This window comes from Zingiber officinale, chromosome 3A (genome assembly GCF_018446385.1).
Source record: "Zingiber officinale cultivar Zhangliang chromosome 3A, Zo_v1.1, whole genome shotgun sequence".
Taxonomy (NCBI): domain Eukaryota; kingdom Viridiplantae; phylum Streptophyta; class Magnoliopsida; order Zingiberales; family Zingiberaceae; genus Zingiber; species Zingiber officinale.
The window spans coordinates 163,686,701-163,824,392 of record NC_055990.1 but is presented as its reverse complement, the minus strand read 5'-3'; the positions used below and the strand labels follow the sequence as shown (position 1 = coordinate 163,824,392).

The 137,692-nt window shown below is 38.4% G+C and overlaps 21 protein-coding genes, 1 long non-coding RNA gene and 1 other non-coding gene across 35 annotated transcripts; 12 read left to right on the top strand and 11 right to left on the bottom strand.

The window, feature by feature from the left end:
* The first annotated feature begins 19,429 nt into the window (after positions 1-19,429).
* Positions 19,430-36,514, top strand: LOC122053321 (MAP3K epsilon protein kinase 1-like). Its single transcript, XM_042615325.1, is given in 24 exon segments — positions 19,430-19,907; positions 20,008-20,142; positions 23,196-23,216; positions 24,442-24,515; positions 24,606-24,696; positions 24,772-24,855; positions 26,751-26,852; positions 27,578-27,709; positions 28,155-28,226; positions 28,308-28,414; positions 29,520-29,634; positions 29,809-30,105; positions 31,028-31,306; positions 31,437-31,481; positions 32,031-32,210; positions 32,399-32,482; positions 32,484-32,575; positions 32,660-32,743; positions 32,836-33,623; positions 34,208-34,602; positions 34,696-34,830; positions 35,367-35,773; positions 35,878-35,992; positions 36,107-36,514. Coding segments are annotated over 24 exon segments (4,071 nt in total). The 5' UTR covers positions 19,430-19,847; the 3' UTR covers positions 36,284-36,514.
* A 307-nt stretch (positions 36,515-36,821) lies between these two features.
* LOC122053319 (transcription factor bHLH63-like) lies at positions 36,822-39,108 on the bottom strand. Of its 2 annotated transcripts, XM_042615323.1 has the most exons (7): positions 38,432-39,108; positions 38,114-38,350; positions 37,921-37,986; positions 37,757-37,825; positions 37,602-37,673; positions 37,279-37,506; positions 36,822-37,192 (listed from the first exon to the last, which is right to left on the bottom strand). In XM_042615323.1, exons 1-7 carry the CDS (start codon positions 39,008-39,010, stop codon positions 37,133-37,135), a joined length of 1,311 nt encoding a protein of 436 aa, XP_042471257.1. In that variant the 5' UTR covers positions 39,011-39,108; the 3' UTR covers positions 36,822-37,132. The 2 variants fall into 2 exon arrangements, with proteins under 2 accessions (XP_042471257.1, XP_042471258.1); XM_042615324.1 differs by lacking the exon at positions 36,822-37,192 and having other exon boundaries at positions 37,314-37,506; positions 37,602-37,689.
* Positions 39,109-43,771: 4,663 nt separating this feature from the next.
* Positions 43,772-51,036, top strand: LOC122053317. The gene is made up of 15 exons (XM_042615321.1): positions 43,772-44,078; positions 44,552-44,595; positions 44,774-44,896; positions 45,631-45,732; positions 45,872-45,973; positions 46,475-46,558; positions 46,637-46,755; positions 46,836-46,937; positions 47,346-47,465; positions 47,601-47,666; positions 49,527-49,593; positions 49,762-49,815; positions 49,888-49,977; positions 50,456-50,494; positions 50,612-51,036. The coding sequence occupies exons 2-15, from the start codon at positions 44,569-44,571 to the stop codon at positions 50,708-50,710; spliced, it is 1,194 nt and encodes a 397-aa protein (XP_042471255.1). The 5' UTR covers positions 43,772-44,078; positions 44,552-44,568; the 3' UTR covers positions 50,711-51,036.
* Positions 51,037-51,040: 4 nt separating this feature from the next.
* LOC122053318 lies at positions 51,041-52,945 on the bottom strand. Its single transcript, XM_042615322.1, has 2 exons — positions 52,347-52,945; positions 51,041-51,479 (listed from the first exon to the last, which is right to left on the bottom strand). The coding sequence occupies exons 1-2, from the start codon at positions 52,696-52,698 to the stop codon at positions 51,448-51,450; spliced, it is 384 nt and encodes a 127-aa protein (XP_042471256.1). The 5' UTR covers positions 52,699-52,945; the 3' UTR covers positions 51,041-51,447.
* A 411-nt stretch (positions 52,946-53,356) lies between these two features.
* Positions 53,357-53,428, bottom strand: TRNAP-UGG. The gene has a single exon. It is a non-coding gene; the product is annotated as a tRNA-Pro (tRNA).
* A 3,662-nt stretch (positions 53,429-57,090) lies between these two features.
* LOC122053316 (deoxycytidylate deaminase) lies at positions 57,091-61,143 on the top strand. 2 transcript variants are annotated; one of them, XM_042615320.1, is made up of 9 exons: positions 57,091-57,406; positions 57,513-57,588; positions 57,890-57,929; positions 58,811-58,869; positions 59,089-59,126; positions 59,647-59,710; positions 59,787-59,840; positions 60,767-60,810; positions 60,886-61,143. In XM_042615320.1, exons 1-8 carry the CDS (start codon positions 57,204-57,206, stop codon positions 60,791-60,793), a joined length of 561 nt encoding a protein of 186 aa, XP_042471254.1. In that variant the 5' UTR covers positions 57,091-57,203; the 3' UTR covers positions 60,794-60,810; positions 60,886-61,143. The 2 variants fall into 2 exon arrangements, with proteins under 2 accessions (XP_042471254.1, XP_042471253.1); XM_042615319.1 differs by having other exon boundaries at positions 60,709-60,810.
* A 713-nt stretch (positions 61,144-61,856) lies between these two features.
* Positions 61,857-68,418, bottom strand: LOC122053315 (kinetochore protein NUF2 homolog). The gene is made up of 11 exons (XM_042615318.1): positions 68,192-68,418; positions 67,880-68,098; positions 67,702-67,792; positions 67,425-67,604; positions 66,602-66,691; positions 65,531-65,638; positions 64,731-64,784; positions 62,808-62,922; positions 62,579-62,736; positions 62,302-62,397; positions 61,857-62,221 (listed from the first exon to the last, which is right to left on the bottom strand). Exons 1-11 carry the CDS (start codon positions 68,350-68,352, stop codon positions 62,105-62,107), a joined length of 1,389 nt encoding a protein of 462 aa, XP_042471252.1. The 5' UTR covers positions 68,353-68,418; the 3' UTR covers positions 61,857-62,104.
* A 180-nt stretch (positions 68,419-68,598) lies between these two features.
* Positions 68,599-69,418, bottom strand: LOC122053312. The gene has a single exon (XM_042615315.1). The coding sequence runs from the start codon at positions 69,302-69,304 to the stop codon at positions 68,762-68,764; it is 543 nt and encodes a 180-aa protein (XP_042471249.1). The 5' UTR covers positions 69,305-69,418; the 3' UTR covers positions 68,599-68,761.
* LOC122050881 (formin-like protein 2) lies at positions 69,325-71,433 on the top strand. Its single transcript, XM_042611749.1, has 3 exons — positions 69,325-69,407; positions 69,483-70,598; positions 70,683-71,433. Exons 1-2 carry the CDS (start codon positions 69,325-69,327, stop codon positions 70,132-70,134), a joined length of 735 nt encoding a protein of 244 aa, XP_042467683.1. The 3' UTR covers positions 70,135-70,598; positions 70,683-71,433.
* LOC122050880 (formin-like protein 1) lies at positions 70,665-71,374 on the top strand. The gene is made up of 2 exons (XM_042611748.1): positions 70,665-70,950; positions 71,019-71,374. The coding sequence occupies exons 1-2, from the start codon at positions 70,665-70,667 to the stop codon at positions 71,372-71,374; spliced, it is 642 nt and encodes a 213-aa protein (XP_042467682.1).
* A 2,262-nt stretch (positions 71,434-73,695) lies between the features above and the next one.
* On the top strand, positions 73,696-76,755 carry LOC122053308 (ankyrin repeat-containing protein At5g02620-like). Of its 2 annotated transcripts, none has more exons than XM_042615311.1 (4): positions 73,696-73,851; positions 73,959-74,722; positions 75,083-75,492; positions 75,757-76,755. In XM_042615311.1, the coding sequence occupies exons 2-4, from the start codon at positions 74,323-74,325 to the stop codon at positions 76,621-76,623; spliced, it is 1,677 nt and encodes a 558-aa protein (XP_042471245.1). In that variant the 5' UTR covers positions 73,696-73,851; positions 73,959-74,322; the 3' UTR covers positions 76,624-76,755. The 2 variants fall into 2 exon arrangements, with proteins under 2 accessions (XP_042471245.1, XP_042471246.1); XM_042615312.1 differs by having other exon boundaries at positions 73,709-73,868.
* A 307-nt stretch (positions 76,756-77,062) lies between these two features.
* LOC122053313 lies at positions 77,063-78,071 on the bottom strand. Its single transcript, XM_042615316.1, has one exon. It carries the CDS (start codon positions 77,576-77,578, stop codon positions 77,219-77,221), a length of 360 nt encoding a protein of 119 aa, XP_042471250.1. The 5' UTR covers positions 77,579-78,071; the 3' UTR covers positions 77,063-77,218.
* A 649-nt stretch (positions 78,072-78,720) lies between these two features.
* Positions 78,721-84,061, bottom strand: LOC122053311 (RPA-interacting protein). The gene is made up of 6 exons (XM_042615314.1): positions 83,833-84,061; positions 81,296-81,388; positions 80,535-80,763; positions 79,573-79,649; positions 79,193-79,309; positions 78,721-79,031 (listed from the first exon to the last, which is right to left on the bottom strand). The coding sequence occupies exons 1-6, from the start codon at positions 83,893-83,895 to the stop codon at positions 78,870-78,872; spliced, it is 741 nt and encodes a 246-aa protein (XP_042471248.1). The 5' UTR covers positions 83,896-84,061; the 3' UTR covers positions 78,721-78,869.
* A 946-nt stretch (positions 84,062-85,007) lies between these two features.
* LOC122053314 lies at positions 85,008-85,593 on the top strand. Of its 3 annotated transcripts, none has more exons than XR_006132184.1 (3): positions 85,008-85,077; positions 85,182-85,362; positions 85,451-85,593. It is a non-coding gene; the product is annotated as an uncharacterized LOC122053314 (long non-coding RNA). The 3 variants fall into 3 exon arrangements; XR_006132185.1 differs by having other exon boundaries at positions 85,176-85,362; XR_006132183.1 differs by having other exon boundaries at positions 85,169-85,362.
* LOC122053309 (MLO-like protein 1) lies at positions 85,356-91,805 on the bottom strand. The gene is made up of 14 exons (XM_042615313.1): positions 91,411-91,805; positions 91,268-91,325; positions 90,926-91,149; positions 90,381-90,497; positions 90,263-90,317; positions 90,007-90,098; positions 88,854-88,928; positions 88,607-88,695; positions 88,411-88,460; positions 86,735-86,775; positions 86,003-86,212; positions 85,825-85,892; positions 85,680-85,740; positions 85,356-85,601 (listed from the first exon to the last, which is right to left on the bottom strand). Exons 1-14 carry the CDS (start codon positions 91,561-91,563, stop codon positions 85,389-85,391), a joined length of 1,506 nt encoding a protein of 501 aa, XP_042471247.1. The 5' UTR covers positions 91,564-91,805; the 3' UTR covers positions 85,356-85,388.
* Positions 91,806-91,894: 89 nt separating this feature from the next.
* On the top strand, positions 91,895-96,702 carry LOC122053307 (leucine--tRNA ligase, cytoplasmic-like). 3 transcript variants are annotated; one of them, XM_042615309.1, is made up of 3 exons: positions 91,895-92,059; positions 92,628-95,974; positions 96,468-96,702. In XM_042615309.1, exon 2 carries the CDS (start codon positions 92,632-92,634, stop codon positions 95,932-95,934), a length of 3,303 nt encoding a protein of 1,100 aa, XP_042471243.1. In that variant the 5' UTR covers positions 91,895-92,059; positions 92,628-92,631; the 3' UTR covers positions 95,935-95,974; positions 96,468-96,702. The 3 variants fall into 3 exon arrangements, with proteins under 3 accessions (XP_042471243.1, XP_042471242.1, XP_042471244.1); XM_042615308.1 differs by having other exon boundaries at positions 92,628-96,702; XM_042615310.1 differs by lacking the exon at positions 91,895-92,059 and adding an exon at positions 92,188-92,319 and having other exon boundaries at positions 92,628-96,702.
* A 2,836-nt stretch (positions 96,703-99,538) lies between these two features.
* Positions 99,539-101,127, bottom strand: LOC122053306. Of its 2 annotated transcripts, XM_042615306.1 has the most exons (3): positions 100,352-101,127; positions 100,220-100,285; positions 99,539-99,876 (listed from the first exon to the last, which is right to left on the bottom strand). In XM_042615306.1, exons 1-3 carry the CDS (start codon positions 101,063-101,065, stop codon positions 99,775-99,777), a joined length of 882 nt encoding a protein of 293 aa, XP_042471240.1. In that variant the 5' UTR covers positions 101,066-101,127; the 3' UTR covers positions 99,539-99,774. The 2 variants fall into 2 exon arrangements, with proteins under 2 accessions (XP_042471240.1, XP_042471241.1); XM_042615307.1 differs by lacking the exon at positions 100,220-100,285 and having other exon boundaries at positions 100,352-101,124.
* A 792-nt stretch (positions 101,128-101,919) lies between these two features.
* LOC122053304 (amino acid permease 8-like) lies at positions 101,920-106,363 on the bottom strand. The gene is made up of 6 exons (XM_042615305.1): positions 106,079-106,363; positions 104,696-104,929; positions 104,507-104,600; positions 103,986-104,346; positions 103,435-103,656; positions 101,920-103,331 (listed from the first exon to the last, which is right to left on the bottom strand). Exons 1-6 carry the CDS (start codon positions 106,125-106,127, stop codon positions 102,900-102,902), a joined length of 1,392 nt encoding a protein of 463 aa, XP_042471239.1. The 5' UTR covers positions 106,128-106,363; the 3' UTR covers positions 101,920-102,899.
* Positions 102,033-102,464, bottom strand: LOC122050879. Its single transcript, XM_042611747.1, has one exon. The coding sequence runs from the start codon at positions 102,462-102,464 to the stop codon at positions 102,033-102,035; it is 432 nt and encodes a 143-aa protein (XP_042467681.1).
* Positions 106,364-106,974: 611 nt separating the features above from the next.
* Positions 106,975-117,284, top strand: LOC122053302. Of its 3 annotated transcripts, XM_042615299.1 has the most exons (13): positions 106,975-107,172; positions 107,365-107,557; positions 107,990-109,239; positions 110,219-110,226; positions 111,590-111,765; positions 112,341-112,401; positions 112,492-112,587; positions 113,121-113,215; positions 113,430-113,543; positions 114,760-114,827; positions 115,872-115,982; positions 116,615-116,843; positions 116,973-117,284. In XM_042615299.1, exons 3-13 carry the CDS (start codon positions 108,056-108,058, stop codon positions 117,081-117,083), a joined length of 2,253 nt encoding a protein of 750 aa, XP_042471233.1. In that variant the 5' UTR covers positions 106,975-107,172; positions 107,365-107,557; positions 107,990-108,055; the 3' UTR covers positions 117,084-117,284. The 3 variants fall into 3 exon arrangements, with proteins under 3 accessions (XP_042471233.1, XP_042471232.1, XP_042471234.1); XM_042615298.1 differs by lacking the exon at positions 107,365-107,557; XM_042615300.1 differs by lacking the exon at positions 107,365-107,557 and having other exon boundaries at positions 106,976-107,134.
* A 949-nt stretch (positions 117,285-118,233) lies between these two features.
* LOC122053303 (putative UDP-glucuronate:xylan alpha-glucuronosyltransferase 3) lies at positions 118,234-121,571 on the top strand. 3 transcript variants are annotated; one of them, XM_042615301.1, is made up of 4 exons: positions 118,234-118,480; positions 118,714-118,803; positions 119,402-119,602; positions 119,689-121,571. In XM_042615301.1, the coding sequence occupies exons 2-4, from the start codon at positions 118,745-118,747 to the stop codon at positions 121,316-121,318; spliced, it is 1,890 nt and encodes a 629-aa protein (XP_042471235.1). In that variant the 5' UTR covers positions 118,234-118,480; positions 118,714-118,744; the 3' UTR covers positions 121,319-121,571. The 3 variants fall into 3 exon arrangements, with proteins under 3 accessions (XP_042471235.1, XP_042471236.1, XP_042471237.1); XM_042615302.1 differs by having other exon boundaries at positions 118,682-118,803; XM_042615303.1 differs by lacking the exons at positions 118,234-118,480; positions 118,714-118,803 and adding an exon at positions 118,810-119,044.
* Positions 121,572-122,108: 537 nt separating this feature from the next.
* On the top strand, positions 122,109-123,558 carry LOC122054230 (alcohol dehydrogenase 1-like). The gene is made up of 5 exons (XM_042616042.1): positions 122,109-122,248; positions 122,352-122,488; positions 122,604-122,650; positions 123,082-123,243; positions 123,363-123,558. Exons 1-4 carry the CDS (start codon positions 122,170-122,172, stop codon positions 123,221-123,223), a joined length of 405 nt encoding a protein of 134 aa, XP_042471976.1. The 5' UTR covers positions 122,109-122,169; the 3' UTR covers positions 123,224-123,243; positions 123,363-123,558.
* Positions 123,559-127,209: 3,651 nt separating this feature from the next.
* On the top strand, positions 127,210-132,422 carry LOC122053301 (BTB/POZ domain-containing protein At2g13690-like). Its single transcript, XM_042615297.1, has 2 exons — positions 127,210-128,042; positions 131,127-132,422. Exons 1-2 carry the CDS (start codon positions 127,341-127,343, stop codon positions 132,051-132,053), a joined length of 1,629 nt encoding a protein of 542 aa, XP_042471231.1. The 5' UTR covers positions 127,210-127,340; the 3' UTR covers positions 132,054-132,422.
* Positions 132,423-137,692: the final 5,270 nt, after the last annotated feature.

Below are 137,692 nucleotides of genomic sequence, written 5' to 3'. Positions count from 1 at the left end.
ATCCGCTCCCCCCATCCCAGGTCTCACGTGCAAGAAGTAGCTGCCGCCCGACCCAAGCCAAAGAAGAAATGGACCCCGATGTTCTGCTCTTTCCACCGAACGGACACGCACAACACAAGGGATTGTCGCAGTCTTCCCTTTGTGGCTCATCCCGTTCCCCGGAAATGGCGGCCGACGGTCTCCCTCAGTCGACCGGCAACAGAGAACTCATGAAGCCGACCGGGCGCGAGCTGATAGGCGACAGCAACAGACTCCCGATCGGCATCGCTCTCCAAGGCAGGAGAATCACCGAACGTCAAGAGAAAGGTCTCGACCATCCGCTCGGGAGGAAGAAAATAGAAGCAATACTTCCCGAGGCGAGATCAATATCATTGCTGGTGGGCCGACCGGAGGAGACTCCAACCGAGTGAGGAAGGCGAGCGTCCGACAACTCCAGATTCATGCGGTCGGCTGCAGTCAAGAAAGTGCGAGCGGACCCGAGATAAGCTTCGGGCCCAGAGACTTGGAAGGGGTCGAAGTGCCGCATGACGACGCTCTCCTCATCAAAGCGGTAATAGCGAATTATACTATCCACCGCGTTTTTATTGATACAGGGAGCTCGGTCAACATCATCTTCAAGAAAGCATTCGATCAGCTGCAAATTGACCGAGCCGAGTTGCTGCCCATGACAACTCCACTCTACGGGTTCACGGGCAACGAAGTCCTGCCGGTCGGGCAAATCCGGCTAGCCATCTCACTGGGAGAAGAGCCGCTCAGGAGGACGAGGACAGTGAACTTCGTGGTGGTGGACTCTCCCTCGTCCTACAACATCATTTTGGGACGACCGGCGCTCAGCGAGTTCCGGGCAGCCGTCTCAACCTTCCACCAGAAGATCAAGTTTCCCGTCGAAGACAAAGTAGGAGAGGTACGGGGAGACCAATTGGCCGCTCGGCGATGCTACATCGAGATGGTCTGAGCAGAAGCCAATTCCGTTCGGAAAGCGCCCCGGATTGAGGTAAACGCCATCACAGAAAAGCCTCCCTCTTTAGTTTATGAAGAAAAAAGAGGAAGTGCGGATACACCCGACCCGATCGGAAGCTACGACTTTCATCGCGTCCGATCTGGAGGCGAATCAAAAAGAGGAGGTGATCCAATGTCTCTGAAGGAATCACGATGTCTTCGTCTGGTCGACGCATGAGCTGCCTGGAATTTCGCCGAGCATAGCGCAGCATGAGCTACATGTCCGACCGGACGCGCGGCCAGTAAAGCAAAGAAAAAGGGACTTCAGCGCCGAGCAGAATTCCATCATCCGAGCGGAGGTGGAAAAACTTCTAGAGGCCGGCCATATCCGCGAGGTGCAGTTCCCGAGCTGGCTGACGAACGTAGTATTAGTCTCCAAGCCGGGCAACAAGTGGAGAGTATGCATAGATTTTCGGGATCTCAACAAAGCTTGCCCGAAAGACTTTTATCCTCTGCCTCGGATAGATCAGCTAGTGGACTCTACGACCGGCTACGAATTAATATATATGCTCGATGCTTACCAAGGATATCATCAAGTGCCGCTCGCCCGTGAAGATCAAGAAAAAGTCAGTTTCGTGATGGCCGACGACAAATATTGCTATAATGTGATGCCGTTCGGATTGAAGAATGCGGGAGCCACCTATCAGCGCTTGATGAATAAAGTATTCAGAGAGCAGATCGGGCGGAATATAGAAGTTTATGTGGACGACATTCTCATTAAGTCCGTCCGAGCGGCTGATCTCTTCAAGGACATGGAAGAAACCTTCCGAACGCTACGCAAATATGGAGTCGAGCTAAATCCCCAGAAGTGCCTGTTCGGAGCAAAAGGAGGGCGTTTCTTGGGGTACATAGTGACCGAGCGGGGCATCGAAGCAAATCCCAGCAAGGTGAAAGCTCTACAAGATATGCCGCCTCCAAGAAATACAAGGGAAGTGCAGTGTTTGACCGGTCGGATAACCGCTCTGTCCAGATTCATCTCCAAAACCGCCGATCGGAGCCTTCCTTTTTTCAAGATCTTACACAAGGCTACAAAATTCCATTGGGACGAAGAATGCGACCGGGCGTTCGAAGATTTAAAGGCATATCTGAATTCGCTCCCGGTATTAGTCAAGCCGATTATTGGTGAGCCACTTTGTATTTATCTATCCTCGACCGAGCAAGCAATCGGCTCAGCACTGGTGAGGGCGAGCGTAGAGGAGCCTGTGTATTTCCTTAGTCACATTTTAAAAGATGCTGAATCTCGCTACACTGGGCTCGAAAAGCTAGCTTTCGCTCTAGTCCTCGTCGCTCGGCGCCTTCATTCATATTTCCTGGCGCATACAATCATTGTCAAAACCAATAGCCCGCTCGGGCGTGTATTGCTGAATCCAGAAGCGTCCAGGCGGCTCATTAAATGGACGACGGAGTTAAGTGAATTTGACATCCAATACCAGCCCCGCTCGGCAATCAAGGCGCAGTCCTTGGCGGATTTTGTGACTGAAGTTCAGAATTCAGAGCCGGAAGCTATGTGGAGAATATTTGTGGATGGATCATCCACTCGGCTCGGAAGCGGGATTGGGATACTGTTGCTCACCCCTCAAGAAGAAAAGATGCACTTAGCCGTCCGGCTGGATTATAAAGCTACAAACAACGAAGCAGAATATGAGGCCCTCATAGCCGGCTTACAGGCCGCCCGGCATGTAGGTGCCGGACGAGTAACACTCCATTCAGACTCCCAATTGGCCGCTCAGCAGCTGACGGGCACCTTTGAAATCAACAACGCTCGGCTCAAGCTTTATGCTCAAGCCTTCGAGAAGCTCAAGACTGACTTCAGAGAAGTTATCATCCAAAAGATACCCCGAGCGGAGAACCAAGCGGCTGACGAGTTAGCCAAGCTTGCAAGTTCAATGACGCCGATCGCCATCCAGCAGCCAATTGAACAAGTATCTTTGGTGGCGCATGTCGATCGGATGGAGGGCCTCGCATTTCCGAGCGACTGGAGGACACCCATCACGGAGTTTCTGCGCTCGGGCGCCACATCGTCCGATCAGATTGAAGCTCAGCTGCTAAGGAGGAGAGCCGGTCGGTTCACACTCATCGGCGATCAGCTCTACAAGAAGGCTTTCTCCCGCCCGTTACTGAAATGCGTGAGCCCGGAAGACGCGGCGTATATCCTCCAAGAAGTGCATCAAGGATCCTGCGGTGGGCATCCGGGCGGACGATCGCTGGCTAAGAAGATCCTGTTAGCCGGGTACTTCTGGCCGACCTTACAAGCAGATGCCGCGAGGACCGTGTCGACGTGCCTTTCGTGCCAGAAATACCACAACTTCTATCACCGACCAGCAGAGGAAATGAAGGCATCGACGGTCTCATGTCCGTTCGACCAGTGGGGAATGGATATCGTTGGTCCATTTCCTATGACGACCGGACAGCGGAAATTTCTATTAGTGGCGGTCGATTATTTTTCCAAGTGGGTGGAAGCCGAGCCGCTAGCCAGGATCACCGAACAAATGGTCAAAAAGTTCATATGACAACACATTATCTATCGGTTCGGCATCCCTCGCCGACTGATTTCCGACAACGGAAGGCAGTTCACAGGAAAGTTGCTTGAAGACTGGTGCAAAAGCTACGGCATCGAGCAGCACTTCACATCTATAGCCTATCCCCAAAGTAACGGTCAAGCCGAGGTAGCCAATCGGGAAATTCTTCGCATTCTGCGCGCTCGGCTCGATCACTTGGGAGGAAGTTGGGTAGATGAAGTGTCGGGCGTCTTATGGGCCATCCAAACCGCTCCAAAGGAAGGGACGGGCGTCACGCCTTTCCACTTGGTGTATGACGGTGAAGCGGTCATTCCTGTTGAAGTCGGCGTCGAGTCCGCTCGGATCCAAAATTACGATGAGGACAACGCCAAGCGGAGGAACATGGAGCTGGACTTGGTCGAAGAAGAAAGAGCCAAGGCGTCCGTTCGGCTGATGGCGTACCGGCAGCAGATGAAGCAAAACTACAACCGCCGCGTAATCCCCAGATCATTTCAGGTCGGCGATCTCGTCTGGAAGAAAGTCAAGCCGGTCGGCGACGTCGGCAAGCTAGAGGCACCGTGGGCGGGCCCCTTCAAGGTTATTGAAAAGCTCCGCTCGAGCGCTTATTATTTGGAGGATGAAGACGGGCGTCAACTGGACCGGCCGTGGAGCGCGAATCATCTCCAGCCTTATCGAGCTGGGTGAAAGGTGCACTGGTGTAACGCATATTTATGTATATTCTAGTTGCCCATGTCCTTGTAATGCAGGAAGCAAAAATGAATTAAAAGGATGGCTATCATTCCTGCCGAGCGGCTGTGTTAAAAATTAGCCAGGAAGACCGTCGAGCTCCGACGTTAAATATCGAGAGACGAGCCGGCGTCTATAAACGTCCGAGCGGAAGATCGTCGAGCTCCGACGTTAAAAATCGAGAGACGAGCCGGCGTCTATAAACGTCCGAGCGGAAGATCGTCGAGCTCCGACGTTAAAAATCGAGAGACGAGCCGGCGTCTATAAACGTCCGAGCGGAAGACCGTCGAGCTCCGACGTTAAATATCGAGGGGCGGCGTCTATAAACGTCCGGGCGGAAGATCGTCGAGCTCCGGCGTTAAAATCGAGACGAGCCGGCGTCTATAAGCGTCCGGGCGGAAGATCGTCGAGCTCGGCGTTAAAAATCGAGAGGCGAGCCGGCGTCTATAAATGAGCGGAAGATCATCGAGCTCCGGCGTTAAATATTGAGAGACGAGCCGGCTATAACCGTCCGGGCGGAAGATCGTCGAGCTCCGGCGTTAAATATCGAGGCGAGCCGACGTCTATAAATGTCGGCGGAAGTCGTCGAGCTCGGCGTTAAAAATCGAGACGAGGCGGCGTCTATAAACGTCGGCGGAAGACCGTCGAGCTCCGGCGTTAAAATCGAGAGGCGAGCCGGCGTCTATAAACGTCCGGGCGGAAGATCGCCGAGCTCCGGCGTTAAAAATCGAGGCGACCGAGCGGAAGACCGTCGGCGGAAGACCGTCGAGCTCCGGCGTTAAATATCGAGACGAGCCGGCGTCTATAAGCGTCCGGGCGGAAGATCGTCGAGCTCCGAAGTAAAATCGAGGGGCGAGCCGGCGTCTATAAACGTCCGAGCGGAAGACCGTCGAGCTCCGACGTTAAATATCGAGAGACGAGCCGGCGTCTATAAACGTCCGAGCGGAAGATCGTCGAGCTCCGACGTTAAATATCGAGAGACGAGCCGGCGTCTATAAACGTCCGAGCGGAAGACCGTCGAGCTCCGACGTTAAATATCGAGAGACGAGCCGGCGTCTATAAACGTCCGAGCGGAAGACCGTCGAGCTCCGACGTTAAATATCGAGAGACGAGCCGGCGTCTATAAACGTCCGAGCGGAAGACCGTCGAGCTCCGACGTTAAATATCGAGAGACGAGCCGGCGTCTATAAACCCTCCGAGCGAGGAATGCCTATAAAGAGAATACAATTGCCCCAGAAACTCACCCTCAATATCATTAAATCGTCTCTACGTTCCGCTCGGCCCAGAGCCAAAAAGTACTTGCTCGATACATAGCGAAGGATCTCTGATATCAGAGCGGAAAATTAAGTAGGCGAAGTATTACATGTTTAGACGAACGGCAGGGCAATGCCAGGCACTTTGTAAAAATCCCTTTCGAATACCAGAGGGGTGATAATGGGAGAGCGGACGAACACATATTTTGGTTATGTAAAAAAGACAGCAAATATGAGGAAAACATTGCATTAAAGTTAAAGTTTTAGGCCGAGCGACCCAATTACAAAAAAGGATGATATCCTGGCGAGTGGCCAAATTACAGAAAGCTACTCAATATAATCATAAAGGTCCCTGGGAATGTTATTCAGAAGCGCCACCTGATCGCCGGTCGGAATAGCTGCAGACTCCGGGAGAAGACCCTTAGACTTCAGATAAGTGGTGGTGGCGGTCATAGCCAAGTCGAAGGCTGTGTACATCCGCTCGCATATTTTCTCCGAGAATTCGGGCGAGCGGATGTAGCTCTGTCTTAAGGCAGCAACTCGACTCGGCTCGGCATCTTGATATTCTTTGAACGCCGCCTGGGAGCCAGTAAGGGCCTCATTCAGGTTCTGAATCTTAGCCGTGTCTGTCGAGCGGCCCGCCTTCTCCCTGTCGAGCTGCTCTGTCAATTCCTTTATCTTCAGCTCCAGGCCCCGAGCCTCAACGTTCTTCTTCTCCAGATCGGAGATAGTTGTATTCTTCCGAGTGGTGGCCAGGGTTATTTTTGTGTCAAGCGACTTGACTTGTCGCTCGGACTCGGCCAGGGCATGGGCCTGGTCGGCTCGGCCGCCAGCAGAGTTTGAGCTTTCTTCAGTTCTTTTTGCAGCTCGGAATAGGAAGGGCCTTGAAGGCCGGACGGACCAACTGCGGCCTTCAGTTGTCGTAGCTCTTCATCCACCAAGGCCAAGCGGTTGGAAACCGCAATTTCCTCCACCCATCTCTGGCAAAAGAAAATTATAGTTATTAGCGGCCGATCGGAAAGAATGCATACAAAACTTTACTAGCAAACTTACCCCCGTGGCCTCCCGCATGTGGCTATTGGCCAAGTTTCCGAGGGGGATCAGCGCTGTGCGTGCCCGAGCATCGGCCCACATCTCAGCTAGGGGCCCTTTCAAGGTGATGGTGTGCTCGGGCGCGGATGGGCGGTCGGCTTCTGGAAGCAACTCTTCAGTCGGTAAGTGAAGAGTGACCCGAATCGTGCGACCGTGACCGGGGGTCGTCCGACCGGCAGTCGGAAGGGGATCAGAAGCCGGTGCAGAAAACTGCGAATGAATGGTCGAGCGTTGGACTGAGTGACGAGCGGGCGGAAGGGTGCTGATTGGAATAGCCTCCACTGGAGCAGCGGGCTCGTCCCAATCCGAAGGCGTCCGGTCGGACGAGATGGTTTCGGTCTCTGGCGCCTTGCCCCGAGCAGTTGCAGTGACCCGCTCGGAGGGTTGGACAGCTGAGGTAGCCGAGCGCAGGGGAGTCTCCACTAGACGCCTCTTATGTAAGGGCTGCTCCTCCTCCCGAGCAGAACCTTCCTCGGGGGCAGTTCGTTCTCTTGAGGGGGTGGCGCCGCTAGCCACATTTTGTTGGGAAGTTTGAGCGGCCGACTCAGCTTGAGTTCCGCTCTCTCCTTCATGGGATACTACCGGCTGGATACCCAACGCTTCCATTTCTCTGGCCGCCGCGGCTTCCAGAGCCGCCGCCTTTCTCTTCAGAACGCCGGCCATCACCGAGTCCATGACGATGTCAGCTGCAGGAGAAAGAAAAGAAATCAGTTAGCAATTAAAGCAAATGCCCAAGCAAAATTCTTACCGAAGCCGGTCGGAAGAGGAGTCCGTATAGGACTCAGCCCGAAGATGTACATCACTCCCTCGTGGAGAAGTTTGTTGATGTCAAGTCACAGACCGGCCAGTATATTTGCAGCGTGGAGATAGTCCGGGCGGGTCTTGAACTTCTTCAGCTCGGGAGTGGGGGGCAAGTTGACTTGCCACTTTGTCGGGAAGGTGGCCGGATCGGGCATACAGATGTAGAAAAAATAATCCTTCCAATGTTTGTTGGAAGTAGGAAGTTTGTTGAAAAAGACCAAGCCGGGCCGAGCTTGGAACATGAAGGTGCCCAGCTCGGCTTGGTTGGGGTAATAGAAATAAAAGAAGACCTCCGGTCGGAGGGGGATGTTGTGGATCTTAAACAAAACGACAACACCGCAGAGGAGACGGAAGGCATTGGGTACTAAACTGCCGAGCGGCACACCGAAAAAATTACAGACATCTATGATGAAAGGGTGTACAGGAAAACGAAGACCGGCGGTAAACTGGTCTCGGAAGACACAGAAAGCTCCGCGCGGCGGCCTGTGAGGCCGAGCGGAAGGACCAGCTAAGCGAATTTCGAAATCCTCTGGGATTTCGAAATTGTCTGTCAAAATATCGAAGTCCCGCTGTTCGAATCGGGACTGCATGGTGGTGTACCATGGGCCGAGCGACTGATCGTCGGGATTGGAAGAGCTAGCCATAGGCCGATCGGAAGGAATCAAAAGGCAAAAAGGCAGGAGAAAAACAACAGCAAACGAAAGGAGGTTTCAAGGATCGAAACTGAGAAAGAAATGCGGAGGAAACACCGGAAAGGAGGAAGGAAAGATATAAAACCTTGCTGCGGGGAAAGGGATCAAGGAAAAGGCGCCGGAGAGCGTCGGAGAGCAGAAACAGGATCGCCGGAGCTCCAAAGCGCAGGGGGCAATGGTCGAAATCGCGGAGGCAAGTAAGGGAGAGAAGGAAACGAAGAATTTATAGGGTGAAGGCCGGGCGGCCTCCACCGTTGGATCCAGGTCATGGGAATCAAAGCATGCATCGAGCAGTCCATTTTGAATCGCTTCGATCACATCCTGATGGCAGTGCTCCACGTGGCATTCAATCATTCGGAGCATTTAATGAAAGCATGCTCAACCTTAATGTCGAAGATTGGTGCAGAACACGAGGGGATCCGGCGAATGTCATTGTTGATTCATGTAAGGCTACCTCTATGGTTGGCCGAGCGGAGGATACCAGCACGGAGGAGCCGCTCGGCCAGATTCTTAGTCCGGACTATTCGCCTCCTTCGACTAGACTTGAAGGGGAGGCAAGTGATCCGGTAGTAAGAACAGGGGACCCCGCCCTGTGGAGTCAACGCCACGTGGAAGTCACAGTGGCAGTTGTCCATCCGGAGAGGGTCGGGTCCGACCGGACGGCCGGCCGGCCGCCCGGTGGAATCGAACGTTCGGAGAGGGATGGGTCCGATCGGCTGGCCGACCGGACGATATTCAGCTGATGGTTAAAGGCGCCCTGTCGAAATCAGGATTCCGGCGCTCAGTGGAAAAGGTCGCGGGGCCGAGCGGACTTCACGCTCGGCCAAAGCCATAAGGTAACAGTGCTAATAGTCTGTCACGCCCCAGAGGAGTCCCTGCCAGACAAAAATCCAGTAGCATCTCCCCTGTACAGGTGACAATCTAAAACAATAAATACACATAACACATCTATATAACCATCAGCCTACATGGCTGGGATGAAAATAGAATAAACACAACCACGCAGTTTAATAAGCCTACACGGCTGGAACAAAATAAACACACAGCAGCGGAAGACATAAAGCGGTACGAACGTAAAACTACCAACGACACTAACAAAAATACCTGTCATCACAGACATGACCCAAAATCATAGCGACTTATTGAAAACAAAATACACAAAATCAACATGCCATCCAAACAATACTAAAACAAAACAAGAAAACTATCCTCGAGTGTGACGTGAGACTGGCAGCCGACATCTCTCCAAGCATCCATGACTCATCTACCTGTTACCTGGAGAAAGAAAATCATTTTTGCTAGGTGGTGAGTATTGGAACTCAGCGGGTAAAGAAAGATAGTGCATGAACATAATGTACAAATAGAAATTGGGCCAAGAGTATACAGTCTCATAAGAGGAATAGCAGATACTACAATAGAATCAAAATAAATGCTCATACCTAAAATCATATCCTAGGCTAGGTATAGTAGGTCAGAACTGATACTAATCTGCTACAGTACTGCTCATACTACAGAGGTAATAAGCAAGGTATATACAAATTTCCAATGACTAAACATCTACGATGAGAATATATCTCAACATAAGTAAACATATCAGCATATGTGAATAACAACAGTAAGTAAGCAATAACAGCATATATAGACAGCAGCAGCCAAAACATATAAAATAATAAACAGCGTATGCACGGATGGTCACTCCCGCCCACCTCTCCGCACCATGACCCCTGTATGGTCGAGAGGCCGGGTCAGTGACAGACTGTACACCACTCCAGCTACCACTCACACGAGTGGCCGAGGGGACAGTTGCATAGTAGCTAACTAGCTACATCTGCGATGGGGTCCCTGCTGCTCATACTCCAGCTACCACTCACACAAGTGACTGAGTGCGGCATGACAGGACAAGCGGCATCAACTCCAGCTACCACTCTCTCGAGTGGCCGAGGATGCGGCATGCATGCAATGACATGATGCAAACAATGTAACAATCATCATATATAAATAAGCAGAAACAGGTATGCTACATGAAGCCAACATGCTCAACATAATATATAAATAAATAACAGTCAAAGTATACAAACATGGTATCTAGTATCTGCTACTGATCATGGACAACAACAAGAGACTGTATAGATATGGAACGAATTCCTCAAAGATTGCGTAGAAGTATCAAGCGCAGGAAAATAAGAGTGGAGTCAAGGTAAACAGTCCTTATCCAAAATAATTCATGCACTAAGGTCAAAGTATTAAAAGAAAACAAAGCAAGAAGTACCCGCCTTTATACGTAGATAGTGTCAAGTAGTCTCACGTCGAGGCGTTCGTCCCGAATCAACGCCCTGTAATCATGTGGTGTACAATTTAGCTAATTTCATAAATAACAACTAGCTAAACCCAAACCCAACCTAGTTAGGGAAAAAACCCTAATTAAACTATGAACCTCGATTCATCCAAATCCCTCCAGATATCTTAGACTAGCATGCCAAAATAGAACCAACATTGAAATCATCTCACAATCTTCCAAATCTGTCCAGAATTCAAGGCTATCTTGAAGAACCAACACAACATAAAAATCAGGACTCAACTTACCCAATTCTATCAAAAAAATACAAGATGATCAAAGAACACCAGAGCTCTTCACATAGTCTCCACAAAGCAAGTGATGAAAGATCTCCCCAAGTAAACCACCGCATATGTCCGGCCAGATGTCGAGGGAGCTGTCCGCCCGGAAGACAGATTTGGAGCAAAGGGGAAAAGGACAAGGAACGTCTTTTTCTGACAGCAGGTATGTTTCACGTGTGGGTCATGCTCCAAATCTTGTGACAAGGGATTCCGCTGTCCCATCGAGGACATGCTGAGACTGTAGCAGTATGGGTTAGGTAAGCTTTCTGATAGACACATACCGAGGTATGGGCTGCGGACACGTACGCGCCTCGGTGGACGTGTAGGAGCTCTTTCACCGCTCTATATAAAGAGCCGCATACTTCGCCGGAGGTACGCGTTCAAGACCTTGAGAGCTACTTTTTCCACCACCTGCTTACCTGACTTGAGCGTCGGAGGGTCGCCGCCGGGAACCCCTTCCCGACCCGACTTCTGTGCAAGTTCGCCGGAGCTTCGTGCCACCAGTCGAATATTCACGTCAGCAGTCGAAGAGCGCCCCGTGCCCAGCGTCCGTTGATTCAGCATTCGGACAGGATCAACTATATAAATTAATTGAACAATTACATTTAACAAATAAATGTAGATATTGACCAATGTGATTCTTTTATTTCAAAAATAAATGTTTATAAAAGCTAGGCTTTTAGTATACACTCTAACAATCTCCCACTTATACTAAAAGACTAAGCTGCCATATCTGCTGCCATACATCTGATTCTCATCCCCTCCACATGCCGATCAAAAGCTTTCGCTGGAAGGGCCTTAGTGAAAGGATCTGCCAGGTTATCTACGGATGCAATCTTGGCGATGACAATTTTTTTGATTAGACCCCTGTTAGAATGTTTGGAGTTTATATTAGGGGGAGATAGAATCAAGCTTTATGAAACGATACGATACTAGGCCCACGTTGGGCCTGATATGCACTCATATCAGGCCCAACGGAGGCTGATTATATTTTTTCCCAACACCTATAGAGCTTTAAATAAGGATTAGCCAGCAGATTTGGAGTCCTTGCAACTCCATAATACCACTCAAACTGAAATGGGTCGACTCAGAGGTGTTTAGGTCCATCAGTGGGTTTTGACCAAAACCCACTGTTGGCCCTCCCCTACTTGGATTTAACTGAAATCACGTTCCCTGTGAAGTTCTTACTGGGGATAAGGTATTTCTGGTGTCAAAACGCATTTATACCTCATGTCTAAGAAGGTATAGCTCTGTGCCAGTTGGCACGGAATAGTGCACAGTTTTTCTTTTCAACCCTATGGAAGGGGACTTTTAAAATTGATCTTAAATAATTTTTTTGATCAAGCCCCTGTTAGAATATTTGGAGTTTATATTAGGGGGAGATAGAATCAAGCTTTATGAAACGATACGATATCAGGCCCACGTTGGGCCTGATATGCACTAATATCAGGCCCACGTTGGGCCTGATATTTAGGCATATCAGGCCCAACGGAGGCTTATTATATTTTATTTTTTTTCCTTGCACCTATAGAGTTTTAAATAAGGATTTTCCAACAGATTTGGAGTCTTTACAACTCCATAATACCACTAGCTCTGAAATGGGTTGAATCAGAGGTGTCTAGGTCCATCAGTGGATTTTGACCGAAACCCACTGCTGGCCCTCCCCTACTTGGATTTACCTGAAATCACGTTCCCTGAGAAGTTCTTACTGGGGAGAAGGTATATCTGGTGTCAAAACGTATTTATACCCCATTAATAAGAAGGTATTGCTCCGTGCCAATTAGCATGGAACCTAGTGACCTTGTGCTCTTGAACCCGACTGTTGGTCCGAGCCTATTTGATTTTTTAAACAATCCCAACCGTTACCATGTTTTTAGTTTTGAGAAGATAGAAATGGTGTGCAGTATAACTTATATACATTATGTCTCTTTCCATTGATAAGCACCAGCATTGCATTTTGTATATTGTGACTTATATTTGACTAATTAGTATGCAATATTATTAATATTCCAGTGACAGTTTATAATCTTCTCATATACTACATACCACTGTATTATACAACAAAGACTACATACAAAGATATTAAACTACCTACACTACGTAATAAGTTCATTTACATTCTATACAAGTTTTTGCCTTACAAGACTATGAATATTTAATCCAATGTTTTAAAATACTTATCCCTCAAAATTGATACCATTACATCAATTCTAATTTTTTTCATGTCTTCTTGTTTAAAGTCCATCTTCATATCATATAGAAGACATCGAATGTATTGCATCACAAAGAAGCCACAGACAACGCTGTAAATAACAACAACACTTTTATGGTTAATATTTTTTTATCAATAATTTATATTCACACTCTGTGCTCGATTTACCTTGCTTATTGTTGTGGACATTCTATTGTGCGAGAGACCCATTTATCGAACGGATAATGTCTTTCCAAGTTTGGATGAATAGCAGCAACGTGCTCACGACTATATAATTTAAAATCTGATACCTGAAGATTGAAGAGGAAATTTTTCATTTTCCATCAACTAGCATTTATATTAAAATACAACCATACACATTATTATTAGATGCTCACCGCTGCTTCAAATTCATATATGTATTTACTTCCACTTGCTAGAGAATTGTACTGATTGAACGTCATTGATTTGGTGTCCACCAACAGCAAGTGGAAGTGTGCATTATCACTGCACAAAGGTATAAAAATATAACTTACCTCTTCATCTCCTCTATCTGTCTTTATCAGGTGTTGGAAGGCAAACTTACTTGACGATTTCATTAATGACTACAAATATGCAAAGTCATACATACATAACCAAATCATAAAAATATTTCTAATTTTTACTATACTTAAATCAATTCCTTACTGTGAATAATGTTGAACAATATATTGACTTGTTGTATGTGCTTCCAGACGGGAATGCCCCCTAAAAAGAATTTTACAATACGTGTCGATTACATCCTCTCTTGTCAACATCTCTCCATTCACACCCGATAAAAGGGAATACAAATTTAAACAAAAGGGCGGTTCATCCCAAACTATATCATTTGTAAACCTACAAAGTAAACAAATCAGAGATTATTTTTACAAATTTAATTTTGATAACCTTAGCTCAACTATGTAATTAGAGAAGCATATAATAGTCTTGACTAATTAACTATGTAATTTACATACTTTATTTTCTCCAAGGCTTTTAACAAGTACGCCGCCTCTTCGTCTTATTTTTTTTTTCTTGGAAGACTTAAATTGCTTCTTCACATACTATGCACACAAACAAAAAAGGCAATTAGATAAACCATTAAATCTAACAAATTACAATGAAATTTGCAGATATCGTCTGACAGCAATGACTTGTTTCCTCATTTTGTCATATTCGGCAAACATATCTACATCCTTCTCTGCCTCTTCATCATATTTGTATTCCATCAATTGTACAATATTAATTTCTTTTCCATTTCATCCAAATCAATTTTTCCTTTCTCCTTGTCCACAACATCAGATTCTTTGACAACTTTTTTTCCTTCTCCTAGACTTGTAACTTTCTCCACATGCTCACTTATTTATATATTTCTACGCTGCCTCTTAGGTAAAGTTTTGAGCCACAATGGACTATCAATTGGAGTATCACTGTAATCATAGCGACTTCTATCACGTCCTCTCCTACTTCTTGTTATAACACCTACAGGTTCAATTTGAGGATCGTCTACAGGCTCGCTATATTGAGATTCCATGCATTTATTTTCAACTATTTTCATTAATTCTTCCACCCTCTCCTTCAATTGCATGTTCTCCATTGTTAGCTCTTTAATTATGTTTGCTTGGATAATGCAATTACAACACTTCTTATTAATCTGCCTTCCTCCTTCGCTGACTTCAATTTGTGATGCCTCCATTACACGTGGACTGTCATCAACGCCAACAAGGTTCTCAACCAATGATTTTTCATCTTGGTTAGGGATTAGGTCAATCACAACCTGTAAGAATATTAAATCACATGTTAAAACAAGACTTTTTAACCAAACTATAGTCAAAGTATTCAAAATTTACCTCTTCAGATGATACTTGGTCAATCAATTCCCTCACCTTACTAATATGTGAAGGAATATTCCTCCATTTATTTATTCTTGCTCCATTTATTTTGTATGATTTTTGGATTGGAACATGCTCCAAAAACCATGCCTGATTCACCATCACAAGGGTTAACTATTTAAAAATGTCCGCAAATATTAATAAATTTCACATAAATTATATACTTACTGCCAAAAGACCAGTAAATCCCTTTAGGTAAGGGAGGTTGGTGTTAGACTTTTTTTGTCTCAGTTGATGAAAATATGCCCCCAATCTTAGGTAATTGTGGAACCATAAATTCATGGATTGGTTCAACCCAGTTGAATCTATCAAGATTCTCAAAATCATCTACTATATCTATAAGACATAACGGGACCTTATATGTACTAGAAGAAAATAATACACAAACAAATATATACAAAATATAGAATTTGCAAAATAATAAAACATCATCTTCCCCTTCAACGTGATTGCCATAAAATTTAAGCAACTCCTCAATTCTTGATCTAGTAGCTTCTTTTTTGTTTGAGAAGTTAGAAAGAGGTCACTGGATGCTTTAGCTGAATTCATCGGAATTGAAGCTCCTCGGTCTGCAATACCAAGCAGCAATGAAACGTCTCCTCTTGTGAAGCCAACCGGAACACCTGACCAAGTTTAATTATTATTAGACTTCTACCAACACATACAAAAGTATTAGGAACACCGTGGACATGATACGATGTCATATCAAGCACACGTTAGGCCTGATACGGCATCGTATTAGGCCCAGGTTTTGCAAAAGATTAAAATTTACCATACAACTACTTTCTGATTAAATTATGAAATTATAAATTATACTTGTGAATCTAAAGGTTTGACTACTTGAATCCCAATTTTGAAATATATTTACCAAAATCCCACGGATATGCTGCATATCTTCTATGTCCAAAAAAAAATATGAAAGAGTGACTGTTTGATCAGCACTATGTGTTGGTCATGTAAAATAACAGATCCTTCGTGCGTTCCTTTCTTCGTGGATGGTTGAAAAAAACTTTTAAAGTGACCGAGGACACTGTTCCAATGTAGTTTCTATCCAATATCAACTGGAGCCTATACTTTATAAAAATAAAAAAAATTTAAATCATACTAGTTCAGCTTCTCAAGATCACAGAGTTTGTAAAATGATAACCTTTACAGCTAATTGATGTGGAGAGGATGATGATACACCCGATCGGCGTCTTTGCGTCATTATGATACTAGCTGATTGATGTAAACCCAAGAATCCTTCACTGTTGGCTCGTGAACAGTAAAAAGTTTTTAATTGAACTGAAATGCTTGATGCCATTTGAGAAACACTCGAGGTCACTAAACTAGGGTTTCACAAGAGGGAGCTGCACTCGCATGTCACGAAGGAGGGAGGTACACTAATGATCGAATTTATTTTTTAAAAATCAAAATTATTCAAAAATGTGGTTCGGATGTCTGGGAAATGATGACTGATCAGAGGAGATTGGTGGGAGGGTTATATTCGGTATTACACATTATTTATCTGTGCCTTTTGATAAATATCAAATGATGATACGTCTTTTGATAAATATAGTATACCACACATGTCTTATGATAAATTTTCTAAAAATATATAACAGACGGAACTTCCTTAAAAATAGGGGATGAAGTTTGGAAAATTTTCTTATAAAGTCGCAAGCATTGAGAGGTGGAGAAGAAGGTCGGTTTGAAAATTAAGAAACTAAAGAGTATTTTTTTAGAAGAATTTTACAAAGCCAGGGGATGGTTTGAGGCACTTTATTAAGAAAGGATTGAGTTGACAGAAGGACAACAATTGAACCATTTAAATATATTTTTCCTAAATTTTCTTCTTATTATTATTTGGCTAGTTATTTATTAAACCACTTATTTTTATTTGTTAAAATAAAAGCATTTTAATTTCTCCATGATTCTATACTTATTATAAAAATAACATGTCAAATTTTTAACCGAACAAGATATTTGCAATTCACATCTCAAAAATTCCAAACTAGTAAGAATAAACTAAACTGTTTAATTTATTAATTTGAGGTTAAAATCCTTTCTAACACAACCATATGTAAACAATTGGAATCAAAATACTCAAAGTCCTCCCCGCATTAGCCATCCAGATTTATCTTCTCACATATATAGTAGAGTTGATATTATAGGGGCGCTGACTAGGTGGTGGATTTCACTTTTAGTATTGATATAGGTATAATAAGTGGACTCTGGAGATGACACGATAGTCAAAGTCAAGATGACGTGACGGTCAAAATCAATGGAGAGGAGCATCCCCCACCTAGCTGTGATTGACTGTCCAACGCTAAGGCTCACCGAATCGGCTTGGTTGGACTCCGAGTCGGGTGAAAAAAAGCCGACTGGCCCTTGGGTCCGTTGAACATAAGGGGTTCCGTGCTTCCCTTCGAATTAAGGAGATAGTGTGGCCGACCACTCAATAGTTGATCGAGCTTAAAGGCGGCCATCTCGGTAGGCCGACCAGAATGATCGACCTATCTCATATTCGACTAATCCTAGATTTAGTCAAAGGAGAGATCAAACTCCTTACTCTGTGTGAGCCCTTGTACATATGCCCCCGCCAACCTGATTAATAGTCAACCTTATGGGTATCTATTCGATAATAGAACTAGACAAATTTATATGACTCTATACCCATCTCTCTTTACAAATCTAGTCAGAATGCCAAATGTGCTTTACATGCAAGTTATATATCGGCTGGATAAAAGGGTCGACCGAGTCTAAGACACTTTGACTCAAAATACTGACCGAACCTCTCAGAACATAATGTCATTTCTCCAGAGTTTCATTATATGCCCGGACAGACAAAACACCGACCATGCCTAAGACATCTATCTTTTATATTACTGCTCGAGTAGATTTATAATACATGCAGGTTCTCAAACAGATTTCCAGAACACATGGGGTCTCATATTGTTTCACTAGATGGATTTCTAGTGTGCTCGAGACACCATATTATCTCTCTAACGGATTTCTACGTAACCTTTAATAATAACAAAGCATCTTAATACAAGAATATGTACAAAGACGACCGATCTCATACGCCGGCTGGGATATACCTAGCCGATAGCATAATCAAAGAATCCCAATAATATGTCAGAATAATAGTTAGGTGTTAGAGAATATTCTTCTGAAAATTTCTTCAATGACCATCGTGCCTTCCATCAGCAGACCATTTATAACAACAAATTTATTTCTTTATCAACCTCGGTAATAACAGGAATTATAAATGACAAAAGAGCTATACATGTGAGTAAAGGGAAGATTCTTTGGATAATTATTATACATTACCTAAGGTGTACACTTCCTAAGGCGATATATAAAGGGGAAGTTATCCTCATGACTGATCCTGTCCGAGAGCTGAATCGATGGGCGCTGTGGATGCGGCGCTCCTGTTGATGGGTTGAGGAGTCTGAAGGCGCAAGTCTCCTGTTGACGTGGACCTGCAAGCACAACGCCGAGCCAGGGAGGGGTTCCCCGGCGATGGCCCTCCAACGCTCAAGTCAAATCTCCGGCAGAAAGAAGTAGAGCAAAGAAGAAACGAGAACTGCAGCTACAGTAAAGAAGTGAGCATACCTCCGTCGAAGTCTGGGGATCCTTATATAGGCCCCTTAGGGGTGCGTGCACACTTCCCTAAGTGTGCACGATCCTCAAAGCATACCTAGAATGGACGTGTCAGAAAAGAATGTCTGACACCCTACCTTAACAACACGAGCATATTTCTGATGTGACAGTGGAAGTTTCCACCGTATGATTCTCTGTCTGACCATACCGCTGACCATGCCTCTTGCTGGAGGCACCGGTTCCTAGAAAGATATCGCCAACCACTCCCTTTGTCCCTTACCAGGCCGATCGGAGGGATCGCTCGGCTAGCGTTCCACCCAGGTCGAGCGGATGAACCGCTCGGCCAACGCCCTCCAGGTGACACCAAGGTCGGACCGACTTGGATGTCCTCTTGAACGACGATTTGATGTCCGACTCCACCCTGCCGAGCGAGGGAGCCTTAACTATCGGGTCGGTGCCATGTCCCTTACTAGCCGAGTGGGATGACCGCTCGGCCTTTGTCTCTTCCTGCCTTATGAGCATCGGAAACTCGACGTTGGACCGAGCTGTCGAGATGCTAGGTCGGCTATTCCTCCTGTTGATCAGGAAGATAATTCGTCTGGTCGAATGTCTGTCGGGTGTTGATCGCTTTGACCTCCTGTCGGACGGCCCCCCTCTTACCATCGGATCAATGATAAAAGTACGCTCTCTAATCATCTACCACTTTTACTCTTGCATGTATATTCTCTACTGTCCTTCATTCACTTAGTCAAATTTGGATTAACTTGAGTATTGGAGGGTTTTAGCCAAGACTTTCTTTGATTTCGAGAGTTTGACATTTTATTGACTCACCTACATATACATATGATTAAAAAAGAACTTTTCCAAAAAGTAAAAGATCCATCAAGCCATCCTACCCAGAGCGCCGGATCAACTGCCATTGGAATGAGAATGCTCGGCCTACAATTTTATTTTACTACCCAGAATTTTACTTGCTTTCAAGCCACTCCTTTTAAAATTTGGGGGTAATAAATTCGGGTCGGACGGAGATCGATGGGATGCGTGCCTACAATCCGGAGCTCATGAGCTGTGAACAATGGCGGATTCACAACGAGATTTGATCGATCGAAATCTTCACCGCGGGGCGAAGCTAATTTAATTCGATACGCGTAGGAGCGGCACCCGTCCCCTTCCTCTTTGGCCTCCATCAATTCCGCAGTACCGTCCATCTCGCATTTGCTATTCCTTCTCGTCTTCGGTCGATCCCCTTCCCACTCTAGATCGAGCCTTCGGTGGGCTCGGGGGGGGAGGAGGGCGTCCGACGTGGCTTGCGTTGAAATTCCCCTGGAACCTAAGCCTCCTCGCTAGGGTTCTCCCGCACGGCCGAAGCAGGGGGGCTCCCGTCAATGCGGGCGATCCCTTTACGGTTCTTCCGGCTAGGGTTGTGGGCTTGCTCGCCAAGGCCTTAAGGCTGCGGGGCGAAAATGTCTCGGCAGGCCCCTGTGACTCACTTTCACAAATCGAAGACGCTCGATAACAAATACGTGGGTGTTCATCAACTCTCTCAGTAAACAAATTTCCTTTTCTTTTTAACTTGTTTTCTAATTCGGTTGTGTCGTGAATTGCCTTTTGATTGAGGTTCAGATGCTTGGGGATGAAATTGGAAAGGGTGCGTATGGACGAGTATATAAAGGCCTGGATTTGGAAAATGGAGATTTTGTGGCGATTAAACAAGTGTCGTTGGAAAACATCCCACAAGAAGATCTCAATGTCATTATGGTATGTTATTTTTTTTCTCTCATTATGGTTGGGTATGCCCCTTAATTTTAGGGGAGTACCAATCTTTTCAATTGAAATCTATATTAGGAGAATTTTGCTTCTATATCGTGCATGCTTGCATTGGTTAATTTGGAAATCTTCCTATATGCTTCATTGCAAAATAATCATAGATATGAAAGTTGCTTAGAGAGGCATTTGTGTTCGTCGAACAAAGTTGTAACATTTTTTAATCTAGCCAATGATAAAGTTGAGCTGTTCATTGGCATTTTTTCACCTAGCTATTTTGTTTTTCTTGGTAATGCATAATTGCAAATATATTGACTAAAAGTATAAACATCTACGAGAAACTCTTGCTTGCTGAATGCACTGCCGTTGATATGTGCTAGCATGGGGGATTGATATCCTGTTGTATTGTTAATAACTTGTATTTTAAGGTCATGGCTACTAAAGATTTTCATTTCCCTGCATCATACGCTGGTGGTTTGTGATGATGGAAGAGCTACTAGGACAGGAGATATGCAGTGGCTGAGAGGTGAATGGTAGGGAGGGGAGAGTGGTTGGGTTGAGGGACTAGGACTACATACACTGTATTCGTAGCAGAAGCTGGGGACATGATGTCGTGGGAGCTAAGTAGAAAACCATAGCATGGGAACGAGTGGGAGGAGTAATGGGACATGAAGAGATGATAATTTGTGGTGCTAATAAGTGGGAAGTCCTATACATACTAATGCCAATGGCATAGATTTTGTATTTATTTATTTCTAATTTTATTATTTATGCTTGTAAGTAAGGATAAATGTGGAATCCTATAGGGTTAAAATATGTTATAGAGCAATATAGCAAGGCGGAGTCCATACAGTGTTGTAACTAGTCAATATGACAAAAAAGGCGATTCGCTCGTCTCCAACACTCCCGCCAACCTGTCCCTAGGCCAATAGATATGAGGTAAATCACGGGTGACTACTAGCTATTAGTGCAGGTGGCCAAGACATAGGGGAAGACATGCTCGGACACGCTGAGTTTCGACCCAAGTCAATATGTTGTAACTGTTAGGGTCGATTTGTGCTAGAGGGGGGGGGGGGGGGGGTAATAGCTCGTCACGCTTCGTTGTCTTGCTTTGATGATGATGATATGCAGCGAAAATACACACAAAACACACTCACAATGCTAACACGAGGATTTACGTGATATCCACCTCAAGAAGAGGTGACTAATCCAAGGATCCACACATGACATGCTCATCCACTATGAAAACACTCCTTTATGGTAACTACCAAAGGCGGAGAAGCCTTATACAAATTCTCAATACAACAAGAAAAGAAGAATAAGCTTATACAATAATAAATCTTACAAGATTTGCACAAATGAGGAAACCCTAGCTTGCTTCTTCTCCTTGTGGAACACCTCTTGATCTTGGAAGTGCAACAACACTTTGCTCCAAGAAGCTTCAAGAACTGGCAGAGAGTTGTGGAGAAGCTCGTGTGAAGATCGGGAAGAAGCTGACGAAAAACTGCCGAAGGAATCGCTCGCCAACGACTTTAACCTGCCCAACGGTCACATCCCAATCGATTGAGGAGACTTGAATCGATCGGTTGATTGATTCAGAGCGCCTCTGTGCTCGCTGGAAGCTGCCTGAATCGATCAACCGATCGATTCAGTCTTTCTCGCGATCGCGCGAGAAAATTAGCTGGTGCCCAATCGATCGGCCGATTGATTGGGCAGCTCTTTGTGCTCGCGACACTTGCTCCCAATCCATCGGCTGATCGACTGGGCTTGGGTCAATCGATCAGCCGATTGATTGCCCCAAACTTGACTTGCCTAAACTCAAGTCCAAGGTTCCCAAACCCAACATCCGGTTAACCGTGACGGGACTCTTTCTTCCTAGCATCTGGTCAATCTTGACCTGCTGAGACTTCTTCACCAAGTGTCCGGTCAATCCTTTGACCCACTTGGATTTTTCTCCTTGTGCCAAGTGTCCGGTCAATCTTGACCCATTTGGACTTACCGTCTCGTGCAAAGTGTCCGACCCTCCATAACCCACTTGAACTTCCACTAGATGTTCGGTCACCCTTGACCCATTTGGATTTCCTTGTGCCAAGTATCCGGTCAATCCTTTGACCTACTTGGGCTTCCCAACACCAGGTGTCCGGTCAACCTTGATCCACTTGGATCTCCACGTGCCTGGCTTCACTCACCAGGTCTTTTCATCTGCCTAGTTTCACTCACCAGGTCTTTTCATCTGCCTAGCTTCACTCACTAGACTTTTCATCTACTTGGCTTTTAGGACTTTCACCTAGCTTCACTCACTAGGGTTTTCACCTGGTTTCACTCACCAGGATTTTTCAACCGCCCGGCTTCACTCACCGAGATTTTCACCTGCCTTGCTTCATTCACTAGGTCTTTCACCTGACTTCACTCATCAGGATTTTCCAACTGCCTAGCTTCACTCACTAGGTCTTTCACCTGACTTCACTCACCAGGATTTTCCCTTGCCTAACCTCCAGTTAGGGCTTTCCCAGTCAAGTATCTGGTCAAACCTTTGACCTACTTGACTCTTTTTCACATCTAACTGATCAATCCTTGACCAGAGGGGAATTGTATCAACAATCTCCCCAATCAGACGATTGCATATGCAATCTCCATGTATTGTCAAACATCGAAACCCAAACATCAAGACTCAAGCTTGAGCCAACTCAAGTTTAGTCAACCTGATCAACCTAACCCAGGGGATATTGACTAGTCAATATGATATATATGTGTGTGTGTGTGCATGTGTGGAATACATTTTTCACATGTGGGAAATACTTATTTCCTTGGATTTCAGGTTTCAAGGCAGTCAATCTGTTTCCTTCTACTATTAGCCTTTAGTGTATCATTACTTTTGATTAAACATGTTATATAGATATTTGTACATAGTATAGCAATAACGTAGAGAAGCACAAAGTTTTACCTACAAATTCCTTTTTTCTGTATTAATGGGATTTTTCCTATATGCCCTAACTCTTTACTTTGTCTTTTTCATAAAATTGTTGGCGCCGTCACATTTTGTCTAGCAAGAAATTGATCTACTAAAGGTAACACTATATTGTCTGTTATTTTTTGTATTTTATTATCATCATGATATGAAATTTTATTGTGTTTCTGTGTAGATAGCTTTGTTTTTTGTAGTTTGCAAAACTGGTGGTTATGATGTAAATTATTACCACATACTTTTCATTCAATTTCAATTTTTGAGACTCAATCCTATTTCATCTACTTTAAGCTTTCTTTTTCTCTTTCCAACTTCGTCCATCCTTTTATCATTCTTTCTGTTTCTTATATACATCCTTCAAACTGAAATAGGGAAATTTCTCTTAATTTATCTGTGCTCCTAATTCTGTTATGTCATGCCACATTATGTTAAAACGAACACTTTGTTTGCATGCATTTCCATTTTATGATTGTTATTAATTGTTGTTCCCTGTGATTCCATGTCTATTGCCGCTTGTATATGCCCTTTAATCTAGTCCATTTCCTTAGAAATCAACAATTGATATACCAGTAACCTACTTTTAAACAGATATGCTTATAAAAGTCATGTTATGTCCTATGGCTGGCATTAGCAAAGATTGGCATACAAAAGACAAGCCTTATTTACCTCTGAAATACATCTCTGTATAGCAGCTTTATTTGCACCAATGGCTAACTCATTTCATATCTGAATTCTTGGAGGTGTATAATACTGCTTCATAGTTGACACTCTAAAGAAGAAATCTATGTGGAACCTATAGTAATTTTTGGTTAACTTTTTAATCTGTACTGACTACTTTGCAAATGGATTGACACCATTAAGAATTTGACTATGAGAAATGAAAGTTGTCCTTTCATTGTTAAAAAGACAGCAATAACTTGTAATCTTAGCTATATGGCATCTCTTTTTTTTCAGCTTTTCTTAAATAGAAGAATCTAGAAATTGTTGCCATGTGTCTCAATCTGCAATCTCATGGGATTGTCTGGCTCAGACAACTGTCTTTTAAGAGGAGAAATTGTAAAAAGAGAATTTATATTGTTGATTGAATTAATAAAATAATTGGATGAGGTCCTCCTTTGCATGGTTTATAATAATCTGGCCTCGTAAGAGACAATCAAATTAGATATATAGGAAATAATAAAGTAAAAAAAACCAGAATATAATACAAGAAATCATATTGAAAACCAAGTAGAGAAACAGTGAAATTGTATTCATTTTTTTTTTCTAAAGTGGTTTTATTTATTTTCTTTGTAACTGATTCTATTCAAACTATTCATTTGTTACTTCAGAATCTCAACCACAAAAACATTGTCACATACCTTGGATCTATCAAGACGAAGACTCATCTGCATATCATTCTTGAGTAATTACCTACTGATATCATCTCTAATCTTGCTTTAAATTTATTATAATTTACCTCAATATTCTTATTTGCCTACTCGATTTTATTTAGGTATGTGGAAAATGGTTCTCTTGCTAACATTATCAAGCCAAACAAATTCGGACCATTCCCTGAATCATTGGTGGCTGTTTATATCACTCAGGTTTGCTTGCTATTTGTGTAGTTCTATATTTTTTGTGGTGAAAATAAGGCTTAGTCTGCAATAAACTATGCATAGGTCTTGGAAGGTCTAGTCTATTTACATGAGCAGGGTGTGATTCACCGAGACATCAAGGGTGCAAATATCTTGACTACCAAGGAGGTAGTATTTAAACACATCTCTTTCTTTTAGTTTTTCATCTAACTTTGGTTCACTATAAGTAAACTGAATCTCTTTTTTGTATTATCCTGAAAGACGTCCCTGATTAACTCTTTAGTTTTTGTTAGTAGATCCATCATAATGCACTTAATGCTACTGTTGAGTCATTTCCACTTGTATTTTATACAAGTCATCTATTGTCAGGCTGCAAAACTAAACTTTGATGCTCAAGCAACTAAAGTGGATGTTGTTCAGAAACTATAACTCAATTCTCTATCAATCTTGATCCTCTGGTGGATAGACATATTGTAATGTTCTCATCAGAAATTGTATAATGATTGTTTGTTTGCAAATTTGCCCATTCCAAATTCCAATGCTATTCAGATTCCTCTTGGGCATCCCATTTGTGTCTTGAACCCTTTTTATCCATGTAACAATCATTTGATTATATGTTGATAGTCGTGTGACTCTTCAATCATATAAAACTTGGCGAAAGGAAAATGCAATTAAATTATCATTAGTATTTGCACCCATGTGGAACTTGTTAGTCATATCCATTTTTTTCGTTGATACCTAAAGGTGGCATAATATTAAATTTACCCCCAACTTTATATTACCTTGTGAACATATTTATTCTTACGAAATACTTAAGCAAAACTGATACATGTTTAACCATTGTTTGGTTCATTTACACAAATTGAATAGTATAATTTTTTGCTAATGCACGACAATTAGTCTACCCAATGTATTATCGGTGGAATGTACAAGAGTTAAGTACTTGAGAATATATTTGAAGTCTTAGTACAGGTTAGACTACTGCAATGTTCTAATTCTAATCAATCTAACCACAGTTTCGACATTTTGAATAACTAGGGATGACTCAGCCATGCCACCTGCCTAATTTGGATTAAAGTAGTACCATTGGATAGACAAATTGGATTGACTTATCCATATTATACCTAGATTTATGAGTCCCTATAGATACTCCTAGTATTAGTTTTTAAGTTGGGTATCCATTTATTATACTTGAAGAGGAGCCTTGGCGCAATGGTAAAATTGTTGCTTTGTGACCAAAAGGTCACGGGTTCGAATCCTGGAAATAATCTTTTGCAAAAAGTAGGGTAAGGCTGTGTACAATAGATCCTTCCCCGGGACCTCGCATGGCGGGAGCTTCATGCACTCCTTTTTTTATCCATTTATTATACTTGGGTAGGGATTGGGTTGAAGAATAAGAAAAAGATGAGTTTTTTTTGTATTGGGTTAAGGCATGAGGTACTTAATTGAATTGGATTCATTTAGTACCAAAAATATATGACTACTTGAACCACCATCTTCTCTGTGAATAGCAATTGGAAAACCTAAGTAAAAAAACCATGTTGTCCTTTGAAGATCTGTTATTCCCTTCTCACCATGCAAGTGAAATTCATCTCAATCTTATTAAGTCCAAGGAATGGTTATGAGGATAAATGATCTCGTATCTCATCTGTCAATCAACACTTCAACAATGGAGCAAGGAATTTGTGGAAAACTTGTCTCTATTGGTAGCTATTAATTTATTATATAATTTGGTTCATACTTCATACATTTGCATACCACTTGTCTGTGCCCTTATAACTTTTACACATGAAAGCATGGCTAACTTTTTCTGTATGTTTGCTGTATCTACATTGCCAATGCTACTTTTGCATATATGCAATAATGCTATTTCACATCTCGTTTCCAGTACATGCATCATGAATGTATCCTTGCTGAAGTTGGGGTTTTCTGTGCTGTTTATGACCATCATGACTGTTACATAACTGTAATTGATTCATGCCACAGCCAATATCCCTTAGGATTTTTGGCTCTGTGATCGTATGTTTTTGCATTGGTTTAATGTGCTTGGGAATTCTACTTAGGGCCTTGTTAAACTTGCTGACTTTGGAGTTGCAACCAAGCTGACTGAGGCGGATCTCAATACCCATTCAGTAGTTGGAACACCATACTGGATGGCCCCTGAGGTAAAGTACCATATTGCTTTGTTGAACTATTTGAAATTTTGTGTTAGCCAGGGGCTTTCTAGATAATAGATCTCTTGTTAAAAGGGAAAATGAAGCGATTCAAATGAATACAAAGGGGAACATTCTAGCAGTTTTGGTCTTTGTTAGTCAAACTTAATGATTAGTGCATGTTTGCCTCTTATAAAATCACAACTTTTTTCTTCTGGTTTAATCAAAACTAAAGTACTATTGGAATGGAAAAATATAAAGTTTTTATAATAAATATTTCATACATTCTTTTAACTGGTCCTCTATAAGAGAATATATTGCCGAAATGCTCTATGGAGTAATGAAAGCTTTGCACTGACCTTTGCATGATTGAAGCCATATTCCCTTTAATTGGTACTGAATACCAAGTTATTCTCCACTAGTTATTCTGGAAGAGAATGTCTGCTTAATCCAGATTTTAGTTATCTATGTAATTTATCAAGTTTATGCCTCTGAAATTTATTATTTGAAGGTCAAATGGAGAGGAAAAGAAGCTCGTTTGTATGATCTAGTGTATGCATTACTAAGAATAAGGAAAAAAATTTGGCTAAAGAATTTGAATGGATATGAAATTATAAGTTTTTTTTCCTAAAGTTATTTGCCAAATCATGTGTTGGATTTTTTTTATTCTATTGTTCCTAATTCTAAACTTTAGATTCCATGTTTCAATGAGGATGATAAAACTTCTTCTCTTTCAGGTTATTGAAATGTCTGGTGTTTCTGCTGCATCAGACATCTGGAGTGTTGGTTGCACTATCATTGAATTGCTGACATGTGTTCCACCTTACTATGATCTGCAACCAATGCCTGCACTTTTTCGGATTGTTCAGGTTTAGACTGTTAGATTTTTTGTATTATTTGTTTTACCAACAAGGATATTCTAGAATTCATCTTTGTTACATTTTAGTAGATCATGGATTTGTTCATATTCGTTCACTTTTGTCCTTTTAATTGCTGCATTAATATTGAAGTTAATGGTGGCATGAGATCAACATAGCCAATTTCAAATATTAAGGACACATCTTCTCGTTGCTAATTTAATGCATCCTACATGATATGGAGAGCTTGTCGTCAACTATGACTTATGTTGGTATTAATTTTTTTATGAATTTGCGTCTTCTCTGTTCTCTTGGTCCTTGAGATGTGTACTTGCAAGTTTTGCAAATCTGCATGTGACTCATTGTGCAATATAATGAAACAACATATTGCTACCTATAATATATGATTGCTTGGTTTTGATTCTTCTGTCCTAATTGAGCTGTCATGTCATATCAGGATGTGAATCCTCCTATACCTGAGGGTTTGTCACCTGACATTACTGATTTTCTACGTCACTGCTTCAGAAAGGTAAATTGACTTAAGACCTAGACAAATTCTGGTGAATGTGACTGCTAATGGTAATGCAATCTGTTAGAGAACTATTTTCAGGATGCAATGCAACGACCTGATGCTAAATCACTGCTACTGCACCCATGGATTCAAAACTCAAGGCGCACTTTGCATTCCAATCTGAGACAAACAGGTGCAAGTATAAGGTGATAATGCAAACTATCAGTTGTTTGAATTTGGATTCCTTGACAACTGTGAATGCAGAACTGATACTTGAATTTTAGCATTTTTAGTTCCATATATATCTTTCGGTTTTCCTGCATATTCACATGAGAAGTCTACACTACATAAAGCAGGATGATTCTCTAAATTAAATAATGATTTTTTTAAAATTTAATTATACGTAATATTATTGTGCAAGTGGTAAAAATGTTACTATTTCTGAGATATAAGCTTGGATGAACCAAGATGATCAGAATTTTGTTCAGGCCTTACTGGAAGCAAAGACAGCAGAACTGAGCTGCACCAATTTTATGATTGAGTTGTATTTGGTACTCTGCATGAAAAATTCCAGATTCTGGATTGTTTTAGAGTTCCAATAAAATACATATAGTTTTGGCGAGAACAGATTGAGTTTTCTTTAGCTGATCAAATGCTTGATGAATTTTGGTGTCTGGAAATTTTGGAATTGATATTTCTTAGTTAATTTCCTTATGGTGATATGTTGTCCTATGCAACAGACCCGTCATTGGGGCTCCTGTAGAACCTAACCCCCAAGGATGGCATCATTATGCTTTCCAATCAAAGGGGGATACAAAATGATGATATTGTAAATGGTTTAATGGGTTTTGCTGCAGGTAGTTTACCTAAGTAGCTGTAGTTAATTATAAATCTTTCTCATAAAATTATTTACCACCAGCACATTACTTGGTTTTCCAAATTCAAGTCGAAATTCATAGTTTCAGTGTGCTTGTCAATTATTTGTAAAACTTGTGAGAAACAAAGTTGATTTACTTCATTTTACCATTGCACCTGCATTTTCTTTTATCTTATGCATGATTTCCTACGTCCAACTTTTTGCACTAAGAGTTAAATCTTTCTTGAAACTAAACTTTATAAACATAAACAAAAACTTAGGTTTCATTTAAAAATATGCATAAGAATATGTTGACTTCATTTTTTTTTTCTGGGTTTTGCTTTCTGCAAGTCTAGATTTCTGCGCTGTTAGTCCTCATAATAATATAGCATGAGGGATTTGGTCCACTGTAAGACCAGGTTAAGATTCTGTCTAATTATTAGCATAAATCTCAGGAATATTGAGGATGATGTTCCTGTTGATGATGGCAACTCAACTGTGGATAATCATAATGGAAGTGGAAGCACAATAGTTCAGGAGAACACAAATGGTGCATTAGATATTGGACAAGTATCTTCTTATTGTCTCAGACTTGGCTTTTTTAATTACACATTTTCAAGTATTGCCACATAATAAATAAGAGTTGAATTGATTTTGCTGTTCTTTGCAGTAATAGAAAACGTTTTGGGTTAACTTTTATAATTCTAACAGTACAGTGATATCTTTTCTTCTCTCATGATTCAGGACAAATGTAAAAATGAAAATTTGGCTATTGATTCTGTTCCATTTGAAGGTTCTGATGGACATAGAAAACTTTTTACTAAGGGTACCTTCTCAAATGGTACAGAAAGCAAAGCAGAAGACGAGCTATCTGACAAAGATCCTACCTTAGCCATCTATGAAAAGCCATCTTTAGGGCATTCTGCGACAGAAGCAGTTTCCAATTTTCCAGTAACACTGGAATGCAAAGGAGTTGAGAGTTCTGATGATAATAGTATATTCTCCTTTAGATATAAGGTTGAAAAAAACAATTTGCAGAAGGTGAGGCATTTATTTCTTGTGCTACAATATTTATGGGCATTTTTATCTTCTCAGATAGCTTCAAAGTAACTTTTTCATATATCCTTGAGTTCTTTTATTTAATTTCTTTAGCATTGCCATTTGTGAAACTGTCTAGTTCGGGGTAAAGCTTTTTGGGCAAATATCATAAGAGCGCCCCTTATGTTTGTTATCGTGAAAAGGGCGCTTCTTATTTTTGTTATCATCAAAAGGGCGCCCCATGTTGAAAAATATCAAAAGAGCATGACATTCCATTTTTTATCCAAATAATACTCTTCTTCTGGTGTTGTTATAGCAGTATTCTCTAAACTGCTATAACGTGAAACAGTTTTGAGCAAAAATTACTACAATGTGTAATAGTTTTGATTAAAACTACTACAAGCAATTTTGGTCACACTACGCCACATTATAGCAGTTTTAATCAAGTTGAAGCAATTTTCACCAAGTTGGAAAAAAGTATTTTGATATAATAATATTTCACGTCCAATAATTTTGACAAAGTTGGAGCAATTTTAGTTTACATTATAACAGTTTTGGCAAAAAAACATTACAACAAAGCTGGAACCAAGTACATTTTTTAGAATTAAAAATAGGTCTAATATTTTTTCAACATGGGTCACCCTTTTGGCAATAACAAAAATAAGGGGCCTCCTTTTGATTTTTGTCCAAGCGTTTTTTATCTAACAAATTGTTAAGACTATATGGGTCAGCTAGCTGAATTGCGTTATGATTTACCTTTTTTCATCTTAGTTTCCTTCTGCTGTGTCTTTTTTCCTTACTTCATAAATTCCATCAATTTTGTTTTGTGCCCTACAACCTTCTTACAATGTCACATAGTTTTACATAAAACAGTTCAATTTGTTTTGCTAACTTTTTTGTGTTTGCCAATGATATATTTTTTAAGGTTGTGAACAAGTCAAGTGTTCACGGAGTTGATGAGCTTAGCAGGTTTAGTGATACACCAAAGGATGCTTCTTTGGATGATTTATTTCAGCCACTAGATGGACAAAGAGATGTAGGCACTGAAGCTTCGCCCTCTTCTGCTATCCGACAAAATGACTTAGCCAAAGAGTTGAAAGTTAGGATGGCTCAGAAGCAAACACAACCAGATCACAGCAGCGGTGGGAAGCTATTTGAGATGGTTATGAATATACAAGAAGATGTGATTGATATAGATGGTTCAGTAAGTTTATCTGGCATAAGTGCATTTATCGGTTTCAAAGTGCACATATCTGCATTTTTTCTACTACTAAAAAGATTTAATTGGTAACTGGTTAACCCTTGTTTGCTAATGGTCATGTTCTTTTTTGCAGGTCTTTGATGAAAACCTACCAGCTGAAAAACTTTTTCCTCTCCAGGTGCTCATTTGTCATAATGATCAACATACATAGGATGCAAACGGACTTTTTTTTTTCCATGCTAGTTCTAAACACTTAATTAGTCTTTTGAAGCTGATTGGTTGATTAGCTTTGTTTCTTGTGTACTATGATCTTTTGTTGCTGGTTTTTTCATAAATGATATAACTCAACCATGATGGATATTTCTTTCTTCTTTTAACTGCTGGTACATTGTATGATGTATTGATGTTTCTTTACTAACTAGGCTTTAGTTGTCACATATTTGATAAATTGATGTTATGTGACAGGATGGAATTTGTTTTGTTCAACTGTCTATTAAAGACATTATATGTGCTTCAAGTATAGATATCATATGTGCTTTCGTCATATAATGTGAGCAAAATACTCCATTTATTTTCAGAAAAGGATCTTCATAGGTGCTAAAAGAATGAAATAAACATTTTTTGTTGCACGCCAAGAATATATTTCTTTGTTAGTCTCTTGATTACTGAGTTCTGATGTGAATATGTTCTTTAATTTGATAATTATTGTGTATCCTTTTCTATATAGCCTGTTGAATTTAGCAAAATAGTTGGTTTGCTGAAACCTGAAGCCTCTGAAGATGTATTATTGTCAGCATGTCAGAAGCTTATTCTATTTTTCAGTCAGCGGCCGGAGCAGAAGCATGTTTATATGTCCCAGTATGGTTTTCTTCCACTCATGGATGTTCTAGAAGTTCCTAAAACTCATGTATGTTTATTCATTTATTAATTATAATTTTCTACATGTACGTTTACTCATTTATTAATTATTTGTACCCCAGAAATTAACTTTGAATACTATCTGTTATTAATCATTCTCGAGCCTCAGTAGGATGGCCTAATAGTCTAGCACATCTGCAGTTTAGACTATAGACTGACATGATGACGATTCAGCAGGTAGTATGCTCGGCACTTCAAATTATCAATCATATTATCAAAGACAACATCGAGTTTCTAGAAAATGCATGTCTTGTTGGCCTAGATTCCAGTTGTAATGGGTTTTGCAGTGCCTGATCGTCCTAGGGAAGTCCGTATGCAGGCAGCCTTTTTTCTTCAACAGCTTTGCCAGTCCAGGTTGAGCCTGTTAATTGACTCTCTGCTATTTTACCATTATTATTAAAAACAAAAATTGTAATTGATGATATAATGTCCATGTAGCACATTGACATTGCAAATGTTCATTGCATGCCGTGGAATTCCTATATTGGTGGGTTTTCTCGAGGCAGACTATGCGAAGCATAGGTTGGTGTAGTACCTTACCTTTTTGGCTTACAACTTTCCTTATTTGGCTTGTAATTCCTTCTTATGCTTATTGTATCTCTTATGTTCTTCAGGGAAATGGTTCACCTTTCCATAGATGGCATCTGGCAGGTTTTTAAGCTTCAACACTTGACGCCAAGGAATGACTTTTGCCGCATTGCTGCCAAGAATGGCATACTTATTAGACTTGTGAACACCCTTTACAGCTTGAATGAGGCCACTCGGCTTGCTTCCAAAAATGGTGGGGTATCTGCTCCAAGACCAAGATCTGGTCCATTAGAACTGCCTAATCGATCTGACTTGCCACTGGCCAACTTGGGTCAATTTGATTCTCCTAAAGTAAGATTAGAACACCCATTTTTATCTGGAGCTTTAGAACAGCTCCAAAATCCAACTTCCCATTCTCAAAAGACAGAAGCTAGTTGCGCAACTCATTTGGAGAAACAATTGTTTGGTGGAGATAAGCCTCACACCACTTATGCTGCATTTGAAGCTGCAAAGGAGAATGGAAATTTTAGTTTATGGGATAATGAGCCTGCACATCCAGATGTTGACTTACCTAAGCATCATAGGGCTACAAGTTCTGCTGGTAGAAGCTCCACTGATAGATCTCCAAAGCATATGGATTTCATATCAAATAGTCACCCTGGTGGTGTAACTCAGTCAGTATCTCAGCCTGAACAAATTCGGCCGCTTTTGAGCTTACTTGAAAAAGAGCCACCTTCTCGACCTGTCTCAGGACAACTTGATCATGTTCAAAATTTTTCTGGATTGGGAAAACACGAAAGTATATTACCTCTGTTACATTCCTCTACTCCAAAGACAAATGGCGAACTTGAACTTTTAATGGAAGAATTTGCAGGTACTATATTTTGCTTCTCCTCCACCATGCATAATTAAAGTGAGTCTGGTCTACTTAACTTGATAGTCTGTGTTCCACTTCCTATGGTATTGTGCTTCAAAGGCAACTTATAGTTGATTTTACCAGTTGAGGAAGATGAACAAGCCATAGTAGAATATGTATAGTATTCAGATCACTAACAGTGATTTTTTTGAAACTTTAAATGTTGATTTTTCTAGTGTTAATACCTCATCTACCAACAACTGATATTTTGAATTTCCAATACATACTGTGAGTAACAAAAAATGTCTGTTAGGTATTCTGTACCCTAGCTTTTACTATTCTATTATTCTAACATTTTCATGTTTACAAACAACAATTAGAGCAACAAGTCTGGCAGTCTGAACTATCTGGGATAGGCTACATTGATCTTGTTCTCATCCTGCCCTTAAATTTTATCCGAGACTACATAACTAGTAAATTAGCCTGGTTTATGTTCTTGCTATTTAATCTGTAGGATAAAGTTCTTACAGTACTGCCACGTTTGCTTTTGTGGTTTCTTACACTGGATGAATAGGTACTCATTTTTATTGTTCGCTTTGCAGAGGTCTCCAGGCATGGACGAGAATTTGGCAATTCAGATTCCCATACCAAACTTTTTAATAAGGCAAGCAAGAAGGTTCCACCAACATTGGGGTCATCTAGTTCTAATGAAGGAACTTCTACATCCGGGTTACTGTCACAAACAATGTCTGGTGTTTTATCTGGATCAGGAGTGTTAAATGCTAGACCTGGCAGCACTACATCATCTGGCTTGCTGTCCCAATTGGTTTCTTCATCTAATGCTGATACTGCGAGGGAGTATGTGGAGAAGGTAGCTGATCTTCTGTTAGAATTTGCCCAAGCTGACTCTGTAGTGAAGTCTTACATGTGCAGCCAAAGCTTGCTTGCTCGACTTTTTCAAATGTTCAATAAGATGGAGCCTCCTATTCTCTTGAAGGTAAGTTTGAATTTCACTGAGGGCTAATAGTACCATTCTTGTTTTGGTTGAAAGACCAATTGCCTGACCATACTCGTGTATTTCCATGTGTAGATACTGAAGTGCATCAACCACTTGTCAACAGACCCACACTGTTTAGAAAATCTTCAGCGTGCTGATGCAATCAAGTATCTGATTCCTATTCTTGAACTATGTGAGGGACCTCTTATCTCTCACATACATAATGAAGTAAGTAGCTTAACACCACATAGTATGAACTTACAATCTATGTAGTGCATACATTCTACTAATGTTCGTAGAAATTCAGCAATCCTCTGTTCAAAATTTTTTCCTTTACATTTTCAAGCTTTTTGATCATTGTGTGGAATAGTTTTATAGGTCCACCCAGAATTGGTTGATCATCATAGGTATTTATTTTGTTAATGGTTCTATTGACTGCTACAATGACCTAATTTTTAGGACTAGTGCAAATTATAGATAGCAAAAAATGATGATACAAAGGTCTACTTTCTTAATATGATATTTTCTAAATCTTGTGTATCACTTGAATGTTATCTTCTCATAGGCACTGGTGCTATGGAGTTTGAAATCAAGTATTCTTGGTCATTCTCTCACTTGTGATCTCCCTCTATGTCCCTGTGTGCATGCCAATGACTTTCATTTTAGGTTTAGGGAGAAACAAGCTTTTGAAAGCTGTCTGTTTTCATGTTCTGATGATAACTTTCATATTTACATGGCTGACTTCATTGTTTCCCCCATAAAAGGTTCTCGATGCCCTTTTCAAGCTTTGTAAAATAAACAAGAGGAGACAAGAACAAGCAGCAGAACATGGGATTATTCCACACTTGATGAGTTTCATCACGTCAGATTCACCACTCAAGCAATATGCATTGCCTCTGCTGTGTGACATGGCTCATGCATCTCGAAACTCGCGGGAGCAATTGAGAGCTCACGGAGGATTAGATGTGTACTTGAACCTATTGGAAGATGAGGCCTGGGCCGCCACTGCACTGGATTCAATTGCAGTTTGCTTGGCCCACGACAACGATCAAAGAAAAGTAGAACATGCATTGTTGAGAAAGGAAGCGATTCAGAAGTTGGTCAAGTACTTCCAGAACTGTCCAGAACAATATTTTGTGAATATATTGGAGCCTTTCTTGAAGATTATTACGTAAGAAACAAAAACGCCTTTCTCATTCCTTCCTTTTCTAACCTCCAAGCACTTTAATCTCTGAAACGTCATTATTGTTATTGTATCTACAAATGAAAATGCAGGAAATCTCCTAGAATAAATACCGCTATGGCTGTTAATGGTCTGACAACATTGCTTGTTACAAGATTAGAACACCAAGATGCTATTGCTCGTCTTAATCTGCTGAAACTGATAAAGGTATTCTTCCTTACAGATGTTCAGAGAAACATTGTTCGCGGCAGTTATGCTACATATAATGTAGAACTGTTTCTTACTATAATTGCATTTTGTTTTTTTTTTTTTTTATTGCAGGCTGTGTATGAGCACCACCCAAGACCGAAGCAACTGATTGTGGAGAATGACCTACCTCAGAAACTCCAGAATCTGATTGAAGAACGGAGAGACGGCCAGCGCTCTGGTGGTCAAGTCTTAGTGAAACAAATGGCTACCGCATTGCTTAAAGCCCTACATATCAACACTGTATTGTGAATACGTGACCAAGTACTGAGTGTGTACATATATGAATTCTCCAAATGAAATGTAATATATCTGTTTTGATCTTTCAGTGAGTGTGAGTTTTAGGGTGACAGAGTGATTATAAATATTTAAGGTAGGGGCGGTCACTCTCGAAGTCAACAATTAAAATGCAACTCTACTGGTGCTGTAACATGATAATCCATATGCTTTGCAATTCACGAGTTGCTCTACCTCTTCGTTTTTTGTTTGTTTGTTTTCAAGTCTTCCTGTCACTTATTTTTTGGGATTAAGATTACAACGTTCTCGTTCGCTAATCCGATGCAATTTTGTTGCTGGTTATGATGCATAAATAATGTATAAAATACAATATTAGAACGTTTCTGTTTTTGAATCAATTTTTATTAGCAAAAGATAAGCATATTATTATCTAATTAGTACGATCAAGAAATGAACAATGATATAAACTGTTCATTACTAAACATAGTCACTCGCAACCATGACACCATGATCTCTCATCCCACATCACAACCATGACCTCTCATGGTTAATGAACCTTTCAAATAAATAAATTGATTGAAGAACTTAGAAATGCACCCCAAACAATATTAGAAAATACAAATGACTTAGCAACAAGTTTCTTGAAAGATCTCCTTGAGCATTTGAGTAAACAATTCATGCTCAAAGATAATACATTTACATAGTTTGAATGACCTTAGCTAGTTGCGTGTGGGCTGTTTGGGGAGATCCTGGTCGCATAAATCAGTCGGCATTTTCTTTTCCAGTAATTTATCAAGTTGATCCCTGGCACAGATACCTTGTTCTTTAACGTACCGATCCATGCTCAAAGAAAATGGCAATCTCCTATTTTTGTTCGACGTCTACATGAAAATTTTGGAGGTCACATTCCCAAATAGTCCCCATCTGAAACATTGATGATCCTTTCATGTTAACTTGCAATTCAAGTGGAATCTCACATCGCATTAAATTGGATAGTTCCACAAATTTACCTGAGATGAAGCAACTTCAAATCCAGCAAGGAAATTCTGGTGCGTATTGAGGTTTTGATGAACAGTTGAATCCAGCCGGTTCATGGAACTCTGTATCTCCTCCATTCCACTAGGCAACAGACAATGGAGAGAGGTTCCATGTTGAGGTCGGTTAACATATGGAGAGGGCACCCCTGAAGCCTCAAAATAGTAAACTGGGTTTTGCATTGATCCAAAATCTTGATGAATCTGGATTTTACATTAGAATAAGTTGCTTTTTTAAATCTTTGATGAAGGGAGTTGACTAACAAAGCAGAAAATTTAAAAAGATTTCATCTTGAGACCTTGGGAAGAAAATTTGCCAATTTGTTGAAGTCCAATTGCGGGTTCACAGTGGCAAGCTTCATAGCAAGAAACTACAAGAGGGAGTAACTAGATGATTTAGATGCAGCAAACTGATCCAGTTGAATAGAAAACATTGTCGCGACGACAATTATACCTCCACTTGATGCTGCAAAGACTGCACATAGTTGATGATCTCATCGAGCATGACTGCTTTTCCAGTTACCTACTCATTTCAAATGGAGAAATGAACTAAATGAATACTATCCAATGACACTACGAAATAAAGTCATTTTCTAATAGATTGTTATTTGGTTATACCTTACTGCAGCCAGGAACCAGATCTTGTAAAAGTTTCATCCTCTGGCTGATTTTCTCTCTTCTTACCTGAGAGAGGCAAAAAGAAATCATCCAAAGATTGACTAAAACACATATTGTCTCAACTATTTGATTCAGCTAGTTTGCAACCGTATCGAAATAACATCAACATGCTGCAAAGTTGAGCATTGCATACCCTCTCAGCAAGGCTGTGGCTATCAGTAGCTTCACCTCTTCTTGCTCTAACATGGATATAGTCCTTCACAATCTCAGGGGATTTGGCTTTGGCTTTCTTCCCTTTTTTCAGATCACCTTTGACTTGGCTGCTAAAAGCATCAGCTTTCTCTACCTTGGGCACAGCTTCATCATGTTCAGTTATATTCTTCTCCATCAGACAGCGCCGTTTCACTTTCCAATCTTCTTTTTCTATCACCTGAGAAAACAAAAGAAGTAAGTTTACAGTCACCTGCTTTCCACACAAGTGAAGCAGTTGACTTTGATACAAGTCCTTTACCTTGGAGTGATCCATGGCAGAAATGTCTGATCTGTTACCCTTTCCTTTGCCCTTCGGTGGAGCTTTTCGTTTCTTGATGCTGATCGCTTCTTGGTTGGCTGGATCAGACACCAATTCACCATTGTTTATGTCCAACTTCAATCCACCAGGCACCGCGATCTCCTTTCTGCAGCCCTGCAACCCAATTGGGAAAGAGTTGCTGCTGGCTGCTTTCATGATCTTTTCAGCATCAACACAACCGAGCTGCTGAGCTGCAAGACTGCTGTTTTTCCGGCCGTCGAAAATGGAGAATCTCGCAGCTCTCTCGGCAAAACAAGTATCGGAGTTGATCTGATCCAAATATGTCGGTGGAATCTGACGCTGCCGTAAAGTGAAAAGATCAATTTTCGTGGAGGCATTAAGGCGAACACCTTTCTGGTCCAACAGCTGCAATCTTTTGTCGCCCGAGTCTCCAGATGAAGGAGACGGCGCCACAATGCAGGACAGGGACGGGTCAAAATCCCCACTTGGTACCGTCGTCTGGTCCCAATTCAGGTCGAGGAGGTTGGCCGGCAGTTGGCCCCCCTCGCCGCTGTCCATCTCCGGCGATGCCCGACTCACTGAAACTCTGATAAAGGCAACACCTTTCCGAGATCTCTCCAAAGCAGAAACCAAAAAAACAATAAAAACACACCAAATTTGCCATCGAAGTCGAACGACCTCAGTGAATGAACCAGAGAAAAGCTGTGTCTTTTTCGAAGAGGATCGTCCTTCTACTAGTTTTGGCGGTAACAATAGCGACAAGATGTCTGCTTTGCTATAATTGAGATCCAAAATTCGAAATGAAGAAAGATGATCCTATGAGAGAGAGATATAGAACAGTGGAAGTAACTGCTTATGCATACCTTATAGAATTTAACTCCTTCATTAGTCGATCAAAATCCCTTCTGGTTGTTAATTTACTTGTCATTGACTAAAACTTGTTTATTGGAAATACAAAGGTGAAGTGGCTGTATCAGCCCGCTCCAAGTGTTTGTGCTAATATCTTATTCCACTAGCAGCGTCTAGGGATGGCAGCTATCATCCACATGCAACGATTTAATTAATTATATTTCAGATTACACCACAAATCTCTATTTTTTGAGTGTTGATTTCCATTTATGCTTCAGAGTTTGAGGTTTCAAAGAGAGTTGATGGCTAAATGGCTCATGTGAAAAGAAAAACAAAAGCAATAAAAGAATCAAACTTAACTAGACAATCTATATATATTTGCTTGCGGAGAAGTTCTTTCTTTCTGTTTGTTTACCCTAAAGTCAACTGATAAAGCGATGAAGGTGGAACCGCAAGAACGGATTAAAATGGGAAAGACTGATTGAGATGGCGGTTAAAGTTAAAAGGAAATCAGAGATATCAATAATATTAGTGGTGCGTTCATGCTGGCCTTAAGGCCGGTCCGGCGTGAGTGCTCGCCCGGTGCAAGAGCCCGCCACCCCGGACAAGCCGCCTATCTCAACTCAGGTATCAAGTAACATGAGCAATTGTCTCGGCCGAGCAGGGAGGATGGCTGATCAGCCATCCTTCTAAACGAGCAAACAAGGTTTTGCCTGACCTATTGTCTATCCGATCGGATCTAAGGGCCGATCGGACATATAGCTTCTCAATAAAATAATGGGAACGAACAACTAATCTCATTCCATAAGACTGAGCTGGAGATTCACCGACAAGGTGACTACGGGTTAGCTCAATGTGGGCCCACGTTACTGTATTCTTTTGAAAGTTTGGGTCGTTGACAACAGAGAATGTACTACAAGTAAATCGTACTTTAGAAACTTCTAGCATGTCACATCACAGAAATTTATGTGCTCGTTAAAAAAAAGTGTCAGGGACACTTTTCGACTTGTTTTTTATTAGGAATACTTTGAAAAATGTGCATATGTTTTGAGATGTGTGTATAGGCACTACAGTGACACTATAAAAAAGGATCTTCATCTACCGACGGAGATATATAATGCTCAATTATTTTACATGCTTTCTGCTACTGCTTGTTTCTATTGTTCTCTTCATCTAAATCGAGTACCGACTTGAGCGTTGGAGGATTAATGTCAGAATCCTTCCCTAGTCTGGAACTAATACTCCTTGTATTGTAAAATAGCGCAAAGTCTTTATCCAATTAATCACAGAGTCACATTCACAACTAATCAATTTTTCAACTTTCGAATAGGATCATCTGAATTTAGATCTGCAAAATTCCAAGGGAAGCGGTTCTTGTCGGGTTCTGATCGAACTTCATTTCTTCTCTGAGAAAGTGCAATAGAATGTTCATTCCCTGCAGGCTGCAGCTGCACCTTCACCTTCAGTTGGCCTTGCTGGCGGGAGTCGTTGCAATCTTACCAGATTTCTTAGAAGAAGATTTATGTTAGTGATTTTTTTTTTGCAAGTTATTTCCTTCATTTTCAATATTCAAGTAAAAATTTGAAAAAATATATATATACTTTTTAAGAATCGTTTAATTTGTTCTTTCACTCGAAATCTATTAGATAAAATGGAGAGGAAAAGATTGATCACTAACCATCATTTCCCTTCTCATAAAATTAGATTCTCACCTTCAAAGGGAAAAGGCCTTAGTCATGTTTCCATGTGAACCAAATAATTATAAAAAGCATAAAAAAAAAAGACAAAAATGAGATACTAAAAAACAAAAAGAACCGAAAATGATTCCTAAATGTACATATTCCTGTCCGTAATTATACTTAAATAGTTATACAATTTAAATCGAAAAAAAAGGGGTCCACATTAATATTATCAACGTCGGTGATTCAATATACTTTTTTTTTTTTTAAACAAATTTTTACCATTAGTATTATTAATTTATTTAATAATATTCTGCACCGTAAAGAATCTATCTTATTGACAGTAATATCAACCGGGATAATAATATTATAAATATATTTGATCTTGTCCGAAATTTGATGAGATAGATACGGGGATATGGTGCTTTCGCTAACTTTCTATGGATTTCACTCTGATCTGTAATACAAATAGCGTCAGTGTCAAATCAGGGAAGGGGTCCTTGACGATGACCCTTAAACGCTCAAGTCAATCTCTGACGAAAAAGAAAAAACAAAGAACGGAGCAACAAGAAGACTGTAGTACAATAATAAAATAGTGCATACCTCCGTTGGTGTTTAAACCCCCTTTATATACAGCTCCAGTAGTGTGTGTGCAAACTTCCTAAGGCGATCATGCGTTTCAAAACTTTCACTGAAGTGACAGTGGAACCTTCCGTCATGTGATCCTCTGTCGACTATCTGTCTGTCAGCGGTACTAACTTCCAAAAGGATATCGATTTCGCCACCCCGGTCCTTCGACACAGGAGGCCCAGGGTGAAAAAACTAATTCGCATCCCGTCCTTCACTTAATCTCTTCTTAGTAGTAATGATCACAGATTCTTCCTCTCCGGCAATGGCAGACGAGAACGGGAAGCAAACTGAGACAGAGAGCAGGCCGTGGCATCAAACGGTAACCCTCTTACTCGTATCACTAAGGTTGGCAGCTCTTGTGGCCACCTCCACGGCTGCAGGGCTCATGGCATTCAACAAGGAGACAAAAACAATCACAGTGGTCGTGGTAGGGACCAACCCCATTCTCCAATCCTTCACTGCGGCATTTCAGCAAACACCTGCCTTTGTGTAAGCTTCCTTCTCTAGCGTCGATATTTGAGATCCATTACGATTTAGCATTTTGACATTTGGCTTCGTCACAGATGCTGCTCCGGCCATGCTTGAAGAACATAGGACGTCAAGTTTTAGTGCATCTTTTGCAGCTCCGGTCGGGCCCTCTCAAATTATGGGCCCAGGGCCGTCGCCCAGTGCCGCCCTCCTCCAGGGCCGGCCCTGGTTTCTGCGCGTCATTCTCCCTTGAGCGTCGATTGTTTGAATGCTCCTCGTGTTGAAGTTGACGACGGATCGGGGTCTTCTCCCCGGTTGGGGCATATTTCACTCGATCGGCCAATGCCTTCTACACGTTGATCGTCTTAACTTTGATCGTCTTAACTTTGACTTCTACTGTGGCAACAGGATGGAACCTTTCATCATTACCACATCAATATTATATGTGTGAGCCTTTTCCTATTTATTGTATAAAATAACAATATTAGCGTACGGTACTTTAATATTTTTAAAATTCTAAGAAAAAAAAAATACAAAAAAAAGACAAAAATGAGATACTAAAAAACAAAAAGAACCGAAAATGATTCCTAAATGTACATATTCCTGTCCGTAATTATACTTAAATAGTTATACAATTTAAATCGAAAAAAAAGGGGTCCACATTTTTATTATCAACGTTAGATTCAATCTGTCTATTATATTATTATTCATATATAAGTTATAAATATAATTTATCTATTTTATTGTTACCAACCAAATTTAATAATATTTAATGTTTTTATTTTTTAAACAAATACATTTAATGTAGGATAAAACTGATATCAGGGATAATTAATATCATCTCCCCTAATGGCTCAATAAATGAGTGCCGCCCTCCTCCAGGGCCGGTCTTGATTTCTACACATCGTTCTCCCTTGAGCATCGATTGTTTGAATACTCCTCGTGTCGAAGTCGACGACAGGTCGGGGTCTTCTCCTCTGTCGAGGCATAGTTTGCTCGATCGGCCAATGCCTTTTATGCGTTGATCGTTTTAATTTTGACTTATACTGTGACAGATGATGGAATTTTTTACCATTAGTGTATCAATATTATATGTGAGCCTTTTCCTATTTATTATATAAAATAACAATATTAGTGTACGGTACTTTAATAATTTTAAAATTCTAAGAACAATTTAAAAAATAGATACAAAACAACCAAACTCTTATTTATAATTAGATTCATTCTGTCTATTATATTATTATTCATATAAAAATTATAAATATAATTTATCTGTTTTTCTTGTTACCAACCAAATTTAATAATATTTAATGTTCTTATTTTTTAAACAAATACATTTAATGTAGGATAAAACTGATATAGGGGATAATTAATATCATCTCCCCCTAATGGCTCGATAAATGAGTGACCCCTAAATCATCTATTTTATACGAAACAGGAAACACACTCAATCTCGTGTTCAATCGAGCGTGACAGATTTTAATACGCGAGATTTCGGCCGGCTGTTTGAGATGAAACAGCAAATATAACATTTTTGAATCCTTTTGTTATTCTTTTCGCTACTTTCGAAATGAATGGCAGGACTATTTTGGGTCCCTCGCAATAATTATTCAATGGAGGAGAGGGTACAGAATGGGTGTGAAAGTCAAGTGCAGAACTTCCACCGCATAATCCTCTCCAACCGGTTCCTAATCTCACGAAAACGAAACCCACCCAACGGCAGTTCTTCTCCCTACTCTTCTCTCTGCGTGCGCGATTCGGAATCCAACTGTTACAGCTTCGTTCCCGTGGCGGAAAGCAAGAAAACCGAAGCTGCAAGTTGTTTGCATCCCTCCCCTTACTTCTACTCCACTCTTTCTCCTCTCCGCTCCAATCAGTAGGCGAAACCCTCGGAAAAGACTTCAATTTTGTGTGCCCTTGGCGCTCTGTGCGCAGGCGTTATATTACTCTTCCAAAAATCTGCTCTTCTGGGAGGTCCGAGTCATACTTGATTGTCCATGGTGTGTGGTTCTCTTTTCCTCTCTTATTTGTTCGGTTCTGTCCCAGAGCTCATGTTGTGGGGGCTGGGTTATTGTTATAACATTCTACGATGCCGTCGTTGTTTTTAATCAGACTATTCGGTGTTTTAGTTTCTTTGATTTCGGGTTTGATATTTATTTTATTATCTATGCGAGTCGGTTTTGTACTGTGTTGTATAAGATTTTCTGGTTCTTAAAAATGACTTTTTCTTTTTAGTAAAGAGTTGTTATATCCATTCTCGAACCAGTTTTCCATTCAATAAAGTGAAAAAGAGGAACCTTTGGTGTTGGGTTGTTGCATTGGCGACTGTTTTTGCTCTGAATTTACGTCTGACTACTCTTTCTTTAAAATGATAGATAGTGAAAGCTGATTAACTTTTTCATGTTTCAAATTTCAGATTAATAATCAATCTTGCTGTCGTCATATGCGAAGTCAAATCATATTTCTTTTGTAGGCAATTTCGGGCTGTGAATGTTAGCGACTGTAGTTGCAACGCTGGTAGCGACGATGTCTGTCACTGTTTACTCTTCAATTTTGGAGACAAAAATTTTCAATTTTGTTGACGGATTTACAAGGGTTTTTAAAAATTTTCTTCATGATAACTGTGTGTTCGAATCTACTAGATGATTATAGATTAATAACCCTTCTAGTACGTTAATATTAGAACTTATGGCAGGGGCCTCTTATCACGGATCACTCAAGCCAGAGGCTTCGCTACTGTAGCACTTTTAATGGGGCTGCTTTCCTCTGTATTATCTTCATCATCGGAACTGCCTATATTGCAACTGACTCTAAGGAGGTTTGATTTTTTTTTCCATACCATTTTATTGTTTGGTTTTGTTTGATATGCCCTGGCTTGTCTTGACCAAAGGAACAGAATAGATAAGAACCTCTATTAATTTGATTGAAAGATTTTTCCTAAAGAAATACTGCTTTTAGTGGCCATAAATTTCTTAGGTCTCTGTATTTAAGTCAGATTGCAGTCCATTTTTTTTGAACCATTACATTTCCTGGTTTTATGAATAGGAGCTCTGACCCTGAAGCTAAAGTATTATTTCAAATGAATGGAACTAAACCAGAACAGAGCAGCAATAGAATCTGATATAGTGATTAACAGCGCCAAAGTTGCTGCATGATAACTTGAAACAAGCAGAAAACTTATTGACATTTGGATCTAAATTATCCTCTTTATCCTGGTTCAATTTCCATGAAGGAATAATCGTTTTATAAAGACCACAGGCGTCCTTTGCCTTTACATCAAAACAAGACAATGAAGTAAAAAAAATTTATATAAATGATGAGGTTATATACTAATTAATTTAGATTCCTATAGACAGTAATGTGCTAGCTTCCAACAAAATTAATTGTCTAACGAGGACTTTCTCTTTCTTTGCATCATTCTGACTGTTTTTTGCAACCATAATCGAATCTGCTCTTTTATATACATGTTCTCACTCAGCCAATAAAACAAAATTAAAACTAGTGCTTGGTTATGATGAACTTATAGTTGTTCTAATCATTCTGCCTTTTTAGAAAATGATAGGTGAGTCACCAACTCGCTTTGCAAACATCACTCAAGGCATCTTGAGAACAAACACAACCTACTTGGAGTCAACTCAGTCTGATTCGTGCAAGGTTTTCTTTCTGGGATTTCCTTTTAAATTTATAAAAGCAATTACAGTTAAAATTACCTTTATCTTTATTGAAGTCTTACATTCATTAAAAATGTTTTATTCCACATATGTTCTGATTATTTAGTTTGTATGATTCTTAGAGTCCTTGTAAATCATCAGGAGCTGAATCACTGCCCAAAGGAATTATTAGTCGGATATCAGACATGGAAATGGTGCCTCTTTGGGGTGCTCCAGAAGAAAAGGTCTGCTGCTTGTTAATTTCATTTTTGTAGTTATCTGCCTTCTAGGTGTTCGATTTTAGATTCCTTTTGTTGTTTATCAGAGATATGGTGCTCAAGGACAAGGCTTTTAAGTGAAAGGTTTCTTAAGTATAATGTTGTTTGAGTTATTATCTATCAGATATCTAAGTTTTTCCAGTTTGGTTCTTGCTTGCAAGGAGTTGGGACACTCTCTTAGCTTGTAATTGTGACTATTCTCTGGTAGTAATTTCAGATGGATTTTGCATAATAGCCATTATATTCTTTGTTTATATTTTTTTTATTTCCATCAATCTAATGTTCCATATGACTGTTTTATACTTTTAAGCATTAAGATAAGCACTGGGAAAAAATCATTAGGTCCTCAATCAATTTATGAGTTTTTCTGACTAACATTACAATTTCTATTGTCCATGCATTATTTTTACTATTTAAGTCAAAGTTAATAATGATTTATGACAAATCTTTTTGCAAATAATAAAACAGAAAGATATTAGTTCACAGAAGAGTTTATTGGCGATGGCAGTTGGTATAAAGCAAAAACAAACTGTGGATCAAATAGTAATGAAGGTAAAATGATCACAAGCATCTCATATTCCTTGTGTGTGTATATGGATCTTGATTAGTTACTCTCTTTTTCCACTATAGTTTGCCTTGAGTAACTACACGATAATGCTTTTTCATTATGATGGTATTGTGGATAAATGGAAAGATCTACAATGGAGTGACAGTGTTTTGCATGTTTCTGCAATCAATCAAACAAAATGGTAATTTGGTGTCACCCAATCTATACTTGAGATTTCTATTGTTTATTTTGTCTATCCTAAATTAATAATGTGTTCCGAAGGTGGTTTGCAAAACGCTTCTTACATCCAGACATCGTTGCACCATACAAGTACATCTTCTTATGGGATGAGGACCTTGGAGTGGAAAATTTTCATCCTGAAAGGTTGTTACCATTATTCTATATTATTTCTTGTTTGTTGAATTAAAAAAAAACAAAACAGGTTGATCAGCATCTTAATGATTGATAACTCGTTCCTAGCTAAACAATAACTCTAAGACCTTCTTGGTTTTGTTTCTTGTGATCCCATTCTTAACTAGCTACCAATAACTTTGTTTTACTAGTCATATTCTGCTGTTGGATAAAACTAATCTACTTTTTATATAGTTAGAAATGTTAAATCTTTATTTTTAATTTACTAGTGGTATTGTTCGCTTGATTCTTGACATTTTTTTAATATGATTGTTCAAGATCATTTATAACTTTGTGTCAAGAACTTCTATAGTAAATTAGGAATGTTGTATGAGTGATTCAATTTTATGCAACTCTTGTACTTTTGTTCAACTCTTTCAGCTATTTGACAATTGTGGAAAAGGAAGGTTTGGAGATATCACAACCTGCTCTTGACCCTACAAAATCATCTAGGGTTCATCACCGAATTACTGCACGTCAGAGCCATGGAGATGTACACAGGTGATGGTGTGGCTTTTCCAAATATGATTTGTCACTAGTTGTGTATTCAGTTTGTTGGGAGTGACATTTTGCACTTTTAGTATTTTGGTTCTTGTAGTAGCTGCAACTTATGAAAGAAATTTGTTCAATTAACAGAAGAATCTTCAAGTTTAATGGTGGTGGAAGATGCTACAGGAACAGTACTGCCCCACCTTGTACTGGGTGAGTTGCATTCCTATTGCGTATATTTCGGAAATTGATATCATCTACTCTTGTTGACATACTCTTAGGTTTTCTAAAGAAGAAACCATCTTTTCTTTATTTGCTCACTAGATATATGGTTAAATCCTATTTTTCTTTCTCAATGTCATTCCATCATATTCATGGTTAAGTAGGAAATGACATACTACTATCATCATAATCTTATCTTGATGAGTAAAAACATGGAACTTGGAGGGAAGCTTTGAATTTTGAAGACAGATTTGATAGCTCTGAAACACATATCGAGTGATCTTTTGAATGTTTAAATTAGTAGACCCCTTAGTAAACATATTGTTTAATATCAACGTATTTTCATAACATCTTATTCTTTATATCTTCCAATGTTTTGTGAAATTTGCTTTTCAAATTAATTTACAGCTTAAATTGGTTTTTATTTTTATAAAGTAATGTAATATGTAGCTAGTAATTTGACCCATCAATTATGTAACATTAATATATATATGATTTGTAACTTCTTATGTTGGCTTTTTGCCTGAACAGAAGTCTCTGATCTCAGAGATAAAGTTTAGGAAAAGAGACATGACTAATGAGTTGACATGTGGTACATTAGAATATTGAAGAAGTTAAAAACTGAGTTGCACACAAGTGGCTGGCGCATAGACACAATTTGGCCCTAGTTGCTATTGTTAGAACTTCTCGAGATGCAGAGAAGAAGATCATTGGATATCTTTTGTTTTATATTTACATAGAATATATTTACAGATAAACTTTATAGTGGATTATCTTTTCATCTACTATAAAATCAATCATTAGATTACATCTTAAATGAATCATCTATACTAAGTCAACTTTATAATGAAAGTCGGCCCCGTGGTAGTGTAAAAAACATGTAGCGTGATATGTATTTTTAGCAGAAATGTAGCATGGTATACATGGGAATCAAAAGTCATTCTTGCTGAGAAATGCTAACTGACAGTGTCCACTGTCCACTAACAAGTAACTTAGCTAATATCTTCAAGGAAATGTATTCACATGTCAAAGCAATTTTCAAGGCTGTAAATGAATAGAATGTTTGTGAACAAGCTAGATACTCAGCCTGACAAGTGTTCATTTGTGTTCATTCAGCATGAAAAAAAAACATATATAAAATAAACAAGCCTAAATGCTTGAACATTTGTTGTAAGTTCAATAACATAAATGGGCATGCTTTAAAGCTAGTAGTCTGGCTTTCTCTAAGGTTTGTTTATGATCCTTTTTCTTTAGTTTTGCTATTTAAATGTATGTAGAATATAATACATTTATATATTTCTGATAGTATTTGTCTATGTTATTATTTTAAAGTTTAAATTATCTAGAAAATGTGAAAATTGAGTAATTGATACAAGTCTCAGTTATTGGATCAAGTAAAATGTTTTCTCTAGTTGCTCTCAGTAACATCTTGGGGTTGGTTCGAACTTGGTAATACACTAGTTTGTTTTCTAATAAACAAGCTTGAACATCGGAGTAGCTCATTTACAACCCTAGCAATTTCAATTGTAATTTGTGAATATTGCTTTGACAACTAGGAAATATTGATATGATCAGCTCACCAGTGAAGTATGCAAATGTGAAAATTTTGAAATTAGCTTCGTTTGTTCTTGTAGCTCCAAATTACCGATAGTCTTTTTTGACAACCTGCAGCTTTATCTAGTTCATTATATGCAGCTTTATCTAGTGTTTTCCCCCCTATCTTCATTTATATGTTTACTATTGTGGCTTGGGAAATGCCAGGCTATCTTCATCTTCATTTATATGTTAAATAAATTTTTGCTTTCTTCTAAATTTACCACCTTCCCTTGCTGAGATATTCTGATATTGCAGGTGGATAGAAATGATGGCTCCTGTTTTTTCAAGGGCTGCTTGGCGTTGCGTGTGGCATATGATACAAGTGTGTTAAAATGTCTTGATTTTTTATAAAAGTTTTGTTTGCTGGTTTGTGCATGTTTTTTTAAAGGAAAATTATGTTTGTATATGTTATTCATACTGTAAGTCTACAACTGTATCCTGTCCAAAAAATGGCTTTCGACTTAATACTCTATTTTTGTTTCTTTTGTAGGGTGACTTGATTCATGCATGGGGTCTTGATTTGAAACTTGGTTATTGTGTTAAGGTAAAATTTCCACATATTCCATTTTTTTATTTTAATTTTGTGAGGTAGTAATCTAAGTGCACTGCCTGGTAGGGTGACAGGATCAAAAATATTGGAGTGGTGGATAGTGAATACATAGTTCACAAAGCATTCCCCACGCTTGGTGGGTTTGACGAGCAAAAGGTAAGTTTGTGCCTGAAAGTTTATTTAGTTCGCTCACTTCACATAGTTTAGAAGATATCATTTTCCCCCTAGAGTTTTCAAATCTGTTTAGTTTGACCCCTGTATGGATGATTGTAGATTAATTTTTATTAATAAAAACCTAGGGTGAGGACGTAATGAGAATTTTGATAAACTTTGGGAACAACTTTTGGCTAACAACCAGAAACGTTTTTTGTGGTTTGGGCAAGAAAAATCCAATAAATTTCCGTTTAATTACTTAATAAAAATCAAAACAGTTCTTCTCGGGTTATGGCTTAGTTATGTTGATACTAAAAAATCTCAAGTATTTTAGTTTTCTACATTCACTACATGAAAAGAAGCTAGAATATATGAGATGATTGCAGCGTTCATGGTAGCATTCATTATTTTTTCTCAAAGAATAGCATAATTATTGATTGTTGTTACTTAACCAATCTAACTTGTATGTCTATACTTTCAGAAATCTCCTCATAAACCTACAGCTAACGACAGATTTGCAGTGAGTAAACAAAATACGCCATTGTTTATGATCTCTATGTTTACCTTTTGTCACTACTCAGGAGCTTCCATTTTCTGTTCTCTTTACTCTGTTAGATCTGACCTAAGCTATATACAGGTGAGACTAAGATCATCCATCGAATTGGAGATCTTTAAAACGCGATGGCAAGAAGCTGTAACAGAAGATAATTGTTGGACAGATCCATATCCTGATTGAACCTACCAAACCAAGGATATAGAAGTTAGTTTTCGTGTCTTCACTTGGTTCCTAGAATAAATGATAGAAGAGAGTGTCACACGATTCACTTACAGAGTAGCTTGAAGTAGAACAGGCATCAGCATAGGAGTTTACCAGCAAACTTATACTTCAGTCTTGATAAGTTTTTCTGTCACTTTTTTTTTTTCCAATTATTGTTGAGTGAATCTACATCTATGGCACGGTTTATTGCCCTATCCTTGTGCTTTAATTATCTGATACAACATTTGTGACACTGTAAAATTCTTTATTTCAGCTACATGATAATCGAAATACAGTAACAGAAATGTCTGCCCAATGACTCTTAACCCTTTTTGTTTAAAAATCTCATGAATACATCATACATTCCTGAATCTGTGTAGGACAAGGATTAGCCTCGATTAAGCCTTTTGTAAACATGGCAATTCATACAAGACAATGCCCAGGGTAACACTTGGAGTAATTAAAGTGCTTTATGCAGTAAAAAAGGCACCCACCCTTGAAAGAAAACACATTGGTACACGCTCAACAGGTACATTGCTCTCAACAGGACAAGGAACAGCACAAAAACTGGATAGAAGAGACAGTGAAGGCGCCAGTTATAAGGAGATATGAGCAGGCATTATAGAAAGGCAGCAATTGTCAAGATCCTTGATGGTTTCTGCCTCGAGTAACTAATACGCAAACTCTTTCATCTACTGCAATTTGGACCTCCACGATCAAATAGTTGGGAGCTTAGAAAACAGTGATCCTAAAAATGAGAAATAAGAATTTGGTAAGTTGGATCTGAGTTTCCATTGTATACAAATGTTCAATAAACTCAAATACAAGGAAACAATTATTCCGAAATAAACTAAAACAGCATACATGTTAGCAACAAAAATATATATATACATGATATTACAAAGCAAGTACATAGATTGTGAATTAGTGTCTCCAACAAGTATTGGTACATTGTCTACAGATTAAGATTTCACATCAGGCAGAGGTAAATGTGCTAGAATTGAGAATCCATGAGAGATTAGGAAGTCTTTTTTTAAAAAAAAAAAAATCCGTCTTTACTGAATCTGGGAAATATTCTCTCCAGAGTAATATCATATCTTTCCATGAATTCAGAAATCCAACGAGTTGGGACTCCTTGCGTCAAATATAATCAATAACAATCCTTGTAGATGCAATTATTTAATAAGGTAAAAGAGTAGATGCACTGCACTGCGCTCAAGGGCAAAAGCATGATGCCATGAGAGGATAACGCCGCAACAAACTCCTGTCCAGCCAAAATGAACAATTGCGTGTGTAGTAATAAAAGCTACAAATACAAAAGCGTGCAAATAGATGTCTCTCTTTGCCGATCGATCCAAACGGCAGATAATTTAGGAAGAAAATAGGATTATTTATTAGTTTCGCACTTTACGAGGCTACCTTCCAATTGGGGAGATAAGGTCCAGAAACTACCCACCGAAAAGAGTTAACCTTCTGGATAAGGACATTCTACCAAAGTTGAAGATAGATGTAGCATACAAAACTATGATCATAGAAAAATTGCATAAAAGTATGAGAAACCAATTAGATCGACAATCTTGAAGTAGAATTCGAAAGACAAGCGCAGCTTGCATACCTGACATCTCCTTGGGGCTGGAGGGGCAACTACTGGGGCAAAAGACGGCCCTCCCCATCCCGGACAAATTCGACAAGATCCCAGCGAAGTAGAAGACCATGACGAGCCCGATCACCCAGGGCATCAGCATGAACCCGATGACGAAAGTGACTGAGCCGCAGAGCATAAGCGCGAGCGAGGCGCCGAGGAGGAGCGAGGCGAAGCCTGCGGGCGACATCCGTTGCGGCGGGCGCCGCATCAGCGCCGGGGGCGCGTCGGCGGGCGGCAGTGCAGGCTGGGGAGCCTGCATGAGGCCAGCGAGGAGGGAGCAGAGCTCGTGGATGAGCCGCGAGAGCTGGTCGTCGGTGGGCATCGTGGTCGGGACGGGAAAAGAGGGAACCTCAACCCTAATCCCGATGCTGAAGGAGCTGAACGGGGTCCGGTGACGATTTGATTGGTATTGCAAGGTTTATAAATAAAATACGGAGTGGAGGAAAGGAACGGGTGCGAGTGTTGTTTGGGCATATGAACAATGTTTATTATGCTTTGAATATTTTATTATTTATTCATTTATCTTATTTCGAAAATAAATAAATAATAATGAAAGGTCTAGAAACGTGGAAAACAATTAAAAAAAAGTTTGAAATATGAACAGAGGAAAATAGGCCAACTATATTATTTAAAAAAATTTGTTATTTTATAAAATATTTATTCTAATATTTAATTATTCACGTCCTGATTTTTACTTAAAGGAAACTTTGATTCCAAGCAACAATAATGCGTGTTGTCCATCACTATTCATTGATTTAAGAAAAAATAATGAAAACTTTCATTTTGAATTAAAAAAAGTAAACGAATATTTTAATTGGGTGATGTATGAAGCTTCACATCTCCAGTGCATGGGAAAAATAGATAGACAAGAGCCTTTGACAATAAAATGTGAAAAGAGGAAATAGAGAACTAGAAATCAGGTGGAGAAGGAATTTTAAAGAGGTCTCTTTTAATGTTTTAAAAAACTAAATTTTTAAAATGGGGCATTCCGAGAATCGAACTCGGGACCTCTCGCACCCAAAGCGAGAATCATACCACTAGACCAAATGCCCATTTGATAATAAGAAATTATTACCATTATTTGTACAATCGCAATCCTAGATCGTAGGATGCAAAATCAATTTTTATAATAAGATCACAGCAGGATCGATAGAATCAGAACATGATCGTAATAAGATCAAAGTAAAATCATAATAGGATCGGTGAAATCTTTAAGGGATCACAACTTTTAACTCGGATTAAATCACATAACTTATAATATATAAAATTGAAGCTTTTTCATAAATCTATAATTAATTTCAAAGTTTATCCTTAACTATCCCATTTCAAAATCAAAAATATCATTTAAAACTTTTTGGAGACCTAGAAGATTTTATCTTTTTTTTATTATATTTTTTTTCCATTTTTTGCAGAGTAAATGTTAGGGGTTTTGAGATTATAAACACATGTTTAATTAATTTTAGTCAGTTTTTTATCATCATTTCTTTTTTTTTCCCCCAAAATGATAAGTTTGTGTATGCCTATTGTCTAGTATTCTGCATAATCAAGAGTCTTTAAATATTATTTCTGACATTTATATTCAAATCAAAAAATTTAATAGTTTCTGATATATATGTTAGATGTTTTTGTTAACCTTTAAATTGTATCATCTTGTAAACCAAAAGAATAATTTTAAGGTTTAATGTGATTATTATTATTATTATGTTAATAGAAAATTTATATTATTTTATTTTTTAATATAAAAATATAAATATTATTGAGTGCGAGAATGATAGTTGATGCGGTGATTAGGGGGGCCCACCCTGCTCCCACAGTGGAGGTCAAAGTCAAGAGGGACAATGGGTGGATGGTTTAGATCGGTCGAGCGAGTCATACGTCGACCGAAGATTAAACACCAATCCACCGTCTTCGGCATAGGGAGTAATCAAATCGACACTCAAAGGACGCACAAAAGTCGATCCGAGCGCGACTCCTCCGCTCGGTCCAGCATCAGACTCGACACCAGCTGAACATGCTGATAGTGAACTACCCACCGAGTGGCTATTCCGCTCGGCTCAGCAATCGAGTATGTGGACAATAGGCTTCCGGCCGAGCAGCTATCCCGCTCGGCTCGGCAACGGACGACAGTTAGATAATGGACTTTCAGTCGAGCGGCTATCTCGCTCGGTGCGACAGTGGACTTTCAGCCGAGCGACTATCTCGCTTGGCGTGATAGTAGACAGCGCAAGGATAGCAGAATTCCGGCTGAGCAGCCACTCCGCTCGGCCAAGCAACAGACATAGCGGGATATCTTTCGATATCCTTTTGGAGCTGTGATACTCATCTAGAAAATTCATCTAGATAGACACATAAATGATGGGACCCACCATTTCATTTTTGTGGGTCCATCATTTATGTTAAGGTACTGTGTCAGGGACACTTTACTGACACATCTTTTCATGAAAAGGTTGGAGATGTATGCTCGCCTTGGGAAGCATTCACGCGTGCCTCCAAGACTCTATATAAAGAGGGTCCAAGCATCGGCGGAGGTATGCTTTACACGCGATTTCTACTGTTGCGCTACAGTTCTCATTTCTTGCTTCGTCGAAGACTGACTTGAGCGTCGAAGGGCCATCGAGGGAACCCCTTCCCTGGCTCGGCACTGATGCTACTCGTGTTGCAAGCAGGAGCGAAGTCCACCGGAGGTCAACAGAAGTGTCACGTCCCTAACATCCATCTCTTCGACTTTCAGACAAGATCATAAGTCAAATTACTAGTTAATTTAATTATAAATATATATTAATATAATTTGAGGTGTTGAGGGTAAACTAATGATGTATATATAATTAGTAATTTATTTATATGTAAATGAGTATTTTTATATATTTTTTTAAATTATTAATCATGTATGATAAAACTTTAATTTTTTTTTTTTTTGATAAGATCGTAAAATTTTACTATCTTATCCTGACCGATCCTAACTTAATTCTGACGTCAAATCAATTCAACGTATGATCGTGATTTATAATATTTGAAAAAGACTCTTATCAAATAAGTCCACTTTAATCTCATTGTTGGTAGATATAAATTATCAAGACTTAATCAGCTTGTAAACTTGAATATCTAGATTATTTAAAAAAAAAAATTAATTAACCTGCCAATTTTCAAAGTACAATCTTCCACCTTTCAATTATTTGATAATCGATTATAAACTGATCCTATCTAATTCTATCCGAAATTTGAGTCGGATGAAAACTGGATGAAGTATCGTGGGTATATATTGATAGGGAAGAGACTGTGATGTTGCGGTCGCACGAGCTTCGGAGAATGAACCCTCACGTGGCTCTAAAGGATTGTCGAGCCTGAGCCGGTGATACTAGAACTCTGCGCACACTCCAACAAGCACACGGAACGTTAGAGGCCAAGAATCAAGGAAAAAGTCCTCGGAGCAGACTCTCAAGTCAGGTACTTTTTCTCCAGATGAACAATGTAGGAAGAAAAAAAAGTAGAAGATAAGTATGCAAGTGAGCGTACCTGCGCAAGGGAGAGGACGTCTCTTTTTATATGACAGTGCGTATCTTCTGGAGACTGCCCCCTGCCAAAGGGTGTTGGGTGTCAGGATTTGTCGGGTGGTGGAGGACACGTGACATTTTCCTATAGACTGGAGGAAAGTTCTATTTGCAGATGACTCTAACCGTTAGAATATTCCCTGACATGCAGTAGTTATTCTCTGATAGGTGGTTATGATTCCCTGACCTGTTGTCGCGTAACGCCTTCTATCCAGCTCGGGTGTGATCGAGGTAGCCCGGGTCGGTCTACTAAATGCTGAAGTGTTGATGAACAGACTGGATGGACGGGAAGACGCGACCAGAGTCCTTTTCTTCTTGCTAGCATGATTCAGACCCGACCAAGAATGACAAGTCTGTTTATGCGAGCTAGCATGAGGAAACCCGACCGGTGAAGCTAGGTCAAGCTTTGCCCTGATCACGCATCTTGCCACAGACCTGGTTTCCTGACTGGTAGACCCCGCCCTTGCTTTATACGCGGAATGACCTCGGGTGATCATACTTCGTATATTGACTGTCACATCCCTTTGACTTCTGACTGTCATGTCTCCTTGACTTATGATTGTCACGTCCTCTTGACCTTTGATTGCTACATCTCCTGAACTTCTAACTGTCACGCGAATGGTAACGACGCTGGGATTAATATAATCCTCGTTTACTAAAATATATACAATTTTATTTTATTTATTTTTAAGTTTGGAGTCTTTCTGGCCAATTTTTTTTTTTAATTTATATTTTTTATTTTTCACTCGAGAGTTTTGCCATCTCGTCACAACACCTATCATTTTTTGTGATCAATTCTCTATTTCTATTCTTGTCTTGTCAATTATGCCTATTTTACTGCCTTACCCGCCATCCCTCATTGTTATTGTAAACTAAAAGTATGTAATATATTTAAAACCTTAAAATTAATTAAAATTGCGATTTGAAACCTTACACATTTAAAATCAGTTTAAACTAAAAAGTGATTGTAAAGTAAACATGGCATTGAATCATTGTTGGAATAGTGGTTGGAATGCAAAAAGACACTTGTTAATTTCAATATTTAAATCAATGGCCGGGCACGTGCCCAACAACGTCAGCTGTCTATGCTTGTCGACGTAAATGGACGACCTTTTAGGCCCAAATATTCTGGTCCATCACGGCCCATATACTCGAATAAGCTCACGGTTTTCCGCGACGCTCGTTGCCTTGATTTCATCGTCTTCCGAGGAAGCGGCCGCCATTCCCCTTTCCACTTCACTCATTTACTCTCTCTCTCTCTCTTCCTCTGTTCTCCGCCATGAGTGCGAGAGACTTGGTTCTACTCTCGGTCTCCGTTACCATCGGAGCCGTGGCCTCCTTCGTTGCCTGCAGGTTCGTCTCCTCCCGCTGCAACGATGACGATGAGAAGCTGACGGCGGTCTATCCTCCCCTTCCCGACGTCAATCGATCGTCTGACGGCGTCTTGCCTCGGAATCCCTTCGATACTTCCAAGCGCGAAGGGTTGGTCTTCCGTCGTTGCTCTTTTCCCTTCCTTTAGTACGATATATTGGACGACTTTGTGCGGGGTTATTAGGGTTCTGAGGGATGGGTTTCGATTGGGTTCCAGGTACATTAGCTGGGATGATTATTTCATGGCGATTGCTTTTCTATCTGCTCAACGTTCCAAAGATCCCAACAGGCAGGTCGGCTGGATGCTCAGTCTTTTCCGTTCATCGTCACGCTATATATTTTATATTTTATCACTCAAATTTTGAAATTTGTCAAGAAATTGTTTTTGTCTTAACTAATGTTGAGCGCTTATTCATTTCTGATCATCTCAAATTGCACGATTATTTGTTGATATTATTATTATTTTATTTTTGGTCATGACAAGTTAATTGATATTGCCAAGCATATTAAATACGAGTTTGTAAAATACATATACCAATCCCCTCTATTTTACTTTTCTACATCTATTAATTTAGTATTTTCAACATTTTGTAGGTCGGAGCATGCCTGGTTAGTCAAGATGATATAATCCTTGGTGAGGATAAATGCTTTTAAGTTGCTGCCTATTCTGTATTTGTTTGTTGTTATTTATAGTTTCCGGTACTTGTATGTCTAACATGGCGAGTTTGTGTTTTAGTTTTTTTTTTAGAAAAAACTTGAAGTGATTAATGGTCTGAGTTGCATGGTCTTATGCATCACAGAATATCAATCTGCATGATGACAATTAGAATGCTGATTAGTTATTTGTGGTTTCTCCTTCTGTTAAATAATGTGTTTTGACACTGACGTTTGCCCAGATGTACCTCTCTGGTCACTAGTTCCTGGTTTCTGAGAACAGAAAGAATTGGGAAATTGTAGGACTCTTGCTATTAGACACTAGAATAAAATGAAATATGAACCATACACTACTCCACAACCTTATATTCTTAGCAGTGAGTGAGAATGTTTGTTACTATAAGACCATGGTACTGCTAAGATGAGATAACTTCTGTCCTCGATCAATTTAACTATGCCATGCATGTTTAAATGTCTTTAAAAAAAAATGAATAAGTTCTATGTAAACAACTGCTGCATATATTTAGCAATTTTCTGTGGAAAGTAATATGGATCTCTCAAACATTATAGCACATTCATGGAAATGACTATAGATCATCTTGTTCGCTATTCACTAGTCCTAAAAATTGGCAACATATGTGAAATCGTTTGTTGAGTCTCACATTCCTGTAGTTGCTTCCTCACTTATTTTGTGGCTAGAAATGGCTATCATTTAATGATTATCTATATTATTGTATTTGTTGCCACAATGTCTTATAATGTGAGTGACTTAATAAGATTTACTAGAGTTAGTTGCATCAGTGAGGATAGTTATATGTACTTTTAGTCCTTGATATATAATTCTTCGGTTTATGAAGTCAGGAATTGGCTACAATGGATTTCCAAGACGATGTTCTGATGACAAGCTTCCTTGGGCAAAGGTGTTTTATTATTCATCATCAATTCAATTTTATATAGAATTTTGTACTAACAAATTTAAATCAGGCATCTCTCAGTCCACTTATAGTTGTATCTGGGTGTACATTTTTTTTTTACTCAAAATATTATGCCATTCTGAACTCTGTTTTATTTTATGCAACTAGAAATTTTATATTAGGTAACAACCAATGCCTTATGCCTTTTTTTCTGTTTTGTTTTAGAAATCTAAAACCGGTGATCCACTGGAGACGAAGTACCTGTAAGTCTGAGTATTATGGAGTTCAATTGAAACTTGTGTGTGTGTGTGTGTGTGTGTGTGTGTGTATTTGAACTCTTGAGTTGCCTATTATTCTACTGTGTTGTCACTAACTAGACTACCACAAAGATATGTCTTAGAAATTAAAAAACCTTGGACTCTTGCCTAGCCAATTGAATTTAAGTACGTTTTTCTGCCCTTATAGTATTTTTCTTCCCCATGCCTTCCTAAAGAAATTTCTGAATTGATATTATTTCTTAGCTATAAAAATAAGAATGATATTCTTTTGATATGCACTACAACAATTACATTTTAATTTATGGTACATGAGTGTGATTCTCCTTGTTTAGTGATAAAGGATATGAGTCTCTATCTAGTTTATGTATTCAAAAGAGCCTTGAAAAGTCTGTGGACTTTAAGAGAGTGAATTCTTTGCTTGATTTCGTTAGTTATTTAAATGGTAACGGTTTAGTGGATACTTTTGGTTTCTTAAGTAATGCAATCATTCTTACCCCAATGGCAGTTATGTTGTTCATGCTGAAGTAAATGCTATTTTAAATACAAACCATGCATCTGCTGAGGGACAGGTCAGTAACATGAACTGTTAGAAATGTGTAAATTATTATTTGCCAAACCATGTTAATCTGTCGTTTTATTTTACAGAAATTGTATGTTACAATGTTCCCTTGCAATGAATGCGCGAAAATTATTATACAGGTATCTTTTTTGTTGTGATAGTTGGTTTCCTAATTATTTCTCATATTATTATTTGATCTTCTAATGAAAAGTTGAACAGAAGCAATTTTCATATAGTTTTATTTGTTAAACAACGAAACAAGTATTCAATTTTCAAAATGAATAATATTTCAAGAGGCATGACCATCATTATACCAATAAATTTGTCGGCAAATTTGCTTTATTATTTAGTTAGTAGAATTTTCCAGACTATGGACTTTGTTCTGCGGTACTAGGCTTCCATGTCGGAGATACAGTTAGTTGTTCTGGTGGTACATTCATGAATAGTGCTAACATATTATGTCAATTGTTTATTACACTAGTAACTTGTTTTATATATATGTAGTGACTATATTGGTAAAGCGCTAAAAACAAATAACCATATTTCCTCTTAGGATTTACAATTTTGGTGCTCTTGACTTTCTCGATTTTGAGAATTATATTTGTAGATTCAGACATTTGGAAGGGTGAGTGATATTTGTATTCTCAGTTGCAAGCTATGCAATAACATACATAGTGATTTACTGAATTTGGACGGAAGAGATCCTCAATCAGAACTGAAGTTGCTGATTGTTGTGAGGAGATCCTTCCCCAACCTCTGGATCAAGTACCAATTAAGTGGATACATTCAAATTCTCTTAAACTGTGTACGTAGAACTAATGTTGTATAAAAGATAAATTGATGCATCTACTCGAGCAGACAAGCAGTGATCGTTTATATACCCATTTATGTTTGATCTTTTTTATCTCAAGGACCGCACAATGCTATGTAAATAATCACACCAAATACATGTACAGTCCCTTGAGAATTTTTACTTGTTAAAGATTTTTTTGACCAATGTTTTTCCAGTCTGGGGTTTCTGAAGTCATCTATTATACTGACAAAAGAGTCGGCAATTCCGATGCAGCATATATTGCCTCGAACAAGTTGCTAGCTTTGGCTGGTGTTAAGGTATTCCTTGCAAACGACTTTTAGTTGAGATTGTTTCCTGACAATATCTAAATTCTACTTATTGGATTTGTGTAGTTGAGGAAGCACCAACCACAAATGACACAGATTTTAGTTGAGTTTCAGGAACCTTAGATGAGATGAACTATAAAATGCTTCAACTCGCCCTTTAGTTTCATTCTACAAACTCAGGTGGGCGTGTATCTTTGCATTTCACATTGGATACTGTGTGTTCCTTAACTTGTATTATTAATCTACAGAATATAGAGTGATTGTAGCTACCTATTATGTAACCTTAATACTAAATTTCTAAATTTGATATTCTTGGTTCCCGTAGATGCAAACAAAACATTGTTTATTTAAAATAGACAAAATACAGTTGTTTTGTTTCAGATCTCAATCTTCTTTCTTATTGACCATATGAAAGTGTTTATGCTAATGCCATATTTTGATCTCACTGCTAGTATAAATGTATAATGGCATGTGCAAGTTAAAAAAAGCCAACCATATTTAACAAAATTAAACTCTAAATTCTATACATCCTTTATTCATGGAAGGAGGTGTGTTGGGAAAGCTACATAAATGCAATTCCACAGATGGAATTCATTAGAAGCAACTTTTTTTCTCATTTCTGTACCTCACGATTTCTATTTTTCGAATAAACATGCATTAAAGTTGTGTGTTTTAAAGAAAGGTAGAGGAATGAGAAGGAACGGAGAGTACGAGAGGAAAGTCGAATCTGTGAGAACTAATAATATCCTATAGCATTTGAATTCATTTTGTTTAGAACTAATAATATCAATAAATTACTTAAAATAGCATAGAGGAACACGAAAGTAAAACATGTATAAACGTGAAAAAACTATCAAAAGTATGTTTAAATAGTTTTTTTAAAAAAAACTTAATGAAATATCACCACATGCCCTCAAACAATAAAATAAATAAACAATGCTTCTCATGAAAATAAAGCTTCCCAAACAATATCACCTTAAAGCTAGTTCTCAATGAATGCTTCTCATGAAAATCAATCAAATATAGCGACAAAGAAATTTAAGTTTCAGGAAATAAACTAAACATTAAAACACAAAAAGATGTCAAAAAGACAAGCGTCATATGGGTGGACTCTAGTTGATTCACAAGTTTTATACACGGTAAGCTCGTTGGATGTCCTAGATGCCTAATTAAACGCAGTCCGTGAGAAAATGACAGTCAGCAGTAGATTACAAGAGTTTCTTCAGCATCTGAAGGTATAAAGACTGACAGTGGAATTAGAAGCGCTTATCGAAATCAGGCTGGTTTAGCAAGAAGGCTTCTTCTGTGTGGATTCAGTGTTTGTACTCCCTGAAGATTCCTTCTGCATTACGACCTTGAGCCTTTCTACCATCGGGTCCATCACGTTCAAGTAGTTTTTAAACTGAATCACCAGAAATATCCAAAAAAAAAAAAAGTTACAATTTTGATACCAAAAGCCTATTATAGCAGATATAAGTATACCTCTTGTATGATCTCTTCAAACTTGGAAAAAATTTCTTGTTGTTCTGCCTTTCCGGTTTGTCTAACTTGTTCAGCTTCCGAGCGAAGTGTAGCAGCCTTCATGAAATAACACCATGATGAAGTCAAAATGGACATTTATATATAAAATCACTTATACAACCGCATCAAACTGATTAGTCATGAAATGAATACAGAAAATGTGGGCAAATTTACTTATACAACCTATGTTAAAACATTCAATTTAAGGATCTTTTGATCATATAGTGGCAATATTCACCTCTGAAACCATAGCTTCCACTTTTTTTTCTCTGGGCTCCAGACACTGCAGCTTCCATTCTATCTCTGCCCTCACTTGATTCAACCTCTGAGTTTCCTCTGCACATCTGTCGTCCCTTTCTTTTTCTGAAACCTTGATCAGCTCCTCAGATTCCTTGACTAACAATCAATCATTTTGTAGAGATTTTCACATCTTACAAATAGGTATCAAGAAAATCTATGAAACCTACGTTTGCATTGTTTCTCAACTATTTTTGCATCAAGCGCCATAATAGAAGCCTCATCATCACTTCGTTTAGCTTTCAATGCCTTAACTTGCTTCTCCAAAGTTTTGGTTGAATTGACCTGGCAAATGGCGGGTACTAGAGATAACACAACTCAAATAAAAAGAGATGCTGAAGAACTTATTAAAAGTTTCTAATATCATTAAATTTACCCATGCCATTTCTTGAAAATAAAAATTAAGATAATCAGTCTTCTGCAGTAAAGGTGTGCGATAATCATTTGATCTAGTAGCTCACTGCCATCTGAGTACCTTTATTATCAAATCTAAATCCCAACCAGACATTGAACCCAAAAATAAAAGAAAGAAAATACTAACCAGACATACTTGACTACTTAAACTAAAGGAACGTATATAGTTCAAGTTAACCAATCGAAGGATCTCTCCTTTAGAATCTATAGTTTTAAAATCTTAAAGAAACAAAAATACATGTAAAGTGGTTGAGATTTGAGAATATTGACTGTTGCTTGAACAGAGGCAGATCCTTTTCTCAATAACTAAGAACTGAAATTGAGAAGACATTTATATAAACCCATTTATCGGTGACGGTAACCTTGATGATCCCAGCCTGCATGTAGACTAACACGGCCTTTGACCTTGTATCTACGACTTGGTTCGAAGAGACGCAATTTCTTATGCAACTTTGGCTAAGTCTTTACTACATCATCAGGGTGACCTTCTCTTGAACAGGTATCTTGGTCCCTTCAGCACCCTTCCTCACCTCCACTTTGCTTCATCAACCATCTTCTTTGTTAGCTCTGCCTCATTACCCTTCTTGGCAGCCTTGATTGCTGCACCCAAATTGATCCTTCTCCATACCCTTCTTGACATCACATTCAGGAGCTTTAGTTAAGGGAACTAGCACGTGTAAGAAGCTTGATATTCACTCTTTCATAACAAATTCCTCTTTCAACTCGCTGTCAAATAGCAATAGGATTCCTTGACAGTTTGAAGCCTCAGCAACTTTCCTGCTCCAGAATCCAATGATAAAAGCTCAGGTGTCCAAGAGAAAGATGGAAACAAAGAGACCTAAAAACACAATTCACTACTCTGACACAACCCTAGACCAAACCAAATCCAACATTGGGTGAGCTTGATATTATTAGATACTAACATTATTCTGGAGTTTGATATTGGCCAGCTCTTACTGCACTGCTTTTTGGTCTGTTCTGAGGAAAATGGTTGACAAAAGAGTTCCTATTTGTGCTTAATGTTTATTGTTAAGAAGCCAATTCATGTCAACAGGTGGTATCCAACATTTTATTACTCACCTATGCTCATGAATGACATGACATGTATGATCCCGTATTCGGTTGCACAGTATGTGCCCTCAACACCTCTACATTACAAATTTCAACCTTGTAGAGGGCATAAATATGCAATCCTGCCACTCAAACCCTCACAAGTTTTATTATTATCAGAATTATAGGCTAAAATAGACATTGGGGGTGGCATCTACCAAGCCCAGTTCCGATGCCTTTACTTTCTTTGTGATAGATAAGGAGCTGGGAGTCACTCACCTTAAATATTTACCACTCTTAATCATGTTCTTCATATTTGATCTCCGGAAGTAAGGATCAAGTTTTGACTTTGAACATCACTCCCATCATGTTTGTTTAATGCACATAAAATTAGAGGTTTCACACCTCAAAACTAGATTCCTTATGTCATTTCATCAATATCCAAAACTATCAAATTATTAACATAAACTATCAAATTAGTGAATCTCCATTGTTAGTGCAATTCCTAATGCAAGGCAATCCATGTAACAGTCTAAATATAGAGTGAACCATGCGTATCTCATGCAAGTGCAATAAGAATTTGAAACAAAATAACACGTTACAAATGCATATGCCAAAAAAAATCATACTTGTTCTTGTAAAGCTTGCATACGGGATAGGTGCTTAGCCAATTTTTCATAGGCCTATCACACAAAAATGTGCAAGTCAGTAAAAGGATAATAAAAGAAAACACAGAAACCAAATTGTTCAAATTAGTGTATGTAAATAACTTCTATAATCTGGACAGGAGATACAGGTTTGTGTATTATAAAATGCAACCATAAAGCTTCTAACTTCTATTCACACACATATTTTCTGATTCCAATGTTTTTGGATCAATATCATTAGCACAATAAAAGATGCTTTAATTTCTTTTCTGGTATCACTTCAATTATTAAAAAAAGTCATTATGTACTCTAGTAAGATGACTGATATCCCATGAATGATTCCTCCTAAAATGGCACGTGCATAAACAAAGAATATTTTTCTTTAAAAATCATTAAGAGAATTCTATAAAATGTAAAGAAGGCAAGTAAAAAATTAATTATAAGAATAAATCCAAAAATAACAATGAACTATAAAATTTGGAGAGAAGCTAGCATCTCATTACCATTTTCACATAGGGTGCATGTGCCATATGGTCACTGAAATGTTGATTTAGTTAAATAGAATCAAGTGAGACTTAAAGTCCTCTAACCAAACAAGTGTTTCCACATTAAAGTTGAAGTATTTAGGAAAAAAAATTATGGCAGAGGTAAGTCTCCAAAACTGAGGTGACACTTAAAAAGTGGATATTCAACAACTTCTTCTCAGCAAAACAATTTGCTTTCCATATTAAAATATACTAATTCACATATTGTATAATTTTTTTTTAAAAAAAAAAACATACCTTCGAGTACACCTCCATAGTCAAGGTTTTCTCGTGAACACTTTGATTTGCTAATCTTTGAGAGTTCTTCAAATCAGCTAGATATGACTTTTTCTCCTCTAGAGCTCTCTTTGAATAAGAATATGGAATTAAGACATAAAACTTGCCTTATTTTATAGCTATTTGGATTGATTTACATTAAGAGATGCTCATATCTAACAATGGAAATATATTAATCAATTTTAGTTTTATCATAAGATGAAATTCATGAATAAGCAAAAGAATATAAACAGCAATTGCAACTTATGAGGACATTAAGAGTTTCCATTATATCAGAAAGGCATAAATGTAATAACTAAAACCCACAACTATTCCATTCTACTATCAGTAAGAAATTGATATTATTGTGGGTGATTGCTTCATGTTCTAAGTAATATTAGAAGAATATGCTATTGGCAAATGCTGATATGCATAAAAGATCCAACAAACTCAGTTCTTAAAGTCATTCGTTCAAAAAAAAAAAGTCTTGATTCATAAGACATTTGATATACTATGAAAGTAAAATTAGTATAAAATAATTAGAATAAGAAACCTAAATGTGTGTGAACTAAGCTGTGATATTATGAAACTTAAGCCAAGAGGAGATAGCCCTAATGTTTCGAAGATCATATATTTAGAAAGCACAAGAAAATCATAAATATTTCACATAGAAAAATACAAATAAACCCTGAAACTTTTTATAAAAAAAACTCGAGTTTACATTTTTTCTACAAAGCAACGAATTTAGTTGGCAGAAAGGGAATAAGATGGATGATTCATTACCAAATAATGATCAAACTTAACAAATGCTAGTGCGTGCCAATTATTTTAAAAAAAATCAAAACACAACAAAGGCCCCACAAACTAATATCTTTGTTGTATCAAAACTAATGTTCCACTATGCCTTCTTCCATATTTATTAATTTGAACTAGATCATTAGAGGAAGAAACAATTGCACATTTCAAACATCTTTGTGATCATAATAAAGAAACTGATTGATTGGACTTACCAAATAAATGAATTAAAAAAATGCTAGTACAAGAATATTATACCCGTAGCTTATCAGGAGACTGGACTAGCTTAGATGACAGCTTGGAATTTTCTTGGGCATTCTTCACTAATTCAAAATCAGCTTTAGAAATCTGGAAATAGAAAACCCACAAAAGGATAATAAGTGATTTCATAGTATTAGATGTCACGTGTTACATAAAACAAGAGAACATATCAAAACTATGAATCTAACAAAAAGGTTTGAGTATAAAATCAATAACAACTCAAAAAGTAGTTAATGGTAGAGAAGCCAAGTAGATTAGTCAAACGAAAAAATCCTGAGAAAGATGACACACAATAGAGAATTATTCTTATAATTCATAAGATATATATCTAATTAACTAGTGTAGCTTAGTAAAGAAATCCTCTAAGTATGACTATTTTTACTCATAACTTAATCTAAAATACTAGTAAGGGAAAAAAGTTACCACCCTTAAATGTTAAAGGTAAAATAGATAGCTGTTTTTCTTTTTAATGAGCATGAACAATCAAAAAACAAAATAACTTTTAGCATAATCCAAAATTATACTAACCTCTTGTTTTTTTCTTCCAAAATTCAATTTCTTTGTACACTTCTGTAATCATCAGATGCTCCCCCTATATTTAATACCAATCTTTTTCAAAACTAATTTCTTTAATCATTTAATTCCTCTAGCATTCTGTTACGATAATCTTATCTCCAATTTCATCATGACAATCCATGTCTATATTTTTTTTATTAGACATTTTTAGAACATTAAATGTTGTATCTTACATTACCTGTCTATCTGGTATTGTCAATCTGAAATTGGATTGTTAGACTAGTATCAACATGAAAAAACATACCTTCTCATTAATGGCATCTGTTTTCTCTTTTATTGATTTTGCCATTATCTTCAGTGACACTTGCTGTTTGTTATAATTTTGAATTGTCTGACGGAGCTCCTTGACCTCAGCATTCAACTGTTGAACAGCTGATTCCTCCGTCTGACGTCTGACCTCATGGTCCAAAATCAACTGATTCAGCTGCAAAATTCTGAGCAATCGTCACTAAGCCCTTCATAAAAACACGAAGATATCATTACTAAGCATTAAGGTAAATGCAAATAGAACAACACCAAACTTCGTCTATCTTTGCATCAAGTTCAGCCCTTCTTTCTTCATAAGCGGGGAACTGATCCACTATAGGCTGCAGCATACGCAGCTTTTCCTCCCTATAGGAACGCACAGTAAAAGAGAACTTTATGGAAACCTAGGAAAGATTGTAACTTTTCAAAGAAAAACTTTTGACGAATTCTGGCCTGTATAATATGAAATTGACAATAGTGCTGAGGATTTGCATGGTGCGCTTGGGTTCGGGCTTGATAAGATCTCTGAGATTAAAGCTTTCGAATCGGATAGAAGAGAGCATCTTCTTGATTTGACGGTACAGATTATGGATCCGTATCGCATCGACATGATGGTCGGGATTCTCCAGAAACTGCAAAGCGTCAAAAGCGATCTGGCTGTTGGAATCTTCGCTGCGAGGAGAAATAATCAGAGCAAAAATCAGTGAAACAGTGAATCAGAAATTAGGGTTAGGAGACAACGAAATGAAATGGGTAGGGTATGACTTGAGGGGATCAACGAATGAAAGGAAGTTGGAGTAGATTGCGGTGACGAGGTCGGCGGAGGGTTTGGCGAGATCCTCCGGCTTCAGGGAGGCGATGCCGGTTTCCGCGAGCCAATTGATGATCTCCGACACCGGCCGTTCGGGGAAGGAGAAGGTCGACATCCTGCTCTACTTTTCACTCTTTCCCGCGCAATGGCAGGCATCGTCAGATTAAGATGAGGCGAATCGATCGAAAGCCGAAGCTTGGGCCACCGCCCAGTAGTCCCGGCCCATTTAGTTTGGATGTGGGAGCTGATTCGTGATCTGAACCGTCAGATGAAGATCTAAGGTCTGGATCTAATGAATCCTGACCCTCCATACGAATTAAAGGGAGATGGCCATAATTTTAAATTTCAGGTCATTTATAAATTTTAACAAGTAAAAAATAAACCCTTTTCCAATTTATTTATTTTTTTTGTTAATAATTCACTTAATTTATTATAAGCAAATACTTTAAAATTCAATTGAATAGTCCAACAACAAATCAGCAAATTTGCCACTAAATCTTCGTGCCACAACACAATACGAGTAATTATACTTGGAACGGCCATGGCCAGTCTTTGAGCTCCTCTTCGGTGGTGCCCACCCTGGAGCTGCTCCGTGCGTCGCCTCCCTCCACGTAGGCGCGGTAGCGCAGCACAAAGGCGACCGCGAGCGCCACCCACTCGAGGCAGAAGACGGCGAGGCCGAGGCCGCCGACCATCTTGAGGATGACCTCGCCGTCCTCCTCGCGGACGTAGGAGTTGAGCTCGGCGAGAAAGTCGGAGGTGCGGGTGAAAGCGAGGAGGGAGACGGCGCCTTGGAAGATGGCGGCGAGGACGGTGGAGACAAGGTGGGCGGCGTGCCAACGGGGAGTGGAGGCCGGGGTGGTGGCGCAGGCGGAGGCGGCGGCGACGGCGGTGAGGGCGTGGAGGGCGATGAGGAGGAGTCCGCAGGGGGAGGGGAGGAGGCGGAGGGAGAGGGTGAGGAAGACACAGCTGGTGGCGGCGCCGAGGAGGGTGTAGTTGCAGAAGAGGAAAGCCTTGTGGGTGTGGCTGTAGCGGGAGGCGCTGCCGCCGAGGGTGATGTCGGCCATTGAAGAGGTTCTCTGGGACAATGGAGATCGAAATCGAGATCAAGACGGAGAAGGAGATCGAGATCGAGATTGAGATGGGAGGAGAGGGGATCGATGGCGGCGGGTATTTATGAAGGCGGAGGAATTCGAACGTTAGAACAACGAGCGTTAGCCAGCGCAACTAGCCGTTGAAGAAAAGAGGGCAGCATGGGCCAGTGGCCGCAGGCACAACACGTGGAAAGCCATTTTCCCAAAAACTTCCGAGGCCAGATCCTGGTAAACAAAAGTGGATCAGGATTGAACCACTCGCCCTCGCACTCCTCGCTACTGCTACGTTTGCCTTTCTAGGGCATCGCCGCCGGCAGCTGCGATATTTATCCGACCCGCATCCTTCCTTCCGAGCTGCCTGCGAGTCTCCCTCTATCTCCGCTGCTGCTAGTAACAACGCTTCTGTTAACGGCCGGACCGCCGCTGCCCCCGTCGAAGACGGTCGTTCTGAGGACACGCTGGACGGATGCGGAAAGCTGTATTCGCCGGGGCTCCGACCGCTTCCACCGCCGCCCCGCCATTTTCAGCACTGGGATGGAGAAGCGGAGGAGACGGGGACGTCGGAGGAGGAATTTTTGTCGCCGAGGGGGTCCTTGATCGAGAAAGAGAGCTATGGGCGTGCATCGAGCTCCTGGAGGACGATTTCTGCTGCGGCGGCCGAGGAATGTGGGTCTCGGAGCTCGTCCCGGAGTACTCCGCCGTATCCGTCGTCGAACTTGGACGCATCTCCTCGATCGTGGCCGGTGACTTCGTCGCCACGCGTTAGATCGAGCTCCGGACACTACGGCAGCAAATGTCGGTAGTCTCGAATTTTTGGCTCCGACACCGGGCACGCCGCCACCTCCTCCACCGCCATCAACACCGTCGCCTCCAAAACGGAAACCGACGACGCTTTTCCCACCTTCTTCGCCGATTGCGACAGAATCCAATAGAAAGGTGGAACTTTGCGATATAACGAGGGAAAACCTGAGGTCGCGGCACATAACTGATGACTTCCCTCAGCAACTATTAGGCATTAGCACTCTGCCAACGCCACCGCAGCAAAATCAAGATCCGCCGCCGCCGCTGCCGCCACCTGCACCACCACCCCCGCCTATGAAATATTGGCAAAGTCAGAGTCGGAAGCCGCAAGCAAGACAAACACCACTGGATGTGCCATCGAAGCCTTAGATTCGGCGAACTCGAAGGCGGCGGCTGCACTGGGATAAGGTGCAGGCAGGCTCCAGTCAAGCAATGTATGGGATCAGCTAAAATCCAACTCCTTCCAGTAAGCTTCCTTAACCCACTTATCCTTCTTTAAATGCTTCTTTACCCATTAAATTTCTTCATTCCCATGGATGTTCTACTTAAGACCGGAAATCGCATGAATGTTGGTACAATTCGGGGTGATGCTCATGCCTTCAAGCTCGAAACATTGCTTAAACTAGTTGATGTCAAAGGGAATGATGGCAAGACTACAGTTCTGCATTTCGTCGTCCAAGAGATTACCAGAGCAGAACACTCCCGCCTCTCTGCCACTTGCAATATGGCTGCTGAAGCACCATTGTTGCAAGAGATTACCCCACAACATGATCTAGAGTGCAGGAAACTTGGTCTACAAATTGTTGCCGGTTTGGAGGGTGAGCTTAGCAACGTACTGCATTCGATTCTGACATACTCAGTGGCTGTGTTTCAAATCTCGTTGGAGGAATGGAGAAGATCAATGAGGTATTAAAATTGAATGAAGAACTAGGCTCCGAGAACAGCCACCGCAAATTCCATGATGCCGTGACTCAGTTTCGTAAAAGTGCAGAGGATGACATTATCAGAGTGCAAGCCCAAGAGAGTGTGGCATCGTCTCTGGTTAAGGAAATAACTGAATATTTTCATGGTAATAATTCAGCTAGAGAAGAAACACACCCTCTTAGGATCTTCATGGTAGTCAGAGATTTTCTGCTCATTCTAGCTCAGGTATGCAAGGATGTAGGAAGGATAAATGAACAGGCAACTATCAGCTTAGGACAGAAGTTAATTACCAGCGCCGAGATACCAAAGTTCATATGATGAGAGCTCATTGTCCTCATGGTGTGATATTGTCACGGGTAAATTTTGACCTTTGAAAATCTCCTACGCGGCAATCAAGTCCCACAATTAACTCAGCCGACCAACGATTGCGCCACAAAGGCATGAAGAAATCTCAAGATAAAGGCACCTCAAAACCACAAGAAAGTCACAATAAGCAACACCAACAATTACGGGAAAACACCCGGCCTTTAGTATCCTCACTAATAAAAGAATACAAGCGGATCAATACAAAATCATTTACAAATCGCTCTTGATCCACCCATACAAATCCCTCACGATTTGCTCACAATTTTTCACACTCTGTCTTCACAAATTTCCCACGAATTTGCTTACAACGTGCACCCTTTGCAAACGTTGCACTCCTTGCACCACTCTTGGCACTCCTGATCGCTACTCTTGGCACCCTTTGCCAGTAACCCACCTTGTCTATTTGTCATGCATGGGCGATGGTTACAAAGGAGGTTAAATGGAGGTTGTATCAACTACTTGTGCCACATGAATAAAACCAACTTAACTTACAAATTGTCTTGTTCGCATGTCTTGGTTGCATTGGCACCATGCCAAGTGGCAGCCTGCATACCTTGTGCTTTGAGCATCGTGATGCTGCATTGGTCCCATGTCAAGTGTCAGCATGCACCGATTGTGCTTCGCCCAATGGCTTCACTGCATTGATCCACGCCAAGTGTCAATCTGCACACCTTGTGCTTGACCACAAGATGTTCGTTGGCACCACTAACAAGTCCATCTGTTTGCCTTTAGCATCGCAAACAGTCAATCTGTCCACACTACGGACAAGTCCATCTATCCACTTTAGTCCATGCCTATGCTTCTTTGGCCCCACGTCAAAGTCTATATACACACCAAGTGCTCAACCCATGGCTCCGTTTCTTTCGCACCACGGACAAATTCATCTGTCTCACCACGGACAAATTCATCTGTCTGCTCCTTTGGTGCCACAGACAATCCATCTGCCTGCACTTTTGCTGCTTGGCATGCCCAACACACATGCCTTGTTTGCCTGATTGCCAAGTCTGCCACATGCATAACTTGGGCTTGGGTAGCACTTCGCGTACTACTGTATCCGCTACTTTGGCGTGTCTCGTGCACAAGCCATGCCCGGATCATTGCCAAGTCCTTCTCCAGTAAGAGGCTTTAGACAACCCCACGTCGTCGCTTCGTTGCTTGAGACGTTTGCAGACTTGGGCTTGGACAGTGCTCCAGACACTACAAATCTACTGCTTGCCATACTTGTGTGTCATGCCATGCCTATTGATTTTCCAAGTCTGCCTCCTACAGACTTAGGGACTAAATTCTGGTTGGAGTCTTGACCATTTGTCAAGTCTGTCTCCTAGAAGACTTGAGCCTGAACAACCCCCACTGTCCAAAGTCATCGCTGCTTAGCATGTACCCCGCGCACATGCCCAATAGACTCAATCAAAGAAACAACGAGCCAATTCTTATATCCAGCATAGCCGTCAAGTTAGGTAGCTGCAAGAACTCTGGTTGGAGTCTGATTCCGACTTTTATATTGCACGCATTCTTTTTTTGCATTGGTAGAATACCATCAATTAATATGGAACAGTTTAACTGATTCTCTTTTGTATACACAAAGCAGAAGTAGATCAGAGAAAAATAAGATTGGCTTCACCATTTACCGATTCTCTTTTGCTGAATTCAGGACTCTTTTTACATATTTTATTCCCAAAATCCAGCGTAAATGTCATTAGACTTGCCTAGTCAACACTCAAAAGTCATGCATCGCATAACGCTACAAACGTCATCAATCTATAATAAATGTCAAATGTATCTGTGGAATCTGTGAAATTATTGTGCATGGGAACGATGGGGACAGTCCAGCTCATATCAACATTTAAAACAAGAATAAAATATCTGTGGAATTTCTCGTGTTTCTCGCAGAAAAATTCTTTGTTCTCGCGGTATTGTGGCAGTTAAACCACGAAGTCAAAGATATAAGATTATGAATTTGGAAGATAAACAGTTGAACCTTCGTTTGGTTTTCGATCATCACTCCTATTTCAAAGAATAGTTACCGAAATTCAGGAACTGAAGTAATTATAATTTGCAAACCTGCAAACGGAATACTTTGCATGGGAGGTTGTCATTAGACGTAGCAGAAAAAAAAAGGTTAATTTTTGTCACTTATCGAACTGTTGCAGTGCAGTACGGACATTCAATCCCAGGTCCCCAGCCAACTCACAGTCTTCAGCCTTGGCGATGGTGGGATGGAATTGTCTGCTTTTTTTTGATCTTATCGGAATCGCATCCTTTACTGGAACGCTTTGGAGTCTTGCGCCTTCATCGGCCCACCTTCGTCCTCTTCGAGAGCGACTGCAATAGCCGCCACCATTTGCTCTATCCTTCCCCTGCACAGACCCAAATCAACCCGCCTCTGCTTCTGCTTTAGGCTCTACCGAATTGGCGTCATGAATCATGAGGTCAGCACGCACCGCCAGTACGCGCAAATCTATCTTTTGGCGCATTTATCACAAGGTCGAAAGATTGGCCGCGTGCATCTTACTGCTTGCTTCTTTTGCTGCTGTAGGTGCGGGGTAGGAGACGCGTAGGTGAGGAGGAAAAAAGACGGGTTTTTGATGCTCGAGTTCGGCCAAGGGCTTGATTTTTTGGCTTCTAGAAAAATCAAGAAAGATCCGATCTTTAGAAGTTAGGGTTTTGGGCGAAGGTATTCCCTTTATCTTTTCAAAAGCCTCGATTAGTTCCTCTTTCTGGAATAAAGGAGGTATTTCGGTGCGATTCGGGCTTTCGGTATAGTGGCATAGGTTTTCCCCTTTCATGATTGATAAACAATCGATCTAAACCTTAATATGATCGGCGATCCAGAACTTGTTATAGAATAATCGGTCGTGGAATTCGATTTCCTGGCAACAGTTCTTCTGTGAGCCGTGAAAATGGAGAAGCCGCCGAGAGTTGGAGCCTTGGAGAAGTTGCAGAGCTTTCGGCTGGGGAAGCAAAAGAGTTTCCGTTCGGGAGATAGACAACAAAGCTTCAAAGAAAGGAAGAGCAAAGACAGCCCCGGCAAGCGAGGGGATCTGGAGCTCCATCTCGCTGCTAGGGCTGGCAACGCATTGCGTGTGCAGAAGATACTCTCAGAGTGTAATGAGGCTCAGTTGAAGGATTTGATTTACAAGCAGAACCAGGACGGCGAGACGGCGCTGTATGTTGCTGCAGAAAAGGGCCATGTCGAGGTGGTTCGGGAGATACTGAAAGTCTCAGACATTCAATCGGCTGGCATCAAGGCGAACAACAACTACGATTCATTTCACATTGCTGCTAAGCAGGGACATCTTGGTAAGCCACTGTAATCCACTTCTTTTTGTTCCTTAGTGATCTTGAACAAGGGATAGAGGCTAGCAGAATTGGAATAGATAGTATCATCAATACTTCAAATGTAGTTTCATGCCAACTAAAGTTGTGTTGTAGCTAATTCTTATGGCCATCGCCTACTTCCGCCGTATACTTTTACAACCTGCACTCATGTTTGAATTATTTTTCGTGTTCATGCTCGGGCTATAGTTTGCTAGAATCATTCTAGCATACAATTCCTCTGATACATGTTGAAGAAATGATTTGTTCCTTTTGTGCAGAATTTTTTTATCAAATTGCTTAGCTTGGGCTTATTTATCTTTACCATTGTTTTGGGAAATGCAGAAATCTTGAAGGATATCTTGCAATCTTTCCCACCATTAGCCATGACGACGAATTCATTAAATTCTACGGCATTGGACACGGCTGCAACTCAAGGATATGTAGATATTGTTAGTCTTCTGTTAGAAACTGATGCAGGCCTTGCTAAGATTGCAAAGAGTAATGGGAAAACAGTTTTACATTCTGCTGCGAGAATGGGACGTGTGGATGTGGTGAAAGTGCTGCTAGAGAAAGATCCTAGCATTGGCTTAAGGACCGATAAGAAGGGACAGACAGCATTTCACATGGCTGCAAAAGGCCAAAATGTTGAGATGTTAATGGCATTGCTGAAGCCTGATCATTCAGTAATCCAATTGGAAGATGGTAAAGGAAACAGACCGTTGCATATCGCTACAAGGAAGGGCAACCCGAAGGCAAGTCATACACACCATGCCATTGTTTAATTTCTGCTATCTGATGTGCCAACTATGTTGCTTGTATGCTTGTTTCTCTTTGCTTTGATACTTCAACTTACTGTGAAATGCTTGTGTGTGCTGGTTGATTATTTCTAAGGTCGTCGAACATGTTTGTTTAGGTGTTGGTGACCATAACTTGTATAGGGAGAAACCTCATGCATTTGATGATCTCTTAAGATTCCTAGCTGTTTGTTGATTATAGCTTTCGCTTTGGACTTGCAGATTGTGCAAGCTCTGTTACAAGTGGAAGGAATTGAGGTCAATGCAGTGAATAAAGCAGGTGAAACTGCCCTCAGCATCGCAGAAAAAGCTTCGAATGAAGATATTGCGGCCATTCTAAGAGAATTTGGTGCGGTCGTTGCAAAAGAACCGGCAAGCACAACGACAGCCGCAAAGCAACTGAAGCAAACGGTCAGTGACATAAAACATGATGTTCAATCTCAACTCAAGCAAACCTGTCAAACAGAACTGAGGGTGCAGAAGATCAGGAAGAGACTTAAAAAGCTCCACCTCGGAGGCCTCAATAACGCCATCAATTCAAATACCGTGGTTGCAGTGCTCATAGCCACTGTGGCCTTTGCAGCGATATTCCAACTTCCGGGCTCGTTTGTCGATCAACCGCAACCGGAGTTTACTCTTGGACAAGCCTACATAGCAGACAATGCAGCATTCATCATATTTCTGGTCTCCGATTCCTTGGCTTTATTCATCTCGCTAGCTGTGGTGGTCGTCCAGACTTCCTTGATTGTCGTAGAGCAGAAGGCAAAGAGGAGTATGGTTTTCGTGATGAACAAACTGATGTGGCTGGCCTGCCTCTTCATATCTATTGCCTTCATCTCGCTAACATTCGTCGTCGTGGGAAAGCAAGATCTGTGGTTGGCTTGGTCAACCATGGCTATTGGAGCTTCAATTATGCTGACAACTTTGGGATCAATGATCTACTTTGTAATTGTTCACAGAATAGAAGAGAAGAACATGAGAAACATAAGGAGGAGGAACTCAGGGAGCAGATCCCATTCCTTGTCCATGTCGGTGGCTTCTGACTCGGAGTTACTAAATAGCGAGTACAAAAAGATGTATGCTCTGTAGGATGGATGTGTATATATACTTCCATCTCTCCACCTGAATAGCTAGCTAGCTATTCAGAATCCTGAGGTTCCTAATGTAGAATAAATGTTTGAGCTTTAATGAAAACTTAGAGAGGCAGGCATTTTAAAGAAACTGCTATTTGCGTCGATTTTAAACTCGGATTGTTTAAGAGAGGTAAATCATGATAATGATCTAGTATCATCGAATTTTAACTCAGATCTTTAGACGAGGAAGGTCACGTTCAAATTTTAACTTGGATCTGTACGACTGCTGCTGAAATTGACAGATTTTCCACTAGATGCTCATACGATCACATCAAGTTGGTAAGAGTACACGAGCAAATCACTTGACAACATTTGTTCACTGCAACTTTTGTGGAGTTGGTAATATGAGGGCGGCTGATATGCAAATCGTATGAAAATGAACAATTTTAGCGAAATAAATATCCAATCCAAAAGCTTGAATCTTTTTCTTCAATGGAAATTTTGAGTTCCACCGCGACATAGAAAAAACATCAAAGAAATGAAGGAACAAGAGACGCAGAAATTTTAAGACGATTTTGAGACACAAAGCGCCACTAGCTGTACGTCGTCGATCACGACTCAACCACCTCCGGCGGGGGCTCCGGCCGTTTCATTTGCTGAGGCGCCTCGAGCGGGTGCGCACTCCCGGGCCCATTGGTGGTCGTTCGCAGCGGCGGTGGCGCCTCTATTTTCCCGTCGATGCAAGAAGCGCACTTCCGCTCGACCCACCCTTCGAGGTCGTAGTGGCCGTGACCCATTATGGTCCGGCCGGAGCAGAGTCGACCGACGATCCCGGCAATCACACCCAGCACTGCGATCAAGGCTAGGACGGCTATCACCGGCCCGACGGAGCCACCGTGGGATCGGTACGGCGCTGGGTACGCCGCCGCCGGTGGCGGAAACTGCTGCTGCTGCGGCAGTGGAAGCGACATCCGAAAACAAGAACCCTCCCCCCAAAAGCACGACCTTTAATGGCTACCTATCTCGCAACGCAAAAAGATCAAATCTTCGGAGCCAAAACCCCACAAAGATAGGATTTTGGGAGCAAAAAGGCCGGAAAGATCGTGTTTTGAGCAGAGAATGTGCTGGATCTAGCGGGAGCTTCAAAGTCAGGGGGAGACGGACGGGAAGATCACTCCATTTTTAGGCCTTCGGAAAACTCAGATGATCTTGCTCTGAACTCCACCAAACGAGTCAGAGCTTCGTCAAACTCTTCTCAGACGTAGTATTCACTCGTTAGGGTTTCCGAAAGGAGACGGGGAGGCAGCAGAGGAGAAGGGAAAGGCGAGGTTTCTTTTTTGCGCAGAAAGGTGTGGCTTCTGCAAATTTGTCTGAAAGGGGAAGAAGGGGAGGTGGGAACGGCCTTGGCATGGTTGCACTACTGGAGCTCAATCCCAGATGGACTGCATGCTCAGCACGTGTCTAACTGAACGGTGATGCACGGGTCATGGTACACCATGTTTGGTCCGGCCGAGTTAAATGTTGCATGGAGGGGTGTTTTATTCCTTTACTTGAAATTGAGCAATACAGAGCTAGGGGAGCACGACAACTTCACTCCAAGGAAAGATTTGGTTCAAGAGGTGATGGTGGAGGAATTGGGTTGCCTCTGTTTTTTCATGGGACAATGAAGGTGTGTGTCCATATAGCTAAGGAGTTTAGGACATACGGCATGGCCATGCTTTATGAGTTTGCATGGAGTGGAAGTCATTGTTGTGCATTACTTGGGCTGAAAAGGAATGGCAAGTAATACTGCTCTTGTTTTACCATGTTGAATTTGGATATTAAGAAGAGTGGTGTTGTGTACAGTTGAGGTAGTTACTTCCCTTGGAGTTTAGCATGTTGGGGAGTCATTTCAGACCCATGTCTACCTGGATGGAATCCTTTTGGTCCCCATTCCAAGTGCCAAGTATTTATTTATTTTTCCTTAACATAAGTTGATAATAAGAATCGATAGAATCAGCAAAGCAATTGTTACTGAGGGCTTGGTCAGGAATAACATCCGACAAAAGGTTATCCGAAGGAGTGAAATTTGTCTCGTGATTCTAATTCGAGGTGGACAAGTTATCCGGCTATAAACTGTAAAAATCACTTTGTCCAAAATTTAAGACAGGAAAAAATAACAAGGTCCACAGTCTTCTATGATGGAGATTAATCTAACTTTTGTTTGAAAAAAAAAAGGAAATTGAAATAGGAACAGTTTGTTTCTCATCAAATAATTACAGGTTACATCACAATTTCGAATGTATCGCATGCTTCACATTGAATAAAAAGTGCATTGAGATTGAACATATTGTGCATGAGGAATTTAGGGGCTGCTCTGCATCCTCTGTTGAGATGCTCCAAGTGCACCTCACCTAATCTGACTTTTAGGAAGTCCAAATTTATCTATTGGAAATAGAAAAGAGCAAATTGAGTTGGAGAATAAATTTTATTGTTATCTATACAGAATTCTTTATCAATTTGGAAGATGACTAATTGTCAAGAATTATATTAGAACAGATGACACTAATCTTATACTAAGCATATCTATATATGGGCTGGCAAACCTTGTCATTCCCAGGATCAAGACGAAGACTGCAATGAGTACAGTATACGAGCTGATAGTTTTCTCGTAGCTCTCCTTTTTTGCAAATCGGGCACCACACTTTGCTATTCTCGGAAATCTAGCATGGACGATTATTGGGCAAAAGAAGCATGTATCAATAACCGCCATAAGTTGATGCAGTGAAATTTGACAAAACAGCAAGCCAGTTAATGTAGGTTCATATCAAACAAGAAGAATACACAGAAAAAAAAAATTATATTGAGCAGAGAAATTGCATGTTATCAGTGAATTATTTTTTTAATAAATCACATGAAGTCATCCAAAGACCAAGTCAGTTTTGCTATGCGGCTTCGTATTGACTGCTATAATATAGATGTGTACCTGGTCATCACTGAGATTCATGTGATCCAAAACTGCTTCAGCTAAGTATTTATCTTCTTCTTCAAAGAACTCGAGCTCTGCAAGTGAGTTAAACTACCCAAAATTATCACGGTGATGACATAACTAAACATTCCATACTGGTGCAACATCATTTTAGGAACTCATTTAAAACAAATAAAGTAGGTCTCTCATATAAGCTATGACTATAAAAGACAAGATGATAATACATACAAAATTAAGACCAAATACAGAGTACTAAAAGGCATGCACTATCAATTTTAATCATAGACTTCTGATAGTTTTCCTTCCAATAATCTTTTCCATGTCAAATGACTTGATAAGAGTTACCTAGGCTTATCTACGGTGAAATGCAAATCCGATGGTCACGCTCAGGTCCAGTATGTATCTTCCAAGTTCCAGTGTCCCAAGGTGTTCTACGTTCATACAGGTAATTAGGGATGCAAATTTAATATTAGTTTACCCCTATTCTACAGATTCATGGAAAACCAAAAAAAAAAAAGAGCGAGAGACAATATTCTCAGAATGAGACTTGTGAGGAGAGGCACAGTAATATCATCACTAAATGTAAAAAAAAAAAAGGTTATTTTAAAATTTTGGAATTTGGAAATTCAATCAAAATTTCTAGGCGCTCAAGGATTATTGGGAATACATGAGATAGAACAACTCTACAATAGCATATCAAATATATTTTTTCAGTTCTCACTTTCTCATGTAAAACCATACACAAGGACCAGAATTAGGATTTCTAGGAATTCATTTTTAATGGAGCTGGAATTCTTAGAAATTGATTCCAAACAAGATGGAGAAGGCCAGTACCTCTCCTAACTAGTTCCTCTCTCAGGTCCTCATAGAAGCCTTCATAAGTAAAACTAAGGAAAGTATCTTTAACCTACTGATACCGAAATACCATAATGCAAGTAAATGTTAGAGCAGGACAATACCTCTCCTAATGTATTCCTCTCTCAGGTCCTCATATAGAAGTTTTTGCATTTCCAACATCAGATCCTCACTTTCAATTTCAGTTGATATCTCTTCATTCAGGCCATCAAACTCCCATACAAAATCATTGTTATAAGAGGTTAAGTTCCTCTGATTTTCATGTGAAGATGATTGCTTAATTTTCTGCAGCTCATGGGAAACTATATCTCTTAATGTAGATTCCATGATATTCTGCCAGCAAAAAGAAGGAAATTCAATAATAGGAAAAGCTACATCAGAAAATAGTTAAAGGAAAATGAATGGGCAATGCATTAAACCAAGAATTGTAAGTGAACCCCACAGGGAATTGCCAATGTACAAAGTTTCAAGTTCAAAATATTTTACAATATCAGGTTGAATTTCCCTAATATGTTTATGCCTTCAAGATACTGACCAACAAGAATAGCTAAGTTTCTATGGAAATGTATCGGTGGGTGTTAGGATCTCCTGCAACACAAATTGAGTCACTCTCCTAATAACACATAAGAGAAATTCACTTGCACAGTTCACGGTGGCATCCCTTTACAAAAAAGGCCATAAATGGCACTACTGAATCTTCTGAAAAATTATTCCTTGCAGAATTAGCCATAGTATTAAAAATATAATTTGATGGATGAATAGTGATTTGATCATCAAGCACTACATAGTGAATAGGGTTATGATATGAATACTTCAAAATAGAAAACAGAGAAAATCAAGAGAACAACAGAAACAAAGTCCAAACCTTTTCCCCATGAGATTGTTGTGCACTTGACCTCATTTTCCAAAGCAACTGTGCTCTTTGCTGTTTCACTCTGTCCAAGCAACATTTTTCAAGCTACATAAAAGAAAACAGTTACGGGAAAGAATAGGGTTAAGTGTATGGAAGATCAACCATAGATGGTATTTATTTAATAAGACACTAATGAAAAAATATAGAGAATATAAGAAATATTTGCATATGATTTTTATGACCTAGAAAAATTTACATATGGATTTTATTGATATTGACGTAATATTTGAGCAACCATGACTAATGACAAATAGTGTTTTTAAAACCAGATTGGTCCGACCAATCAGTTCAACAAGTTAAACTGGGAACCAACAACAACAAGTCCAGCCAAGTTGGAGAGAAAACAAATTCAGTTTCTCTAAAAAAAAACAGTAAAACAGGACTGACTGCTTATCAAACCATGATCCCAGTTAATATATATAATATATAGGTTTAATTATATATAAAATTTATATAATTATATATAAGATTTAATGTATATAAATTTTATAAACTTGTAATAGTTATATTTCAATTTTTGATTTTTTTCATATATACAAGTTTTATAAAAGTTTAATAATTTATTATTAAACGAGTTCACAGTTTAACTAGCAGAGTGATTATTACTTTTAAATACATTTATTAAAAATATATAAAAAGTTTTATACACACAAACCATAAATTATGTATATGGTGTTATTTTTTTTTTTCAGGTAACTAGTTTGACTGGTTGAACCATTGACCCAATAGTGTTACTGGTTTGATATTCAATCCAGTTTTCAAAACATTGATGGGAAATGATTTTCCTAAAACTAAGGTGTAGCAACAAAGTCCCTATCTTTCTATATTAGTACTAGATGAAATCACCAACCATAGCAAGGGTCATCGCAAAGTCCCTATCTTTTTTTATTACTTAATGTAATAACAATTTATTTAATTGAAAATGAGAGAAAATAGATTTTCTTAATAATAACATAACTACAACTGAAACTACTTATTTAATAGCTATACATCTTTAAAGAAAAAGATACAATGTAGTCCTACCGCCTACACTCCTATTAGTCCAGACCTAAGTTCAATAAACTGTAAATAGGAAACAAAATGCAAATTTGTAGCCAGACATGTTTAATACTAACTGTTAAGAAGCTAATGTCAAGCCCTAAGGAACAAAATGGATTTAGGCAGATGATCCTAAAAGTACTTTTATAAAGAAATCAGCTCACCATTTAGCCCCTGCTCCATCTACCCAGATAAACATTTTTTTTTATGTTTCATTAAGTTTGTGCCGACTGCTAATTCACCCTTGTCAAATTATTCAACCAATTTCTTTCACTTGAAGATCACCCACATCTGAAAAGCTAGCTTATCTGTGCACTAGAAGTATTGCCCTCTTCTTCCTATTCTATGATTCTAGTATTTAGTATCTGCTATACTGTTTAATGCTATTTAGGTCCTAGGGCTCAATGCTAAAGGATTGAAAGAATGACAAGAGGGAAATGCCTAATGTTGAGAGCTCAGTTGCTAGCAACCTAGTATCTTATTGTTTTTTTTTGTAAAGAAGAGATTACATTGAGATTACAAGTTTCAATGAGTAATATAAGCATAAATTTTGGGAAACGTGCACTTCTCCTATATTTCATCTAAGCTTATATTGAGTATTCTTCTGAAGCCTGAACTGCAATGTCTAATAGGGAGCCCGTCAAAGAGGACGATTCAAAATGTACTAAGAAAACCATATAAGATTATATTCCATGGTTTGAGGTTTGCCACTAATATTTTATTAGAACAACAACACTTAGTGGAAAACCTCAAACCATGGCATATAGAAGAGGGGAACAACTAAACACTTATAGGGTCTCTATGTATCTAACTGTTACAACTTGTGGACTACCTAACTATCTACAGTTGCAATTATATAGCTACCTTGAAAATTTCAATTTTTTGAGAAAATAGAATATCTATAGTAATTCAAGTGTGAGATTGAACACTACATAAGGTATAATTTGGTGCCAAATTTTCTTATTTAGTCTAACAGAAGAATGGACAGCATGTACCAGGATCCATCCACAAGTCAACTAGGAAAATATGAAAGCTACGTGATGAGGTGAAACGGTCGCCTAGGATGAGAAACCTCACTGGGATCCAAGACTTCAATGCTCAGCTATCTCTTACATGCGGTAAAAATGACACTCAGGAAAGAGGAAGAAAATAACCTAATTACCCAGAAACAGATTCCACCCCCACCCTGCTTCTTTATTTCCGACAAAGCAACACAATTTGGTTGAGACAATCAACCAATATGTCAGTCAGTCGAAAGCAATACTTTATCAAGCAACTCTTTCTCTTACCAAAACTCATCAAAAACTAATCTTTCATCGACAGATAAACATAGTTAGGTTGAAGCTAACAATCGGCAAAATTACGCACAGTTGAGCGGGAACCCTAAATCCAAGATCGAACAAGAAATCTACAAGATCATTAAGACGACCGGCCGGGTAGGCCACGAGTACCTTCTCTTTCCAATCAGGATGCAGGGATTTGATGGCCGCTCTTCTTCGTCGACCCCCATCCATGGAACGTCAGGTCTTCGTGTGCTGGTAATTGCGTGATCAATCTTGGATCAAAGCGAGAAAAGGGAAGAAAAGCGCTCCCGTTTCCCGCGCCGATACCAAAACCCTCCGCTGCGCAGCCGCAGGAAATGAGCTCGAAACGGAACAATTGGTCTTCTCACTCACCCATTAGCCCGCTATTCCGTTTTTTTATTATTATTATTTTATTCTCTTTCTTAGCACCCTAATTTCAAAATTAAAAATAATTTTATTCTCTTTCTATCCTCCCACTAATCTCCTAAATCCCTTTTCTCAATTTTTTTTTCAATGCATCCCCAATAATTAAAAAAGACATAATATTTTTTTATATCAGACTCATCATCCCATCTTATATGAGATAAAATAGATGATAAACTTAATATTTTTTATATCAAGATCAACGTATGTATGATATCTTTTCAAGATTCATCATTTGACTCCCCTCAAAAAAAATAACAATTTATTCTCATTAACCCTATATTTGGGAGGAGGTGAGTAAAGGGGAGGGAAAGGTAAATATGGGTAAAATAAATTTTTACCCTTGTATAAATGTGCTCCTTCGATAAAAAAAAATTATTTATTATTTATTATTTGTTTCCTCTTATAATAGAATATGTATTTTTCATTATCTAATTTATTCTTTTACATTTTTCCCTCTCAAGTTAAATAATATTTAAATATTTAAAAAATAAAAATCTTTAATTTTAAAGAACTATCAAGATTAATATCTTCTAATATCTTTTCAAAGATTAATCCTTCACTTCCGTCAGGAACAATAACAATTTATTACTTTCCCTTACTTCTCCTTCCATCCACTTCCATTAATGAACCTTACCTCACCCCATCCAAATAGAGGCTAAAACGCCAGCTATGACAACTCTGCATCTAATGATCATGACATCACATTCATTGTTATCCTCTATTTAGCAACGCTTTGTCACACTTCAAATAAAGATTTCATCATGCGATGATGAATTGACATTGCAATAGATTCTGCAAACGCCAACGTTCAGCTCGTCATAACTCGATCGCAAGCACCGTCGCTAGAACACCAACGTCGACGTTCAGCCTAGATAATTTTAAACCTAGGCTACGCTCATAATATCTTAGAGCCCCTCCTATCCGATCGACGCGCCATCTAGCGCTGCGTGATCAATGCGTATCGAGGTAAAATCATTGTAGACACAAATTTATTTTCTTGAATTTTGATGGACGGCGTGACCAATTTAGAACAATAATTAATAGAACTTATTTTAAGTGGGTAGTTACAGCTTGAAGCATTTGCTTCCTCTTCGTCTAAAAGGAATGCACGCGAATCCAATTAGACCCACAATTCCAAAATTTCTCTGCAACGAAGCGTGCGCGTAGCGTGCCAGTAACCTGATGGATGCCCGAGGACTCAGGGAGGCGACTCTAACACAATCTCTAGCCAGCGAATGCTCAGTGAAAAATGTGATTTGCTTTCGCTCGTACATTGTTCAGGATGTTTTGCCTTCTTCCATCAGTGTTTCTGTCAGTTGAGTCAGCTTTGTTGTTTCAGGCGTCCGCGGTGATTCCGTCACTTCGAGGCTAGAATCTGCACGCTGGCTGTTCACCCTCACACTCTGCTGCTTCTTCGCGTTCTGAGCCCAAGTCACCAGGCTCTCTCGGACATTCTCCTCGAATACCGTTTGCTTGAAATGAGTCCCCATCTTAATCAAAAGAAGATGTTTTTAAGTGTCTGTAAAAATCTGCATCATTCCCAAGATATATTTCTGCAAATTCATTACCTGGGTGACAATAGCATACAAAGGTAGGGTGCTGTAGCTGCAAAGAAGCTGGATTATCACGCTGCAGAGTGAAGAGATACATTATTTTAGAATGAAAATTATGTTGGTGTTCGGTGACAGAAATGGAGACAAGCTGGTAGTTTACCCAATCAGAAGCCTGGGGATAGCATAGCCAACGTGATCCATGCTGCAGGCATCAAAGCCATCAGGGATCTACACAAGGAGTAATTCCCATCAAGTAAAATTATTAGGAATCGATTTCCATGAGAAACTTGTTGGTTGAGTACGAGCAAAGTAGTTGGTGTGTCTCTGCTTATGCTTACAAATAGCCAGAAGAGAAATGCGATATCGTAGGCATTTTGAAACAGGATAAAGTGAATCATGTAGAGAAGCAGCTTGGGACGGTGAAACCAGAAGTATTCGTCTGATGGCACAACTACTAAATCTCCACCAACAGAAAAATATTTGTCAGCGACATTGTGAGCTAACTCAGCAATAACATGCTCCAATTTGGTGCCGACAACAAGCAGAAGCTGCAGTGAAATCCAAAATTAATTCTCTGCTTAAGCCAAAAATAAAAAGTCATAACATCTCCAATCATTCACGCTCTATTCTTTTTTGCTACAACCATTTAGTGTGCTAAAAATTGTAGCTATTAGCTAGCATCCATGCATAATTGTCAGCCTAAATATTTTACTGATGCAGCAAAGAGCAAGGAACATCTATTCATTTAGATTCAATCATATATGCATTACATTTTTTTTTGGTATCATTTGCTGATGATAGTCCAAGAACTAAGTTTTATTAATGTGGTTGACTTTTGAGGCTAGAAATCAACCTACAGGTAAAGTTTCAATAGAAAGGAATCATAGGTGCCCACGCAGTCTATATCTGACTCAAAAGCATAGATGTTGTATGACATTTCTTTTGAAGCTATATATCAGCTTATAGGCATATGATCCTGGTGACATCGCAATGTCATTCTTAGTTTCCCAAGGAGTGTAAGATTAAGGACATATGGCGTTTCACATTTCTGAGCACATGTGCATACTTACAAATAGTGGAGCGAACGCTATCCAAAGATATGTGTGCCAACCTACAAAGCAGAAACGACAGCCAAAAGTCAAAGTCATGTCTTCCAAACATATGCAAGAAAGAGTAAGAATGCTAACACATCTTTTCCTTCATTCCATATACAACAGGATGAGATGAGAGTTAGGACAACAATAAGATCAATCAGGAAGACAAAGGATCAATAGGGAACAGCCTGAACTAACTTGAAAGCTCAAAGAGTAAACAGAGTAGTGATTTAAATGATTGTACTTGATTTATTTAACTGTATGCATAATCTGCATATCGTTTGTTTTAGTTACACTGATTTACTGAGTTGTCACATGGAAAACAAACAGTCATAAAATGTTTCCTAAATACAAGCTGAAGGAGAACCTCTGAGTGTACTTGGGTGTTCATGGACACATCATAAGTAACAACTTTACTTGTTCAGTTAAACATACCAAAGCATTGAACTCCAAACTATAATGATAATGCAAAGGATCGATTGTAAGATTTATGCCGACCTTTATCACTTTAAGAAAATTGATTCTCACCTTCTAGTTTCTAACAAATCCATCCTAAAATTTTTAAACATCTAACAACAGTATCCATCTATCAAATTTATCATTTTTTTACTATTATTAATAGTTTAAAAATAAAAATTATTATCAAACTTAATTGTCACACAACCAACATTATATTCTTATGCTTTTTAAATTATATTTAACTGGTATTTTGCTTATCTGTAATTAAGTATAATATAAAAAAAATAGACCAATAAAAAGAAATAGTATATACTAAATCTAAGTGGCATTGATTATATGAAAATTGATTTAGAATCATATTTCAAGGTGCTATAGTAGTATTTTACTGTAATTGGATAACAAACTTACATAGAGATAGAATCATTTAAAGTTCAAATAGGTTATGATAGATCTGTTGAAATTTGGAAGGTAGAGTATTGGAGATAAATTTGGTAAAAATTAGGATATACTTTGTAATTAACTCAAATGCAGCTCCTCCGATTATCACCTTTTCTAATTAACAATATAAAATGAAAAAAAGTTCTCCAATTCTGGAGTAGTAGCCATCTCTAAGACATGATTTGATTCGTTTATAATCGAGTCAAGCTCAAGCTTTATTTAACGAATATATTGATGACTCACAAGCTTATTCGAACTTTTATCGAGTCTAAATGAACTTAATAAATATAAATTATAAATTTAAATATTCATTAAAAATTAAATTATATATTTAGAGAAAATTATAATATTCTTATTAAAATTTATAATTTTATTCTAATAAATAAATTTAATATATTTGTTCATATTTTTGTCTATTGGTCTATATTTTGCATAAGTAGAGTATAAAATCTATCAATTCGATATCAAAACTATTATTTTTCATTTAAAAGTTAATTCATGAGCCTACTAACGAACATGTTCACGAGCTAACGAGCCGAGTATTGTGAAGCTTGAACTTGGTTTGTTTATCTTAACAAGCCTCAATAAACGAGCTCAAACGAGTTTTTATCGAATCGAGCTTCGAATAACTTATGAGCGGCATGATTCATTTACACCCCTAACCATATTTACCTTTTAGGAGCAAAAAGTATAAAGCAAATAACAGATCAAGAGAAAGAAGGCAATAATATGAAAAGTCTGAGATGATAGCATACCATCAACATTGAGCAATAAGAATATGACCACATACAGCCAAAGATACCAACTGAAATAAATATGGAAAATGTAAGGACCAGGATGAAAAGGCAAGCAAGTTAATTGAACCAAAAGAACAATCTATTTTCAAATGAATATGCAAAATGATCGTCAATTTCAATTAAAGGTTCAAGAAAAAATCCTAAGCATAGTTACCTCGTACCAACAACTTGCTTGAAATCAGATTCAAATGCACGGATCATATACTTGTGGAAGTCAAACTTTGGGTTCCCTGAGCAATGAGTCTAGAGTGGAATGTCTTATAAGAAACTAAATATGTGAATGTAATATCGTTTTTTTCTCTAGTAACCATAATATTAACATTAGGGAATATAGTCATTTTTTAGAGCAAAGAAGGGAAGAAACAATACACACTCACTTTGCACTCTGGAATATTGCTTACCTTTATGAAAATAAGTCTGAGGGTGATGTAATCTGATTTGGTCACAGTCCAATGGAATTGTTTTATAAAAGAATGCTGAAAAGAAAAGTACAGATAAATGTCATCTTCTATAGTATTTATCACGCCAATTGGCAATAGAAGACAGAAACAATGACATTAATATGGTTTATGTTAAAAGATTTTACAGGAAAAGGTTATGCACTAATTGAGAGCAACAAAAGTATTGACTGTTGAGATTACAATCTAGCAATTGGATAATTAGATCTACGATTTGGATAAAACAATTTCAAGTCATTGCAAGAAAATCAACACAACAACAAGTGTCATGGTTGTATACTATGATTTTATGAAGCTTTTTGTCAACATTCTTGAAGAATTTGCAATCATTCAAGATAAAATGTTATTCAGTGAATTTAAGAAAGCATTGTTTTTCCAAAAAGATGCTTGGTTGTTGTTGTATTGTTTTTCAAAATAAATGATAGCTTTCTCTTCAAGCATGCCTGTCTTTTCCCTTACAAAGTTTACTAAGCAAGATCACAATAAAAGGATTAGCTGACTAATACTTGTTTGTGAATTGGAGCAAAAATTAAGAACATTACCATCAACGCTTGATTGGTTGATTGATATTGAAACAAGATAGAATGCATGATGCGATACTTTAGTCGTCAGTATTCAACTCATATTAGATGTTCAAAAGAACATGCATGGAAGAAAGGTGGGTATTATTAACCAATAAATATAGATCATCTTTCCATTTTTTTTCATGTATATGGAACTTTAATAACGGAAAAAGTGGCTGTTTTCTATGACATGAATACCACTAGATTAGCAAAATGAACAAATATGTGTGCTGTAATTTCAGGCTTTCAACATGTAGCTTAGTCAATATTAAATGTAGACTATCAATTAAATTTTCATGCTTAAAATTCAAACCAAGTGGCCAAATTAGACACCACTTGTAATGAAAAAACAAATAATATTAATATGAAAAAATTAGACTAAAATATCAAAAGACAAATTCATAATGAAAAAGGTATTTCCATGAAATATGAGATTGCAATTTGCTCATTTATGGACCAAAAACATGATTCCTTTATACATATATGAAATATGAAGCCATCAATTGATAGATATATTAAAACATACTACTTACCAACCAAGTTACAGAAACTGAATTTTTATTAATGCTCTTAACACGCTCCAAGAGAAATTGAAACTGATGTACTTGCTTGCCATTTTTTGTAGCTGCACATAGTCACTCAATTTTGTTAGAATTATTTTAGGCTTAAATGGATTTTATCAAAATTGTTAGATCTTTTAGGCCCTTAACAAAATTTTATAAATTTTTTTATCAAAGATAAATCATTCAGAAACTAAGAAGTTTATCTTATTTTAATAAGTGGTGGTACCATCTTTTGCAATTTCTTTCTGGATTGTTTCCTCCCAATGCTTCCATTCATGAATCTGCCTAGTGCATAAAAGGTTAGAGATAGGCAGCATGAGTAAAGATTGGTGCAAACTATTCACCTTAGCTCCTCCTAAAAGCACAGTGAAGGCGCTAAAAGTAACATGAGTGACTGCAAGGACAAAGATGAAGATATGCAATTGATGTATTGCCTCAAGGGATAAGATCGGAACTTTATTCTGAACAAAGATAAAGAAGAAATCAGAAAACTGTGCAAACAAAATGCAAACACAGAGACAAAAAAAAAAAAAACCTGCATTCATGACAAAAATCTAATATTTGATGTACGCTAGCATCAAATGCAAATTTTTCATGAAATTCAAACACTTAATTTCATTTCATCACACCAGCTCATTGGGCCTTTCGCTCAGTTTCTTCTTCAATGAGCGATACGCTCTTCAATAATATCCTCTTAAATGGAAAAAAAAAAATGTAGACACGAATCTAAGTATTGGTTAGCAATTTCCTTCACATGCTTTAACTTCTTTATGAAACATGGTCAAAAGGGAAGACATGAGCCTCTTCTGTTCATTCGGAAAACAGATGAAAATTTAACAAATAAAGTCAGAGTCATGGAGAGGACCAATGTGAAATGCTTCAAACAAACCTCGAGTGCGCAATGAGATAATTCCTCAGCAAGAAATCTCCTGCCAGCATGAAGAAACTCGGTTGAAAGTTGCACATGGTGGTGGCCTTCCCCGGGATGATGGTGGCCTTTCTGCCTCTTGCACGGTAGCATGTGAAGCGTCCAATTCTTGGGGATGCAAAGATTTTGGATTGCATGTTGAAATACCGTGAGCAGCAGCGATATGAATCCCAAAAGCATCAATTCTACTCAAAAAGAAAAAGGGAAAAAAACGAAAAAAAATTCCCCTTTCCGTAAGAGAGAGCCGACAAGTTCCATCAACCTAGCCAGATTGAAATCGAAACACGTTAAAAAATAAATCACCTTCTTTAACCTTCTGAAGCGCATTGTATAATGGCTTCTGGTTCTTGTGTTTGAGGACCTGAGAAATTTCCAGAATCAGCAGTGCGCAGCCAGGGGAAAGCCAAAAGAATTAAGTCAACGAAAAAGGAGGCGAAAGGAGGGACCATTCCGAGGTGATGAAGGTATCTCTCGGCGGAGAGGGAGACGAGGATGATTAAGGAGCAAACTCCGGCGACGATCCAGGTGGGGGTGAATTCGAGCTTCGTGTCCACCTCTTCGCCTCCTCCTCCTCCGTGACCTTCGAGACCCTCCGCCATCTGTCTCTGCTCCGACGAGACTCCCTAGACCGACACGGACCACCAACGAATGGTCGTCCCGTGGATCCAGCGAGAAGACGAACAGGGGAGCAAGAATATAACGGCAGCGAGATGCCCGTTACATCGGGAGGCTCTGCTCAGGCGAGCAATGGACGAACCCTATTGTCCCATTTCACACCGTCCTCGTATCATGACCCTCCATTTAGTTAAAAGGCACTATAAATAGGTACTCCGATTGGCTCTTCAGTGGCGCGCCAGATAATTATAGCTCTCAATATAAATTTAGCAACGTCACCTTTTTTATTTTGTTAAATAAATATATTGCATTTTTATTTTTATTTTTCTCGGACCGGAAACGGCGTCTACGTTATATTAAACCCTAGAGAAAAGAAAACTCTCAGTCCCACAAAGTCTCTCTGGCGCCGTCTAAACTCGTCTGGCGACTCCGCTGGAGGTCGACGCCTTGGCATAGATTCTGGAATTTGATTCTGTATAGGTGCGTTTTGTTGTGCGATTTAATTGCTCGATTTGATTTCTGTCAATTAAAAATTTTCCTTTTGGAATACTGATTCGCATATTGATTGCTTCCTATAGTCATGAAGATTGCTTTGTTTGCTTACATAATTTGATGATAGTTCGTTGTATCCTATTTTTCGTTGACCATGTTTTGTGTCATCGTATGTGCTGCGTGGTTGATAATTTTGATGAGGAAAAAACCTACTGCTTTTTGATGCGGTAGATCCTTCTCATTGATTGGTAAAGAGCAGTGGCTGTTAGCATTTGTATATTGGATCAAGCTAAAGAATTTTCCTTTCCTTAAGCTCGCAGTGGTTAGTTTCGCGATTTTTCATCTGGTTAAATTTGTCACGCAAACTTTTTTATGTTCACTTTTTGTTTCAATTGGTTACTTCTATCTTTGGTGTTTTTGACTTGCAGGAGTGTTAAATGTGTTTTTTAGTTATCAATAGCTGTGCTATTGTTTGGTTGCCTTATTCTTTGTCTTGGAAATCTCTTGCATTTTGGTGTGAAAATTAATAATTTTGGAACCCTTGCTATATGTGCAGAAAAATGACTTTAAGTGCAGAGGAAGGTAGGAGCTTTGCTAGGAGGGACCAATTACTTAAGATACAGTCGAAGGTGCAAAAGAGGTGGGAAGAACACAAAATTTTTGAGGCAGATGCTGGAAGTAACCCACCTAAGGAGGGCGAGAAATTTTTTGGAAATTTCCCATACCCCTACATGAATGGCATGCTGCATTTAGGTCATGCCTTTACTATATCAAAACTTGAATTTGGTGCTGCTTACCACAGGTTATGTGGTCGTAATGTGCTTTTGCCGTTCGCATTTCACTGCACTGGAATGCCTATCAAGGCGTCTGCTGATAAGCTTGCACGGGAGGTTCAATTGTATGGGAATCCTCCTGTTTTTCCTTCCGTAGAAGAGGACTCTAATGTGGAAGATACTGGCGAAGCCAAATCTGAAAATGACAATATTGTTGCCCCTGATAAATTTAAGAGCAAGAGGTCCAAGGCTGCTGCAAAATCAGGTGGATATAAATCTCAGTGGGAAATTATGCAGTCTCTTGGTTTGTCTGATAATGAGATTGCTAAGTTCCAAGATCCACATCATTGGTTAAGCTATTTTCCACCTCTAGCAAAAGAAGATCTAAAGGCTTTTGGCTTGGGCTGTGACTGGAGACGTTCTTTTATAACAACAGACATGAACCCATTCTATGACTCCTTTGTCAGATGGCAAATGAGGAAGTTGAAAAATTTGGGAAAGATTGTGAAGGACACAAGGTATACTATATACTCTCCATTGGATGGCCAGCCATGTGCTGATCATGATCGAGCTTCAGGTGAGGGTGTTCAGCCACAAGACTATGTTCTGATCAAGATGGAAGTTGTTCCTCCTTTTACATCGAAGTTGAAAATTTTGGAGGGAAGGAAGGTATATCTAGCTGCTGCAACATTGAGACCTGAGACTATGTATGGGCAAACAAATGCATGGGTGCTTCCAGACGGCAAGTATGGGGCTTTTGAGATTAATGAATATGATGTTTTCATTATAACACAACGCGCTGCTTTGAATCTTGCATATCAAAATCTATCACGGGTTCCTGAGAAGCCAACTTGTTTGCTCGAGCTATCTGGTCATGATCTCATTGGGTTGCCCTTGAGGTCTCCTCTTGCTTTTAATGAAATAATATACTTACTTCCCATGCTTACAATCTTAACTGATAAGGGCACAGGGATTGTTACAAGTGTTCCGAGTGATTCACCTGATGACTATATGGCATTGCAAGACTTGAGATCAAAACCTGCTTTGAGATCCAAATTTAGGGTTAAAGATGAATGGGTTCTTCCTTTTGAGGTCATACCGATTATTAATATTCCAGAGTTTGGAGACAAATCTGCTGAGAAAGTATGTCTTGATCTTAAGATCAGGAGTCAGAATGACAAAGATAAACTTGCAGAGGCAAAAAAGTTAACCTATTTGAAAGGATTCACTGATGGTACAATGCTGGTAGGTGACTTCAAAGGAATAAAGGTCCAGGAAGCAAAGCCGATGATTAGGAATAAACTGCTAGAATCAGGAGATGCAGTTATGTACAGTGAGCCTGAGAAAAAAGTCATGTCCAGATCAGGTGATGAGTGTGTTGTGGCTCTCACAGATCAATGGTACATCACCTATGGTGAGGCTGAGTGGAAGACTAAGGCAGAGGATTGTTTGGCCAAGATGAACTTGTACTGCAAAGAAACAAGAAATGGTTTTGAGCATACACTAAGTTGGCTTAATCAATGGGCATGTTCTCGGTCTTTTGGACTTGGCACACGTCTTCCTTGGGATGAGCAATTTCTGGTTGAATCACTTTCAGATTCAACACTCTATATGGCCTTCTATACTGTTGCTCATCTATTGCAATGTGGAGACATGTATGGATCTGATCATTCTTCCATGAAGCCAGATCAAATGACTGATGATGTCTGGGATTATATCTTTGGTGGAGGTCCTCAGCCAAAATCAGATGTCCCTATGGTTCTTCTTAAAAAGATGAAGCAAGAATTTGACTATTGGTACCCATTTGATCTTCGTGTATCTGGCAAAGACCTAATTCAGAACCATCTCACTTTCTGTATCTATAACCATACAGCACTGTTCTCTGAATGCCATTGGCCTTGTGGCTTCCGAGGCAATGGACATCTTATGCTGAACTCTGAAAAGATGTCTAAATCAACTGGAAATTTCAGGACTCTTCGTCAGGCCATAGAGGAATTCTCCTCTGATGCCATGAGGTTTTCCCTTGCAGATGCTGGGGATGGAATGGATGATGCAAATTTTGTTTTTGAAACATCAAATGCTGCAATATTAAGGCTTACCAAGGAAATTGCCTGGATGGAAGAAGTGTCAGCTGTTGAATCTCATTTGCGTTCAGGTCCACCCACTACTTATGCCGATTTTGTGTTTGCAAATGAAATTAACATTGCAATCAAATCAACTGAGCAAAACTATACTGATTTTATGTTCAGAGAAGCTCTTAAGACTGGTTTCTATGACCTTCAAGCTGCTAGGGATGAATATAGGCTATCTTGTGGGCCAGTAGGTATGAACCGCAATTTGTTGTGGCGGTTTATGGATGTTCAGACTAGGCTCCTTACTCCAATCTGTCCACACTATGCAGAGCATGTTTGGCATGATATTCTAAAGAAGGATGGTTTTATTGTAAATGCTGGCTGGCCCCTGTTTGATGCACCTGATCTTACTCTAAAGCTTGCTAACAAGTACTTGCAAGATTCTATAGTATTCATGAGGAAGCTGCTCCAAAAGCAAGCATCGGGCACAAACAAGGCTAAAAAGGGTGTTGTAATTACTGCAGCAGAAGAAAACAAACTAACAGTAGGTCTTATATATGTCAATGAGCAATTTGATGGTTGGAAAGAAGAATGTTTAAGAATACTTACAAGCAAATATAATGTTGAGAAAGGATCTTTTGCACCTGATCAAGAGATACTTGAAGCATTAAAACAGAGTGCTGTTGGACATGCATCAAATTTTAAGCAGATCCAGAAGCTTTGCATGCCTTTCCTTAGGTTTAAGAAAGATGAAACTTTATCAATTGGTCCACAGGCTCTGGATCTGAAATTGCCTTTTGGTGAAATTCAAGTTCTGCTGGAGAATCGTGACTTGATAAAGAGGCAAATTGGTCTTGAACATATTGAAATCCTGTCTGCAACAGATGAAGTTGCACGAAGTAAAGCTGGCCCATACATCTCATTTCTAAATCAGAATCCCCCTTCACCTGGCAATCCTACTGCTATCTTTTTAGGCAAATTAGAGTATTCTACTGCAGAACTTCAAATTGGAGTCTAAATAAATGCTTTGGAAGTTTTACTAGGAAGGACTGCTTTAGGTTTGGCATTATTTCAAAGGCTAAACTGGAACCTAAGTTTTCAAAATCTCACTATTCATGACATAAACTGAACTGACATCTATCTGTTATTTTAGATTTATTGGCATTCATGTCTAGATTTATTGCACAAGTTTCAAATTTATTTTTGGGGTATAATCTTAGTGTTTAGTCATATCACCATAAGAAACTTATTTACGGGATTTTCAATTCTTGTGCTGAAATACAGGTACCATTTTATCTCCATCATGTAATTCAAATTTTGATTTACAAGTTAAAGTTTCTGTTTATCAATTTGAATACTGGAAACACGAGAAATGCTTCATTGAGAGTCCATGGATTCAAATGGCAATAAAGCAAGCTAATAATATCACAAGGAATTTTTTAGACGGATTTTTAATCACTGGGGACTGATCGTTGACAAAGAAGTGTATAAGGAATTTTTCTCTTCTTTCTTACCATGTGTACTGATTTATTTCTTTTCTATTTCTTTCAGCTTTCAACCGGAATTGGATGGCTTGTCAGCAGTACTTCCACAGAATTTTACACTTTTTTCTCATGTTGCTACCAGCCATATTTCCCCACAGTTACAGTGCAACTTCATGTTCTCTGAATCAATTTATTTTTCAACATTCATGTGAGATAGGCTAAATTCTGAGTGGAAAATGATCGTAACTTAGTGTTGTGCTATTGATTTTATACTGATTTGTATACAAGAAACTTATTTTTTCTTTTTCTTTTTTCTAAGCTTGGATCTTGTCAAACTGTGCCTTGTGTAGATGATAACTTGTTAGTTTGGTTCTTGTAGAAAATTGTGAATCAGCAGCTATTGTTCTTAAAATTATGGCTATACGCTATAACTTATGTTTTGTAATGATAACTAGTGGGATTTAGTTTGGTATGGTCTGTATGAAAATACTTGTGAATCAGCAGCTATTGTTCTTAAAATTATGGCTATACGCTATAACTTATGTTTTGTAATGATAACTAGTGGAGATTTAGTTTGGTATGTTCAGCAGCTATTGTTCTTAAAATTATGCAAGCACATTCAAATAAGTCCGCCGTGTTTGGTGTTTTGTCCGTAGTAAATCTCTCAACATTTTTTTAAGGATTTCACAGTCAATTTACTTATTTTTATTTTTTATTTATCTTTATTTATAATTTCATTTACTGTATATATTAATTAATATTTTAATTTAATATTTATAATTATATTAGTATTTTAAATTTTATACAATTATTTATGTAAAAAATAATAAATTAATATAAATAAAAAAATATAAATAAATAAAAATGTAAACCTAAAATGATATATCCACAAGTATATATATATATATTTATTTATTTATTTGTTATCCTGTGCGACGTCACAGTGCACGACTGCGTGCCGTGTAGGATAACAACTGGTTTTTCTTTTTTTTTTTAAATTTATTAATTAAAAAATACTTAAATAAAAAATAAAAAATAAAATATTTTTTTTAAAAGTTTATTTATAGGGTTCAGATTTTGGTTATAGTGTTAAATTTTTTTTTTTTTTTAGATTTTACCTATAGTTTAGGTTTTCCAATTAGATTATAGTGTTTGGTTTTAAAAAAAAATAAAATAAAATTAATTTAAGTATTTATTGAGTATTGTAATATGTTGAGGGGATATATTAAGGTATTAAAAATTTATATAAGAAAATGTTAAATTATTTTATTGATTTTTTAAATTTAAAATATTAAAAAAATCAAAAAAAAAAAAAAACGAGCGATCTCCTGCCCGCGCGCACAGTCGGGCACTGTACGAGCACGCAGGAGATCACTCCTCTATATATATATATATATATATATATATATATATATATATATATAGTTGTCATATAAAATTTCGCTAGCTTGTTTGACTGTCGTGCACGGGCGACTGATGACATCCAAAAGTGACTTGGGCACCTCAACCTCTCAGTCGTCCATGCACATTGCGCACAGTCGGGCAAGCTAACATCCCTCATATAAAATTCTATGAGTTTACTGTGCACGACGTGCATGGGCAACTAAGAGGTCTTGCAATTGAAAGTGATCTAGGCACCCCGACCTCTCATTCGCCTGTGCATGACACTTAGGGCACCCAGATCACTTATGGGCTCCCTGACTTGTCAGTCGCCCATGCGCATCGTGCACGGGTAGTTGGGCAGGCTAACAATCATCATCTAAAATTCTATTAGCCTGTCCAACTACCTGTGCATGATGCGCATGAGCGACTGACAAGTTAAAGCATCTGAAAGTGGTCCAAGCTCCTTAAAGTGAATGCACTAGGAATGCTTGGATAATTTCCGGACGCCCCCGACCTCTCTGTCACCCATGCTATCTCACACGGCCAGTAAGACTATATTAAGTTTTGAAGTACTTGTGTTACACTCCGTGCAATATTAAACCGAAATTATTGGAGAACACCTTCTTTTGAAGAAACTGCGCTCCATGAACCCTCAGTCTTACACTGACAGCTGCTCCGAAAAAGACTACAGCGAGCATTGAGAGAAAAGAGATGGCTTTCCATCTTATGAAGAGAAGCAGGAGCTTAAGTAGGGAGACTACTCCTTTATTATAAGTTAATGTAAGAAGAAAAAGATCAGTACTATACTCCCTGATGCTAACCGGGCAATGAAAATTGAGCTTCCGTAATAGAAGTGGATATTTCTTTCAAATATTTATATTCCTTATTTCCATATCACTCTTCAAATATCACAAATCTTATAATCAAATATTTCATCAACCAAATATTTATGAATCTCAACCATCAAATATCTCACCTTCAATATCTCATTTTCTATGTTTTTATAAATTTTGATTAAATTTAAAATAATAATAATAATAATAATAATAATAATAAATATAAAAGTAATGATTTTTAGTGGTCCCTACTACACGTAACCAAAGAAAAATCACCGGGTATAAATTTATAGTTTGTATCCAATAATTTCTAATACCTTTCACATATGATATCCTCTCCAATAAAGATACTTGAGAGGAAAGAATATTTAAAGAAATATTCTCCTTAAATATTCTGCATCCTGATTGTTTAGGAAATAACATCCACAATAGGAGCTCATTTGAACGCAACATAATGCTCCCGGGACTACCGATGAAAAACTTCCGTGGAACCGGACCGATCAGCCCAAACTTGACGTTACCTAATCTAATTAATCATTTTTCATTCGAACATTTTTAGGAAGATATTTTTTTTCTTTTTTAATTAAAATAAATTTTATTTATTTAAATAAAAAATTAATTAATTTTTTATTTAGTCTTTTATTTTAATTAATGTAATCTAGCTTTTAATTATTAATATTATTTAATGATAATTTTTGAGATTTTTTTTTTTTATAGTTAAGAGACATGTAAGGAATTTTACACTTGATTTGGATCTAACATCAAGGGAGCTCTTCGATAGTTCTGACTGTGGATGTCCTTGGAACAGAAAAATTGACAACCGCGTCTCTTTTATCATACCATTTCACATGTTCTGCAACACAGTACGAAATAAAAATAACACCAACACCCCATCTGTTTCCTGGATTGCAACTGCACCTGAATAAATATCATCTGACATGCAGCAGCACGTATTTCTTCATTAGTTTTAAACGAATTTAAACCCCAAACAACTCGATTTTATTGTCAATATACATAGACGAATAGACTTTTAAAGCTATTCTGTAGATAACTTCATCGTTGATCTCAAACTGAAACCTGATGAAGCACTGTTTGAAATGCCAGTACCCGAGAATGATTATGTAACTCATCGAATGTCCACCATAGATTGAGCGATCAGGCTGCAAGCAGATGGGAAGATCTAACAACAATAACACGTCTGGCGATATTGTAAGCTTCATCCAAACGCTTTGCATGTATCTTCAATTGCAATGCCTTCTGCACTTGCACATCAATTAGATATCATTCAATTTATTGTTTCTTTTTGTGATCCAAGTTAACCAAAGCTAGTCCGTTTTAAGCAACATTAGGCAAGCAGGTAGAGAAGGTGCAATTAGAGAGCATTCTAACAATTCCAGAGAAGAAAGCAACTGAGGCAAAAACAAGTAGAGCATATCAGAATCTGAAGAAGTATGAACTTAATCCAACACCTCTATGATCCTAAGAAAATGTTGCAAAACAGTATGATTCATCAATCAGGATGGTTTCTGATACTGAAGATAACATATGTTTGCATTGCTAAAATCTTAGGTTGCTTGAAAAGAATGATTATGCACAAAACCTCGGAAGCTTGTTTGTAAATCATTGTTGTTCCACTTCCGTATAGATTAGTGACAGGAAGATCAGCCTAAGGATCATGTGGAAGAGTTTTATCATGCATGAACTATATAACTCCTTAATAGCAAAATTTTACCTTTTCATGCAGGATAATCCTCAAAGGAACAATCTGAGTCTTCTGTCCCCTGTACAATCTCTTCTTAAGCATCCAAACCCCAACTACGGCAGCAGCGATAGAGATAGACCATAATGGCTTCGCCTTGAGAGCACAGAATGTTAGAAGCTCAAAGGGCAGTTTCCACCAAACCACCCCCTTCTTCTCTCCACCATTAGCCAAAGCATGGCCAGAGTCGTCTTCGTTCTCCTTATCACCAATTTCCATCGAAGAATTATAATTCTGCTCGTCAGGCTTCACAAACCCTGTCCCTCTTCCTTCCCTCTCTTTAACAATAGCACCTTCATTATCCTCCTCGTCTCCGGTGTTATCTCTTGTCAGCAAACCTCTGGTACCGCCGAACTCCCCCTTTTCTCTACCAAGATGCGACCTTTCGCCGTCCGAGGGCTCATCGGACCGGGACGGATTCAAATGTTCAGGGAGTAATTGGGAGTTTGATTGCGGATCAATAGACGAAGCAGGATTATTGGGATCTACCTTCTCCACCGCCACCGCCTCCTCTTCGTAGGCGATTCCTCTCCTGTGCTGTATCGGGTAATGGAGAGAGAAAGAGTCGAACTCTACGGCGCCGTCGCTGGAGCCACCCGCCGATGCTTCCAAGGGATCGGACTCCTGGCAATCGACCTCGGGACCGGGGAGGATCTCCCAGTCGTGGAGGTCATCGCGCCCATCCATGGCGGCAGAACCGATCAGGCAAGGGCGAGTGGAGTGACAGAAATGGATGATATTTTTACGGATCTGATTCTGACGTCATTAAATATCATCGCAAGCACAGCGCCGGCCCGATTCCGAACCGGACGGACAAGAGAAAAGAAGCCTTATCTAAAGGAGAAAATAAAAGTGGCCCATAAGTGAAAAAGGCCTAGAACCTCTTCGAAAACTTAAGATTTTTTTTTAAAAATAATTTAAATGTTAAAATTTCACTCGATTAATTCTCTGATTTGTTTAACAGATAAATTTATTTTTTTCTTTAGATTTGACGTGTGGAAACTCTGACAGTCTTTCAAATTTTAATGCGAATAAAATAAATAAATAAATAAATTATATTCGCACGCAGCTCAACTCCCGATTTGATCGCATCCAGGTTCTTCAAATCACGCGAATCTACCTTATTTTCTCTATTAAAAAACAAAAAAAATATCTAGAATGAATTATTTGACCGAAACGAACCCAGATATGATATATGTGTTCATAGAAAAATATTAATATATATAATAAAATATTCTAAAACCCTATAATCCAAATTTTACGTGTAATAAGAAAACACTGAACGGTCACATGATTTCCACTCAGGACAAAAGGAGTGGTCCATCATCATTAAACAATAATAAAGAAATCATTTTTTTCTTCAGATGATCGCATCTAATGACCACAGCGATGCATTGAAGTCAACTCAAACAGACAAAATGGTGTTAAATTTTCCAACCTAAACCGATGTTGTCATCTCTTCTTCTCTGAGCTTCTCCCACAATGAAAAAAAAAATCAAACTAAAAGAGAGAAAAAGGATCAACAGACGATGGAAATTCACTTATTTAAAACAAAAACCTTGAAATATATTGTAGGATAACTTGATCATGAGTTTAAGCACCAAATTACTGAAATAAAGCTGGGCAATTATGATTAACAAGACTTCTTCCGTTGCTAGAATCCAAAGATTCTCTTACAAGTCCTCAAGAACTTCCCCGGCCGCTGCTTCTTCTTCTTCTTCCTCTGCTCGCTGTGGTTGCTCCCTTGCCGCTGCTGCTGCTCGGTGAACCCTCCGTCGCCTTCTTCCTCCTCCTCCTCGCCGGTTTCGTCATGAATCCTCGAGTAGCCCTCCCTGACGGAGGAGGACCTTCTCATGGAGAAGGCCCTTTTCACAGCGGCCTGAAGTGTGGCGGAGCTGTCGCCGCCGACAAACCTCCGGGAGGAAGACGAGAAGCTCCTTCGAAGTGCCACTCGGCCATTCTTCTCCTCAATTTGCGGCCGTGGGAAGTGATCTTGGAGCTTGGGTCCATGCTCTGGCTCTGAGAAATCCATGGACTTTTGCTCCGTGGTCGCGATGACTGCAAATCTGGAGTAGTGGCCGTCCATGGCGGAGGAGATGAAGTGGAGGAGGTGTGGTGATGGATCTAGAAAGTAATTAAAATGGTGGGAGTGGTTTGGGATGGAACTGTGGAGAGGAATGTATGGAACAGGCAGAGGAGGCAGTGGGAGATAGTGGGAGATGGGTTAGCTTATATTAGAAAATTGAAGAAGGTCAAAATTGGCCAGGGCATGGTCATAAAAATTTAATACAAGACCGAGTCGACTGAGCTGTAGGTAACGAGCTCAATGGTGTGTCCATACTAGTCTGTTTGTTTAGTTCACAAGAATTCGCAAATGCTGTTTTATTGTTAGGTAGATTTAAATGCATAGTCAACCTTGGCCATACAAGCAGTCAATGCAATCACCTACTGAACAGTGAACGCTAAACACGTCCAGGACCGGTACACAAACTTAATAGCAAGTGAATCTTGTGATACAACCTTAAAGTTCAATCTTGAAGATGGTCGCATGCTTGAGGCGGTTGGCGATGTCAGCAACCGATCCGATTGCGGCCAATACCGAAACTATGACTGCTAGGCTGTTCAGGCACTGAAAGATCACCCATTTTGGTTGCCATTGCTTGATCTTGGCTTGGGCTATGTATACAGTGATCGGATAGTATACTGTTAATGGCCAGAATGCGATTGCCCCCAGTAACCCAAGGATTGCATTGAAGAAGGGTAGCATGAGGGATACCAATGTCGTTAAGACAACGAAGAGCGTTCGGAAAACAAGCCTGCACTTGGTAAAGCGGATCGCTGGACCTTTGAGGAAAGGAAGCTTAAATGTGTATACATGGTGGAAGAAGGCTGATTCTGGCCACTTCTTCGCTAGCCAGCCTTCGTACTTGGCATAGATGGGCTGCCCGTACACCTGAAAATTTTCAGGCAATAGTTTAGTTGCCACAGAAATATAGTTTAATTTCAACCAACAGATTGAAAATTATGCTAAAAAGCTAAGATTAGTTTATCAATACCTGAAAGGCCCCAACCAAATGAATGAGAACAGCAATATTAGCAATGTCAACGAGCCAAAATGGTTCCTTGAATCCGGTGAGGACATTCCCGGGGACGTCGTTTCCGAAAGCAGCATAACCTATGCAACCGAGAGACACATAGAAGATCGTTGTAACACCGATCCCATAGAAGGTAGCTCTTTTCATTGTCTGGTTCTCTGGAGGTGGTGATTTCAGTGTATCCTTGCAGCATGTGGGAAATGTTAGGATTCAAAATAGAACTACAAGCAATTCCAATTTTTTTTTTTTTTTAAATCCAATTTGTTTTGCATAGAGGAAATCTATTTGCAGAAAGGCCTCAAGAAAAAAGGGTAGCCCCGTGCACGAAGCTCCCGTCATACGGGGTCCCAGGGAAGGATCCATTGTACGTAGTCTTACCCTGCTTTTTACAAAAAACTGTTTCCAAAATTCGAACCCGTGACCTTTTGGTACCGTTGCAGAAGGGACTCAAGAGCAATTGAAAATACCACTGGACATAGATTTTCGTAATATTGATTTAAAATGCATAGTACCTGGATTTCTATCAAAAGCATGGCATAAGTGTATGCAAATGCTATGTTTCCAAGAGCTTGCAATGCATGCCAGGTTTTGGTTGATGCAGAAACACCATCAACGCCAACTTCGACACCGAGGACTGTCCCTCTAATTGCATGATGAGAAGCAAACTTCGCGATACACATGAACAACCCAATCAAAGAGTAAGCAAACGACATGACTGCAGCTACCACTGAGATTATTGTAATCTTCTCCAAGTTTGGGAACTGTGATAATACGACTTCGACCATGCCAAATATGATCATGTAGAGTGTTCCTGATGCACTGCAGCTTGCATCATGACCCTTGTAATGGTAGCAGTTTGAACGCACAACTGCCCTGTTATATTGTTAACAGAATTGTTCAATCTGCTAAAGTGAGTAAGGAATAGCACAACCATTTTCTTTTAGCAGCTCATAACCGCATTCTCTGAATTTGGCAAAAAAAGAAAAAAAAGAGAGAGAGGAGTTCCAAGGTTCAATGAATGGAAATTACTCACATCATGCTTGTTGCAGCCGTGATAGTGTATCCTATCATAGTTCCCCATAGCATCGCATATTGTACAAAACCACAACATAACACATTTTTTGGACCTATGGAAGAAAAATTCCATTAAATTAGTTAGAAGGGGGAAATTCTTGTATCTTAAACACTTGCTAATTTACGAACTCATTTTCTCAGAAAATACCAAGGGAAGATCGAACAACATCCATGTATGTGTAGTTCCTCCTTCCCTTTACTGGATCAGGTGTCCTGTAGCAATCTGTGAGTAGGATAGCAGTATAGTAAGTCACATAGGAGCATGCAAGAAGAACAATAGGGCCTATGATCCATCCCATTTGAGCAACACTCCAAGGTAACGCAAGCACCCCAGATCCTATTACGGCAGTAACAGCATGAGTCGTTGCAGTCCACAGCGTCCCTGGATTTGTATTTTTATAAAATAATTTAAAAAGACAGTAGTTCAACATATGATCACACGTACGGCAAAATTAACAGCTTTTAAACATAACAGCAGTAGAAATTTCAGCATAAATAAACACTTAGTAAATGACTATTTGGACAGCTTTGAAAAAAATTGTATTTTCAAATGAATAATGCATTTAGAATTTGAATGTATTACTTCATTTTGAAGAATTTAAAGTTTAAGCAAGTTTAAGTATCTAACAAGGAAATTAGACTTTGTTAATTACGTATTATGATGGAGAGCTACGTACATCTCATATTCGATCCCATTTATGATGTTCATCTGATTTTAATTCTTTCTTTTGTAACATCAAAAGAATTCTACAACTGTTCACGTGCATTTTTAGAGTGTCAAAAGCATTGTAGAGAATGATGCCCACTTACTTTGATAAAAAAGTTAAGAAAAAGAAGAAATTATCATGGCCGACTAAGCATCACATTATTAGTAATTAGAGATGAGCATTGTTAGGCACGGTTAAAAAGTTTAATGGATGATAAAGCACAAACTAATAATGGATGGATCAAAGAAATTAAAGTGAGTGTTTTAAATGCAAAATGACAATGAATTCCACTACGAAAACACCATCACTTTATATATATATATAAAAGGTCCCCAATCCCAAGCAAATAGATCAATAATGGACCACTTCAAATTAGTATGACAGTTATTTTCCATGATCCAGTTCGTTCGTCAAATTATGGATCGGAGCAAAACAGCCATATTCTAGCGCAAAGAAGATTCCAAGAAGGTGGAGGGTCCCTAAAATACTCATAACCAGCACTTTGGAATCCATCAACTTTCTCCGAAAGAGCAGAGAATGACATCCTAAAATCATGGTTATTTCCTAAATTAAGATTCATGAGGAGCTTCTTATCTTTCAAGAAACAAGAATAACAAGGCAGATTCTTGAGAACCTATAGCTCGCGGCAAACTCTTATTATTCATAGAGTAATTACACACACTAAATTAAAACACTTGAAGTAATCGGTTGCGCTTACAATTAAAATCTGAAAACAAAAGGGATGAAACTAGTGAGGGTTTCAGAGAATCAATAAACAAAAATCTTTCGACCTGTATGAGGTAGTAGTCAAAGGGAATGCATACCTGTCCTTACACGATCATCATCTTCCACCGTCTCCAACTCTCCTCTCATCTTGAACCTGGAAAGCAAGAGCACTGGCCTCGTTGTCTTCACAGAGACGGTGAGGAGAAGCGAAGGCAGTCGGGCTCAGGATTTAAGGCGCGCCGGAGATTGAACCTGGCCAGCTTTCGATCTTGAATCCATTCATCGGAAGTAGCATCGGTGCCGTTCCCACGTGTGTGAAGGTTTCTGCGACTCGGCTACTGCGAGTAATGTCGCAATAAATGAAGCCGAGAAGGGGAGGGGGGAGTTGAGGAGGACGGGCCATGCGAGGGTGCCATGCGATCCCCATGGCACGTCACGCCATCGGAACATGGTGGGGATGGAAGAGGCTGTTCCGGACGAACCACGGAACAGGAATATCTGACACTCAGAGTCTCAGACAATGAGAGGGGCAATGCTCTTTCGTGGACCGACCGAGACTCCTGATCGATACCTTGATGGATTAGTGTTTGGTGGCTCGACCGAGTCACGTGATCGTTACTTTCGCTTTCTGCACGACGTCATATATATACTCAACGGTTATAGTGTAAACACACTTTAACGTACAGATCAAGTGTATAGTAGGACAATTATTAATGCAATTTTATTTCATTATTTTTATTACTGCTCGCTAGCTTTTACATTTTCGACGTAAAATGTATTAATAATAAAATATACTTTCAGTCGATTAAACTATTCTTATATATATTAGGAAAATATATTAGGAATATATATATATATATATATATATATATATATATATTAGGAAAATATATATATGTCTAAATTTTATTTAGTAGGATAGAACATGGATTGGGTATTACATGAAAGCCCAAGCCCAAATAGGAGGAGGGTTCATTAGTTGGGGTCTGGAGGAGTATCCTTCTTCGCATTCTCTTGCTCTCTCTCTGAGTGGCACCTCGTCAGCGCGGCGAATCCCACTCCCTCTCCCCTTGCCGCCTCGGCCCGTCCGCCTTCTGCCTTCATAGATTGTTGAAGCTGTTCGTCTTCTTTTAAATTCTCCTCCGTTCTATTCGGTCTCTCTCTCTCTCGATGGATTAATCAACAATTTAAGGTTCAAAATTTTGTTTTGTGGTTGATTTGGAAACTTAATTCTTTGGTGTTAATTATTTTGCTGTGAAATATCATCTTTCCCTCAAAAATTGTTTGATATTGGGTATGCTGGCTGAAGAATTGTATTGGATTCTCCTGGCCTTGCAAGTATCTGGTTGACACATTTTATTTATTTATTTATGCCAAATTACAGATGTATTCTGCTTGTTCCTTCGACTTCATCTCGTGATTTTCCATGGACGTCTTTCTGAGGACTTGATTGCTTTTCAGTTTAGAACCCTTGGATTCGGACGTAGTTGTTTGCCCATTGTCGAGTTCATTTGTCCCTAGAGACAAAGTAACTCTGTTAGGGTTTTTTTGATCTGCTAATTTGCTGGCGGAATCAGGTACTCAAATCAACTATTCTTTCTTGTCAACGAAAACTTATCTGATTGTCACCATTTGTATCCATTCCGTGTAATACATACGCAACATCTGCTAACATTTTTTGAAATACAATTCGAACTTTTTAACAGAGTGAGATTGGCTATCCTAACATCATTTCTCAAACTAAAATTATGTATTTTGCCGTCAAATGTCTAGGTTAAAGTGGGTCAATCACATGTTATGAGTTAAATATTTCCCATATTTGAGATCTATTAAGATTGTTATTTTTTTTTTGAGACAATAAATTCCATTTATAGGATTTGAAACTTTTTTGTATTTCTTTCCTTTTTGATTAGTATCTGATTAAATGTTCCTAATCAGAATGATATGGATAGTTGAGAATTTACTTAGGGTTTTTTACTAATTGCTATTTCCTCTTCTCTTTGCTACAGGCGGTGGATGGTTATCAACAACCTTGTCAGATTGAAGAAGCAACCCATTGCTAATTTTTAAGCATTATGAGTGGTGTTCCAAAGAGGTTGCACGAGGAGGGTGGGCATTCTACACCTCTAAAACGACCACATGAAGAACTTGTCATTTATTCCTCTTCGTCTGGAAAACCCAGCCAATCAGTTGGTAATGAATTTCACCACCCTCTTGACCATGGACAGGAAGGAAGAGTAGCAAAAGCTCAACGTTTAGAATCCCGCGACGTTGATAAAAGATCATCTCTGCTGCATCGGATGCCTTCCGCATCTATTAGCTCATTTGACCATTCAATAACATCTGAAAACAGATTAGATTTAAAGCGAGACGTTAAGAGCGAAGGTTGGGAAGACAAAGAACATAGAATGGATAGAGGTGATTTTAGAAATGAAACAAAATTTGAGAAAGACTATGTTGTAACTAATGTTCATTTGAATTGGAAAGATAGTAAAGAACATCACAGGAGTAGAAAATCTGCTACTGAAGGTTTGTTTTCATGGTCTTGTTCTCGGAGTGGTTTACAAAGTGCTAATGAACTTACAAAGGATCTGATAACAGCTGAGGAGCGCTCTGTTGAAACACTCGACACAATTGGAGATAACAAAATAGATCAGAAAGTTGAAGAAAAATTCAGAGATAAGGACAGGAAAACAAAGGAAAGAGAAATTGGTGAAAAGGACAAGGATAAAAATGATTTTCAGAACAATATACAGCTTGGTGGTGCTAGTGATGAACGTAAAGATCTGCTGAGAGAAGAGAGAGACATTGAAAAATGGGAAAGGGAGAGGAAAGATTTGCAGAAAGATAAAGAATGGAATTTGAAGGATACTTTGAAGAGAGAATCATCAACTGTAAATGAAAAGGATAATTTTCAAGCTGAAAAGGAGTTCATGGATGGTTCTGTCAGAAGCTTTGAGCAGGATAACACTACCTCTGAACCTAAGAGAGGAAAAGTTGATAGCTGGAAAATTCATGATAAGGACATGAAAGAGAAAAAAAGAGAAGGGAATGGAGAACTTGGAGAGAGACAGGAACAACGTGGTAAGCATCATGACAAGGAAGGAAATGATAATTTTGCGGAAGGAGATGGGACTACAGAGAAAGAGAAGGAAACTTTTGGTGGTCCTCAACAGCGTCGGAGACTGCGGTCGAGAGGAACTCCTCAAACACCTCAACGTGAAGCTCGTCCTCGATCCAGAGCACGTGACACTGAGGGGTATGCTTGAATGTCTTCTGTGTTTCTGTAAACTCTATTGCATAATATCCTATCTGTATTCTTTTCTCCGTTTTCTTTGTGGCATGCCTATTTTTTAGATCTGCAAGCAGTTTGTTTGATTTTTGTTTTTTGCAATTCTTGTTGATTAAGAGAAAATTCTTTCTTCATGCCAGTTTCTTATTCCACCATTACTAATTAAGTTTCAGTAAACTTGGCTTTGCCCTTATGCTGATAACTTCTTTGCTTATTTCACTATGGCTGATTAGTTATGGAATGACCCACTTGGCATTGACCTTATGAAAAATTAACTTCTTGGTTTTGAAGATGATCTGACTTGATTCTTGTGGATATTGAGCCCAAGTGTTTAAGCTAATTAGTTATTGCATAGGTGGTTGTCCTGTTGCATAAAAAGAGCAGTTAAGCATCCGTTCTTCTCAAGTCAGTTAATTACTTGTCATAATTTTGTTTTGTTCTAGGTGTCCAATAATGTCATCTAATTCTGATGATTTTATTTGTTCCTGCTCCCTCATCCACCTTGTACTATCATTTGATGTCTTTATAGTATATGCAATTTCATGGCAGAAACCTTTCGTAATGATGTCTTTATTGCGTTGATGAGCCTCTTTGAGCCTTTTAATTATGGAGCTTATCTGATTCCAAATAGTTGGGAGTTGGGAGTTATGGTTTATTGTTGCTTATAGGATTGTGTAATGAATCAGTCATCATTGATTTTTTTGTTTTTTACTTCATTCACGGGCTCCCTTTATGCATCTTGGTTTTTTCCTCTAACAGATTGTAATTCTTCATTTTGTTTGTTTCATATTATTGACATAGTGTACTACTTTTTTCACTTGAAGTTTGAAATTAAGAATTTGTGGAGTCTTTTTTTGTTACTGGTATTTAGTTTTCCTTTTGTTTAATTTTTATCTTTGCTAAGCCATTGCTAACATTTTTTTTCCCCTTGTTTTTCATTTTGCAGATCTCAAGGTGGGTTTCATTCTTTTTGTTTATGTCTTTTAATTTTGGTGACTCACTTGGTTGCCAATTGGAGCAAGTTGGGGACGTTTTACTGGACTAGAGTCACTCGTTGCTTCAGAACTAGTGAATGCAACTTTATGTTCAGCATTTATTTCTCTTTTTTATTTTAATGCTTTTGTAGCCTCTGGCTCCATTATACAGCATGACTTAGTATTCACTAAGGATATTATGGAGTGACCCTTTTGAAGATTAATGCAACACACAATGGGACATAGATGTAGAGAATATCAATTTTCATAAACTCATGTGGCATGTCTGTTTTCCCTTTAATATTTGATCCAAATATGCGCTGAATGTCATCTAATTTGCCCATTTCCTTACTGTTATTAGGTTTTAAAACTAATTTTCTCAAGGTTCGAAGTTCTGTTTATATTGACTTGAGAATATTTTTTTCAATGATGGTCTATTTGTTTGATTCAGTGTTCAATATGCGTCATAACATATTCCTTAAGTTATTGTTAAGGTTTAAACTTGAAGTTGGCAATCTATTTTGTCTTTATTTCTGTTTGATCTGGTTTTTTGTTAGTTCAATTACTGCTCCACTTGGACCATAGTATTTTATTTTATGTGCTGCTAATGCTAACTGGCTATCCATAGTATTTTATTTTATGTGCTGCTAATGCTAACTGGCTATCAGTTTTTATTACATTTCTGTGGTTGCATACTCTTCATTGGTGATTTATTGATTTATTCTGCATAATGGTTCTAGGTATTTCTTAACAGCTTACATTATTTCCCTTGACTGCTCCAATGTTTTGTTTTGCCTTTCCACCTATTGGAAAGGAATTTATTCTGGTCACCGAAAAATTAATATCCATTTGATTTGCCTCTTGAATATATAATGCATTATTGTTTTTGGTAGAGATTGACAACTTGCATATCTAAGGAAATAGAGTCAATAAAGGAGGGATGTCTAGCATCTTGCTTGTACAAGGTTTTGTATTTGCAATTCTAGTAACAATGGAATTCAATTATATTGGAATCAGTAATTTGCTTCTTTGATTCATGTTTAAAATTTGTGCTTCCTTTAATTAGTTGAAATCTGATAAGAGTTCTGTCACTTTGATGTCAAACACAGTTGGCTGATGTGTTTTACTCACCTTTTCAAAATTTACCTCCAGCTTTAGCCTCCTTCCATTGTTTTTATTCTGCTAAATACTTCCCCTTCATTTACGAATTCATTAGTATTTTGACCTGCTAGATGGTATAATGTGTAGATACAATGGACTTCTCCTTTAGAGAAAAAATTGTTGCAACTTTTGGAGATCAGACTTGCTTTCTGTCTTTCTCATGTGCTGTCCTTCCACTACAGGAAAATCTGAGGCTTCTGCAATAGTCTATAAAGCTGGTGAATGTATGCAGGAACTTATGAAGTCTTGGAAGGAATTTAAAGCATCTCAGGATGTACAAAATGACAACATCTTGCAAGATGGCCCAACTCTAGAAATTCGTATACCTGCAGAATATATAACTTCCACAAACCGACAAGTAATAAAGCAATGCCTTTTTAGGCTTCGTATTATTGTTAACCCTTATTTGTCTCAATTGTATAGTCTGTCTACATGAATGTATCTCTTTGCAAGGCTATACTATTAGTAATATTCAAATTAATCCAATTATCTTTTATTGAGGATTATTATTTTTATCTGGATTCTGAAATTCAGGACACCAGTGGGAAGATAAGTCAACTAAATTTAATATCTAGATAAAAACACACCAAAATAATTCATTAACCAGATCCAGAATAATAAAATGGAGGTATTTTTTGTTTCTTTATTGAATCTTTACCTTCCCCAAAATGATTACTACAGAAGTTTTAATACCAATCAAATCAGTGATTTTTTTTGTTCTATGATTATTTAAGGAAATAACCGTCAATAAATAATCTTGTGATTTGGCACAATAGAATCAAGCAGTATATAGTGTATGCTATATATTCTTTGACCAAGTCCTTAAATTCATAACTGGATGAAATAATTCAGTGCAGCTGAAGAATGACATCATATAGTGTGAACAATCAGTTCAGTTAATGAATGTAATGTAACACAAGTAACTCCCTGCAGGTGAAAGGTGCTCAACTTTGGGGTACAGATATATACACAAATGATTCAGATCTAGTCGCTGGTATATTTTACTCCTCCATTGTGGGATATTTATATTTTTTAATTTTGTATTCTTCTTGGAGATATTTTCTGAATGGGTATTATTGGCCAGTTCTAATGCACACTGGTTATATCTCCACATCATCTCGTCCACCACCTGGCATTCAAGAGTTACGTGTAACAGTTCGAGTTCTACAATCACAAGAATGTAAGTATAATGGGATAATAGCATTCTTAGGAATTAGGATCCTAATATATGATATTCAATGCTCTGGGTTCTTGATTCTTGTATGAGTTGGATTACCCTCAGTAGATCTTTTTCTGATAGTTTATCAGATTTAAGTTAGGAAGCCTGAGTGCTACATCAGGTCTAAAAGTTCTGCTGCTTTATTTCTGGTTGTCAGTGATGAGTTGTTTGGCCGCCTTCTAATATAAAGTTGCCTGTGTTTGTTTTGATGACTATGTCACCATGTTTCTATGGCCATGTTGCATTACTTGCATTTCTTACTTCTTCTAAGTGTTTTCTTTTGATTTTTGCTTTAGATTGATGCTTGAAGCCTGTTTGCTCTATCAAGAGCTACATTTTTTTTTTTTTTACTAAAATCATTCTTTGTTTACGAACTTATTACTTGCAGCTGCACTACTAATGTACATTTTATCTGTGATAATTACATTTCTGCAATTAGAATACTTCTTTGCATGCTATCCAATAAGTTGCTTTTCCTTCTTCCCTTATTACAGGTTATACCTCAACTTTACGAAACAATGTACGTTCACGGGCTTGGGGGGCAGGAATTGATTGTAGTTTTCGTGTTGAGCATTGCTGCATTGTGAAGGTATGTATGTATCTTTCCTCACTGATTTTCTTATGTTTCATGTGCTCCTGAAAATTCATCGTCACTATCACTTTTGTTTTCTATTTATGCTTTACAGACGCATGCCTAGAATCTTTTATGATTGGAATGCTTCTTACTTGCATTTTAATGAGTTTATACTGCATATATCTAGTCTGAGTGTTTCTCATTTTAATGTGGCTATCTCTGATGACAGAAATGTGGTGGGACAATTGATCTGGAACCTCGGCTTACATATACATCAGCAGTGGAGCCAACGATAGCTCCAATATCAGTTGAGCGTACAATGACGACAAGAGCTGCAGCTTCGGTAAGTACAATTATCTATTCACAAATTTAATATACACCCTGAAAATTGTGAGTTACTGATTACATTAGCATTGCATTTCTTTTTGATGGCTAACTATTGTCAAAGTTCTAAAAAGCATATGTAGAGGTTATGCGGTCAACCAACTTTCATAGTAAAAGAATATTAATTATTGATATCATTATCTACAATCTATTAAAACAATTGACATTTTTTTATTATCCTTTTTTTTTTTTAAGTTTTCAACCACTGATATTAACATGCAATTCAATAATATGCTGTATAGTATATAAATTTATTAGAAATATGAACAAATGAATTTTACAAATTGTGTTCTGTGGAATGTAGAATCTAACTGTTATCGAATGTAATCCAACAAAATGATAGCAGCTTAGGTGGTGACATTGCTTTCAAACAAGGGTCAAAAGTCCTCCCAAACTTGGACGTGTGGGACTAAATGAGCCTCCTAGCTCTTCAGTCAGCCTCAGTTAGGTAGGAGGTAACACTAAGGGAATCATGTCGTGACAAATCCGTTTCTAGCAAGATCCATGTCATTTATTCCTTCCCAGATCTAGCTGCCCTCAAGATCCATGCGGATGGAGTGCTAGCTCACATACCAATATATTATGAGCCCCCAAAATTGCTAACCTTAGGCATGACATTCCCTTCGTGTAAGAGCCTCAAGGTCTTCCCAAATTGGCCATAGAGTGTTCAAGAGCCATCCTGTTAGCTCTTCATCTTAGCATCTGAAAGGCAGAAGACAAGACTATACAACCTGGTTATCAACCATGTCTTTGCAGACCTGCTTCATGCAATGTAACACTTACCTAATCTAACCTTCTGCCCACTGTCTTCCTACCATATGGTATTGTTAACACAAACTTAGTGATAACAATCTCAATCATAACCTCATCAAAGCCAAATGGTGGCTCGATCATACAACATTAATATTCTATGTTGGCTTAATTATTTAACATTAATATACTATCTCACCCAACGATTGAAATACCGTTCCGTGCCAAGCAGCACGGACGGCTTTTATAATTAAGCCAACATGGAATATTAAATTGTATTTCCTGAAATATCTAAAAATAAATTTCATATGGCAGAAAGTGAATCCTAAAATTTTGGATTTCTCCTGTGTTATTCAAGTCTCTGTGTGGAAGCTTGATGGATCACTCCTTGATCGTGATAGTTTTGCTATTATTTTCTTTTGCAGAATGCTTTACGTCATCAAAGATTTGTTCGTGAAGTTACCATTCAGTACAATCTTTGCAATGAACCATGGTAATTGCAATTTCAATTGTCATGTCATATACTAAAGAAATGTTTGCATCTCTCCATATTTAAGGTAGTTAGTTTACGTGCATTTTTTAAAATCTAAGTAACTAGTTCATCAAGTTTACATCATACGTTATTAGGTGATATTTGTTACTTGGGTATTTGTCTGTACACATCATCATAATCATCAAGGCCATATCGATAAATGCATGAAAAGTAGATATTATGTTATAAGGGCACTCTGGAAATATGAACTATGCTATTACTGACAAACTGCAGAATTTAAAGTGAGAATCAATTTGCCAATTTCAAACAATGAATTAACATTAATAAAGAGTTAAGCATGTCTGCCTAACTTTGCTTATTTAGGGTTATCTTGAAAATCTTAGAATATGTATAATTTGAAATTTTCAGAGTTGCAATTTGTTTAGTCACATTGAAGCATACTACTTTACACCACTGTCATAACCTAATGGCAGACATTTGTATAATGAAGTATAAAAAATTCCATATAAACAATCAGTGAGGCTTTTCACCCTTTCTGTGCACACGGTGTCAGAGCCAATGGTGAGGACCTAAATCCTTGTCATTGCTTCAATTTGGGAGCAAGATTATGTAATTATGACCTTTCAAGGAGGATCTGATTCATCTATGATTTGTATTTTTGTATAAGATTTATGTTATTCGGTAGATAATCAAGTATTCTTCTTTCTGAGACTGTTCGATTATAAATTGAACTCGTGTACAATTAATGTTCTTGCTTTCCCCTCTTATGGTGCTCTTGTGAAATTGGAGATGCTGACGTGGTTGTTCATACTTATGGAGTTGTATAAACTTCATGTTTTAAAAAAGTTATCCTGTGCTTTTGATATAATATCACAAGTCCTCTCAAGCTCAGAATTCTCCAATTTGCACATCACCTGAGAAAACATCACTGGTTTCTAGTTTCATGCGTAATGGTAGTGACTTGCTATTTCTTATTTCTGTGAGTGCATGTTGCAGCCTTTACCCCATTATTTCCTGGCATGATTTCTTTCTTATGTTCCTTAGGCTGAAATACACAATTAATATTGTTGCTGATAAGGGTCTCAAGAAACCTCTTTATACTTCTGCACGACTAAAGAAAGGAGAAGTATTATATTTGGAGACACATTTCAACAGGTGCTTATTTCCACATTGCTTTATTATATTGTTTCCTTTATCTTATCAAATGACAATATATTACTTTTAAAAGATGTGCTTGATAATTTTCAAACTCATAAGATGTCAGATAACATTGTTTTCTACTCATTCTTTACTCATTAAATTTTTTGTTATCTGGGACTCATGCAGCTTTTGTTGTTGGTTAGGACTTGGGATGATTGCTTGATTAGATGAAAAATACCTTATTGAGGAATTTGTTGTTTCTGTAAAACTTGGTAGCTTTGAGATGAGATGATGGAATTTAATTTGTTGCACTATTGCGCATGCTTGGCTGGTTATTATTTTATGGAATACAGTGGTGGAGTCTGTTGCTTTTGATGAAAACAGTTTATCCGGATGAAACTCTTATAATCTGATGGAGAATGCTGAAAGTTAATTAGCAATATTATTGGATAGAAATTGGCTTGGAGTAGAGAGAGATAGAATTGTCGACCAAATTAGAGAGAGTTCCAACAAATAAATTAGAGAATTGACTTTATAATTATACAATGTAGTTCAGTTACTTTTCGCAGCATACCCATTTCTTAACTTGAAGTTTTCTTTTCATTTTTAATGGGTTTGGCTTATTTTCGTTGACCTTTTTGTTGCAGATATGAGCTTTGTTTTAATGGAGAGAAGGCCATTCCATCCACTTCTCAAGCAACAGATTTGGAGCATGAGAAACTACAAAACCATGGTTTGCATGCTTCAAATGGAGATAGAAATTCCACAGATCGTGAAACTGTTATTGATGTCTTCAAGTGGTCCCGCTGTAAAACACCATTGCCTGAGAAGCTTATGAGGTCAGCAGGAATACCCTTACCAGGGGAACATCTAGAGGTACTACTAGTTAATCAAAGATAACCTTTTAGTCTTATCTTGCTAAGATTTCTTTTCAAAACTCAAATCCGCTTTGAAAACACTTCCCTAGACACCAACTCGTTCGTTCTTCATTTGCTTTTTGCTCAGATATTGTATGATAGCTTGGATTGGGAGGATATCCAGTGGTCACAGACTGGAGTTTGGGTGGCTGGCAAGGAGTATCCGCTTGCTCGAGTACATTTTCTATCTCCAAATTAGTAGTGCATTATATGATATAACTAGAATTCTTTGTAACAAGTAGTGCATGCATGTATGTTTATATTGCCTAGTGCCCTACCCCTTTGGTAGCTGCAACTGTACCTCCACTGGCAATTTAAATTTACGTATCACCAAGTGTTTGTGTTCTCCCTAACACATATGCTACTTATTTTTGAATCGATGAATTATTTTTACTAGATTTTTAACGGTTGCATTGATGGTTTCTCAGTAGTAGATTTATGATTAAGTGGCAGTGGAGATATTTACACACAAAAACACTGATTATGAAATTTAAGGCAGGTTTTAAGCCTGTGTTGTGATTATCTAAATGGAATTAAAAAGAATAAAAATGAGATAATTCCCTCTTAGTCATGCCATAGAAAATGCAAAAACAAAACTTCTTTATTTCTCCCATCTCTCTGTCTTATGTGTCCACTGATATAATCGAACTTTTACTTAAAAATAGAACTTCAGACGGGCCGGGCTGTTAATTAGGTGATATGGACAACGTACAGATAAGCACACCTGTTGTTCTCGTCTGTCCCATAGATCTCCATAATTGGATAAGAACGCAGTGTGTCCTTATCACTGAGTTAGCTCCGTATATCTGACGCCGACACGTAATATATTTTTTTATTTATCCTAGTCCGACCAAATTTAATATGAATTTTCAATCAGTAGACTTGCTATCTTCTTTTTCCTTGTAAGATCTTTGAAGAGTAAACTGTTGAAGACCTTCAAAAATACGGTGGAGTGACGCGGAAGAAAGAACACAGGTTGGAAAAAAGATGCCCTAATGTAAACACTTAGAAGTAAATGTAGACTTACATAGTACAAACGACAACTGGTCACTTCACTGCAGCAAAGTACCATTATTTAAAATCAAATAATTGATCATTACAGATAAGCCAATTACATATCAACACCTACTAATTAAGGAACAAAATATCAACTGGTCATTTCATTTACAGTAACTAGTAAATGTTAATAATACAACTCTAATTAAGGAACAAAATATCAACACCTACTAACCAACTCATTCTAATCTCACAACCTGGTCGTTGTCCCAAAACAAACAGACGAATTAATTGAGAACTTGACCCGTCGAGTTAAAGGAAACCACTGGAACCACTTTTAAGAGGTACCGTTGGATGTGTTGCCCGGAAAGTCGATAAGAACTTGGTCAAGGACTCTGGGACTCGTTTCAGGGCGAAGGTGATGAATTAAGCATTCCTTCTTGGTGGCCCATCCTCGTCACCCAACGATCTACCCTTCCACCAGGTAACTCCAGCGCTAGAAATAGGGAACCCCCAGAGCTGAACGAGCATCTAGCACTGTGTTCTTCTTCTCCACATCCTGCGCCATTCAGCTTCCATCTCTCTTTTCTTTCAGCATTGGTGAGCTTATTTCTTCTTCTCCTTTTGAAAAATTTATGTCTCTTAGTTCTTTCGTTTTCACTTATTTTTATTTATTTATTTATTTTTATTTTTGAATTGTATGATCTCTTCTTCCAAGAGCTTGGGCTCCGTGTCCTGCTCCCCCTCTGATTATTGTGATCTTCTTGTTTGTACCTTCTGTATATAATCTCACTGATGAAGATGAAAACGTTCCTGCTACTGAAATTGCCCAGATGAAGCCTTCTCGCGTCTCAGCTTGATATCATGAAAGGACTCGTCGTTTCTTCTACTGCCGAAGCCCGGCAACGCTCGACGACCATGGAGTGAGTTTTATCAGAATTGCTCATGTTTTGTTTTGTGTTCTTTGCTCGTTTTCTGCATGCCTGCTGTAGTTATTAGTGATCATGTATTATCCAAGAGAATTGATACATTACCGACATAAGATTTGATGGTTCGATATGGTTTGAGCCATTGTGAAGCCGGGAAGCATCCACAGGGCTCCCCCGAGAGATTAAAAGGTTCATGAATAAAGGGGAAGAAAACAGCTAGGAAATGGTCCTGAAGGTCTATACTTCTCCTGAAGTGCTCTTTCTCTATCATAATTTATTATTTATTAGCAGTGTAAATTTGTGTTGATCGAACGACCCGTGCAGAAGCTACCACCTGTATTTTTCCCCCTTCTTTTTGCTTGTTGCATCTTGCAAATGATAAATATTAAATACGAAGGTTACTTTATTGGAGCATTATGGTTGAGGATTCTGATGTTTTCTCTACTCACGTTTCCTTTTAAAAGAGAAAAAGGAAAAGGGAACACTCTTTCTTCTCTCTTTTTGAGAGGAAGTCATCTCCAAATTAGAAACTTTTCTTGCTTAATGATCACACTTTGAAAATTTGATTTCTGATATCTGCTTGGTTCGTCAGTGATGATGATGCAGGCAGAAGAAAGCCGACCAAGTCGAAAAGTCTCAAGTTTGCAGACAAGTGCAAGATCCTAAGCCACGACAAGTGCTGCAAGTTCGAGACTTTGAAAACGGCCGTGTTCATCCTCACTTGTTGCACGGCTTTGACTCTTGTTTTCTCCCCGACGATACGCAAAGCCCAACAGCCGCGTCCCGGTTCCAGGTTCTCTTTCTTCCTCCTCCCCAAGAGTTTTTCTTCTCTTTTTGAATCGATTAGAATCTAAAATGGCTGTGAACTTTGCATGGTAGATCGCGGTTTGTGGACGCCGCAGAGATGTGGCAAGCGACAGCAGCTGACCCTCGGTACATATCACACTTGGAGATCGAATGGAATCATTTATCAGCCGTGCTGCAAGATCTTAAACCACGAGATGGAAATCTCAGAGTTGGATTGCTCAATTTCAACGTTACAGAAGCTAGAATTTGGCAGCACGAGCAGCCTAAAACAGAGGTTTCGTTACTGCACCTGGACTACGCGGATACGAGCATCACGTGGAATGTTCTGTATCCAGAATGGATCGACGAGGAAGAGGAAGACGAAGCGCCTGCTTGCCCGTCTCTCCCCCTGCCCCAAGCGAAGGAGGGGTCGAGTGTCAATCTGGTGGCCGTCAAGCTGCCCTGCGATCGGTCGCGGAGGTGGAACAGAGACGTGGCGAGGCTGCACCTGCAACTCTCGGCGGCGAAGCTGGCCGCCGGGAAGTCTCCTGTGCGCGTCCTTATTCTCACCGAGTGCCGTCCGATTCCCAATCTCTTCTCCTGCAAGGATCTCGTCCGGCGCGAGGGAAATCTCTGGCTGTACGAGCCTGAGGCCGCAACGCTGGAGGGGAAGCTTCGGCTTCCGATCGGGTCGTGCCAGCTCGCCGTCCCGTTCGAGGCAAAAACGCGGGTGTACACGGAGGTGGGATGGCGGCGGGAGGCGTACGCCACCATCCTCCACTCCGCGGACCAGTACGTTTGCGGAGCCATCGCGGCGGCTAAAAGCATCCGCTTGTCGGGATCCGCTAGGGACCTCGTCATCCTGGTCGACGAGACCATAAGCCGGCGCGACCGGGCCGGGCTGGAATCCGCCGGGTGGAAGGTCCGGACCATCGAGAGGATCCGCAACCCGAAGGCGAAGCGCGACGCGTACAACGAGTGGAACTACAGCAAGTTCCGGCTGTGGCAGCTGACGGAGTACGACAAGGTGGTCTTCCTGGACGCCGACCTCCTCGTCCTCCGCAACATCGACTTCCTCTTCGCGCTGCCGGAGGTGAGCGCGATCGGGAACAACGCCACCCTGTTCAACTCCGGGGTGATGGTGGTGGAGCCGTCGGAGTGCACGTTCCAGTGGCTGATGGACAACATAGAGGTGATCACGTCGTACAACGGCGGCGACCAGGGGTACCTGAACGAGGTCTTCACGTGGTGGCACCGGGTGCCGAGGCACACCAACTACCTGAAGCACTTTTGGGAGGGCGACACGGAGCAGAGGAAGGCGAGGAAGGAGAGGTTTTTCGCCGCCGACCCGCCGCTGGCGTACGTGGTGCACTACCTGGGGCTGAAGCCCTGGCTCTGCTTCAGGGATTACGACTGCAACTGGGACATGCGGATGTTCTGGGGGTTCGCCAGCGACGGCGCGCACGCCACGTGGTGGAGAGTGCACGACGCGCTGCCCGAGGAACTGCAGAGGTTTTGCATGCTACAGACGAGGAGCAAGGCCTTCCTGGAATACAACCGGCGGCAGGCGGAGAAGGAAGAGTACCCGGACGGGCACTGGAGGAGGAACATTACGGATCCCAGATTGCATATCTGCACGGAGGAATTCTGCAACTGGCGGAGCATGCTGACTCGTTGGGGAGACACCGACGCGTATCCTCGATCATCCAAACCCAGCTTGTGATCAGAAATTGGATTTGTTTCTTGATGTGTCAGAAGGAGAAATCGATAGGCATTGAAGATCTCATCGTCAATTCTTTCTATATCTACGGATTAATTCTTCATAAGCATTTCGTTCTTCATTTCACTTTGTAAACTTCAGATATCTCCTGTTGAAATCAGAGAAATTATTAGCTAAGGCAGATGTCATGTATTACCAATCTGAACTCGGTTCACAACAGTAATAATTAAACTATACACTAGAAAATCTTATGGATTTGTCTCTAGAAATGGTTTGAGAGAATCAGACACAATTATTTCCCCCGTATCATTAGTCTCACTCACTTAGCTAGCCATCTTCCCTTTCATTTTTTGTCCTCCTCTACTTTTCCACCATAATAAACACGTTCTCAGGGACGTGACATGATGACAATGGCAAAATGAAAGGAACATCAAGAAAATGAAATTAGAAAAATGATTTATCCAGATACAGATCCCCGTTCCTGTTGGAATATCGAACATTATTTTGTTTTATGATGAAGATATCTCTCCTAATTACTCCAACTTGCATCATTGCCCACTGGAATAAATTCTAGAAAACTTTAGAAAAGGGACCAATCAAGGTCTTATTTTTCATTAACTAAAATCGTTCCCTGTTTTTTTTCATAGCAATTACCAAGACAAAACCAATGGATATTTATTTACTATTTTTTTTTCAAAAGAATTCTCACTCAAGTTATCAAGTCAATCAGTTTTATGAAATAATGGAAGAAAATTTAGTTTTTTAAAAAAGAAAGCTATACTTCAAACATTTTAAAAGATAGAGGTTGAGTTTGAGCATTTTAGTAAGCCTATAAAAAGCTCGCGAGCATTTCCATGTTCTTCGTATCAGTTCCAGAGAGAAATTGTTTGAAGAAATGTCGAGCACGGCCGGTCAAGTCATCAAAACGCAAAGGTCTCTTTGTTCTCTTTGTTTCGCAGTTTTTTCTGACTAAATTTCCCTTAAAACTCATCTTATTGTGCTTCACCGAACAAATATACATTTATTTCTTGGATAGCTGCTGTGTCATGGGAGGCAGGCAAACCTTTGGTGATAGAGGAGGTGGATGTGGCACCTCCTCAGGTAATGGAAGTCCGAATCAAGATCCTCTTCACTTCACTCTGCCACACTGATGTTTACTTTTGGGAAGCTAAAGTAAGTTTCAGGAGAAATTTTGAACCATTTCTACAATCCTGTTCTTGGAGAAGGTTAAGTCTGTCTTAAGTCGTTGATCCAGCCTATTTAAGCTTTTGGTTTCGGTTTCTTACAGGGACAAAAACCGATGTTTCCTCGAATCTTTGGCCATGAAGCTGCAGGGTACTACTAAATCTCAGTCCCTTCTCATATCGACTTCTGTCTTTAAATTTCAGTATCAAGAAAAATAAGTTTAATCAACCCGATTTGGTCTGAATTTCGTCAGATTTTTGCTCATTGACCACTTTCTTGATTCCTTTGGCCATGTTTATTGTGATATGCACTCTCGCTAATGAACAAAACTTAAGTTTTTACAGTTTAAATTTACTAATTTAGGTTTATGATTTTGTTCGATTAGAATCGTAGAGAGTGTTGGAGAAGGTGTTACTGATCTAGCACCAGGAGACCATGTTCTCCCTGTCTTCACAGGTGAGTGCAAAGAGTGTGCCCATTGCTTATCTTCAGATAGCAACATATTCAGACCATTGGTTTCTCAAACTAATATCAATATGCCTGAATGCATCTTAGCATTTTTCTGGGTGCCAATATCTCAGGGATGGGGTGTCGCAGTGCTGGTTGGTGTTCCTCACAAGGATGCTATCTTCAAGACTCATCCAGTTAATTTCTTGTGTGAGAGAACCCTCAAGGGGACTTTCTACGGCCACTTCAAACCCAAATCTGATCTCCCCGGTGTAGTCGAGAAATACATGAACAAGGTAATACTACTAATACATCAGTGAATTAATTAATTAATGTGATTCCGATAAATTCCATATACATTGCGTACAGAGTAAACGACTCATTCGTCCATTATCTTGTCGTACTGCTCGAGCAGGAGATAGAGGTGGAGAAGCTGATCACTCACGAAGTGAGTTTCTCTGATATCAACAAGGCGTTTGACTACATGCTGCAAGGGGACAGCCTCAGGTGCATCATCCGCATGGTTGAGTGACTGAAGCATCCTTTAATGCATCTAGTTTTGAATAAATATGGAGCAGCGCGTGATGATTTTGTAAAAACCTAAGCGGTTTGCGTTCTAGAGAATTAAAATAAGAATTCGTATAGAAAAAATAAGAACATATGAGCATCAATCTTTATTTTATTGAGAACATGACATAAAAAGATAAATAATACATAAATATAATGACAAAAAAATCTGATTGAAGAGTTATATCTTTGTCCTTTAAGGTCGTCAAGAAGATCCTGTGAAAGAAAAAACAGCGGAAGGAAAAGGTAGGTCTACGCTGAATTCTCTTCATCAATGAGAAACAAAGAGACGTCTAAAGATTACCCTAATCCTCTGCGGACCAACCATTATATAGTGCACATCTATTATCAGCCCATAGATGATAATAGATGCGGGACTATTGGTTCTACACATATGAGATTCATATCCAATTACACGAAACCCACTAGACATAAATTAGATCACTTTAAGGGTTCAGATCGTATTCACATGTGCAACTTACAAATAAGCCCATCTAATAGGGGTAATTATATCCAACAGTTCGATGGTTTAGATATAGGATGTTACCTAGTAGCTTTCCATAATTTACCTAGAAATAGATTGACGACGAGTGTGTCATCTTTGTTATGTTGTCAATATAAAATATTTATTTGAATACAAATATTTGACTTAAAACAGGTCCGGCTTTAGGCATAGACCATTAAGGGTTATGCCTAGGGCTCTAATTTTTATTAGGGCTATTTTTTTTAATATATTAAATATATTTTATGTATTTTTTTAAAGAGAATAAAAAAATACGATCCATATGATATAAGCTCGCATAATCTCATTATTTAAAAATTAAGATCATTATTTTTAATATATTAAATATATTTTTATAATAGACCCATGTGATTAAAGATTTACAAGAATTTCGTAAAGATTTCATTATAACTCCAATGGATAGAGTCATAAAGGAGATTTTTTAACAAATTAAATTTATTTTAAATCATGAATGGTATTTTATAAGATCTAATATATTTCTCTTCAATATCTCTCAATTATAACCTTCTCTTGTTACATTTCTCTTCTCTTTGATCAATAAGAATATGAATTAGAAATTTTTTTATCTTATCTATACAATGTAAAATTTTTAGTTCCCCCTCTTCCCCTTTTCCACATCTCTCTCTTTTTCTTGCTCGTTGAGATTGGAGAAGAGAAAGCACATCTAACACTAATACGCTGATCCTGCTGCTACTACGGTCCTTGCTTAATTAAATTGAAATGTTAATGCATTCATCCATATTGTGATTGATTGAAAGGGAAGAGATTTATTATTTTTGAACAATAACAAGATATATACCTTTACTATTTCATTTACTTAATAGACATTAAATTAAACTTTTATTTAGCTGTATTTATAGTCATAAATTATTCAATTTTTCCTTTGTCTCCATTCTATAATTTACAATTGTTCTGGTTTAGATGATGAAAAATATGATTATTTTTTCTCTTGCTCTGTGCCTAAAAATGTTCTCATTTAGTTCTCGATAAATAATAATGTTTTTTATTTTCTTTTGCTCTGTGTCTAAAAATGCTCTTATTTAGATCTTGATAAATAATAATATCCAATATATTTCTCTTCAATATCTCTCAATTCTAGTCTTCTCTTATTAAGTTTCTCTTTCTTGTTGATCAATAAGAATAAGAATATGAATTAAAATTTTTTATTTTATTCATACAATGTAAAATACAAATGTTAAATTTTTTTAGTTCTCCCTCTTTCCCTTTTCCAACTCTCTCTCTATGTTTTTCTTGTTTGTTGAGATTGGAGAAGAAAAATCACACCTAACACTAATACACTCATCCTGTTGGTATTGGTACTATGCTCCTTGCTTAATTAAATTCAAATATTGATGCATTCATTCATATTGTGTCTAATCGAAATGGAAGAGATTTATAATTTTTGAACAATAATAAGATATATATGTTTACTATTTCATTTCCTTGACAGACATTAAGTTAACTTTTATTTAGATGTATTTAAAATAATAAATGATTTGATTTTTCCTTTGTCTCTGTTCTATAATTTATAATTGTTCTGGTTTAGGTGATGAAAAATATGATTATTTTTTTCTCTTTTCTTCGGTGCCTAAAAAGGCTCTAGGTCTTCGAGTCAAAAAACAACGCCGATGGAGACGTGTAGGTGCGCTATTAGGGATTGCAATTTTACATGAATTTCCCATTTTTCACTCAATGATGAAACTTTGCTTTTTTTTTTTTTTTTTGAGGATCGACGTATCAAATGATATTTTTGTTCCAATTTATGCCTTTTCTTCTCCCTCTGAATCAAACTTTTTCTTGCCATAATATAATGTTCAGTTCCTATTTTATTATTTATAATAGAGTTCGGATCCTAGATGTAAAAAAATATAAGGTGGATCCTCATCCTCCCTATCTATCGAAACAAATGAGATTGTTGCTGATACAGTACATAAAAAAATAATAAATAACTAAATTAACCAAATTTTCCTGTAGAGACAATCAAGAAAGCTGCATAATGATGATGAGTTAAGCATGGGAGCATCATTTTTTTTCTATTGTTATCCTATTTCATTATTCTTATTTTCTCAATTTTATTTCTTTTTTTTTTTTGTCTGTAAGAGTTATTTTTTTTTTCATTTAAGTAATTAGACATACTACTGTCTTTTTTTCCATTTTTAAATAATTTTGAATATGCTTAATTTTAGTTAAGTGAATGGTAAACTTATTATTATATCTAATAATAATACTTAGCTTAATATCATAAAGTCTATACTTCTCTAAATTAGATTATTAAACTTGAATATGAAAATTTAATTAATAATTTTGTATGACAATTAAATTTTATAAAAAATATTTTTAAAATTAATATTTAAATTTGTTAAAAGAAATATAAATCATCAATGAAAAAGGGTGAAGGGATTATTTTTTTAAACAATATCAAAGGTCTAAAAATATTTCCTACCTAGGGCTTTAAATTATAGGGGTGGTAATTCAGGTCGGGTTCGGATCGACAGATTGACGAGTTAGAATATCAAAATTTGAACCCGACCTGATTAATATTTCGGGTCAAATTGTTCGACCCGAATCTGACCCGTTTATCTGTATTTGACTCGAACCCGACTCGAAATAACTCATTTATCAAAATATTTTCATCTTAATCCGAACTCAATCTGAACCTCACCCGACAAGATTCATTTTATAAAAATATGTTTATTTTAAACCGAGCTCAATCAGAATCCGATCTGAATCCGACTCGAAAATATTTATAAACGGATTCACGGGTTATAATCATATCATTTCAGGTTGACCAAAATCTTTTCAGGTTGACTCAAATTTGACCAATTTATTAATCGTGTCAATCAAGTCGATTCAAACTTGACCCAACTCTAATCAAATTTGATCTTAACCTAACTTTTTCATGTTCGATTCGAATCATATTTTCGTGGTCACCCCTACTTAAATAGATAAGCCGGCCCTGATTTAAAATACTTATTTTGAATAAATATTTGCGGGCTCATTTAATGAAATTTGGAAGAAAACAAATAGAGACATTTTTGATAATTTTACCGAATAAAATTATTGTTCGAGGAAGTCGGCGCTTAAGTTGTGACCCGAGTCGCTTCTCTTTACTGACAAGTTGTGACCCGAGTCGCTTCTCTTTGCTGACCGATGGTCACGCGAGGTAGACACCCTGTCAAAGGCGCACAGACCGCGGAAGAAGGCAGTCGAATCCAAGGAAAGCAGAAGATAAAGCTTTACCCGATCCCTAATTCTTATCGTTTTCGCCGTCGCTGCTCGGCATTGACTGTTGTCAGAGTGGTAATGGCGCAATCCGGCAGTCACGATGCAGCCCCCGCACGCAGATCCCCCAACCTCCACCGCTCGCTGTGCTGTTCCTTCGCCCCCTCCACACGAAGTCCCGACTGGACGCCGAATTTGGATCGTCGTCCCAACAAGTACCCGCCGAAGACGTCCTTCTCGGGTTCCTTCCATGGCTCTCACTCCCCCGGAACCGGAAGCAAGCTTGGTCTCGGCATCATCGACCCCCTCCGCCGTATCCGTTCCCCTGGAAGGGTTTCGCCCATTAATTCCGTCGACCCCTTTGAGCCCCTGCCGGAGGTAGCCGAATCGGTGCCCGGAATTTCCTCTGTCTCCCAGCCAGAGCGGCCAGATCCAGTCACAAAGAATTTGCCTTTGGTACCGGAGAACCCGGTAAAGGACAATGTGGTTTGCCTGAGGAAGGGAAGAATGGATTTGGGGATTATTTTGAAGGGGAAAGATGGGAATTCATTGGTGCTGGAGCTGGATCCAGCGGTACTTTGTGAAAACAGTGCCTTTTTCAAAGGGACGCTTCTGGATTCTAGCAGCAAACTCTCGGATGCAGGTGATGTTTCATGGAAGATTGAGGTTTCCGGTTTAGACAATGTGGATGTTTTCAAGGAAGCAATCGAGCTCATGTACGAGAAGGATGCGGTTAGGTGGCTTACCAAGGCAGGGGTCTCTAGAGCAATTGACATTCTTGAGGTGAGAATGTGTCGGTAAATTTTTTATTCTTCTTTATTTAGGTATTACTTTTCCACTGGAACTAAATTTATTACTCTTGATAGCACAATAAGTGTTTGAACTGAATGGAACTTCCACATTTAGCAGCTTCAGCAGAGTTATTTTCTTAAGAATTTGTTAGGGAGTACAAGGATCCCTTCAAATTAAAATTGTGGTGTTTCATTAGAAGAAATAGAAATAAAAATTTACTCACATTGATACATTTTTTAACAATAAGAAGCAATGTATTGTTGAAAACTACATGACCAAAAATTCTGTTAAGGAAATCTTTCTGATAGTTTTTTTTTCTTTCTCAGGCATGACATAATGGAAGAAAACAAACCTCAATGACGTCCTTCTCTACCCCTTATATTAAACTTCAACCTTCAAACATAAGACAATAACAGCAACAGTGAGTCCCAACTATTTGGAGCCATCTTTATGGATTTTATCACTCAATTGAGCTCTAATTAAGAATTATAATTAGTGATATCTTAGATCTTTCTGATCACTTTTAATTATATCAGCGTAATTTAGTTTCATTCATTTTATCATCTGTTGGATTTATTTAATTACTTAGTGCTTTTTTCTCTTCCTCTTTGAGCATTCTTGTTAAGTAATCTTATATTATCTTAGCGTCCTTGCCTCTACCACAAGTCATCTATCTTAAGCATCCTTGCCTCTACCACACTAACTTTTTTGTGCGCTTTGCTTCTTACTTTCATTGCTCTGATCCATTAAGTATGACTTGCCATGGTACAATCTGATAAATATTTCTTAGTTTTAATGGCGCATGACTAGCATACAAACTCCAGAAGCACCTCTCCATTATAATCATTCATTCTTTTCGATCCATCTTATTATATAAGAGATTCAATGTATTTAAAACTTAAGGATTTCTTTTCATCCATCTGAACTTTGTAGTCACATTTTATTCTTTGCATTGTTGAAGCTATATAACTATTCTTAATGTAAAACATTTACGTGGTGTTTGGTTCTTTCCTAGGAATCAAAATGGGAATGAGAATCATTGTATTATAGAATGGGAATGGGTATGAGCATGGATATCACTTTTAAAAATAATATTTGATTAGTTGAATATTTTCTATCGGAATAAACTAAAATTTTCTTTTTTTACCCTTAGAGGAAAATAAGAGAAAAAAAATAGATGTGAGAGAGAGAAAAATATGATGAGAGAGAAAGTGTGAAGAGAGAGAAAATGTGATAAGAAATAATGAAGAGAGGGAAAAGTGTGATGAGAGAAAATGAGAAAAGAGAGTGTGATGAGAGAGGATGAGGAGAGAGAAAATATGATGAGAGAGATAATATAATAGGAGAGAATGAAGAGAGAGAAAGTTTGATGAGAGAAAATGCTGAGAGAGAGTGTGTGAGGGGAGAGATTGTGGAGAGAGAAAGTATGATGAGAGATAAAGTGTGATGGGAGAGAATAAAGAGAGAGAAAGTGTGATAATAGAAAATGAGGAGAGAGAGTATATGATGGGAGAGATTGAGGAGAGAGAAGGTATGATGAGAGAGAAAATGTGGCAAAAAAGGCGAAATCGCTCGCCCTAGCGCCCCCGCCGCACCCGACCCCAGGCCATTACAAGAGAATGAGGAGAGAGAAAGTATGATGAGAGAGAAAGTGATATGAAAAAAAAGTTGAACAAATATATTAAGGGTATTTGTCCAAAACTTAATTTCTATTCCCATTCTCATCAAAACTCAAGGGAGGAGGTGGGTTTCATTAATACTCAAATTTTTTGATTTCATTCTTAAATTTTAATTACATTCCCATTAACAAAACACAAGGTTTTGGAATGAATTCATTCCTTCATTCCTTCATTTCCAAACTCCTAAACCAAACGTCACCTTAGTTTCTAGCTTTTTTCTTTGCAATTCAAGCTTCAGGCTTATTCTAGTTACTCTTTCATCAATTAGCACAATATTGTTTACAAATAATATATACCAAGGAAATTTATCTAATAATTTTACCTAGTTCTAATATAAGGGGAAAAAAACAGAGATTTAATGTTGACCCTCGATGTATATATACAATATAGAAAAATTACTTGCTGCACTTTCACCATGCACTCAGTATCACCAACACTAGAAACTGCAATATTATGCATCCTCATTTAACGCATTGAAATATTAACTTTTTATCAGTCTTTCTAACATTCACCATAACAATCTGGGGATTATATTACAAAAGTTTTCCTGAGTCTAAAAGATCATGTGGAATCTATTTTTCCTTCTATATTTATCCATTAATTGCTTTCTTAAATAAAAGTTATGTATAGTCGACCTCCAATCAGGGAGGGAGTCAGGAGTTGGGGAACTTTCTCAACTTTTTTACTCTATCTCTCTGTGCATATACAGCGGCATGTAAAATAGTGGGTGAGAACAAGCGAAAACAAAGTTTGAAGAAGAAAAAATAATCAAAATATATGTGTAATCACTGGACCTAAATGTTACCTACATTGTGTAATCACTGGACCTAAATGTTACCTACATTTTCCTTCATTCTTTGTTGTGTATCACGAGGAATATGCTATGTGAGAATGGAAATTATATATCTTTATTAGTATTTAAATTGTTGTCTCTCTCTTGGAAAGTGTCTTCTATTCTTTCATGACTAACTATTTTCCTTCAATGCAAGTCTGTTCTAGGCTGACAATAAGTTATTAAGCTTACTTAAATCTATATGCCAATGTATCTGAAGTAGATAATGTGAATTACTCTAACTTCATGACTTATCAATTAGTATAGTTCTTACAAATACCTCAATGTATCACTGTTTCTTCATGATCTACCAAAGGTACTATATAGAAGTTGTAAACCTGGATGAAATCTAGTGTTCAAATTAATCAGTTGTTTCTTCTGTAAAATTCATGAAAAGAAAAACTTTAAGCAAGCCATATTAGCATTTAAGGTTAGTGAGATGTAACTAAGTTGGCCATTTGTTCTATTAGCTTAATCTTTTTAATTTTGATATCATGGTTCAGTTTTATTATTATTTTTTTACTTGATTTTAAAGTTGAAATGCTTTCTTTCATGTTACATTAGGTATCGTCTATAATTAAGTCTGACAGAAGCATCAGATCCTGTTTACAGTACATTGAAGCTGTTCCATGGAATGAAAGTGAGGAAGAGAAGCTGAAAAGCTTGTTGGCAAGGTGTAAATTTGATGAAGCAATAACTGAAGATGTGTTAAGCAGGTTAGGTCCAAAGGAGTGTGATAACTCAGAGGATGTAGCTATGCATCTTATTCAATCTGTTACAAATGGGACAAACAGGAAAGCGAGGAAGGAAATGCAGTGTCTAGTCACTGGACTTCTCTCTAAGAGTTCAGTCTATATGAAAGTCCCTACTGGACTAGACAAGGAAAAACTGTATGGCATTTGTCATTCATCTTTAAATTCCCTCATCCAGCTCTTTGAGGAAGCCACATGCTATGATGGTCTTGCTGATCAAACATCTATGAGGCAAGAATCAAAGCCATTGATTGAAAGGGTCTCAAAGCAAGTCGAAAACCTCACTTGGTTGTTGGAAATCCTCGTCCAGGAGGAAATTGCGGAAGATTTCGCAAAATTGTGGGCAGGCCAAGTGGAATTGATTATGATGCACGCAAAGGCATCCCCAATGATGCGGTTTGAGCTAAGCCGTATTTCAGCGGGTGTATTTGTAGCATTGGGTAGAGGAAAGTTGCACTGCCATAGTGATCAGAGGGTCGCTGTTCTCAGCGCATGGTTCAGACCGATGTTATCGGATTTCGGTTGGTTACAGAGGTACTCGAAGGGGCTAGATATGAGAATGTTGGAGGAGAGTGTTGGCCAAGCTCTTCTCACTCTTCCGCTAAATCAGCAACAGATCTTTTTTGAGGAATGGTTCTGTCATTTTGCAGAGCATGGAACGGAGTCCCCAAATCTTGGACAGGCTTTCCAAATCTGGTGGAGGCGACTGTTTGGTAGATCCTCTTGGGCCTGCAAATGAAGAGGATAAAGTAGGAAATAATGAATGCCTGTGAGTCGCAGATACAGGAAAAGAAATTATTGAATGTTGGTGTCCTTGGCTCAATTCAAATATTCAGATGACATCTACCTTTGTTAATTGTTAGTATTGCTAATTAAATGTTTGTTTAGAGGAATGAATGACTTGAAAAACGATCACTATGGAGGCGATCAAGTTGCAAGAGATTCTTGGGCACTCACTGATGCTGATTTGAAGTGTAGCATGATGCTGGTATGAGATGATGGAACTCATATCATCTAAAAGCTGCATGAATTCTAAGAAGATAAAAGAACTCTAAATAGGATATATAAAGCATGGCATATCATATGAAGAGTCATTTTTGTCTTGTAACGTCATTTGAGTATCCCTGAGAGAGAAGAAATGAAAGCAACAGGAAAGGTCTTCTAATGAAATTAGCAGCCACGGTGCTGCTTAACCTTCGTTAATGGGAACAAAAGTTATGTCAAGATATCGTAATCCTTTAGGGACATTTCTCTTACATAGGCACTTTGATTCATAGTTTGTAGAATCACGATCATAAGCAGAATTAATTTAAGATCAGGATTAGATCGATCGGGATCAGATCGTAGAATCATACGATCCTACCAAAAATCCTTAAAATTTTATCATATATGATTAATAATTAGAAAAAATATCTAAAAAGTTCATTTATATATAAATAGATAACTAATTTTGTATATATATGCAATCATTACATTACTATGTGTACAAATTTAAATTAACTAGTAATATTTATACTTTTATATCATAAAATGAAAGAATATAAAATTTCTATTAACACAATAATAATAACATATTCAACTTCAAAAATATTTCCTTGATTTATAAGATGATGAAATTTAAAGGCTAACAAAATACTTAACGTAGATAACAGAAGCTATTGAATTCTTTGATTCAAATATGAACGTCGGAAATACTTTTCTAAATACTGGTTGATGTTGTATCATACTAGACAATAGACATCCAAAAAACTCATCGGGAAAAGAAATGACATGATATTATTGATCAAAAACTAATTCAAAAAAAATTAAATATAAATTTAAAATCCTAATAAGATGAAAAAAGATAATAGAAAAAGATAAAATCTTCTGGGTCTTTGAAAATTATTTAAATGATATTTTTTGGGTTTGAAATTGGATGATTAAGGATAAGATTTAAAATTTATTAAAGATCTCTAAACGAGCTTTGATTTGATATATTATAGGCCTCATGGTTCAATCTGAGTCAAAAGTTATGACCTTTCAAAGCTTCCACCGATCCTGCTCCGATCCTATTACGATCCTATTGATTCTACTGATCCTGTTGCGATCCTACTGCAAAATCGATTTTGCATAATCCTGGATCGATTTGTGCTTTTGGATCATAGGATCGTACAATCCTACGACCTAGGATTATGATTTTACAAACATGGCTCCGATCTATTATTAGACCATAAATGATAACAGATCGGGCTAAAGGGTTATATATTAAATTCACATTCGATAACCTGAAACCCAATAATCTCAAGTTAGATCACTTAAACGGATTCAGTTCATATTCATACTCATAAATTACAATTAAACCCACCAAAAGAGATAATAATATCTAACAATCTCCCACTTAAGCTACATGTGAGTTATATATGAAATACAAGTGTAACTTTAGTTCAAATCAAATTTTATGAGCACAGAATATCCCTGTAAATAATATGGTCCATTAACTTCATTAGTATAGGACTAAAGAGGTCGTAATTATTATAAATGTCAATAACAAGTCCCAACAATAATCACAATATCAATGTAATTAATAGCATAGATTAAGATGTGGATGTGTATAGTGGAAATTACATGAAATATGATCAGTATATGTCAATTTTCAACTGATCCTAAAGTGATCCAAAAGGGTTTGATCATATTTATAAAAAAAAAATACTTTATATTAAATTGCACTAGCAAATCATGATCTAAACCTTATGATTCCAAAAGAAATTTATATCATATTTATAAATATCAAATACTAAATATCAACAGTAAATCATGATACTTTATTTTAAAGTGTCAAATAAACAAACAAAACTTCCATTAATGTTTTGAACTTTAAGTATGTACAGTAATCAAAACAAAGTGCTTGTCTTTATTAACAAAAATATAGAGCAATAAAGAAAATATAGACTCCCGCTAGATGAGTTCTTCTTCATAAGGACTCTCATATCTACAACATGCGCATGAAATACTCTAGGCACCAAACCCTTGGTAAGTGATCTACTATTATGGAATCAGTGTTGATGTACTTTATCATAACCTGACGACTCTGAACTCTTTCTTTAATTACCATAAACTTGATGTCGATGTGCTTAAACTTCAACAAATTACGGTCGTTCTTGACATAAAGTTCTGTGGATTATTATCATAGTTGATCCTTAATGGTCTGTCAATGTCATCAATGATCTGTAGCATTGTGATGAAGTTATGCAGCCAAATCTAGTGATTGGATACTTCATAGCATGATATCAACTTTACTTCCATAATAAAGTGGCTACTAATGTATGCTTGACGCTCTTCTAAGATATAACCCCTCCAACGAGCATGAAAATGTAGCTTGAAGTGGACTTCCTACTATTTAAGCATTTAGTAATATCCAATCTCCTTCAAGTGATATGATCTTCGATATGTGAGCATATATCTTTTAGTTCTCCGTAAATACCGTATTACTCTCTTTACTACTTTCTAGTGCGACCATCCTGAGTTACTTACATGTCTACCTAATGTCTCTACTATAAATGCTATATTTGGTCGTGTACTAACCTGTGCATGCATGTGACTTTCCACAGCTAATACATAAGGAAATTATTCCATTTCCTTTATTTTAAGTTCAAGACGTGGATACTATTACAAACTGATTCTGTCACCTTAAAACACAAGTGTGTCACTAGGTGCACAGTTTTGCATGTCATACCTTATAAGAACATTTTCAATATACGATGTCAGACATGTTCGAAATATCAGTAATATCACAGAAGTCAGAAATCAGATGTCAGACATGTTCGGAATACGTATTCCTACTATTTAGTTAATGATCAGTCTAATGCCCAAAATTATGGAAATAACGGAAATCAGTAATCAGAAATATTCAGAAGTGAAACAAATTAATTGTAGGGAATAAAAGACCATTGCTTTCAAAAAAATACAGAATTTTCGTAATAGGTCCAATTACACTTTCCTTGAAAGTTGCTACCGCGGTGACCTCTTCTTCCTTGCACAACACAAATCTATCGAGGTTTCGTCTTCTCTTACGATCCAACCTTCCCTCCAATAGATGTGAGGTTATTTATAGTGGTAGGGGTGAAGATTTAGTCCCCCACTAACCCCACTACTTCCACCTTCCATTATCCCACCACTCTATTATAGTGGTGGGGTGAGGATTTGATCTCCCACTAACCCCACTACTTTCATCTTCCATTATCCGGCCGGTCTTCACAGACACTCAATGCAAACATCAAAGTCTGACATGCTAAGAGAATTGAGAATTTCATGTGACATTAACTTTTCTAGGCATTGTCTAGATATGTTATAAACGTCTATGCCGCAACATGCATGAATTCTAGTAAGTCAATTTATATTTTGTACTTATACTATGCATAATCGCATTGTCAACCATAGGAGTTATGGTATTTAATTTATAAAGATTATCAACCAAGCAACGCTTTTCAATCAACACTGAATTAAAGAAAATATTAAATATTCTATTTTTTAATGAACAAAAATAACTTAATTTGTCCAAAAAAAATTAAAATTAAATTTTATCGAAAAGATGGCACAATAAATATAATTTCTAAATCTAGAAAGATACTAGTCCCTAAACAAAGCATAAAAAATACAAATCAACTCTACTTTTGCCTTCTTTCCATTCTCTATATAGATGTATCTTTAATCATCAAATACAAGTCGGTCTGAGGACAACCATGTATAGTGATACTTATATGAGTAGTAATATCGATATTGATTGTCCAAATATCAGTGAGTACAATAACCAAATTAATTTTTGAAATAATAAAGTTAAGAAGTCAGTTGGCGTAGTTAATACTGTCTTTCTTTATATGACTTTTCTTCTTGTAAAAGAAATAAGTGGGCTTCTTATCCTGTTTCTTTTACTCCTTATGGCTAAACCCCTCAGAAGCTGCAATTGCTTTCTCTTTGCTTTATTGATTTTTTTTCTCTTCTAGCATGAACCTTGAGAACCAGATGCTAGGTAAGCACTTTCAAGTGTCTCACACCTCAGTCTCTCCTCCTCTTGCACGTATTGAGCTATGAGTTCATTCAATGCCCATTTTTTCCTTTTGAGTATTATAAGAAATTTTAAAAATATTGAACTGTGTAGGCAGAGATATCAAGACAAAATGTACTAACATATACTCACACATCAATTTTAAGTGATTTCAGACTTGTGGCGATATTAGACATCTTTATAAAGTACTCCCTGATGTTTCCTTTGCTATACCATACCACATGGTTACCAATTTCGAAAGAAGAGTGATAATATCGACCTTTTCATTTGTCATGAAACGGTCTACTAATTAGCTAAGGAAACTTTTAGCATCCTCTCTCACAGTTATTGATTAATGAGTGTCGGAATGGAAAATCTCATGATATTTAGACACATATGATTCAATTGCTCTCACTTTTCAAATTTAGCCCTTTGTTTTATAGTGATAACATTGGTCAGGGGGGTGGGGTGATCATGTCTCAATGTATAGTCTAAGTCAATGCAACCTAAGACTACCACAACGTACTCTTTCCACTCAGCCAAATTTTAACCGATTAGTGTGGGAATGTTATTAATACTGACAGTAATAAATTACACTGAAATTAAAAGAGTGAAAGTAATGTAAGCTCACGATTTAATTAAACCAAAAAAACATGTATAAGTAATAAAACATAAGATTATACAAATAAAATAAAATTTTAAATGCATATAAATGGGTTTTTCATGAGATACCAAATACAACATTGTGTTTTACTTTATGAACTACAATATAGTTTATTAGAGGTATTCTTTAGTATAACTCAAATTTTAATTGACCACATAATGTCTTTCTTTGGCCGACCCATTATACCCATAATTTGATATTTTATATGATTTATAAATTTGTTCATAGCTTACAACAACCTTAATCTGCCACATAACATGTATTCTTTTGGGCTGACATTTTTTGTGAATGATCTGAACAAAATAAATTTTATTCTATAATTGTAAGCTACCCGTAAATATATATATGACATGAAAGTAATTTTCTTTTAGGTCAATTACTATTAGCATAGCTATTTTTTATATATATCTACTGACATAGGATATACTAAACCTATATAATGTGTCTTCCTCTGGGTCGACACATTAGTTCAATTTAGTAGCACGTGCATAAATAGACTCAAGAAAATCCTAAGAACTTTAATCGAACAATAACAACTTAATTAACCTTAATAGTTCAAAATTAGACTTATCAATCGATTGATATTTTATGGTAATCGATTCGAATTACCCAATCAATACCTTAATCAATTTGAAAGCCTATTATATGGGACTTCAAGGCATTGATTGATGATTAGTGCTAATCATGTGGCATA

Coding starts and splice junctions, on each gene's coding strand:
- LOC122053319 (XM_042615323.1), bottom strand. CDS start 39,010: ATGGACAGCGGCGAGGGGGGCCAACTGCCGGCCAACCTCCTCGACCTG. Junction 37,826..37,920: donor TGGTTCCTGGCTGCAGTAAG/GTATAACCAAAT, acceptor TGAAATGAGTAG/GTAACTGGAAAAGCAGTCAT. Junction 37,193..37,278: donor TTGAAGTTGCTTCATCTCAG/GTAAATTTGTGG, acceptor TCAATGTTTCAG/ATGGGGACTATTTGGGAATG.
- LOC122053317 (XM_042615321.1), top strand. CDS start 44,569: ATGTTAGCGACTGTAGTTGCAACGCTG. Junction 44,897..45,630: donor TTGCAACTGACTCTAAGGAG/GTTTGATTTTTT, acceptor CTGCCTTTTTAG/AAAATGATAGGTGAGTCACC. Junction 46,756..46,835: donor GCAATCAATCAAACAAAATG/GTAATTTGGTGT, acceptor TGTGTTCCGAAG/GTGGTTTGCAAAACGCTTCT.
- LOC122053318 (XM_042615322.1), bottom strand. CDS start 52,698: ATGCCCACCGACGACCAGCTCTCGCGGCTCATCCACGAGCTCTGCTCC. Junction 51,480..52,346: donor CAGCCCCAAGGAGATGTCAG/GTATGCAAGCTG, acceptor TCTCATTTTTAG/GATCACTGTTTTCTAAGCTC.
- LOC122053316 (XM_042615319.1), top strand. CDS start 57,204: ATGAGTGCGAGAGACTTGGTTCTACTCTCGGTCTCCGTTACCATCGGA. Junction 57,589..57,889: donor CCAAAGATCCCAACAGGCAG/GTCGGCTGGATG, acceptor AACATTTTGTAG/GTCGGAGCATGCCTGGTTAG. Junction 59,711..59,786: donor ATGCATCTGCTGAGGGACAG/GTCAGTAACATG, acceptor TTTATTTTACAG/AAATTGTATGTTACAATGTT.
- LOC122053315 (XM_042615318.1), bottom strand. CDS start 68,352: ATGTCGACCTTCTCCTTCCCCGAACGGCCGGTGTCGGAGATCATCAAT. Junction 68,099..68,191: donor TCATTCGTTGATCCCCTCAA/GTCATACCCTAC, acceptor TTCTCCTCGCAG/CGAAGATTCCAACAGCCAGA. Junction 67,793..67,879: donor GTCAATTTCATATTATACAG/GCCAGAATTCGT, acceptor GCGTTCCTATAG/GGAGGAAAAGCTGCGTATGC.
- LOC122053312 (XM_042615315.1), bottom strand. CDS start 69,304: ATGGCCGACATCACCCTCGGCGGCAGCGCCTCCCGCTACAGCCACACC.
- LOC122050881 (XM_042611749.1), top strand. CDS start 69,325: ATGGAGATCGAAATCGAGATCAAGACGGAGAAGGAGATCGAGATCGAG. Junction 69,408..69,482: donor GAGGGGATCGATGGCGGCGG/GTATTTATGAAG, acceptor GTTGAAGAAAAG/AGGGCAGCATGGGCCAGTGG.
- LOC122050880 (XM_042611748.1), top strand. CDS start 70,665: ATGGATGTTCTACTTAAGACCGGAAATCGCATGAATGTTGGTACAATT. Junction 70,951..71,018: donor AATTGTTGCCGGTTTGGAGG/GTGAGCTTAGCA, acceptor ATCTCGTTGGAG/GAATGGAGAAGATCAATGAG.
- LOC122053308 (XM_042615311.1), top strand. CDS start 74,323: ATGGAGAAGCCGCCGAGAGTTGGAGCCTTGGAGAAGTTGCAGAGCTTT. Junction 74,723..75,082: donor TGCTAAGCAGGGACATCTTG/GTAAGCCACTGT, acceptor TGGGAAATGCAG/AAATCTTGAAGGATATCTTG. Junction 75,493..75,756: donor CAAGGAAGGGCAACCCGAAG/GCAAGTCATACA, acceptor TTGGACTTGCAG/ATTGTGCAAGCTCTGTTACA.
- LOC122053313 (XM_042615316.1), bottom strand. CDS start 77,578: ATGTCGCTTCCACTGCCGCAGCAGCAGCAGTTTCCGCCACCGGCGGCG.
- LOC122053311 (XM_042615314.1), bottom strand. CDS start 83,895: ATGGATGGGGGTCGACGAAGAAGAGCGGCCATCAAATCCCTGCATCCT. Junction 79,310..79,572: donor TGAATCTCAGTGATGACCAG/GTACACATCTAT, acceptor CGTCCATGCTAG/ATTTCCGAGAATAGCAAAGT. Junction 79,032..79,192: donor TTGATCCTGGGAATGACAAG/GTTTGCCAGCCC, acceptor TATTTCCAATAG/ATAAATTTGGACTTCCTAAA.
- LOC122053309 (XM_042615313.1), bottom strand. CDS start 91,563: ATGGCGGAGGGTCTCGAAGGTCACGGAGGAGGAGGAGGCGAAGAGGTG. Junction 90,099..90,262: donor GAAAGAAATTGCAAAAGATG/GTACCACCACTT, acceptor GACTATGTGCAG/CTACAAAAAATGGCAAGCAA. Junction 86,213..86,734: donor TAGCGTTCGCTCCACTATTT/GTAAGTATGCAC, acceptor ATTTCACTGCAG/CTTCTGCTTGTTGTCGGCAC.
- LOC122053307 (XM_042615309.1), top strand. CDS start 92,632: ATGACTTTAAGTGCAGAGGAAGGTAGGAGCTTTGCTAGGAGGGACCAA.
- LOC122053306 (XM_042615306.1), bottom strand. CDS start 101,065: ATGGATGGGCGCGATGACCTCCACGACTGGGAGATCCTCCCCGGTCCC. Junction 100,286..100,351: donor GGATTATCCTGCATGAAAAG/GTAAAATTTTGC, acceptor CATGATCCTTAG/GCTGATCTTCCTGTCACTAA. Junction 99,877..100,219: donor TTTACAAACAAGCTTCCGAG/GTTTTGTGCATA, acceptor GTGCAAGTGCAG/AAGGCATTGCAATTGAAGAT.
- LOC122050879 (XM_042611747.1), bottom strand. CDS start 102,464: ATGGACGGCCACTACTCCAGATTTGCAGTCATCGCGACCACGGAGCAA.
- LOC122053304 (XM_042615305.1), bottom strand. CDS start 106,127: ATGAGAGGAGAGTTGGAGACGGTGGAAGATGATGATCGTGTAAGGACA. Junction 103,657..103,985: donor TGCTTTTGATAGAAATCCAG/GTACTATGCATT, acceptor ACATGCTGCAAG/GATACACTGAAATCACCACC. Junction 103,332..103,434: donor ATTTGGTTGGGGCCTTTCAG/GTATTGATAAAC, acceptor GAAAATTTTCAG/GTGTACGGGCAGCCCATCTA.
- LOC122053302 (XM_042615298.1), top strand. CDS start 108,056: ATGAGTGGTGTTCCAAAGAGGTTGCACGAGGAGGGTGGGCATTCTACA. Junction 113,216..113,429: donor AGCATTGCTGCATTGTGAAG/GTATGTATGTAT, acceptor CTCTGATGACAG/AAATGTGGTGGGACAATTGA. Junction 114,828..115,871: donor AATCTTTGCAATGAACCATG/GTAATTGCAATT, acceptor TATGTTCCTTAG/GCTGAAATACACAATTAATA.
- LOC122053303 (XM_042615301.1), top strand. CDS start 118,745: ATGAAAGGACTCGTCGTTTCTTCTACTGCCGAAGCCCGGCAACGCTCG. Junction 118,804..119,401: donor CAACGCTCGACGACCATGGA/GTGAGTTTTATC, acceptor TTGGTTCGTCAG/TGATGATGATGCAGGCAGAA. Junction 119,603..119,688: donor CAGCCGCGTCCCGGTTCCAG/GTTCTCTTTCTT, acceptor TTTGCATGGTAG/ATCGCGGTTTGTGGACGCCG.
- LOC122054230 (XM_042616042.1), top strand. CDS start 122,170: ATGTTCTTCGTATCAGTTCCAGAGAGAAATTGTTTGAAGAAATGTCGA. Junction 122,249..122,351: donor CAAGTCATCAAAACGCAAAG/GTCTCTTTGTTC, acceptor TTTCTTGGATAG/CTGCTGTGTCATGGGAGGCA. Junction 122,651..123,081: donor TTTGGCCATGAAGCTGCAGG/GTACTACTAAAT, acceptor CCAATATCTCAG/GGATGGGGTGTCGCAGTGCT.
- LOC122053301 (XM_042615297.1), top strand. CDS start 127,341: ATGGCGCAATCCGGCAGTCACGATGCAGCCCCCGCACGCAGATCCCCC. Junction 128,043..131,126: donor GAGCAATTGACATTCTTGAG/GTGAGAATGTGT, acceptor ATGTTACATTAG/GTATCGTCTATAATTAAGTC.